The following is a 144,179-nucleotide window of genomic DNA, read 5'->3' as shown; positions in this document are numbered from 1 at the left end:
ATTCTCTATACAACTTTGCATCTCTCTCTAAAACTCTCTTTGAATCTCTCTATGAATATCTCTCTAAAGCTCTCTCTGAATCTCTCCCCCTTTGACAACAATGACAAAGGCGAGAAAATCTCCCCCTATGAAACTCACTCCTACTCCCCCTATGAGGAAGCACCCAAGCATGAGTCCAGGTAATGATATGCAAGTTATTCATTAGACCAATGCACAACCAAATATACATCAGTTCACACTAAGAAGGGGTAATACCCCTAACTTCTACTAGATATGCTCAAAAGTATCTTTACACAACACCTTCCTGAAGATATATGCAATCTTCTCTTTTGTAGGTACATACTCAAGCTTTACTTCATTATCCAACACCTTCTCCCTCAAGAAGTGATATTGAATGGATATATGCTTATTCTTAAATGTTGTACCGAATTCTTAGAAATATTTATTGCACTAGTGTTATCACACATAATAAAGATAGGTTCATTGAATGTTACACCAATATCCTTCAAAGTCTGCTTCATCCATAAAATTTGTGTGTAACATGAAGATGCTACAATGTATTTTGCTTCAGCTATAGATAAAGAGACATAATCCCTCTTCTTACTTGACCAAGCAACTGACTAGGAGCCAAGAAAGAATGCTCCACCACTTGTACTTTTCTTGTCATCGATACTTCCTGCCCAATCTGCATCAATATAAGCTGTTAGGGTGAAATTTGAATTTCTAGGGTACCACAAATCAAACTCTTATGTTCCTTTTAGATATTTGAAACTTATTTTCACTACCACAACATGTGATTTCTTTGGTTTTTGTTGAAATATAGCTGCCAAACAAACTGCATACATGATATCCGGTTTGGTAGTAGTCAAATAAAACAATCCTCCAATCATTGATATGTACTAACTTGCGTCTACTTTAGGGGACTTATCATCTTTTATCAATTTGTATCTAGTGGTCATAGGTGTACACACTGGTTTGGAATTCTCCAACCCAAACTTCTTCAACAATTCCTTATAGTATTTAGACTATGAAATCAAAATTCCTTTGTCACTTTGATTTACTTGCAAACCAAGAAATAATTTTGACTCACTAATCATAGACATCTCAAATTCCTTCTGCATCTCATTAGCAAATTTTCTGCACATACCTTCATTTCCTCCAAATATTATGTCATCAACATACACTACAACAATTAAGATTTTACCTGAATTAGTCTTGAAATGTAAATTGTTGTCAGCCGAACCCTTTTGAAAACCTTGATCAATCAAGTACTTATCTAGCCTTCCCTACCAAGCTCTAGGAGCTTGTTTCAATCCATACAAGGCCTTATTCAATCTACAAACAATGTTAGGACCATCTTTCAACTTAAATCCTTCCGGTTGTTCAATGTAAACTTCTTCTTTCAATTTTCCATTTACAAATGTTGATTTTAGATCTATCTGATAAATATTGAAATCCTTAAAAGCTGCAAAAGCGAGAAACATTTTGATTGCCTCCATCTAAGCAACCAGGGCATATGTCTCCTCAAAATCAATGCCTTCAATCTGAGTATAACCTTTGCAAACCAACATTGTTTTATTTCTCACAACCTTTCCATCTTCATCCAACTTGTTTCGGAATACCCATTTTATACCAATCACATTCTTATCTGTTGGTCTATTTTTTTAGTTCTTATGTTTGATTATTTTCAATTTGATCCAGCTCTTCTTTAATTGCCTTCATCCAGTTCTGATCTTTTCAAGCTTCTTCTACCATTTTTGGTTCAATCTCTAAAAGTAAACATAGCAAGACTTGTTCTTGAGTTGTTTTGCTTCTTGTGATGATTCCTTTGTTCTTATCTCCAATAATCTGATTCACTGAATGATTCTTCTGAACATATCTTGGGGCCTTTGATGTAGATGTCAAAGATTCCTAAGCTTCCTTTTCTTCTCCTTCTTTGATTTTCTCTTCTCCTTTTCTATCATTTGGTTCATTAGACTCATATCCTACCAATTTATTAGACTCTTTAGAAGTATCTGCATCAACTTTAGCATTTGCACTTTCAATAATCTTGTTCATCCTTTTGTTGTAACACTGGTATGCCTTGCTCCTTGTAGAATATCCTAGGAATATGCCTTCATTTGATCTATTGTCAAACTTTCCAAGATTATCTTCATCTCTCTGCATATAGCACTTGCTTCCAAATACTTTGAAATATTTTACTATCAGATATCTACCATGCCATAGCTCATAAAATGTTTTCCCATGTCTTTTCTGGTATAAATTTTGTTAAGAGTGTATATTGCAAGGTGAATTTATCCACTCCAATAGACTTCCGAGAGTTTTTCTCCTTTGATTATTGTTCTGGCTACTTCTTGAATAGTTTGATTCATCCGTTCAACTACACCATTTTGTTGAGGTGTTCTCATGACAGACAACTATCTTCTAATACCATGTCTCTCACAAAATTTGTTACACTCATCAGAAGTAAATTCTCCTCCTCTGTCAGACCTCAAACACTTAATCTTTCTGTCAACTTCATTTTCAACTTTAACCTTGAATATTTTGAATTTCTCTAATGCTTCTAACTTCTCTCTCAATAATGCAACCCATGACATTCTAGAATAATCATCAATCAACAACATGAAATACATCTCACCTTGTATGCTCCTTGTATTGGTAGGACCACCTAGGTATATGTGCACTAAATCTAGCAATGTAGTGGGCAAATGCTCCTTTCCTCTATAAGTTCCTTTCGTCTTCTACCCAACTTGACATTCTCTGCAAATGTTGTTTGGTTTGGTCAACCTTGGTAAATCTCTCATTGCACTTGATGAACTAATCTTCACTAAGCTATCAAAATTGATATGGCACATCCTCTTGTGCGAAAGCTAGCTATCATTGATCTGAGATACAAAAAAATGCTTCGTAGCTCCTTCTAGCAGATGCATGTTTCCACCAATCCTTTTACCTACTGCAATAACAATTTTGAATCATTTTTCAGATCTCACAACCATCATCCTGAAAAACAACATTGTAACCATTTTTGTACATCTGTCCAACACTCAAAATATTATGATGCAAACCCTTCACATAGTAAACATTGTCAGTATTATGCTTTCCATCAAAAGAAATAGAACAATTCCCACAATTTGTGATATCTGATCATCTCCGAACCTAACAAAACCACCATCATACTTATCAAGTTTCACAACTTACTTTTGTCACTAGTCATATGATTTGAACATCCACTATCAATCAACCATTCATTTCTATCTCTTCTAACATGTAAAGTAGTAGCAAAAGTCTTAGTAATATCAATCTTAGGTACATCTCTTTCTACCAAAAACAAACAGTCACCATCTGATTCAGCATTAGAAATACTAACATCATCTTTGACATAATAGGCTCTCTTGTTAAACTTTCCTTTATCATCTCTAGATTTCATTCTTGAATCTCTTTTTAGACACCTAGTAGAAATATGATTAATTTTTCCACATCTAAAGCATTTAAGGGGTAACATACCTTTGTATTTGTCGGTGCCTTTCTTCAATTTCCTTATGAAGTTTTATTCCATCTCATCTAAATTTTCATCTTCAGGATCTTCCTTAGAGGCTTTAAAGGTAGACTCGATCTTAGCTTTGTGTTCTCCAAACTTCCTTATCTCAAATGCTAATAGAGTACCATAAAGCTTCTCTCTAGTGAACTTCTTTGAATCATAGGTTTCTTCAATAGCCGAGATATTATAACTGTAGCTTTTCGGTAGGGACATCAAAATATACTCAATTATGTCTTCATATATCAAGATGTTGCCAAGCTCTCTGATTTCATTTACTACACCATCAACCTTCTAAAAATAGCTAGTTATGTCCTCTCCTTCTTCCATTTTCAAGATCTCATATATGTGCTTAGCTGTTAGCTTCTTTGATAATTTAACTTTGTCATTTCCTTCATAGACATCTCTCAAATTTTCCCAAAACTCATAAGCAGTATTCAATGAAATAACCTTTGTCAATTTAGTCTTTGATAAAGCACTAAAGATAGCATACCTTTCCTTTTCATTTTTTTCATAAGATTGAATCTCATTAGGAGTGGTAAGACCATTTGCTAGTTAAATATACTTAGTTTCCATTTCTTTCCAAGTGTTGTATCCCAAAGAGATTAGGTAGCCTCTCATCTTCACTTTCTAGAAACTATAGTCGGATCCTTCAAAGATAGGAATAGTCAATCTATGTGTCATCAGATCAAGATCTACCTCAAGCGGTTAAGCTCTTCTCCAAGGAACCAAAGCTTTGATACCAATTGTTGAATATCTGAGCAATTGAGTAGGGGGTGTGAATTATTTGATAACTTAAATTAATTTATTTTACTTTTTACATCAGGACCAACTAAAAAAATTAATTGACAGATGTAGCATGAAAACATAAACACACAACAAATCACACAATGAACACTAGATATGGCATGGAAAACCCAAGAAGGGAAAAACCATGGAGAATGTTAGTTCTCAATATAAAACACTGGTTAAGGTGACACCAATTAAAGTGATTTTTAGAAGGGGTGGCTCACTGCCAGAATGCTCACTGCAGGTGGGCTCACTACCCAGAAAAAGGCTCACTGTCGAAAAAAGAAAGAAAGAAAGGTAATCCACCACTATAACACAATCTGCAAACCTAGACTACTTTTGGTTCCTCAATACCAACACACTTTACACAACATCAATAATCAGATCCTTCCTTATTAATCTCGTATATCTTCAATAACAATGCCACACTTTTCCATGCTAACACAATCAAATCATCCTCATATATATACTATCTTTGGGAAGCATAATCTTCCAATTCGGCCAAGACAAGGATCTAAAATAGGTCAACACTAAATGTTTTGGTGGTGAGAAGGAATGAGAAGTAGACCATACCATAATGTGCATCAACACACAAATCAACACATTACAATCATTACAAATTCTAGACCCAGATCATGACTCACACGCTAAATCAATGTCGCTACACATCCTCAATTTTCACTTAATTTAGACCCATAAAGCACTACTCAAAACAACGAAGATAGGAATGGAACCAGGATACAATCGATCAACACCATATTCGATAAATAGAAATATTCGGATCACCATCAAATCAACTAATCCATACTGAAACACATCTTCTAGGGCACCAAAGATTCTGGGGACACATCTTCTGAATCACCAACACCAAGAACGCATGTTGACACTAATGGCAACCATTATGTTAACATCAATGACAACCAATCATAATCATCATCATCACATTTTCAACACTAGTTTGAGTTATAAATGAAGGAATACATCATGTGAAGAGTAATAAGGGTTTATAAAATAACATATCCATGTAATGGTATTCCACCATGATAATTTATAATGATTTAAAGAAATGTGTAGTTTTTTATTTTATTTAACCACATTTGCTAATGTTATTGTAATAGGAATTAGATGAAGGGTGACAATTTTAATGCATTATAATTATTTGCAATGGCCTTTCCTTTGGTGTATATGGATTATTATAGTTTTGAGATGTATTGTTAATTTTTTTCAATTACATATGATTTACTCTTTGATTGTCATGTAAATGAAATCTAGTTCTATTTAGACTTTGTTTGTGGTTTCTCTTTTATCTTTTTTGTTCATGATTTTGTTGTCCAAAGGAGTAGATAATAGTCCATACTTATGAAGGATGAAACATATATCATTTAGAAACTCTCCATCCTTATTAGAAGCAAGAGTAGATTAAGTTTAGTATAAGAATATACATGTTATTCATGATTCAATAGTATAAACTAGGGAACAATCTCTGGCAAGCCTAATATCTAGATCTTTAGAGCAGTATGGAATGCATGTTTGCACCTTGCTAATATGTATGTAATATCAAATTGATTTTTTTTAAGGTATTGTACTATTTTTATTATATATAGGTGCATGTGCAAGGTGTCATATTAGCTATATAGGTGCATGTGCAACTAGTTTGTCTTGATCTAGTGACAAATTATAAGGGTCAAGCATATATTGGGTACAATTGTTGATTTTCATATTCATGTTACATTTTAATTGGTTCAAAACCCTATTAAATATTCCTCTAGGAATACCATTCCAATTTTAGCTAATCCTAAATTGTAGGACATATTACCTACTCTTGTTTGTTAGCTTTAACCCTCAATCTATTAATGATTATTGTTTAAATTATTGATGATACGCTTGGCCTTGAATGTGGAATAACGTTCTAGGATGGAACATTAATTTTAGGAACTAATTATTGTTCCATATTCATAGAACATTATTCCACCTTCAAGGCCAATGGACATCATCAAGAAGGTAAACATGGGTTATCAACAAACTATTGAGGATTAAAACCTAATAAATGAGAGTGGGTAGTCTCTTTCACTTTGGGCTCAACGAAACTTGGGAGGGTATTCCTAGTGGTTTATTTGATAGGGTCTTAAACTAATTAAAATGTAGCATGAATATAAAAATCAATAGTTTTTTCTTGCTAAACACTTGACCCCTATGATTTATCATTAGGTCAGAATAAACTAGTTGCATAAGACATCTTATAGCTCTTGTGACACCTTTCACATGCACCTACATATAATAGTAATATTATAATACATTAAGATTATTACAAGGCATAGATATACATGACATAATTTTGTGAATACTTAAATATTAGGTTTTCTTGAGATTGTTCCTTGTTTATACTATTAAATTATGAGAAATGTGCATATTCCTTGACTAAACCTAATCTACTCCTACTTCTAATGTAAGGATAACAAAATTTAAATGATATATTTTTAGTCATTTACCAACATGAATTGGTGCTTACTCCATTAGAAAATAAGGACTTCATGAACAACTACCATCAACAAAACTAGATTTCATTTACATGTTAATCAAAGATTACACCATATATAATGGCCATACTTAATAATCCATCTCATAAATATAATAACCCATATGCAATAATGAAAATACAATTACAAAATATTTGTAATACATAAAAATTTGTCGTGAATAAAGTTTTGTACCTAGTAAAGGTGGTGTACCTAGCTAGTTCCTAATAGGGTCCACTTATTCACACGACTTAAGTTTAATTAATTCTTAGGTGTCATTATATAAGTCTTAGTTGTCTAGATAAGACCTTATCATATCTTATCTTTATGAGTTTTATTTAATTATAGTTACCTAGGTAATTTAACACTTGATTTGGGTAGTTGTCTCTGTTTATGGTGGAAATGGATAAACAATATTGAGAGACTAAATGAATTCAACCACAAAACCCTAGCCTAACAACAACAAAGATCCACCATAACGTATGAAGATTACCTAAGACAATGCAAATCAAATGAAATCACAAATATTATACCATCACATGTCCAATGGGGTTTGAATCTCCATTCTTCCTATCTCCATTGATCTTGCTTGATATATTTGCTCTTAGATTTTATGTGTGCACAAGAACTCAACAAAGAACAGAAATGTGGTTGCAAGTAGGCTTGATCGCATATGAAAGTTTGAATGCTAGGATGCTTGATTAGGATTAATAATGAAGGAAGCATCTCCTTATATAGAAGACACTATAAGAAATGAAGGGATAAGATTGAGAGATGTAAAAGATAAATGGTCAGCTATGATTAGAGGGTAGGTAGAGGAAATAAGAAAATAATAAGAGGGTAGGTAGTGTAGGAATTAAGAGATGAATGACATGTGTCATAGGTAGAAAAGGTTAATGAATAAAATTAAATAAATAAAGATTTATTTAATTAATAGAAGAAGTGGGATCAATTAAATAAATAAAAGTATTTATTTAATTTAGGAAAAGGGGAATTTAAATAAATAAATGTATTTATTTAAATGAGAAATAAGGCTAGAAGAGGATAAACGAATTAATTAAATAAATAAAGATTTATTCAATTAATAGAAGAGTTAGGCTAATAATAATTAAATAAATAAAATATTTATTTAATTAGACATGACAATTTTAGGTGTCGACAGTCTCATAACATAGGATTAAAATACATGTCGCAATCTTTTCTAATCCTATGTCCCACCATTATGTTATGTCAAACTTGTTGTTCTGGATAGTTGTTGGTTTTTAATGTCTGTGGCATAGAGATATCTTGTTGTGCTGATGTTGCAGTTATTTTATTGGTTGTCTTGAAAGTGTTCGAGTCCCGAAAGTGTTGTTGACATTGTTTGATGTTGCTATCTTCGTTGGTTATATTTTTGGTATCATGGATATGTTGGTTTTGTGGTACGAAAATATCTTCATGTTCTCTGAAAGTTGTATATTTCATAGCAAGTTATGATATTTATATTGGAGGATATGTTTTGATTGTTAATTACTTATATGGATGTGTAGCATGTTGGTATGATGTTAGATATGTTTTGGGGATTGCGGACCGGTGAATTGATCTTTGGAAGATGTGTTTTGGTCCCCTCTTTCTCTTGGAGTGGATTAGTGTGTGTGGTGTAGGAGCACCTAGTTGAGTAAGAACTCTCATTTTTGAATTTTTCATGCTTTCATGTTTGTAATGTCTTGTGGTAGGTTTGTGATGTTGTTTTAGGTTGTTGTGTATCTTTTCAAGTGGTTTTGATATCATTTTGTGCTCAAGAGGTCAAGTTTTGCCTTTCAGGACTTGAGTTGACAATTTTGGCAAAAATGTGCAAAATTGCCTAAAAACTCTCCAAATGCTTTCCAACGCGCTCAAACATGTTTAATAAGTGTTTTTAAGAATTTATTAGGTGTTTAGATGAGTTTCCAAGGTTTGGTTGAGAAAAGTGCCATTTTGTGCAACAAAAGTTGCTCATTTTGTTGAAAAGTTGTCATTTTTTAAGGCAAAAATGTGCAAAGATAATGCTACAACTATATGTTCATAAAAGACATCATAAATGACTCTAAAAAACTTTAAATAGACCACCCTCTTCTTTGTATAGGGTTGGCAATTGTAGAAATGAAGTTATTCTCAATAAAGAAGTGCTTAATTTGAACTTGTTGGATGTGACAGTCTGTACTAACCTGATTGTGTCCGTACTATACTTGCTGAGAAATGTTCTTGATGTACATTCCAAGCATTTAATGTAATTTGGTTCCTATGTTACATTAGAAAGAGTGTTGTAGTTAATTGTTTCAGTTTTGGTTGCTCACTGCCCTGTCAAGGGTTTGCACTCCATAATGGATCAACTTGACTAAAAAATTCATTGGGCTCCAATGGAAGAACTTGGTCAAGTTGATGAGGGAATGTACAATGTAAATATCTTCTTGTTATGCCAATCTTATGCACAAGGAGTTTGTATGAGATCCTATTAGGCAAGTTAAGTGAGTAACTTGGCTAGTAGATTAATGTTGTGAGCAAATGTTGTTCTCAAAGTCTATTTGAGATAACAACATTGGGAAAAGTTCTGCACCTTCCCTATGAAGGATTTGAAGCAATTTGGAGCATCAAACTCTTTCCTTTTTGCATTGTAAAATGTCATTGTTTGAGAAGGGCAACAAACTCCCTGTTTTGGGAAAATTTATGCTTTTTGGCACTTAGATTGGCTTTGGAGCCTTCCATACATGAGAACTACTCCTTATTTGTTTAATGTAGGGTTAAATAATTGGTTGAAGGTTCAACCAAGTCATGGTGTAGGAAACCTGACATCTTAATCCTTTGCTTTGCAAGAAGTAACAGTAAAAAAGGCAGAAAACTACTGAAAATTATTGTTTTGGACATTTTTTTTTTCAGTTAGTATGCCAAATGTTTCGCAAAATGACAAGTGGAAATGGATTGGATAGTGTTCTCCAAGGTGTGGCAGACTTCCTCAATCAGTTTTAGGCCTTGGTTCATGAAGGAGTTGACTAATCAAACTTTGCAAGCTCAAAACTTTCACTAAACCCTTCTTTTGTGCCATAAAAAGTGGACAGTCATTAAAACTTCCTCATGGAGCTCAAGACCTGAAAAATATTCAAGAATAGACCTCTTAGACATCATCCAAAAAATTTTTTATGGTGGAAATGCCCATCATTGGGCAGGGTGAGTAAATTTAGGCCAATTAGGCCTCCACGGCTAGTAGCCGTTTTGGCAGTTTTGACCAAAAATGCAAATTTCAGTTAGAAGGATGAGTTTGGGGTTTTTGAAACCTTTGGAGAACCTTGAAAAAAAATAATTTGAGTGTCTATAGCACCTTAGATAGAGCAGGGACTTGGTTGGAGGTTTGTGACCTTTGGATGGGGTATAGAGTAGCCCAGGGCTATGAGCCTAAAACCAAATTGTGAGCACCAAACCTTGGAGAAAACTTTGCTGCCCCTTCATGTCCATGTACAAGACTCCTAATGTATTCTGAAATAGTATGTTGAATGCCAAGAGAAGAGGTTTGAGTAGGAGTAGTTGGGTGGAGTGAGTAATTGAAGCAAGTAGAGCATGGGTGTGAGCCATCGCCAAGAAATGAGGTTGTTAGTGGAGACTTCGAGAGAGATCTATCAGGTGTAACTAAAATTTTCATTGCAAACACCAGGAGCAGACACAAACAACACTTCTTGTTTCCTATTATTGGCCTTTGAGTCAAATTGGCCCTTTTGAGCACTTTCCTAGCAATCTCCCTATCAGTGTGTTTTTGGTCTGGAAGGTATATTTTGGTTCGGGCCGACTTGGTTCAAGATTTGATGATCAATCTTGTATATAAAGAATTTTGTGTGGTTGTGTGGATGTGTGTGAAAAGTGAGAGTGGGAAGAATAGCGTAGAGGATGTGAGAGGAAGTGTGTGAAATTTAGTAAAGAGAAGAGAAGAAGAGTTGTGATTGAATGATATGCGATCTGTTTTGAGACTGTGGCAGAGGTGTGTGACAAAGTGTTGACAGTTGAGGTCTAAGTTGTGTGTGTTGATATTGGTCATTTGATGCAGAGTTCATGGATAACTTCATGATTAGGAGATCCTTCTTTTCAATTTATTTTTGTATCTTTCCCTATTGCAGTTAGCTTTAGGTTTACAAGTCCTCTTTTGTATCTTTCCCCAAGAGTAGTTAGCCTTGGTTTGAAAGTCTGGAGTAGTGAGATCATTCTTTGTAATTTGATATGCATAGTAGATATATTTTTTTGGGCAAGTGCTCACCGTGGTTTTTCCCTGTTTGGGTTTTCCACAAAGAAAATATTGGTGTTGATGTGTTGTGTTTGTGTTGATGATTAATTGTTTATGTGTTGCATTAATTTATGTTCAAGACTGATTTAGCCCCCCTCTTAGTCCTATTTTGGTTTCAAAAATTGGTATCTGAGAGAATTTCCTCTTGAGTAAGCCTAACTGCTTGAGGTAGATCCAATATGGTTAAAGATGTGCATTACAAAGTTTCAATATTTGATGGTAAAAACTCTCCGTACTAGAAGGAGAGAATGGAATCGCATTTGGAGATAGTGCATAATGGAATATGAGAAATCATTCAAACCAAATATACACTGCCACTGGGTGGTCCTCAGACTCCAGATGAGATAATGTTAAAGGAGACTAATGCAAAGGCTAGAGATATAGTTTTTAGTTATATTAGTGATCTAGTATTTGGAGGAGTAAAAAGATTGAAAGAAGCTAAATCTATATGGAACAAGTTATGTTTACCATTTGAGGGACATTTGAAGACAAAGTAGGCTAGGTTAATGAATATGAAGCGAAAGTATGAGTATTTGAGAATGCTTGAAGATGAAGGTGTTGAGAACTGTATTCATAGAGTGATTGATCTTGTTGATGGTATTAGGGTTGTCGGTAGACATTTGGATGAATTTGATGTTGTTGAGAAGATCTTGTTGTCCTTGCCAAAATATTACAAAGCAACAAGGTGTGTCATATAAGAAAGCACTGATTTGAGTAAGTATACCATTCATCAGCTTTACCTTAGCAGCCTTTGAAATTTTAGAAATGGAGGAAGAGAAAAGAGAAAACAAAGAAGAATCATTTAATGTGTCAATACATGATTACCAACATATGGAATCGAGACTTGGATGAAGCTAAAGCAAACTTTGTAAAAATATTGCAGTGAGACACTAGAAAATATAAAGGTAAGTTACCCCTGAAATATTTTTCTTCTGCTTGAATTGGACATTATGCTTCTCATTGCACTTATAGGGAAGATTATAAGAGACCGGATGATGATGAGAAGAGAAATAAAACTAGGAAACACAACATTAATATAAAAGAGAAAAAGGGCTTATGTTCTATAGAGGAACATACATCCGAAGATGAAGTTGATGATGACTCAAATGAAGAATCCTTGTTTTTAGAAATTGAAGAAAAGGAGAATGTTTTGGAGAAACCGAAAGACGAGAAGACAGGACTCAAGATTGCATTGCATGCTAAGATAGAGCCAAATACATGGATCATTGACTCCCGATGTTCAAACCATATGACTAGTGATAAGGACATGTTTATTAATCTCAGGAAATATGATGGTGGATCGATGAAATTTGTTGGAGAAGATGGAGTAGCTATTTGAGGTATTTGAAGTGTTTCTATTGATGGTAAGCATAAACTGATAATCTTTATTATGTTGAAGGATTAAGAAATAGTTTGTTAAGTATTAGTCAGATGTGTAGAAAAGGTTATGAAGTTTTGTTTAGTAGCATTGGATGTGTGATCAGAAAAGAAAAGACCGGTAAAAGGGTTGTAGGATTCAGAACAAGTGGAAATGTATATTACATCAAGGATAAGAGAGGAAGTAAATGTTTTCTTGCACATAAGGTTGAGATTGTTCCAACAATTATAGAGAAGATAAGTGATCTAGAAAAGAGAAAGGAGAATGAATCAAATGAAGAAGAAGAAGAAGAAGAAGAAGAAGAAGAAGAGGAAGACTTAGAAAAAGTTCTTGCTAAATATGTTTAGAACTATCATTTAGAAAACCAGATAATTGAAGACAAGAAAAAAGGTGTTCAGACAAGAAGGAAGATTGCATAAGCTCAAGAATAAGCCAATTATTGTTTTCTATCAATAACTAAGTCAGAGACTTATGAAGAAGCTAGTTAAGATGAGAGTTGGGTAAAATCTATGGAAGAAGAACTAAATCAAATACAAAAGAACAAGAATTTAGAACAAGTACCTAGATTGGTGGACAACAATGTGATAGGAACTAAATGGGTGTTCAAGAAGAAACTAAATGAGCAAGGACAAGTTGCAAGGTATAAAGCAAAATTGTTATGTAAGGGACACTATTAGGTGGAAGGCATAGACTTTGAAGAAACTTTTGCTCCAGTAGCAAGGATGGAAGCTATTCATATGTTTCTTGCATTTTCAACTTACAAGAACTTTAAAGTTTATCAGATGGATGTCAAATCAACATTTTTGAATGTAGATTTCTAGAAGAAGTTTACATTGAGTAACTAGATGAATTCAGATTATCAGAAGAACCGGATATGGTGTACAAACTAAAGAAAGAATTGTATGGACTCAAACAGGCATAATATGAAAGATTAGACAGGTATATGTTTCAATAGAGTTTCAGGAAAGTTATTGCAAATAGTAATCGTTATTTCAAAATAGATGGAGATAAGTTGTTTATTGTTATAGTTTATGTGGATGACATTATATTTGGAGGAAATGATAACCTATGTAGAGAGTTTGCTAAAGAAATGCAGAAAGAATTTGAGATGTCAATGATTGGTGAGTTGTCTTTCTTTCTTGGGTTGCAAGTTATTCAATCTAAAGATGGAATTTTTATCTCTCAAACCAAGTTTGTGAAAGAAATGTTTAAGAAGTTTGGTTTTGATGATTGTAAAATAGTTACAACTCCTTTAACTATTAGATGCAAGTTGAGAAAAGATGATGAGTCTTCGGAGGTTGAACAGAAAAAGTATAGATCGATGATTGGTTTATTGTTGTATTTGACTGCATCGAGACCAGCTATGATGTTGACAGTGTGTTTGGTGGCTATATTTCAAGCAAATCCGAAGATGACACATGAGAAAGCTATGAAAAGAAATTTTAGATATTTGAAAGGTACTGTGGAGTTTGGACTCTGGTATAAAAAAGGTGGAGATTTTTTGTTGAAAACTTATATTGATTCAAATTGGGCTAGAAGTATTGATGACCGAAAGAGTACTAGTTGTGGTACTTTCTTTTTAGGAGACAAATTGGTCTCTTGGTTCAGTAATAAATGAGATTCATTTTCCCTATCTATTGTTGAAGCAGAGTATATTGCAATGACATCTTCTTGTACTGAGGTGATGTGGATGAGATAGACTCTTAAAGATACGAAGTTAACATATGAAGCAATTCCTATTATGTGTGATAATACAAGTGCAATAAATATTTTGAAGAATCTAGTTATGCATTCAAGAACAAAACATATTTCAATAAGATATCACTACTTAAGGGAGAAGGTTGTTGAGAAGGAAGTTCAATTGGAATACATTTCTACAAAGGAACATGTGGGAGATATTTTCACTAAGGCATTGGCAAAGGATACATTTGAGTTTCTTCAAGAGAAGCTTGAGGTTATTGCCCCTCCTTCTTCTAGCTAGGTGTCTTATGGAGATGCATCTTTCTAGGGGAAACTTCATGCCTATTTCTTATGTAGGATTGATGTTGTGGTTTCTCTCAAGGGGAGCAGTGGAGTGTGTAGTGTAGTGTTGTTGTGGCCTTTGTCTCTAATAGGAAAGGGGGAGAGATTGAGTAGTTTTTGGGGAAGTGATTGAGAAGTTTTGAGATATTTTTGATAGGGGGGAGATTGAGCAGTGGAGAGAGTCAGTTATTGAGAATGAGGTTGAGCAGTATTGTTTTGTAGATTTTGAGTTTAGTTGAATATGTGGTCAAGTATTTCCATCAATGATAAAGGGGGAGATTACTGGAAGTATGTGTTGCTATGGTTTTTGTTGATGTCAAAATTGTTGTTCTCGAAAGTTGTTGGTCTGGAATGTTTGTGGTGTAGAGATATCTTGCAGTGTTGATGTTGTAAACATTGATTGTTTTGGAAGTGTTTGGGTCTGAAAAGTGTTGCTGACATTGTTTCATGTTGTTATCTTTGTTGGTTATGTTTTTGGTATCATGGATATGTTAGTTTTGTGGTTCAGAAATATCTTTGTGTTCTCTAGAAGTTGTGGTATATTTCATAGAAGGTTATGCTATTCTATGTTAGACCTATCTTTGGGTTTGGATATGGTTTGTGTAAGGTAATTTGATGTTTTATGGGTCTCATCGTAGCGTGTGGAGATCCAGATTAGAGTTATTTGTATTGGAGGATATGTTTTGATCGTTAATTGCTTATATAGATGCCTAGCATTTTGGTATGCTGTTAGTTATGTTCTGAGGATTGCAGATCAGTGAATTGATCTTTGAAAGATGTGTTTTGGTCCTCTCTATCTCCAGGAGTGGATCAATGTGTGTGTTTTTGGTCCAGAAGGTATATTTTGGTTCAGGTTGACTTGGTTAAGGATTTGATGATCTATCTTGTATATAAAGAATGTTGTGTGTTTGTGTGGATGTGTGTGAAAAGTGAGAATGAGAAGAACAATGTAGAGGATATGAGAGGAATTGTATGGAATTTAGTGAAGAGCAAAGAAGAAGAGTTGTGATTCAATGATATACGAGCTATTTTGAGACTGTGGCAGAGGTATTTGATAGAGTGTTGATAGTTGAGGTCTGAGTTGTGTGTGTTGATGCTGGTCTCCTGATGCAGAGTTCAAGGACAACTTCATGATCAAGAGATCCTTCTTTTCAATTCATTTTTGTATCTTGCCCTATTGCAGTTAGCTTTAGGTTTGCAAGTCCTCTTTTTGTATCTTGCCCCAAGAGCAGTTAGACTTAGTTAGCAAGTCCTGAGAAGTGAGCTCATTCTTTGTAATATGATATACATAGTAGATATATTTTTATGGGCAAGCGCTCACCGTGGTTTTTCCCTATTTGGGTTTTCCACGTGGAAAATCTTGGTGTTGATGTGTTGTGTTTGTGTTGATGATTAATTATTTATGTGCTACATTATTTTTTGTTCAAGACTAATTCATCATCCCTCTTAGTCCTACCTTGGGTTCAACACATTGTCTTTATAAGAAAATCTTCTCATTGTTATTCAATAAATCAAGCTTGCATTGTTGAAGAAAGATTTCTTGTGGAAGATATTTTGATATAATAATTGATCCTTGGGGTGTTGAGGAGTCACCATTAACTCCTGCATGACATCAAATCTCCAATGTAGTAGATTCCTTCTTAGATCTGAAGGATATCATTAGGCTTTAATAATTTATTAGGAGTGTTGGAATCAAGGAACACTAAGAGGGGGGTGAATCAGTGTTCTACAATATTTTACTTTATTAACATGTTCTTTCAACCACTTAATGCAAATGAAGAAAAGTAAAGTGCAGAAACACAAAGCAAAGATCAAAAACACCATAACACCAAGATTTTTACGTGGAAACCTGGTTAAGGGAAAAACCACGGTGAGATTCAAACCCACAATATCAATATACTCTGTTAGAATTATAAAAAAATATTACATAAGGGAAATGCACATGCATTCAGACACACTGCTTAGAGCTCCTTGCTCAATTACAAGTAAGGGCTACAACCCAGAAGGTTCACTACCTTACAAGATGATTATACATAATAATTGGAATGTATGAACTGATAAGCAAGATCTACAAATGCTATAAATAGTTCTGATTAAGCACAAAATACTCTGATCTGCACTTCTCCGTTATGATATTTTGTTGTATTCTAGAGCATAAATCCTTAAACTGTGCACGTGAAACTACACACAATCACTCATGCACACTTCACACATCATCATCGATATACCAAATGATAAAATCAATTAGTCTTATATATTCACAACATCAATTTAGGTCTTCATCAAGTCGGCCCAAAAATGCATAACACACAACATGAAACGTGTTACCCAAGTTGGCTCAATCTGATCCAAAAACAACCAAGCGAACCAAAATAGATTTCCCACACACTTCCCACATGTTGTCTCAACAACCTTGAACTCGCAAACAACCGCCAAAATCGATTTGCAAGATCTGCACAATGAATCTTCACACGTTACTGCCACAAAACACTGTTCTACCATTAAACTGTCTATTGGATCTTCCAACTTACTCAATTCACAACACTAAAGGTCATAAACATGGAATAAGGAATATTACATGTCCACAATGCATTTCAAGATCTGGAATTGCAAATACTCAACATAATTGAGTCGCCAACCACAACACAGTACAATTTGTTGGATGACTTGTTCTTCTCCCCAGACCTCATCGGACCTCAATCAATCTTCCAGTATGAATGAATCATGAACTAGAGATTGGATATCTAACTCAAGTTGTCATCAATGGAAACATTTGATCATCAATGCAGTGTCTCTTGCCAATAATCTCCCCCTTTGGCATTGATGGCAACACTTAGTGAAAAATGACCAAGTGTCGAACCAAAACCAAGATATATACATTGCAACAAGAATCTAACTATCAGACTGCAAAGAATCAAAGAATCAAATAACTCCCCCTAGGATCAACATTTTTCACTTCTCTACACTTCTCTACACTCTCCCTTTGACATCAATGGCAAAGGTAGGGTCCCGAAAACAAAAAATTGAAGTCAAAAATGCTATTTACACATGTACACACATTCCTTCTATTCACTCACAAGAATTTGAATATGTCTGCATATGAATTCTTCAATGTGTCCAGGTGGTTGTCCCAACCTTTCTGCAGATTCTCCAACACAGTTGTGAACCCACTAAATAAATAAGATTGTGCCTCTGTTGCATGTAAATCTTCCGGATCATGACTGGCTAGAGCATCTTGAGTATCTTTGAGAGTACTCAACATAATGTCCAGCTTAGGAGTAAACTATTTTCTCAAGTAGTGATAATATCTAATTTTCATGATTGCTCAATGATACTAATAGGGGATTAACTGACTGAGATATATGCTCCAACTCATCCTCATGTGCTTTAGACTTCTTCTAAATGTCTACAGTGAACTTGGTCAGAGATAAGCATGATTTATATAAGTTCCCACCTTCGGACAATACATCATTCATGCTCTTCACACAAGAATCTAAAGTGACTCTGTCTTTGGAGATCATCCTTTTCAAATTACAAAGCCTCTTTGCATTCAATTCATTTTGGAATTTCTCCTTAGCAGAAATTTCAAAAGATTCAAAATGTTTATCTACAGAATTAATTAAGCTCTTTAATTGCCCGAATGGAGTATCTGAAGTATCATTTTGAAATGAGGGCAATAATTTTTCAAAAACACTAGTTTCTAGGGTTAGCAACATACTATCCTCAGTATGGAACTTCAAAATATCCTCGTTGGATTTTTCTTGAGAAAATGATGCAAGTTGAATCTTTTGAATTGGAGACAGAGAAATGAGGTTAATCAGACCTTGAATGAACTCCGGATCATCAATGACTTGTTTTCCTTTCACTGTCTCAACAATGTATTTTTCCTCGGTCTTAACCTCAACCTTAGGTTCCATCTTCTCCTTTTTTGCATTCTTTTTCAAGAATTGAAGGATTGACTGCAACAACCAGAGGATTCTCAACCTTGTCCTTTCCTTCCTCTACATTCCCTGCATCCTCTTCTCTAACTTCTTCTTGCACACTGACCTCTACCTGTTCATCAATCTAGACTTTCCAGAATAGAAGTGTCATCCATTGTCTATTTAGCTTCCAGATTGACCTATGATGTCATGTCCTATTCTTTTGGATGAGGTTCTTCTTGCCCATTAGCCTCATTTACCTCATACTGATTATCCAACAAAACTTTTGTCAATATCTTCTTCGTTTCCTTTGCAACTTCATCAATATTTCCTAGCATGATTTTATTTACTCTATGCTTACTCCAGAACTCATTCTTTGTTAATTTAAGCAATCTATTTATCTCTTCCTTAGAAATGACTTAACATAAGTTGACTAAAATATATTCTTTCAAGTCCTCATCTTGCTTATTTGTTGTTTGTCTTCTTGCATCTAGAATGTCATACAGGATCTTGGGTATAATTGTCAATAATTCAATTAGAGCCTTACTATATATATTTAGGTACTCTACCATAGCTTCCTCTAATGTTCTTTTGTCGGATTCATCGAAATTGTCATACCATTCTGCTAATGGCTTTAGGTTACCATTCTTAATAACTTCATTCACAATTTGTTCTAATGTTACAAGAGGTACAATAGTGAATTTACCTTGTTTTAGTGCCTCATCAAACTCAGATGATTTAGATTTCTTACCAAATCTTGTTCTACCAGAAGGCTTCTCATTTGTGATTTGGGTGAATTTTGGACATTTGGCCTTCACCTCCTTCATTGCCTCATAAGATTCAGTCTCTTCATCATCCACATTCACAAATCTGATTGTCTTCCTCTTCTTTTCACCACTGGATGGCTTCATTGAAGATTTAGGCTTGCTTGCTAGCTTTGTAGGACCAGAGGATGGAGTTGTGCCTCTAGATTGCCTTGGCTTAGGCTTGGGCACTTCCAGTTTTGATTCCTTCTTCACAATTTACTCCTCAGAGAGAATATTTTTCTCTCTATCTTTCTGGACAACTTCCTTTGTTATCCCCATACTTTTTGCAAGAGCCTCTACCTCCTTTCTTACCTTCTTTTGTATTACATGCTTCTTGAACTGCTGATACAATTTTAGGATTTTCTCCTTTTATGTGCCAAACTTGTGTTCATTAGGTTCCACCGGTTTGCTCAACATATGATGTGCATATAGTTCCAAAATCTATTCTTCGACCTAATAGCCCATAGGCATAATCCATACAGCCTTGGGCTCTACAACTTCCATCAAACATTGATCAATATCTACCATGAAGCAAATGGTGTCTTGGTATTTCTCTATAATATTTTTAGGGTTTCTTTTCCTCTCATGCATTTCCTTCTAGAAGTTCTTGAAATAACCCCATAAATTCTTGTTCTAGACCTTGGAGTCATCGGAAATGTATAGGTGTTCTTGGATTTGAACTCCTAGAGGTCTAACAAATGCCCATTGTACCAGACCAACACTCAAAACCTCTTTCACAAAGTAGAAAAATATGCAAAGAAGCAATGTGTCGAAATTAAAAGGATGTTTCTTATTTTCTTTGATCTTCTTAATATTCTTGATAATCTCACTCCGTAGATACTCACAAAGACCATATTTCTTATTCTCTCTCATCATCTCATATGCAACATAAATGGTAGTGTTAGAGATAGAGTTTTCTCTGCTAGAGTAATAGATTTTATACCCAATGACCATTGATGGAAACTTGGTATCATGCTCCAGGATGTCATTGATTGTCATTGCTCATTTATAAAATTTCGACCCAGTTGCATTTGTCACAATGTCATTCTTTACAACCTTCAGGGATGACAACTCTCTAGATGCACATAATTGAGTTACAACTTGAATATTTGTCTTGGTAATCTTGTGGGGCTTGTCTAACCATATGAATTCTTCATGAACTTGACTTGGTATGAACCAAATCCATTCTTGTTCATAGAAAATTGGAAACCTGACGAACTGCACAAAACCCTTGTTCTCCAATTCTTGAAATTCCGATTTCAATACCGAACTCTCAAGTTAGATAGTTGATTATTGTAGAAATTCAACATTTTTGAGCTACCCAATTACTCAATGGGGCATTGCATAAATACCCTAATGTCTTCAATATGCAGTACTCCATAGGGCACCGATAAAAACACACTCTCAGGATCATCTTACATAGAGATGAAGGGATGACTCTTGAAGCTCAGATGCACACACTCAATGATTTCAACAACCAAAGGAGTTGTAGTACCAGATGCAACTATCTTATCGAATTCAAATTTCAAACTTCAACCGAAAAGGGGTTTCACTGTTAAATACCTTTCAACTAGATGCAAGATCGCACACCAAATCTGGATATCACTCATAATCTCTGCTAATTTTCCTTCACTACACTCTTCTGCTCTTCCATTTCGAATGCAAAGTGAGAAATGAATGGTTAATTTTCCTTTTATCCTTCACATACCTAACTTTTTACTATAATAAATGCACTTTTCCCTAATTCATTCATATACTTTGCATTTCATGAAGATCTTCTGCGGACCTTTAGATCTGCTCGAACTCTTTTAGAAATCGATCATAAACATCTGTGATCACCACATATACCTCTGCAACTTGCTGGAATCAGGCATAGATCTCAAATAGGGAGTTTGAAGGATTTTCATGAAAACCTCCCCCTAAGGGAAAATGCCTTAGCTTTAGTTACTGAATGAGGTTCCAACATTGGAATTAGGTGAGAACCCATTTTCTGCAGTATCATCACTCTTCTTGACCCAAGTCTTCTTCATCTGATCTCTGATCTCCTCAACTTTTTCTTTTCCCTTCTCATCTACCTTCACATTCTTATTCTTGTCTTTCAGACCTCTCCTATTCATATTTATGCTTTTGCAATACTTAGCAATGTGACCGCATTTGTTGCAAGCATGACAAACAACATTTCCTCGCATAGGTCTAAAGTTCATATGATTTCCTCTTGATCTGAATTGATTAACAATATGTCCAAACATACCACGTACATAACATCTGACATTTTGCGCACCAGGGACTCATTTTGCTGATTTATGAATATATGAAGGATAAGGCTAGGGCTACCAAGGATGACCCTTTAATCATCAATGCTCAGATTTTTGAGAAATGCATTGACTCTGATTCGACTGGGGAGACCAACACCCCTACCCATAAAAAAAGGAAGGTTGAAATTGTGCAGGAAGAAAAGGATGTGCTTTGTGAGGAAGAAGAGGGAAAGAATAAGGAAAATATTTCTGAAATGGAGATTAACAAGGAGGAGAATTATGGGGAAGGAGAGGAAGGGGGCAATTCTGAGAATCATCAACCTAACCCTGAAGGCTCAGAAACTGAGAAAGAGGCTCTGAAGCCTAAGGAAGGTGGAAACCCTAATGTGGAGGAGACAGAACAGAGCAAGGATTATGCGGACACCATTCTGGATACCACCCGCAATTGCACCCTTGAATTCTTCAATTTTCAGAAGTGGGTGGTGGAAAATATTACTAGCATGTAGGGTAAACAAAGGGAGCTAGAAATTAAGATCAACAAGCTAATCAACATGTTCGAATCTGGGAAGCAGCACAAGGAGATGGAGAATAGTGAAGCGGAGGAGGAAATGGAAATGGAAGACTGGCTGAAGAAAGATTTGATAAAAGGCGACCTGAAACATCTGGAGGACGTCATCAAAATAATGAAGGAACAGGTGGAGGAGGATAAGGACAATGTCAATTCCTGGATGGCTAGAAACGAGAAAGCCTTGAAAAGCCTTATGGACCATAGTCTCCAGGTTCTTAAAGTCTCCTCCTAGAACATGAATGCGCTGGTGAATCATCTGGGAAAGAAAAACCAAGAGAAGAACCTAGTAGTTATTGAAGATGCTCCTACTTCCAGCCTAAGCCACCAGACCCCTAGGTGTAGAACCAGACAGACTACGATGGAGAAGGATATGAAGATGAAAGAAAGCCAGATAGCTCAAGAAAATACCGACTTGAGGGAAGCAGCCAAGGCAATGATGCTTTTGGTGCAGGATGCAGAAGAAACCATGAAGAATTTCTAAATTTATGTTTATGCTGGACTTGGGGCCAATTTCTTGCTAGCCTCTTGCTGTCCTTTCCTCTGTTGCTGGTCTTTTTGCTGGTTTTTCGCAGCCGTTGTGTTTTGTTTCTTTCCTGAATATCTTTCATATGTAACTGGGTTTTGGGTCCCTTAAAACCTATTTTTAATTAATCAAAAACATCTGACATTTCTCCTATTTTGGAAGTTATTCATCACATCTCTGCATGTATTTGCCTTATGTCCATACTTGTTGTATTTAAAACATTGACCGGTAAAAGATGGACTATTATTTTTCATCATGTTTCTATATTGAAAAGCCATATGACCAAATTTATTGCAAACAAAACAATTACCATTGAACTTATGAACATTAGGTTGCCTTATCGGAGGCCTTCTTGAGTTGTTCTTCTATTGCGCTAATTTGGAGCTTTCACCTTTCTCAGATCCAAGACCTTGAGTATCATTAGGATTCTTCTGACTTGCAAGCATCTCATCTAGCTTTGATGAGTTGACCCAAAACTTCTCCTTATACTCATTTGCAACATCAAGATCGTATTTTAGAAGGAGGACCTACTTTCCAAGATCTTTTGCATGCTCCCTAGCATCTTGTAGGTCAGTCTTCAACAATCCACTCTCCTCCTCAAGTCTGCAAAATTCTTCAGATTTGTCTTTCAAGGACTGAGCAAGCTTCTCCTCATTCTTCTTCCTTTCTTCAATCTCTTTTGTCAATCTCATCACAATGGCTTCCATCTCATTCTTCTAGATTGTATTAGCTCTAGCAAGTCTGTCACATTCTTCTATCTTTTCCTTCAAGGCTTCTTCATCAATGCTTTGACTTTGTTTCTACTTAAGTGATCAACAAGCTCCTTTCTCTTTTTCCTTAACTTGTTCAACTGATCTTTCAATGTTTCAATGTATTCCTCAACATCTTTAGATTTTCTTTCACTTGTTTGTTCTCATCCTGTGCATGATCAAGATCATCAAGAGAAACAACTACCTACTTTCTAAGAATACCAGAATCCATTGATTCACTTTCCTGGATCCTCCTGAAGTTGTTAGACTTCTTCCAAGGAACTAGGCTCTGATATCGATTGTTGGAATCAAGGAACACTGAGAGGGGGGGCGACTCAGTGTTCTGCAATTTTTAACTTTATTAACCTATTCTTTCAACCACTTAATGCAAATGAAGAAAATTAAAGTGTCGAGACACAAAGAAAAGATCAACAACACCAAGATTTTTACGTGGAAATCCGGTTAAGGGAAAAACCACGATGGGATTGAAACCCACAATATTAATATACCCTGTTAGAAGTATATAAATATTACATAAGGGGAATGCACATGCATTCAGGCACACTTCCTAGAGCTCACTACTCAATTACAAGTAAGGGCTACAACCCGGAAGACTCACTTCCTTACAAGATGATTATACATGATAATTGGAAGGTATGAACTGATAAGCAACATCTACAAATTCTAGAAACAGTTCCAGTTAAGCACAAAATACTCAGATCTGCACCACTACTCTATTCAGATATTCTGTTGTATTCTGGAGCACAAATCCTTCAACTGTGCATGTGAAACTACGCACAATCACTCATACACACTTCACACATCATCATCAATCTACCAAATGATCAAATCAATCGTTCTTATATATTTGCAACATCAATTTAGGTCTTCATCAAGTCGGCCCAAAAACACATAACACGCAATATAAAACGTGTTGCCCAAGTCGACTCAATCCGATCCAAAAACAACCAAGCGAACCAAAATAGATTATCCACATACTTCCCACATGTCGGCTCAACAACCTTAAACATGCAAACAACCGCCAAAATCGATCCGCATGATCCACATAATGAATCTTCACACGTTACTGCCATAAAACACTGTTCTACTAGAAAAATGTCTATCGAATCTTCCAACTTACTCAATTCACAACACTAGAGGCCATAAACCTAGAATAAGGCATATTACACATCCACAATACATTTTTGAGATCCGCAACTGCAAATACTCAAAACAACTAAGTCGCCAACCACAACACTGTACACTCTGTCGGATGACCTATTCTTCTCATCGTACCTCACCGGAATTCAATCAATCTTTTGGTATGAATAAATCATGAACTGCAGATTGGATATTTGATTCTAGTTTCCATCAATGACAATATCTGATCATCAATGCAGTGTCTCTTTTCAACAAGGAGTAGATTAGGGTTTCAAGGACCCCATGGTTGAGTCCCAGTTGTTAAAGAAAATCAAGTATGCCTTTTGTTTGTAAAATTTGGTTATGTTTTGTTGGATATAGAAGGGATTCAAGTAGGGTTAATGTTGCAAGATCTAGGAGGTAGCTATATTTTTAGAGTAGTTTGGGCCAAATTTAACTCTTCCATCGCATTCAAAACACCCAAAAACCTATAGATTGACTGTCAAATCATCAACTATTGACACTGTGACTCGAGGCATTAGAGGTTATTTTATCTTTTTTCTTGGCCATACAAATATGTACTCGATTGTAAAATTTATACTATACGAGCATGCTGCAATTGGTAAAAAAATGACCCCCCCTATTAGCAAAATTAACTGTGGTAGTTGTCGTATTCCATTGACATATCTTCTATGTCAATGTTTGTCAATCTCCTACAACAATATGTATTCAGTTGGTACGATTGGTTGTCATGTATAAAGCGATATTTTTCATATACTTTTAATAAAAAATATTTAAAATTGGTGATAATTTTTTATTTTGTTTTGAATTGTGCTCGAGTGCTTTTTTTTTAGTCCTTGGTGCCATCATTGATCGATTGCTATTGGAGAGGGATTTAGCCCTTGGTGGTGTGGTTAGAGCTTGCCACTCTTCACACCACCACCATTGTGGCCTAGTGTCCATGAGGCAATGCCTTTTTTAACTTGCATACTATCTTATGGTCACATTGGCAACCAAATTGTAGCCCTAGGTGCCTAATTTGGTTCCCCTGGAGCCTAAAAAGGATTGTTTTTCTCTTTTTGCATTAACTTGGCTAATGGTATTTATTTTTCAAAAAAGAGATATTATAGGAAGGCTAGTTTTGTATACCTTCTAGTGGTGTAGGTAATTTTCTAGAACTTTTCAATTTGATGGTGGACAAGTGCACCAAGATGGGGGACCAAAAAGTTGCCAAAAAATTTTTTGCCCAAAAGTAGCCATTTGGCATGTCAAATCTAAGGTTTCGTCATGCCAAACCTAAGGTTTGGTTATGCCAAATAAAGCGAGTGCCAAATTTGGCACTTGCCAAATGGAAAAGCAGTCTGAAAACTGCATTTTCATTTGGCGAGCGCCAAATTTGGTGCTAGACAAATGCCTAGCATTGGCAAATTGTCTTTCTATTTCACTCTCTTTCCCCCAAAAAGAATATGCACATGAAATATAATATTTAAGTATTTGAAATGTGACTTATCTTTAAGTTATATTTCATGTATATATTGGCAAGATGTTTGAGAGTGGTTTCAGATCTCTAGGATTTATAATGTAGATTTTATGTTTTAGATGATTATTTAAATTTTTAGACTTTAGTCAAATTTTAGTAATTAGCATGCTTCTATAAACATTCTCTCATTCTATCTATGTCACTATATATATCTCCCCCAAACTCTAAACCTATAGATATCTCTCTATCACTCTTCCTCTATCCCATTTCTACCTCTCTCTATTTCACTCTCTCCTCTCAACCCTAAGATCTAACATTACCTCTTTACCTCTCTTTCCTACCCTTCACTCTCTACTATATGTTTTCTCTCTCTTCACACACCTCCCCCTCACTACCTTTATTTCTCTAGGTCTCTCAGATCTTCTATTCTTTTGTACCTCACCTTCATTCCTTACCCCCATCTTTATCGCTTCCTTCCTCCCTCGCTCTCTCTTCTTCTCTCTCCCTCTCTTATTGTTTCTCTCCCACCCTCTATCTCTCCCCATCCCTAGGTCTCTCATTCCCTCTATCATTACCTCTCTACCTCTCTATCCCTAAATCATTATCTAACTCTCTCCTCATCTATCTCTCACCTCTATCCCCCTAGGTCTCTCACCCATCTCTCGCCAAGCTCTAGGCCTCTTTCCTCTCTATCTCTTCACCTCCCTCTCCATATATATCCCTATCTACTTACCCCTCTTTATCTCTTTTTGAACATCTCTCTCCCTCACCTCTTTAGGTCTCTCCTCTACCTTGATTTTCCTCCTTACCCCCATCTCTATTCATGCCTCACTTCCCTTTTCTTCCCTCTCCCTCACTTTCCTCATCCCTATGTCTCTCCCTCCCTCCATATATACCTCTCTCTACCTCTCCCTCCCTATCTCATTACCCACCTCCATCCCCCTCTATCTCTCTCACCTTTATCTCTCTCCTAGGTCTCTCACCCCTCTCTCCCTAGGATCTAGATGTCTCACCTATAGACAAAGAGAGCCCAAGTGAGAGAGAGGGAGAGGCCTAAGAGAGAGAGGAGGGGTTGAGGAAAAGAGAGGGAGAGACTTGAGAGAGATAGAGAGAGATAGGGGGGTTGATGGGAAGAGAGGGAGAGACTAGAGAGAGAGAGAGGAAGGGATGGAAAGAGAGGGAGAGACCAAGAGAGAGAGAGAGAGAGAGAGAGAGAGAGAGAGAGAGAGAGAGAGAGAGAGAGAGAGAGAGAGAGAGAGAGAGAGAGAGAGAGAGAGAGAGAGAGAGAATGTTGATATGAGCATTAAAATTTGACTGTCTGAAATTTATATGAATATTCTAAAAACAAGAATCTACATTATAACTCCTAGAGATCTAAAACCACTCTCAAACATCTTGCCAATATATACATAAAATAGAACTTAAAGTATAAGTCACATATTATAATTAAATATTATATTTATGTATATATTGTACTGATGAATAGATAGAGGGAGAGGGAGAGCTTGGAAAATTGTTGATGCAATACATTTAGCGTGCGCTAAATGGGGTGCATGCCAATTACAAAATTTGTATTTTTTGAATTTGGCACGCACCAAAGTAACTGTCTTGAAAAAAATAAAGCCTTAGGCTTAGATTTTCCTTGGGAATCCAACCCAAAGGCTTGGACATCCTTCTCAGGCCTGAGACATGCTTTTCTGCAAAAATGCAAAATTTTCACACATTTTTGTTCGCGCTCTCCATTAGTTTTGCACGTGTTTCAATGAAAACGAAAATAAATACCATGATAGTGTTAAGTTCTCTCTTAGACCAACCATATAATTCTTTTCACATTTTGATTATGTTAAGGTCTTCATCTCTAATTTCTCTTGTTAGTGTGTCCATTTTTTTGTCAAAAACCAACATATCATATTTTGGGCATAGATTTTTACTTGTTCATCAAATTTTGAAGCAAATTACATTTTTAGAAACTAGACTCCATTCTACACAATTTAAAAAAAAAAAGAAAAGAAAAAATGATTTTAATTAGTTTTCACAAATTTTTTTTGGGGAGCACGCTCAAATTTCTATTTTTTAGGATGTGTCCACTTTAGAAATTTATTAATAATCATATATTCATAAAAAAATTAGCCGATTTTTTTTGTATAAACTTCATGGTGTTAGCTAGTTTCTCATTGAAGCAATTTTCAAAATTCTGAAAAAAACTTAACATTTTAGGGGCACCACATTTGGTGCTATGTTATGTTTTTCAGATAAAAACAACACCAATAAATGTGGTGCCCCTTTTTGAAACCCTTAATCTCCACCATTTAAAAAAAAATAGTAGTTTAGAAAGTAGATTTAGAGCACTTCAACTCTTGTTCTTGTTACATCTTCAAATTTTGAGTGTAGCTATCTTCAATTTCTCGTTGAAGTTCAGACTTTGTTGATTTTAGAAAAAAAAGTGGCATCTTAAGATCCCTTTTTGGTCCCCCATCTTTGTGCACTTACCCTGGTACTAATTGTTGATTGAAGCCAAATATTTTTTTGGCGCTTCATCTTGTAATATTTTGCCACGATCTTTAATTTTCATGATTCTTGCAATGTTGGAAATGTATTGAGGAGCTCTATCTAGCTATCCATGAAATTTTTCCTACTTTTTCCATTGGTATATATTTTTGTTTCAATTCTTTCCCAATGACTATCTTAGAGGAATATTTGGATATTTTGGAAGTTAGGAAGGTGTTGTTTTGATCTAATCACTTCATTTCAACCACATTTCATGTATTGATATTTGTTTTATCATTTGAGAAGTGTATACTTATTGAAATCATGGGTTATGCAATTCATTATTTTGTGGGTGGCTCAATCTTTTGCCTTCATCTTTAGAGAGACCTACTATCAAATTTCTGAAATTAGTTGCCTACACATAGTTTGGACCAAAAATGGGATATTTTTGGAGATCCACATAATCCTCCATTCCTAGATGATCTTATATCAAATTGCCTCATTCCACTTGTTGATGTTGACAATATTCCCTTTGACGATGGTACCTTAGAGGAGTTTGGATATGATGTAGGACTTGAGCAACTTGATGATCTAGAGACTTCTTGTACAACTCCTACTTCAATTGAGATCACTCATTCATAATCATGTGTTGGTTCATTGAGATCTTGTAGCGAGTCATTGCAACAAGTATCTAATTGTCTTCTTGTTTGGGATTCCTATTTAGTAGACATTGCTTCTTTGTTTGTGAAGTCTCACATTTAAGATTGGAGGACCAATTTGGGAGTTTTTCTCTCTTATTTGATGATAGTCATGGAATAACTATTGGTACTTCATCTTTGTCTTTAATTCATACCTATAATGGAGTCTCCTTTGCACCTATCAAAATACTGCCAAAAAACCACTTTTATTTTACCTTTTGGGTCAATCGAATTCATTTAGAAGTTATGTTTTGTAAGTATGTACTCCTTCATATAATCTTTCCAAAAGTATAATTTTGAATATATTTAATGTCATTAATATATTTATTTTTTATTTCTTGTGAATGTAGGTTTTTCATTGAACATTAAGATCTTTGTTTCACACATGGAAAAATAGGAAAATAGAAAAATTATTTTTTCCCTAGGTATTGATATCCTCATTTCAACACAAAAAGAAGAAGTTAATACAAATAAATACAATTTTTTTTTATGTATGATCCAATACATCTATGTCCAAATTAAAACTACTTTGGCTTAAAAAATTAACTAAAAAAATATACACAACAAAAAATTATGAAAAATATTCATACACTATAAAAATGAAATTTATTCTTTCTATAAAAAATGTTATGCATGACATCATAAACGAGACTTCTAAAAAATGTTGATTACTATTAAAAATTATATATTAAAACTTATGTAAAAATATGCACAATTTATTTCTAATTAAAAAAAATTAGAATGTACATAAAAAATCTCACAAATTAGTAGTTTCCTTCATCTTCAAGTTCTTCATGGTTTAACTACTATAAGTGTTTGAAAGTGAACATATGGTGCAAGATGTTGATTTCAACGTCAAGTTTGGTCAAAAAGTGTAACCCATTTTTGTGGGATCATCCCTTTAGTGCTGGTTGAAAATTAGTTTTTATTTGTTCCTCGTTTGTCACCTTTGTTGTGATTGGGCATGTACATGACTAGATTGTGGCATCATCATCATCATCATCACCATCCAAAGACTTGGCAACGCATGAGTAGATTTCAGAGACATCATCCTATATTTGGATTCCTCTTCCTACTAATTTATTTTTGAAATGGGAAACTTTATTGCATTTGTACTTGGTTTATCTTCTTCCGAAGGGATGAAATGTTGTTTGTAGGTGTTGGACTATGTTTTGTTTGCAAGCACTCACCACTTTTGCAGTATATTATACATTATGGGGGGTGCTATATAGACTCACTCTTTCCTTCTTACGGGGGATAATTAATTTTATTTTTGTGATGGATGTAATTCTTGGGGGTATCATTGATTCCTCCATGAATCATCATTTGCTTATATCTTTTCTCTCTTTTGGAGAGGAGTTTTCTCTCGATGGGTTTTCTCCTTTCTTTGTTTGTGAGAGTTTTTCATTGTAAATGGGTACCTAATGTTTGTAGTCAAGACCCATAATAATCTTACATCTTTGTATAATAATCTACTCCCTAAGTTGTACTTAAGGGGGTTATTGTTGTGAATAAGGTTTTGTACCCAGTAAAGTTGTTGTGCCTAACTAGTTCCTAGTAGGGGACATTCACATGACTTAAGTTTACTTAGTTCCTAGGTATCATTTTGGAAGTCTTAGTTGTTAAGAATAGTCTTATCTTATCTTATCTTTATGATTTTTATTTATTCTAGTTAACTAAGTCATTTAATATTTGATTGAGGTATTAAGACACATGTCACAATCATGTCTAATCCTATGTCCCAACCTTATCTTTATAAAAAAGGCCTCTCATTGTAATATATCATATTTAATCAATCAAAATTGGATTGTTGAAGAAAGCAATTCTTTCGATTTTCTCTCTTGTGGAAGATATTTTGGTCTAGTAGTTGATTTTGGTGGTGTTGAGGAGTCACCATTGACTCCTACAACAATCATATCAACAATTACGATGAAAGAAAATACACAACTACACCTATACATTTACTTGAGTCATTTTTAAAATATCATAGAGACATACCATCAGATGGAGATATGCTTTTACAAACCCTTCATATGCTTCACAAGATGTATTCCTTCATCTGTAAACCAGATTGGTAGATTTTGATTCTCTATATTCAATTTTAGACTTTTATAGACTAGAAAATTGGCTTAGCGACCAACCCCTTTAATATTGAATGAACTTGCATTATATTTGTCATGTAGGAAAAATCTGTAACGAATATTAGAGGGTGTGTAAATTTGCATCAAACTCAAAAATCTTTGAAGTAGTATGTTATAGAGGATGACCATATCTATTGGGTATCATTTCTCCTTCAATTGTACTTGAAATCATGACCCAAGATATTTGGCTTCTTGTGTTAGGCATGAAGAAATGTTCATCTTTGATCTGCAAAAATCCTTTGCATTAGTAAAAATTTGACTTATGGCATGCTAGGTCATATAGGAGCTAATAAAATATATTGGAAGGTGACCTAAAGATGGCATGAGGATCATCAAGACTTGAAACCCTAGCCACTACATTAATGGATACATGGGTGTCATGATCTCTTTTCATTATCAAAAGTGCATGTGAATCCACACCTTAAAAGTGAATAATATTTTTTGGGACGAAAATAAAATCAGATAGTTGTAGGAACTTATTTGGTCAGTAATGATGACCTAGGTTGTTTGAGGAGATAGATGAGAATGAATAGTTCAAGACATAATAGTTTTAGAGTTTCATAGGCTAAGGGTTGGGGATACCTTATAGCCCATACTACTACAAGGGATCAAGGTTTAGGAGTAGGGCAAGCTTTATTCTTAAAGTAAACAGGTAAGGGCATCTCTGTATATTCGATTCTAAAAGTACATATAACAAAAGTTATTGGGAGTTAGGGACCAAAAATACCAAAGAATTCATCCTTTTAGGCATGCAAATTTGGGCAACTTCAAACTAACAATCTCAATAAAGGTAATGTAGTGAAAAGTGTTGAGAATCAAGGTTCAAGGATAGTTTATACCTTGTACAATACTAAAAGTATTCCCACATCACCACTTTTAAAAAAAGTGTATAAAATAAAACATCAAAAATCATGGATTGAGGATACAAAGGAAAAAGGTACCCAAATAAAGGGATGGCTACAACTTTGATGTTGATGAGTAACTTAGTTTAGAGGGCTGGGTTTTGATGAAAAATGCAAGGGAAAAGGTAGGGAGTGGATGAAAGATAAGTTGAGATGGAGAATTTTGATATCTCTATAGGAATAAAGAAAACAATAGATTTGGGCAAAAATGTATACCAATAAAGGAAACCCTGAAAGTTTGACACAAGCACAACCCTTAGAAAACTGAGCAATACAACCTCCACACATAGAACCTTTTAGGATCCTAGTAACTTCTAACAGACAGACTTATGATGAATGACAAAGGGGAACACTTAGGAAAGATTGCTAAGTGGAGACCCATACAAAGATTTCTTAGATTGGTAGCATGAGGCCTAAGTGCACAAAAGAGCAAGGGAAGTGAAATTTTGCAATGTTAAATTGAGTCCTAACATGCCTAATAGCTGTTTAATGTATTTTCCTTTTAGAAAAATACATAAATTTCTATTTCGAATAAAATGTCAAATAACCATTTTTAAAAATTGTAGAACAAAAAACAAAAAATTCTTAAGTTTTTTGTTTTTGTTTTATAGAGCTTCCCTTTCCTCTTTGAAAAAAGATTTATCTTTATACACTATTCCAGTTTATGTTGTATTGAAAGTGCAAATAAAAACACTAACACAAATAATCATTATAATTTAAAAAAAATTAAAAAATTGTAAAATTCTAAATATCTAATTATAAAATAGGAATTAAAATAAAAAATATATCTTATTCTAAAATAATCATAAAAAAATATTATAGTATCTAATTGTTATAGATCCCTTAAACATATTTATCTGAAAATGCTTATATCCTAAATAATTATGCCTATTAATATTCAATTATCATTATATATTTAAAAATTGTTTTATAATATTATTTTATTTATTTTTAATACATTTTTATTTTTATGTATAAGGTTATTTAGTGCCACCTCTCGACCTAATATTAACCAAACTTATTTGTGGACCTTACATCAGTGATCTTATGTGGCACTTATATATACCATTTTGTTTTTTTTGCTCGACTATCTAGACCATTTTGTTAATGCAAGACAACTTATATTTAAACAAAAAAAATAAAATTAAATAAAAAATTAAATTTCAAACTCACAAGAAAACAAATGTTCTTTAGGTTGATTAACGCAAGCTTGTAAAAACGTTTTGAACAATTGCAGTATCTGATAATTTCGGAGAATAGGGATTTTTACCTCTTCAATTTGAAGCCATGAGAAAATTCAATGATGAAACTGATAAAGACAATCACAATATTAACTAAACTGTGCAGCTTCTTTCAATAGTGTACGCCATAACTGTTCATTCCTTCATCTTCTGTAAGCTGTGGAATCGTACTTCTATTCTCCATTAAACTACTTTTCAAGGTGCTAAAGCTATTGATTCCTTCTCTTTCTTAAGCTGTGGAGTCACATTTCCATTGAAATATGTAAAGTGTGAAGTACAAAGTGAAAACAGCTTTCATACTTTTATTTTTTCCGTTTCTTTAACTTGCTTCAGTTTTAAGGAATTGTAATTAAATTTGATTTTAGACGGAAGTTTCATGTTTAAATTTCGTCTTCTGTTGCAGAGCAATTGCAGGCTTTCAAATACCGAGAGAGATACTCTTAAATTTTAGCTCAAATTACCGAGTCTTGAATCTTTTCAGCATTTAAAACGGATTTGAGGTTCAAATTCTTTAAAATTGTAGGATAAAGATGGACGTAGGAACGGAATTCCTTGACCGCGGGCATATGAAGACAATTTACGACAATGTTCACCATAACATTCACTTAGACTCTGTATGTCTGTAATTATGCTTTTTATTTTATGTATAATTATGTATTTGCAATTTCTTTTCTCAAATAAAGCAATGTTTAGGATATATTTTCATGAGCTGATGAATTGTGACATGCTCAGGCAGTTCTGTATTGCTTTATGTGAAAATTAATGCAGAAATATGGTAATAACTTTAGTAGAGAAAATGTTTTCTTAATTCTTGCTCGGCTTTACTTGTGTTTTCCTGATTCTTTTCGAGGCAATTGACAGAGTGACGGAGAAACGCTTGATTTCCTTTTAGAAGAGCTTCTGGAATAAACTGGGTTAAATTTTTAAAAACTGCGTAGTAAAATGTGTTTATTTTCCTTTTTTAGTTCGAAAGGAGATATTTAATGCAACCTAGTTCTGTGCGAAGTCGCTATAGTACTCGAGCAGTCCGGTGAAGAAACTTTTTATAGTAGCATTTAAGAATTTGCCTTTCGATAATGTCCACTTGAAAGGAATTTTTGAATCTACTCTATGGAGGACAGTGGTTCTTAACACCTAAAGATTATTTGAGTGGTTTTGCAGAGCATTTTCTTGAAAATTTTGATCAAATTATGCAGATTTTGAGAACGTTTTGTCTACTGCTTATTTTGTTTCATTCATGAAAATACATCATACAGGCATTTTACCATTAATCAATTCTCCAAATCAGCCTGTGCAAGTGTTGTGCATTAGAATTCAATTAATTTCCAGTTAAAGTTAGTGGAAACTTTGAAGCAGGGCTCAAATGGCATCCCGTGGGAAGAAAATTCAACTTAACTTTAGCAAGGACGCTTGCAGTTTTGAGCTTTATTTCTTAACAAGTGGCTTTCCAGTTGCAAATAAATTAAATGATAATCTGAAACGAATTTCCATCAACAAATAAATGAAATACCTCATGAAAATTGCTTGTACTTTGTCCTGCTTTTTCACAATCTGTTGAATAAGACTGAGTTAGTTTTACAAAGTATCTGGGGTGGATTAGGGTAAGGTCTTGAGGTGGGGGGCTTTGGGGCCTATTTTTATGCTACGGGATTATTTGGAATCTTTTTTTGAAAAATAGCAGCCCCTACTTTTTAGGACTGCTACTGAAATTGGGGTGGGACTAGAAATTGCCCCACCAGCTTAGAAATTTTTTCTGCCTCTTGCCAATTAGGTGTTTCTTCCAGAAAAGAAATAGAAGGAAAATGATGCTTATTTATTAATTTTTTATTTACAACATTCTTCATGAGACCAACAGTTTCCCTAATTTTCGGAGCTTAAACTTTTAAACTTAACTGCACTACTAAATTAATGGGACCGCCAGCTTAAAAATATTCCTAAGATCTCAGCAGCGCCTACTGAATTTTTTTAGGAAGCCCTCTCCATGGGGCCTTACCTTTAATCCCAAATATGTCCATACTGCAATCAAGATGCTGAAACCATCGATCATCTGTTGTTAAATTGCTACTAGGCCATTTTTTATGGAGTAAGCTTGCCAAACTTTTCCAGTGCCACTCCCCAAAAGGATATTCCCTTTCCCAGATTCTCAACAAGTAGGCCAAGCTCAGGATTGACGTGGAACTTGTGAAAATCATGCACAAAATGGTAGGGAACTCTTTCATAGAGAATCTATGGAAGGAGCGCAATGGAAAATATTTGAAAACATTTTTCCAAACCATGAGCTTCTCAGGAGAAGCATCCTTGGTCAGATTTAGTTTTTTGCATTGATCTATCCAACGTTTGCTCAGGAAATGTGTTAGATCTCCAAAGAGTGAACAAATGGAATGTCCTATGTCACTATTAATTCCCAAACTTAACTACAGAGAAACAATGTGATGCATTCTAGGATCAGGAATTCAGTGAACGGCAGCAAATCCTAGCAGCCACACACACAATCACTTACAGCCACGAGACAAATCAGATATGCTAAGAACTTGCGGCCTAGGAAAAGGTAACACCAGTGAAGAAGAGCTGCCTGTCAGAAAGTGCATGAATGAAAATAGTCAATAATTGTGACCGCTGTGGGAGTCAACAATTAACATTGAGTGCTTCACCCAATTTGTATCTGTCAACTGCTAGCTAGAATAGCCATGATGCAGGTAAGGACCAGATAACCAATGAAAGGCAGCCAATCCTTGCAGCCAACACAGGATTTAAATAAAAATACATGTACACATTAAAATTTTGATAACATTTTATTGAACTAATAAGACATACATAACTCCATATCTCTTCATATGGCCAGATAATTGACGTGAAAACTTCACTTACTCAAAACAAGACAAAAACTACTGCAAAGATTTACTAACAATTCTAATTTTTCCCAATGAACTGGCAACCAGACCTAATACAAAACTATATCCTCTTTCAATGCCAAAGACTCATTTTCACACACCAAAACTATGATTCTTAAGTCTAATCTTCATATTAGAAAATTTTGCAACATCCTCTTTTTATATCTGCAGCCCTCTCCCTATTTTCTTGCTATATCTCAGGAAGTTCTTGATATAGGTTCCCCTCAGCAATTGGTTTCTCCCAGCCAAAAATGAAAAAAAGACTAAATTATTAAGGCAGGTCAAGTCGCCCCTCTGCAGCTGCCACAGAACAGACTCTAAAAAAAGGAAACTGCCACAGAACAAACTCGAAAAAAAAAAGGAAATTGAATTCAATGGTGAGAATTGCCTCCGCTAACTTATCTAAAGAAAAAGATAAAAATATCCTCCAAGCCACCAGCTGTATCTGCCACCATTAATCACTACACTCTGCCACTTCAGATTATTCAAATTTTTTAATGAAATTGTTAACTTCTAATGAAAAGGATTTTGCCAGCTGTAACTGTCAGTTCTGAAATATGGAGTTGCCTCAAACGGTATTGAATGCCCTTGCATCAAGCCATGTCCAGTATAATAGGAGTTGCCACAACAATAGGCACTATCATCTCATTTAAGGCTTGTCATAAGGAAGGAATCTTGCCAATTATGTGGGTCCAGCCTGAAGAATAGAACACAGCTGGAAATAAATCAAGGGTCACGTCCACACAAGACCAAACAAGGAAAGCATAGGGGTTCGTTTTCAGATTGTGTGGGTTCCAGCCAAGAGCATTCCAAGAACAGTAAACAACCAATTATATCTGAATCTGCCAAGGAAATTATCTAGACAAGAAAATTGCCATCTGAGCCACATAATAATGTGTGACCTGCTGAATAAACCATTCTTAAAGAATAAATTGGCAAAACAACATGCCACATGGGTATGTGAGTCCTGGTTTGATGCATACGTCAACTAAGCATATGGCTCCCACAATTGAATTTTTAAAACCAACGAAGCTTGAATCTGGAGATGAATGACCAAAAGAAAAGACATGACAAGTAGTAATCTAGAAACACACACCAAAATAGAGCGAAAACCAAAATTGATGTGCCATTGTTTTTGGGTGACATAGGATAGCTTGTAAACTTGGATGCTCATACATTAGACGCATTGGGTAAAAAGTTTTGTAAGCATGGCTCTCACAAATTAGAGCTGAGTGGTAGAATCACCCTCTTACAAAGTGCACAATTTGCAACAAGTTCCATTACTAAAATATGTACATTAGAAGATCTATTCTTTTGCCACTTACTACACTTAGGTGGGACAATTCTCATCTCCTTCCATGTAACTCGTTCATCATATTTTACACCTCTTATGGACTTCTATCTTCCATTGATCAATCTCCTCCTCCTAATGTTTCTTCTCCACAATCTTCTTCCTCTTCCTGTGGGATTCAACTCACCATTGTTCATCCACCTCCACCAAAGGTCATCTTCATCACAACTAATTTTGTAAATAATAATCACCTCCTCATTTGCTTTGACAGAGACCTCGCATTAATGAGTTGTAACTTTCTCTTCTTGTACCACCTTGGGGTACATATCTTCATTCATGCATTTGGCACCTCATCAAGGTACTTGTCTTCATTCTACTCCACTTTAACCAACATTTACATGTCTTTCAAAGAACAAATCGCTACATTATAACTCATGGTCATAAGATGGATTTCAAAGATCCATTTTTCTTCTCTTCTTTGGCATCCTTTGCTACAACAAAATTTTCATGTGAAGAATCATACAAGCTAAATAACTTATCAATCTATTTCATCTCTTCTTTAAGGTGGAGTTTCTCTTCACCAACTTCTTGATCAAACACAGCACCCTCACAAGCCACCATTTCAACCTCCAAATCAGCTACTACCTCTAAAGGAACTACCATGAAAACACTTGTGTCTTCAGGTTTAAAAACTTGTCGGGCTTTATCCTCTTCCCTACCACCAATGCGACATTCTTCATTATTCCTAATCAAATGAATGTTCTTTATCTTCTTGAGGATTTTTATCCCTCGGTATTGTTCCATAAAAACTCACTTAACTGGTCTCTTCAAGACCATCCTCGTCTTGTTTTCCAAAAAAATCTCCCCACACACATACACACAATCCTTTGCAGTTATAGGACTCACTTGCATCAAACCCACTAGAGCATTCAAAACACATTAAAAAGCAAATCCTTTTTTGGTACATTTGTGCCTCTCATGGCTCTTAGTAGTCATAGGCTTCCACATGTTTACAACAAAAGATCACTAGATTCTTTGGGGAGACCTATACTCATGTCTCTTTCTCATGCCCTCTACAATCATAGGCTTCCACATACCTGCAATGAAAACCTATGTTCAAGGTCTTTTCAGGTCTACCCATCCTAGGTACATTATGGGGATGCAAGGATAGCTTGAGGAAATCCCCTAATTTAACCTAGTTGTTTTTGAAATGGGGTAACAAATAGGGGATAGGTAGGGGATGGATGAACATCCTTGAGATGGTCGGGGACATCTTAAACATCGCATCTCAAACATCGCTTAACTATGTTGGCAACAACTAGCTTTCCCCACAATTGTGTAGTTAATTAAAAAAAAGGTCTAAGATTAAAAATGATTGTTTTTATTTTAGTTTTTGTGGGTCCCCATACCACACTTCACCTAAATCAATAAAAAAGTCTCCCTATCTCATTTTAACTCATTTTTACATGCCAAAAAAATTGCAGCCAAGTTGGAGTTAAAAACCTCATGTTTGAAGGTGCAGTTGGAAAAAATTGTATTAGCAAGCAATGAGGAGTGACATTGCAATAGAAATGGAAGAGGTAAGTGATTCTTCCATTTTTTTTGTTTTCTTCACTTTTTTATTTTTAAAATTCAAAAGAATAAATATATGATTTTTTCTTTTCTATTTTTAGCTTGCACTTACATTATTGTTTCACAAGACAACATGACTAGTAAAGTGATAATTATGAACATGAGATGCAAGAAACAAATCAAAATATGAGAATTTCATGCTCAATTGGGGGTTCATTAGGGTGTGGGAGTGTTGTGGGCGAAAGGGAACAACCACATATTCTGTAAAAGTTTATGCAAAGGACTCTTTTAATTTCAAAAACCCTCTTTTCCATTTTGTGACAACCCTAAACAAAGATAGAGAGAAATCTTGAGGGGTAGTAGAGTGTGGTTGTGTCACATTTGTAAATTAGATTTTAAAGGGAGCTACACAAGAGTATATTCTTATTTATTGAGCCTTACAAGACATGGGGTTAAAGTGTGTCTAGATATAAAGGAGGATGAGAAGGTAGAGATTCATAAATTGCATATGGAGGTGGAAATAAGGCTGAAGAGCATGCCAATGCCAACAAAATCTTTACAATCAACTATTCCTATGCCCTCTATGGTTGGTATGGTAGTGATGATGTTTCTACAAGAGGGAAGAGAAAGACTAGTGCTAGTGAAAAGGTAGGGACAGTTGTAGGCATTTTCAATATGCAAGAACAAGATGTGGCAAAGTCTTCGATGGCCAAATTTTTCTATGCCCATGCCATCCAATTGCATGTTGCATGTTCTACTTCAAACAAATATTTAAAGAAGTGGCTTTTGTTGGTCCCTAATTCATTCGCATTGGAGAACATAAACTATGCACTACTCTCCTTGACAAAAAATAGTCTAAGGTGAGTTTGGTGGAGGACATGAGGGATACTTGGATTAGGATGGGCTTCTCTATTGTCATAGATGAGTGGACTGATATTAGACATTGGTCACTCATTAAAATCGTAATCACATCTTCTGGTGGTTCTTAGAGCTATTGTTTGTTTTGAGAAGCGCAAATATGCAAACTTTCAGTCACATGTTTTATGAGAGACAATAGAGGAGGTTGGGGCTTCAAATGTTATATAGGTGCTCATCAATTAGGTATGTGTGAAAATTAGTTGGCATGATGGAGGGTGCTTACAAGCACATCTTTTTGATGACATGTTGTGTTTATGCATTGAACAATGCATTGAAAGACACAGGGAAGCTAGATTGAGTGCAGCAACTATTGGTAGAAATGTAGAAGCTAGAGATATGCAAATGTTCATTGGCAACCACCACACCTCACTTGCTCACTTTAGTACATTTTTTAAGAAGACATTCCTCAAACTTGTGGAGACTAGGTATGCAAGTTATCTCATTTTGTTAGAGAGGATGCATGAGGTGCAGGAGGGTCTATAGTTGATGATATTCAATTTGGAGAGGAGTAGATGACCTACTGCAAACACTATTGAAGGAGAAACGTATGGAACAAATGGTTGTTGATGATGAGTAGTGGTCCATTGTGAGGTAAGAAATTGCTGATTTTTAATAACTTGTTGTAATATGCATCCTACTTTTATTTTTGAATGCTACACGTGTTTTCTAATGATAATATGAAACATACAATGTACAAAATTTTATTGCAGCAAAACCAAAATGAAATAAACATTGATTCTATTAATCTTTTGAAATACCCACAAGCTGAGTTTCAGATTTGATACAGAGCTTGGATAGGTCTAATCTACTCAAAATGACATTGCAAACATACCCATTTGCTCTGGTTGCAAAAGTGTCTAAAACAATGTCTAGACCAGCAAATTTAGCCATCAAAATGGTATCAAAGCCCTTCAAATCTGCACTTTCTGTCCAGCCAAGGATGACTATATTTTTTTTCATTTCCTAATTGCCTCCAAACAAGTTTCATAATACCCAAAGACCTAGGTGTCCAGCTTTCCAAACTCCCATGTCCGCTGCTGAAGTGTATGACCAGCCAATGAAGGGGTATGACCAGCAAAGAGGCAATGAAGACTGTTTTTTGGCTCTTCAATCTGCTTCTTTATCCTTGCAAGATTACTCAATGATTTCTCATTCAAAACCTTGGAATACCAATTAAAATCACTCTAAATGAAGCTCCTATGTGTTGACGTGTCTGAAATCGCATCACTACGGTTCCATCCGGCCAACGCAGAATAGAATACTAAGAATCCTATCCTCTCTTGAAATAAGGAAATCCCTAGTGCTGTTTTTTATTTGATCAATGGGGATTACCTCAATGTTTTTGTTGTCAGGTCTTGACTGCAGGATAACTTAGTGGTTTGATGTGTTTTGCTGGAAACACAAAGGGGACTTAAGATTAGATGAACAACTTTTGAGTGAGTTCCCTAAAGTTTAACAATCTTATATCGGTTGATTTCAGTTGGATTGATACTAGCTCAGCTTGACCGTATGGTTTCTTCTTGGTAAAAAAAGAAAAAAAGAGGAAAGGGGGAAAGAGATAGAGAAAATATGATTAATTAACTAAGATAATATGTTCAGGAAAACAGACAGAAACCTCCAAATAACCAGATTTAACATTATCAGCTATTTAAGCACAATACTGTAAAAAATCTAGTGCGATCTTCAAGGTGAACTAAATTTTCATGCTACTAAACATAAATGCAGAATTTTAACATTCATTCACTTACTGTTTAATAACCGAACTGAGCATATAAGTGGGTTCAGACTAACCATGCAGGGGGAATGTCAATCAGCCAGTCCTTAATGGTATGAACACCAAGGCTTCTATCAAATGTTTTTCCAAAAATACTATCTGAAAATAAAAGACATAATAGGATAATTAAATGGTGAAGGAGACCATGCACTCACAAAGAAATGAAACAGCCTTAATTTCCATTAATCCTGCATAAATTTCGCCAGAGCTTCAGCAACAATCTTAGACTTCTTACAAAAATAAGGGAAAACCAGTCCCTTTAAATAGAGTTCTAGAATTAGATGAATGGTCAAGATTTAAACAAAATAAGTGGCCCATATTCATCTGTACAAAATAGTACCCATGCCCATAAATAGGAGGTAAATATCAACAACCACCCAAAGAGGAACAATAACTACCTAAAAAAGGTAATTAATAACTATCAATAACAGCTCAAAAAGTGCATATGCACGAAGCTCAAAATTTACAGCTGACTTGGCAGTTAAATATGAACTTTATGGCCAAAAGTGCCTTTTTAGATTTTAAAAGAAATATGTATTTTATGAAGGCACTTTTTCCTTTTTAGCTGCAGATTCCTTTTCTAGAAATTCATCCTCGACATGCAAATATTCTTTCCAGAGGTCTCGACCTGCCGTACGTTTGGCATGAACATACGCCTGAAACCTGATGCACAATTGGAACAACACCATGAACTGAGTCATAGGAGGATGACGTATCTTATATTGCATGCCTTCCAAATGATGATCTACGTGCTTTAACCCATCCTTCTAGTCGGACCGATGAGCCTCAAAACACAAAATATCTAAATATAACCCACTGGCAAATTCCAGGTCCTCCGTGGAGTAGGCGATCTTATCCATTCTCAATCTATCCTCCCAGTCGGGCTGCACTACGTCATCAGACAAACTATTTTTCAAACCCAAAACCATTGATCGGAGGATCTTGCCACCAAGGTCCTCATGTTCCTCAAGATTTCCTCGCATTCCGCCTGCTCTTTGATAATGGTATCTTTTGTTTCGCTCTTCATGGTGATGGTCCAGTACCATTCTTTAAAAGTGCTGATGTTATAGGGATCCAGGATGGCGGACAATGTACGAATCTGAGCATGGGTCTAGAAAAGAGCCCTTATGAGGGGAAGGGTTGTAGCAACTACCTCATGAACCCTGAGGCATTCCCTCTTTACCTCGAATAATTTGACCAAAATGGTCTCTCGATGGTGGGCCATTTCTTTTATATCTTCAATGATCAGCTCTCCCCTTTCTTTGATGCTTCGAATCCATTCCTTGACAGCCACGACTGTATCTCGTACTCCTTCAAAATCTGTTGTTGTTCTTTGTGCCAATGCTGATGGGGGAATATGGGATTCGGGGGCATTATGCAACAGTCTCAGCAAGTGATCAACGTACCCCTCGGCCTGCTCAGCACGAACTCGATACATGTTTCTCTCAGCAGTTATCTCTTCGAGTTGCCTGAGCATGTTTTGCACAGAGTCCTTGAACTCTTCCCTTTCCTGTTCTTTGGTGGCTCGTCCGATTGGGACGGTTGTGATGCTATAATCAACCAGTGTAATTTGATCTGCTGGCTTATCGACAGGCGGGGTGGCGATATGGATGGTGCGGTTCCTTTGTTCATCCTTGGTTATTCGGGAATAGGCTTTAGGCTTTTTCTTCCCTTTGGACTTTGTTTCCCCTATGCGAGAGAAAATGTCCTCCAAGTCGATAGGTGGCTTGGTGGCTGCCTTTTGCTGTGCGCGAGCAACTAACCAATCTTGAGGTATGGTCTGCCCGGATGCTATGGTCAAATTACCACTTTGCTCTTTAATGCTTTCAGCTGGTTCATTGCATATCTGTAACTGATCTGTTACAGGAGGAGTTGAGGAAGTGTCTAGTCCTTTGCTTGCAGCTGAATTCTTTCCTACTTCGTTGAACATCTATCTGGTATCTCCATGTGATGGTTGTTCCTCAGTTCTATCAGGCTCGTGGGTCTCATCCGTCCTTTGCTCTCCTTCAACAGTGGTGGCATCTTTGCCAGTACTGTGCAGTTGCAATTCGTGGCGACTCCCTTGGGTGAGTTCATGCACATCAACCCCTTGATTGGACGAAATTTCTCCTTCCTCAACTTGATTTTCAGGTTCGCCAGACTCAATGACCCTCACCTCTGTATTTAGCCTGTCTTGTGCCGGAGGATCATCAGCTTTGAATGCATCAATATTGCTCTGGGAAGGCGGAGCGGGTATATAATCAAGTTCAATTACATCATCATCGGAACTGGGGTCTTTTGATGATGAAGTGACCTCTGGTCTCCTAATAGGGATCTTCTCCCTTCTTGTCCTTTTAGATGTCTGAGTCCCTCTACTGGCTTTGGCTTTCTTTCTTTTTTCGGGCTTTTCAACCTCTTCCTTTGGTGCGCTTGAGGTTCCCTCATCTTTAGAGGATTGAGAATCAAGACTACCCATCATATGGTAGGTGAATTGGACTCCTTCATGAGTTAGCCGCTCAATCTGCCGGTGTAGCCAGCGATTAGTGTACCTTCCCGGGGCTGCCATAACTACCTCAAAATCAGTGATTGGATCCTGTGACCAGTCAATGCCTGGCAAGAGATGTCTTACTGCCTCAAACTCTCGAACTTGTAAGCAATTTCCAGAATCCGTTACCTGATCTGGGACCCGACGGTATTCATAAAGTTGCATTTGTTGCACACTTAACCTTGAATATTCGCGTCGTCGGACCTCAGTCATCAGAACAATTCTTCCAGTAATCTTCAATTGATTCCTTTGCTCTGTAGCGCTTGCCGTAGGCTCTCTTCGCCAAATTGTCATGATCAAAACATCTCCTTGGGAAATGTTCCTGTAGGCCATAAGAGGCTAACTCAGCAAGTGATTCTTCGGCATGAGTTGCATTCTTCAAATGTACATCAAGATTATGCACCACCATAGGGAAAGTGAATCTGGACTGCTTCTTGTCTCTGAGCAAACTGCTCGCCGGACGTGCTTGCCTTGCAACTTCCAGAAGAATTACTTTGTCGGTTGGATAGCGTGGAAGTCGGAAAGGAGCGCCTTCAAAGCCAGTTATTCGGATATAGGAGAACCTTGGGAACTAAATGAACCAAGCGCCATACCTTTGTACCAAAATGGTAGCTTGCTCTGAGAGCCTTATGTGTAATCCCCCTTGCATCACCCTGACTAGGCGCATTGTGAAGGCGTCATTGACCCGCTCATACTGACCAATTGCATAAGCAGGGTTGATCTTTTCCCTCTGAGCTATGTCTTGATAATGTAGTTGAGGATAGCAATTGTACACCTTTACCTGATTGGGCTCGTTCCCAATTTCACCTTTCTTGATCAACCCTGGCAGTGGCTGGTGTCGGGCAAGCATATAGACTAGATAAGATGTCATGGTGAAGTACTTTTTCTCTTCAAGTTCGACCAACTGGGTATGGATATTGTCACTTATGATCTGGGCCCAGTCGAACTTGGATTTCTCAGCGAAGACCTACTCTGTAAAATAGAACATCCACTCTTCAAAAAGTTAGATTGGGGGAGCCCCATAACCCGGTTGAGCAAGGTGACCATATCTCCATGCTCATTGTGAAAGTCACTTTTGGGGGTCTTTTTCCCAATTCTGATGCTTGGAGGTCTTCTCTCCTTATACCATTCCTTATTTATTAATGTCCTGCATTTGGCAGGGTTCATATCATATGCCACTTGCGCTTCATCTATAGTTGTCGCTATGGGGTTATCCGAATGCGTCGCCAATGGCCTTAGGAGTGAAGTCAGCTAGGACCATATTCTCAAGGACTACCAATCTGGTGTTTGGTTGATAATGTCGAGTAGCCTCTACTACCAGCTCATAATTCTGCACTGACGGGGGAAATCCTACTGCCTGGGCGATACCACTTTCCATCATCCGCCTAGGCTTTTCATAGGCGTTAGGGGAGAATACTCTGTCTCTGAAGTCTTGAATGTCGATGTGGCCCAGGTCAGTATCACCTACGTTTTCCCATATGCTTTGGACCTTTGATTCCCTTGGTCCTCCTCTCTGATACTGGTATTTCATCTTTTCGCCTCTACGAGGGATACCTGATTTAGAAGCTCGAGACGTTTCGACTGCACTAGGTGTCTTTGAGGACTCTACCACAGATTTAGGCATTTATCCTGCACAACCGAACAACGGATTACAAGACGAGATGAAGGAAACAAAACAGGTTAGATAAAAGGGATACGTTAGCGCACAAGGATTAATGGAAAACCGAATTTGAAGAAAGCATGATACTTTGGTAAAAGAGCTTGATTAATTTGGACATGAAATATTATTAAGCTCTTTGATTAAAAAATTACTATTCGGCTGCGGTTCAAAGACTTATGCGATTTTGACTACTAAATTTGCACTTAGTCTTTTAAGTTCAATTTTCAAAAATGGATGAGGTTTAAGATTCCCTAAGTCTGAAAAATGCATTCTTGGTTAACTCCTAGGACAGACTCTGATTTTAACTGCTTCGCTTGATGCCATTCAAATAGGAAGAGATGCGGTCTAGAGACTTAATCATTTAATCAATTTTGCATAAACACATCTAACCAATTGTGCATGCATTTTAAACTATTCCAAGGGAGACAAAGCAATCTTACGTGGCAAAATATGGTGTCAATTTGCACAAATCCGGCCTGCAGGATTGATTTCCTTTGAAATTTGAAAATGCCCCTCTTATGCCCTATGCTTTTTGAAAAGACAAATGCACAGCTCGCAATTTTGTGGAATGGTAGGGTTTCTGCAATTTCAAATTCTAACGGTTAACTCCCTATTTCTTTCTACGTTGAAGTTGGGGAGAAGAATACCTTCTTTGAAGACTTATACTTTGCGTTTTACCTTGGTTGAAAATTCAGCGTTTTTGCTTCCGCTGCGAGCTCTTATACTTTGCGATTTTCAAATTCTGTAGACCTCTCGAACTTTGTGATTTTCGAATGGTAAACTTCGGGGGTTTCTAACCTTTTTTGCAAATCTTACCTCCACGATTTCTATGGCGTCAAGCTTGGGGGAATAGATGGTTCTCTCTGCAAACTTTTAACTCTTGCGTTTTAACTATGGCGTTGAAAATGGGTTTATGGCATCTCCGCAAGCCTTCATACACTGCGCGATATTGCCAAACTTCGGGATTTTTAGGGGGGAAATGCAAAGTTTAATGCCCTTTCGTTCTATGCTATTGCCGAACTTCGGCAAGTAAGAGGGTTTTTTAAACTTTAAAACTCGTGATTTCCCTAAGTCGCGATTTCGGGGAATGAGGCCTCTTTTTCAAAACTAGAATACTTCGCACTTTTCCCTTAGTTGAAAACCTCGGCGATTTAACACTTGATGCAAACTTCATACTTCCGCGATTTCCTTTGTAATGCGAATTTCGGCGTTTTGACATGGTTTGCAAACTTTAAAATTTTTGCAATTTCGCCTTTAGATGCCGAACTTTGGCGTTTTGGAGTCTTTTGAAAACTTTAAAAACATTTCGCAATTCTCCCTTGTAATGCGAATTTCGTAGTTTAGGCGGCTTTTTTCAGACTTCTAACTTTTGCAATTTCGCCTTAGTTGCTGAACTTCGGCATTTTGGAGTCTTTTTTAAACTTTATAAAAATCGCTATTTTAGAGCCTTTTGAAAACTTCGGTGATTTTGGCTCTTTTGCAAACTTATAAATTTTTTGTGATTTCACCCTCTTGTTGCTAAAATCGGGGGTTTGGGGTAGTTTTTCAAGTCTATGACAAATTTTGCCCTTAGATGAACTTCGGCGATTTTAGCCTGTTTGCAAACCTTTTAAAAACTTTTGCAATTTACCCATTACTGGCAAATTTCATGATTTTTAGACTTTTTGCAAAGTTTTTAAAACTTTTGACATTTCTCCTCCTTAGTGCGAATTTTGAGATTTTGGAGCATTTTGAAAAGTTTTGACACTTTAACATTTTGGGGAATTTTGCAAGCTTTTAAAAAGGACATTTTGAAGTTTCAGACTTAGCGTTTTACCAATTTAAGCGATCTTTTGAAATTTTAACGCCCAAAATGTTAAACTCACCTTGCAGATTCCCAGGCTTATGCTCATGACATCATCATCTTGGATTGATTACGGGCACACTCAAAAAAGATGCGAGACACCCTGCGCAAAACTCACCAGGGCGAAGGCGAAAAGACCAAAAAAGAAGAGGACCCTGTCGGCAACAGGGAGCGTGTGCAATGCACAACACCATGTAGTCTCTAAGTGAAACCACCTGCAACCAGCCAAGAAAGATCTCTCACTTTTGCAGCTGATGTCCTCTATGAGGGTTTTCGTCCTCACAAATATCTTGGATGATAATGTCAAACCAGCAACGATTTTCTTTCTGATTCTCAAGCATGAGCTGCAAAATGAGCTCAAAAACATCTTTTAGTTTTCCTCTCCCAATCTTGTGCCCACCTTGAGAAATTACAAGTACTTTATTAATTTTAAAATTCTCCTTATGTCTCCCACTTGGATGCCAACCCTTAGATAAGTTTAATTTAATTTTAAATTAAGCTGTTATGTCCCCTAGAACCTTTTATAATGTCACTTTAATATTTTGATAACGCTAAGTTAATTATTTAATTTAAGTTTATAACTTTAGTGTTACTAAAATAAATTAATATCCTTTAGTAAAATTATCATCGAATCACCATTAAATGCATTCGCTGACCATTCCAAGGTGAAATTGCTGCCAATTGACCAAGAGGGTGCCCAAGTTGACACTTACTAAAAATAGTAAAAATGGATTTAATGTTCGAAACCACCCAAAAACTGCCACAATGTATCTTTGAACAAACTGAGCTCAAAGCAACACTTGTAAATACCAAATAGGTTGAATTGCAAGGTCTCCAATGTTAAGGAAAATGAGAGCTGATTATAATACCTTACTTTATTTGATGTATGCACTCCTTGATCCAATACTGATTCAGATTTACTCTGGTATGAACAGGTAAGTTCGATTTGAAATAATGAAGGATCGAAGCACTTGTAATGGAGAGATGACTGCACTTGTAGTGGCACTGGTTTTTGTACGTTCTGTGTTTTCCAAATGCAGATCGGAAGAAATATAAATAGGTGAACGGAGAACACAAAACGTACACCTGTGTTTTCCAAATTCAGTATTATATAATGGTGTACGTTCTGTGTTCCGTTCACCTATAACAACAATAATATAATATTAGCAATATTTGATTAATTGCGGTGATAATATCGATTCCTTTAATCAATAATGATTATCGGGTTTTATAAAAGTTTTGGTGCATGGTTAATTTAAACAATGATTTTTATTTAATCTGACAGAAGCTATAACATTAACACTCCCTCTTAGCTAGGGACGATTGTGGTATGATCACTAAACTGTACTCTCAAGTTATGAGAGAGGAAATGATCATTTCAAATTTCAATATTATAACGTAGCAATATCTATTCATCATTTAAATGTTACCTTACGGTATCATTAAAGTATGGTACATTTAAGAATATCAACCATAAGATATTCACCATACTTATATCTTCCTTGATATGTGCACTGGCATCAAGTCTCATGATGCCTATCAAGGAGGATATCTACACAAGATGTCTCCATTGATACTAAATCTCAGAGTATCCATCATGCCATATCTTAGTAACTCAAATATGTACACTATCATGATCTCCATAGACATTATTCATATATAATATCCATCATGATAGCAGGTTAAACTATTTATAAGATCGTCACCTTACAATAGTAACCATAATCAGACATTAGTGAAAGATCGTCACCTTCCATGATGTCCCTACAAAATCATGTAGTAACTCACATGAGAAAATAACATAGATATCTTTTAACATTAAGACATTATTGAGACTCAACCTCAGAAAATATAATTACATTTTTACCATACCAAGCTAACCTCTGAAGTGATTCACTTTTAATTTGGAGAGAGGCTTGGTTAAGATGTCTGCAGTTTGTTCATCCGTGTTGATGTATTTCAAGTGTATAACACTTCTTTCCACCATATCCTTGATGTAATGGTAAGGGATCTCAATATGTTTTGATTTGATATGAAATACCGGATTCACAGAAAGCTTAATACAGCTTTGATTATCACAGTGTATAATAGTAGGGGGCATGGATTGTCCAAACAATCCTACCAGTAGTTTTCTCAACCATACTGCTTCTCGAGCTCCCATTGATGCTGCAATATACTCAGCTTCCGTGGAGCTTTGAGCAACTGAAGATTGCCTTCTGCTGAACCAAGATATCATGGTAGATCCCAAGCTAAAACAACATCCTAAAGCACTTTTACGATCAACAACACTACCGGCCCAATCTGAGTCAGAGTATCCATGAAGACATATTTCTACATTATCATTTTTAGTCCCAGTCCAATAGTTCCACGAAGGTACCTCATGATGTGTTCTGCTGCTACAAGGTGTATTTTCTTGGGTTCACACATGAATTGACTGAGAGCGTTTGTTGCATAACAAATGTCTAGCCGGGTATTTACCAAATACATCAGTGATCCAATTATTTGTCGACAGAGAGTATGATCAACTAATTCTGACTCAGAGGCTGCATCTTTTAGTTTATGTAGATTTGTTTCCATGGGTTTGATGTCCATCATTCCAAATCTGTTTAGAATATCAATAGTGTATTTACCTTGATTCAATATGATATAATTGTCTTCTTGCCATACTTCTAGTCCCAGAAAGTAATGTAGGAGACCCAAGTCTTTCATATCAAATTCAGAAGCCAAATCTTGTTTGCACTTTATGATTAGATGATCTTCACCTGTGATTAATAAATCATCAACATAAAGGACGAGAATTAACATGTTACCATTTGTTACTTCTTCTATGATACCATTCAAAAATGTAGTCTTTACATCCATCTGGTGTATTTTCCATCCTTTTGAGGCGGCAATAGCAATTATGGTCCTTACTGAAGTTTACCGAGCGATTGGAGCAAATGTTTCTTCATAATCAATTCCATCCTTTTGAGAGAACCCTTCAGCAACAAATCTAGCTTTGTGTTTTTCAATTCCATCTGCCGCATGTTTTATTTTAAATAGCCATCTGGATGTAACAACTGATTTTCCTTTAGGTCTAGGCACAATATCCCAGACATCATTCTTCAGAATGGATTGGTACTTTTTAATCATGGCATCCTTCCAAACTTGATTTTTTAAGGCTTCTTCAACATTTGAAGGTTCGGATTTAATGAGTTCACTCATAAGAGCAACATAATTTAAATAACCTCTTGGTTTCTTGCTTTCTCTAAATGTCCCCTTGGGTGCAACATAGATCTCTGCTTCTTCAATTGTTTTCGTTGCCCAGAGTGGTCTTTTTCTGTTAGTAGTAGGTTCAAGAGGTTCAGGAGTAGAATTCATTGGTTCATTATCTTGTACAAGTATCTCCCTCTGAATCTCAGTGCCAGGATCCTCGGTCATGTCTTGAGAAGACTCATCATCTGCTTCATTAGTGTTTTTATAAATTTTGAATGCAATGTCCTCTTCAAAGGCTCTAGTTTGGATCTTTTCTCCTTAGGAACGTGGGTGTACATTGGACAACCAAATATTCTTACGTAACTTAAGTTAGGCTTCTTTCTTGTAAATGCTTCTCCAGGAGTTATATTGTCAAGAATAGAGTGAGGACATCTATTTTGTATATAAACAACGGTGTTAGAGGCTTCAACCCAAAATGAGGTGTGAAGGTTTTGATCATGCATCATAGCCTTGGCTGCTTCTATTATGGTCCTGTTTTTCCTTTCAGCTACCCCATTTCGTTGAGGGTTGTAGGGAACAGTGTACTCCCTCTTAATCCCGGCTGCACTACAAAATTCTTTAAAGTTTTCAGAGATATATTCTCCCCCATTATCTGACCTTGAGTTTTAATTCTTTTCCCAGTCATGTATTCAACTAAGGCCTTAAATTCCTTAAATTTCGATAGTACTTCATTAGATTCCTTAAGTTTTAGGAAGTAAATCCAGGTTTTCTTGGAGTAGTCATCAACAAAAATAACATAGTACAAAAATCCCCCTAAGGAGGGTATTGTCATTGGACCACATAAGTCAGTGTGAATAAGTTCAAGTATACTTTTGGACTTGTTCTCACTACAATAAAAGGTCCCCTTAGAGTTCTTACCTAGAACACAACCCTTACATATCCCTTGGTGTTCTTGATTTAATTTAGGTAGTCCTGTAACAAGTTTTCCTATGGAAGGTAGGGCATGGAAGTGAAGATGCCCTAACCTTCTATGCCATATTTCATTAGTAGTGAAAACATCACGAGTTAAGGCTTGGTTTTGAATATTGCAAAGTTTGTATAAACATCCATCCTGAATCCCTATTGTGTATGCCCTTTTTATGTTTGAGTTCTTAGGCCAGGTTAGAACTTTTCCATCCAAGAAGGTGATTCGATATCCTCTGTCTTCAAGGGCTGAGATAGAAACCAGATTTCTTTTGATGCCTGGTACAAATAGAACTCCTATTAGTTAAAGATTATCGGGTTTTATAAAAGTTTCGGTGCATGGTTAATTTAAACATAATGATTTTTATTTAATCCAACAGAAGCTATAACATTAACATCCAAGTCTCGAGGAGTTCCCTAACCTAATTTCATTACCCTATAGGAACTTGATCAAGCTGTCAAGACTTAGGAAGGGGACATTACTGTCTTCCCTCCCCAAAATTTCTTGTCCCCAAGAAATTGCAACTCTAGATGTATTATCTATTCACTTTCCCATGTTGCATCCTCGATCGACAAATTTTTACACTTTACGAAACACTCTGTAATAGTCCTCTGTAGAGTGTGTTCATTGGAATCAATGATAGCCTCAGGAATCAAAATCAACTTGCCCTCCTTGTCCAATGGTGGAAACTCAAAAGAAGGAACAACAATATGCTCCAGTCTTTTTTAGGCGTGATATATGAGACACATTGTGCACTCTACTATTTGTCGTTAACTCCAGCTCATAAGCCACCTCTCTAATTTGTTTGGAGCTATTGAAAGGGCCATAAAACTATGGATTAAGCTTCTCTGGTCCACTCTTCTTGAGAGTGGACTTCCTGTAGGGTTGTAATCTCAAGTAAACCATGCCACCAATCTCAAAAGTACAGTTTGTACAATGTTGATCAACATACAACTTTTGGTGATTAAGTGCCTATTGCAAATTTTCTTTCAAAGCCTTCATTATGTCCTGACTCTCCTATAGAAAATCCCTAGCCTTGGGCACTTTGTTGTTCCCAAAAAATAAATCAACGGAATTTGGAGCTTCACATCCGTATGCCATAAGTGGTGATATCTTGATAGACATGTGGTAAGTTGAGCTATAACAATATTCACCAAGGGGCAACCAACTCAACATTCCTTCTGTTGCCCTGAAATGTAATTTCTGAGGTACTCCACCCATTTGTTCACTATCTTTGTTTGTCCATCCGTTTGTGGGTGATAGTTGGTATAAGGGGTGAGTTCTATCCCACTCAACTTGAAGAGTTCCTACTAGAATAGACTCATGAATTTGCTATGCCTATCACTAACTATACTCTTGGGCATACTATGAAGTCTGAATATATCTCTGAAAACTAAATTAGCTACCTGTGTTGCTATATATGCTGCTGAAATGACAAAGAAATGTGCAAATTTTGTCAATCAGTCTTCAACAACATATACACGATTTGTTGGAAATTGTTGTCATTGATGTCAAAGGCCGGCTATGGAGGGGAGTTTATTAGTTGCATAAATTTGTTGCTATCTTATGATTCTGGCTGACCCTTGGTATTTGGGTGCCCCTCCTTGGCATTTAATTTTCAAATAATTTTTTTTTAGAAGGGCTGCCCCCTAGAGATGAGCACCCTATCTCGGGATGCAATTATAATAAAGTAAAATTCTTCTTTTGATGCCTTGGCCAACCTTTTGTAGGGTTGCATCTGTTGCTAAAGGGCTGCATTAGCATGTGTAAAAGGAAGATCATTTGAGGGTTATTTCACAAGCATTTATTGAATATTATTCCCATTTAAGAGCAGATCTAGAGTAATCCTTAGAGCTGATCTAAAGTGCATGTATGAACAGATCTTAAGGTGAATTGTTGCAGACCTATGAGCAGAAAATATTGAATGTTATGATTGGTTTTAAGGCAAATTCTTGCAGATCTATAAGCATAAAATATTAGAGGTTATGTAATGTCCCCTACTAAGTTTAGGCCTGTTTTAACCATAATTCATCTATTTCTATACATTTTGACTTAAAACTAACTTGAGTAGGAGACAAATCTATTTTAACATGGATCAAATCAGTGATAACATAATCTTTTCTATTTATTGAATTGATAATCCAATCTGACTCATAGTTTCAGATTTATTTTATTCATTTAAATTACTAATTCTATATATATGTATATATATATTTATTTTCAGATAGTATTAAACCATATGTTTTACTGCAGAGTAGTTCTTTATAAAATATTATTTGTTTGATCAACCCTTGTTTGTATATATATATATATATATATCAAATTATATTTCCTATAATATAAATTACTAGCACTGCCATTTACCAAAACACTGATCATTATTCTACCTAATGGTTGTGATGGCAAACAAATCTGACATGCGTCAGATCTGATCTACCACATTATGTGAAATTAAGTAGGAATGCCTTTATATTAGTATTAATATTACACATATTGTTGTAGTCTATGTTAATATTATTATTATTAAATTCTGCATACAAACATTATCGGGCTACATATATTAAGCAATCTTTATTAAGACACATCCCCTATGCATACCACCTAGAACAGGAATGTTACTGCTTGTTACTTAATAACAGTTCTGATCTTCTCTGATCAGTGTTGCAGATAATATACATTTCTCCTTCTTTATTTCCACCGTACCTCTTATGCCCCCCATTGAAGGTATTTGATTCTTCATTTATTCGTCATCTCTTAACGGTCACACCTCTTTGATAAGCCACATCTTCCTCATTCGCATCAGTTCATTATACCAATAACACTCTTAGTGATCACCGGCAATTTGGTTGATAATCAATCTTCTTTAATGGTGGCTTCTCTTAGTAATTCTGTTTGAAGGCTTGATCGTTGTCCAATTAACTCTTAATGTCAATTATATTTGTGTAGTTAATCTAATCTATATTTTTGTTTATTGTGTACAATATAGTTGAGAGATGTCTATTATAAATGATTTCATTATTCTGTTATGATCGGTGAACATGACTAATCAATCCATGAACATATAGTTTGTAATCATCACCGCTTATTCATCCATCGATTCCTGTTTACAACCACTCCATACTATTCCTATTTCCCCAACGATTAATATTCTTCCAATCTGTTTGGATATTCTTTTATGTAGACAGTGACAGCCTTGGTTTAAATTAAGTCTTTCCCACGACTAATCCATAGTAATCAGCGGTTAATGAAGGGTTGGTATGGTAGCACCATAGCTACGATATGTATTATTATCCACGATAATCCTGAATGATCTCTTCGTGCTATAGCATCAGTTGTTACGTATGTGATTCTTATAAAGGATTGATTTGGTGGGTTGGCTAGTTGTGTGTCTACACCCATGATTGCTATAGAATAAGTAATGTTCATAATAATACTGATTTGATCTTATTTGAATATTTTCAAAATAATACTATTAATGAATATTAATTAAATAATGATTTCAATTAATCTTTCATTAATAAATATTAATTAATAATAATAATTTCATTTAGGTTTTATATATATAATGTTTAGGGAGGGGTCATGATAGGTTACAAGCAGATTTAAAGAAGCAATTTTAGTGCAGATTTGTGGAGGAGAGTTAGGTCTGATTCAAGAAGGAGATCAAGTACTCATCACATCATTATTTTGAGGTTGGTGCCTCATATTAAAGGAGATTGGTGTCTCCAGTAGGTTGGTTCCTATGAAGACTATAAGAAGTTTCGAATACAAGCAATATTTTGTCGTGGTTTTCTCCCACAAGGGTTTCCATGTAAATTGTGTGTTCTTCTTGTGTTCCTAATTGCTAGATCTTGCATTTGTGTTATTGTTGTGGATGATTAAGTTTTGAAGTATTGCCATTGTGATTGATTAACTTTTGAAAAGTAAAAGTTCATAGTTACATTGATTCATCCCCACTCTCCATGGTGCTCTTCACAATCCTTATTTGTACCTTCGATAGCAATGTATTGATGTCCATAGAGATGCATTCCTATTTCTAATTAGGGATTGACAGGGGTTGCAAAAAACCATGGGTAAGTGTGTTCATTTTTGTTTTGTTGGCATATGGGACTCTCCTGAACATGCTTAAGGACTTCATTTTTAATTCCTTTTCAAGTAAATCTCTCCTAGATGTGATTGTATATTTTGAAGAAATTAGGGTGACCAGCCTTGGGTTTATCATGGAAAGTCCTCAAAATTTTCACCTTAAGCTGAGTTGGGTACTAGACGAATTCTCCCCTTATAGATAATCAGCTCATTGATCACACTATACATGTCATCTTGTATAGTACCCTCAATAATGGTTGTTGCCCAAGTGTCCTTAGCATACTCTATTGAGATCAACTCCCTCCAATTAGCAATAATCTCTACTAAAGAACACAAATGAGGTCTTCTGATAGGGTGTCTGCAACAACATTTTTCTTTCCTTTGACATACATAATGTCAAAGTTATATGCTTGAAGCCCGCTCACCCATTTTTGTTGTTTATGATTAAGGTCCTGGTTCAAGAAGTATTTTTGACTATTGTGGTTGGTCTTAAGTTCTTAACAATGAACTTGCCTCCCACTGGGTATGTGTTGACGTGTCTAAAATCGCATTGCTGCAAACTCCATACGGCCAATGCAGAATAGAATAACCAGTTGAGTATCCTATCCTCTCTTGAGATAAGGAAGTCCCTAATGCTGTTTTTGGTTTGATCAAAGGGGACGACCTCAAGGTTTTGATTGTCAGGTCTTGACTGCGGGACTACTCAGTGGTTTGATATGTTTTTGCTGGAAACACAAGGGGACTTACGATTTGCAATAAACTGGTCTGTTGTGATTCTCGAATTACGCAATAAAGAGCAAAAGGAAAGGGTTAGGAGATCTAAAACTAACAACACGGGTATGTGGGTAGATGGATTCAACATAACCAATTCCTGCTTGGCCAGAATAGCTCACAACCTTGCAGGAACGGTGCAATCTTCAAAGGGACTTGGAAGATTTTCAGACTGGAGACGCATGGCTAAGCACCCAATTCTGGCACAGCTTAGATGGACACCTGCAATTGAACTAAGCACAATTAAAGGCTCAGGTTAACCATACAAAAGGATACACAATCAGTATATCTTCAATGGTATGAGCCTGAATCTATCAAATACTTGCACACCCAAAATAGAAAGATCTATCTAAAATGTTGAGAGAAACCATGCAAACAGGATGAAAACAAGACAATAAACACCAAATCAATGTTTATATATTGATTTCAGCTGCTTATTACAACAATTTTTGTAGCATCTCTATGCTACTGCTTAAAATCTAACCTATTCTAATTCTAAAATCTAACTCTCTAACAGTCTCTAACTATCTAACCATCTAACTGTCTAACCATCTCACTATCTAACCCTTTACAAAAGAAAGGCCTCTTCCTTTTATAGATATTACAATTTTGAATCGAAGGCTAGGATGGACTGCATCCAAGGGTCTTGATTTGCCTTCCAGAAGCTGGCAGCTTTAACCCATGCCGAATTAATTCTCAGTTATCCAACCAGCAACTATCTCAACTACCTGCCACTATTTGGCTTTAATTCAGGTCTATCCAATCTTCTTGGTGGTTGGGAATAGTTATCCACAAAAATATCTTGTGCGGGACCCATAGGCAGTTTACAATAAAGCAGTTTCAGTTTTAAAACTGAATTTTTGGACTTAAATCCAATTGTGTACTTTCTTGAGAATGCATAGACTTGGAGCATTTAGAGTGTTCTTTGGTCTTTGGTCCCGGTGGTGGACTTCATCTTTGTTCAGTGACACGGTTCCCAATGTTTGGTTGCTCTCACGCTCTTGCAACGTGTTCGCACATCTTTTTCTTTTCCAGTCTTCAACGCCTGGCCTTGATTGGGATCCTTCTTCGATTTGCGCTTCAGGTTTTTCTCCTGGTTCTCCAATGACGTCCTGCGATCAATCAACCAATTTCACTTCATTAAATTAATTTGAAAAATTAATTAATTAATTTAACAAATATTAAATTTAGTTACAACGTCTTGGCTTGAGGAACTCTTTGTGAGATGTATCTTGAAAATGCTTCTCCTATCTCTTCGAATGTGAAATCTGATCCTTGGTCTTGATAGTGTTTGGGCGATTTACTTCTGCGTGATTTTACCTTTGGAGTCTTGGGCGTTTTGAAAACCTCTTATAGCGGGATTCTGGAGGTTTGAAGAGCTTCTGCAAATTTTAAAATCCTAACACTCATGCCTTTTCTGGATTTCGGAGCTATGGCGCTGTTTTGCAAACTTTAAACTACATTTTCTAACCCTAAGGGCGAACTTCGGACCATCGAACACTTTTTGCAACTCTAAAGAAAACTTCAGACCCTAAGCCCTCTTTTGGAAAATCGGAGAAATTTCGGACCATTAAACATGTTTGCAAATTCAGAGCATTAAACGCTTTTGGCGGACTCTATCATTTTCGGACTTGAACCACTCTTTTGCAAATTTCAGAGTGTTTGAATGAATTTTAACGCCTTTTGCGATTTTCGCATTTTAACAAGAACCACGAAGTTTCGGACCTGGATGCCTCTTCGCGTTATGCAAACTTCAGAGCATTCATCTCTCGGGATTTTGCGGCTTCAGGGCTTTTGGCGAGTTTTAAAGAATTTTCGGACCACTTAACATGATTTGCAACAAGAAACTTCGGACCTTTTGCCACTCTTTCCAAGTTTTTTTAAAAAAAACTTCGGACCTCTTAACACCTTTTCGAAAACTCAAGGTAAATTTCGGACCTTTAGCCCCTTTTCACAAATTTCGGAGTGTTTAGATGTTTTTAGCAAACTGGAGGCATTTTCGGACCTAGACCACCCTTTTGCAAATTTATACAACTTTGAATTTTGGCCCTAGGGTCCGAAATTGGATGCTTTAAGTGAAATTCGGACCTAAAGGGTCTTTTGGCAACTTTTTCACTTTTTCACATTTTAGCCCTAGGGTCCAAAATTGGAGGACTTAAGTGATTTTCGGACCTCTGGGGGCTTTTGGCAACTTTTAGATATTTTCCAGTTTTGTCTTCTGGGTCCAAAAATGGACATTTTAAGCGTTTTCCTCAAGAAGTGCGAGCTTGGGCACTTGGGTGAGTTTGTCAAGATCTCGCGGAAGGATCATTTTATGGAATATAACATTTAAGTATCTTAGACTTTAAGTAATATTCCATATATACTTTCAGGATGTTTGAGAGTGGTTTCGGACCTCCAGGAGTTATATTGCAAATTCTAGTTTTTGGAGGACTCCTCAGTTTTCCAGACTTAGTCAAATTTTAGGATCAGGACATTCCAGACTTAGCCAAATTTCAGGATCAGGACATTCCAGACTTAGCCAAATTTCAGGGCATTTGGAGATCAAGATGACATACCAGACTCCATCACTCACCAACTTGACCCTTCATATCCCCTTCCTCTTCCGCAAAGACAGAAAGGCACAAACTGGGGGGTCCCTGTCCAAGACGGGGATGGGTGTGCAATTCGCACAACAGTATGGTCTAAATTTGGCCAAAGCATGCATGTTGGCCAACATCTCCTTGTCATATATGGAATATCAATAACTCCTTTCTACACCCCTCAAATTATTGCTCTTGAAGGCAATCAAATTCTTATCCCACATTAGAACAACACCTATTCCCTCTCTCGAGACATCACACTCCAACTCAAAAGGTTTGGAGAAGTCAGGAATATCTAAAACTGGGCAAGTGCTCATCATCTATTTGAAATGATCAAAACACCGTTGTGTTGCATTTGACCACACAAAGGCCCCTTATTTTGTTAGGTCTGTGAGTGGAGTTGTTGTTTGTGAAGCCCTTAACAAACCTTTTGTAAAATATGCATAATCCAAAGAATCCCTTGAGTTGTGAGAAATTTGTAGGTTTAGGCCAATCAACATTTTTTTTGATCTTCTCAGTATCTACTCTCACACCCTTAGAGCTAGTGATGTGGCCAAGGTACAAAAGCTCTATCATACCAAAATCACACTTAGAATCCTTGGCATATAATGATTCCCCCTCTGGGATGCTCAATACCTCATCAAAGTGCTTGAAATGTTCCTCCCTTGTTATGCTGAAGATCAAGATATTATTAAAGATTATGAGGACAAACTTCCTGAGCTATTTATGGAAAACCTAGTTCATACATGATTGAAAAGTAGTTGGGGAATTAGTTAAGACAAAAGGCATCACCATAAACTCAAAGATACTGAAATGACATCTTAATGCTGTCTTCTCCACATCCTCCCGCATTCCAATTTGATGGTAGCTTGACCAAATCAATTTTGAACAAATAACAACCACTATAGAACTTGTCAATAAACTCATCAATCTGAGGGATGGGATACTTGTTCTTAATTGCCTTTATGTTGAGTGCCCCATAATCTATGCATATTCACATTGTGGCATCCTTTTGCTTAACTAACACTACTAAAGAAGCAAAGGGACTCTTGCTTGGTCTTAAGTGCCCCATATCAAGTAGTTCCTTAATAGCCTTTTCTATTTCATCCTTATGACTCTTTGGATGTCTATATGGGGTGGTAATCATTGGTTTAGATCCCTCCTCCAAATATATATCATGCTTTATGCCTCTCTCTGGTGGTATTCCACAAGGTATACTACTGAACACTTTGTTGTGCTTTGACAACAAAAATTGAATATCCGGATGGTAGCTATTCTTCTGTAATTGTAGGCATTATAATGCACTCTATTGTCCATTCCACCTGATTATGCCTAATTTGTCTCTCTATTCTCTTGATTGCGACTAACCTCTTACCACCATCTGACATCCTTCTGAGCACTATCTTCTTACCATTTGACTCAAACCTCATCTCCATATTATGCAAGTTCATAGTGAACTCACCAAGGGTTTACATCTAGTGCATGCCAAGTACCACATCTATATCCCCTATGCTCACCACATAGAAATCATCTTTCAACTCATAATCACCTAGATATATTGTTAGATAAGATATATTATGTGTGCAAGTAAGAGTAAATTCATCTGCAACCATTACTTTAAACCCCTCAAAAGTTTTCTGTTTTGATTTCCCTCTTTGTTGCAAGCGCTTCTTCGTATGTGGCACCTATATCAATGAGAGAGATTATTTGCTGCCCACAAAGAAATCCTCTAACTTTGAATGATCCAAAATTTTGAAAGCTAAAAAGATGGACAACTGTTCCATCACATCCTTGTTCCTTTTCTGTCTTCTTAGATGAATTTTCTTTGTCACTACTCTTCGAAATTGTGTGCTGATCTTATTTTTTGTAGTTGTTTCATCTGCTGAAAAATACTCAATTTGTTTATCCTTTTCTTTGATAGCACAATTATGAGATGGGTCCCTTGTCTCCCTGCATTGAAAACATAATTTTTTCCTTCTAAATTCATTGAGTTGATCACTATCCAACCTGGTTCACTCATTTCTAAACTGATTGGAATCCTTCTAAAAATGTTTTTTTCTTTGTCCTTATGTAAGTATCCATTTGACTGAAATTTACTTATTGAGGTGGACTCCATTTCCCTTTCTTTCTTGATTGCATCTTGTAATGTATGTGGACGAAGTGCTCTAATCCAACTTCTCAATGGATTTGATAGCTTGTCCATGAATAGCACAATTAGTCTCCTCTTTGAAATATCAGTCATCAATACTAACCACCTCTTCAAATCAGCAATGCATGTATCTACAAAACTCCATTGCTTAAGCCATGCTAACTCCTTAAAATGTAACTCGGGATCCTTTTTATCAAATATCTTAATCAGCCTCTCAGTGAACTTTGCATATGAACCAATCTGATCATGTCTCAGAGTAACCATCCATGATGCTACCATTCGTGACCACTGCCATCTAAATGAATAGCTGCATATTTGATAGCTTGATCTTCTGACATAGGATTGAGCTGAAAATAAGTATCAAATTTTTGAACCCCCCTAGTTATAGTTTTCCTAGATCCATCATAATAAGTGATTGATAGTTTACTCTCATTGTAGATCTCGATTGTGTGGTATACCACCTTCCCCTCTATGTGGCCTATGCTTCAATCTGAGATCCATGTAATCATGGAAGGATATTTCAGTCTAGAAGTCAACACTTAAATCCCTCCAATCCTGTAAAATCTGATCCTGCAACTCTTGTTGTGTTGGTTCATTTTCAACTTGAGGGTTATTCCTTGGAGGAAAGTTAGGCATTAGGGGCCTTGAGTTATGAAATAACTCACCTTGATCTGGATATTTTATTTTGAAGTTTGTCTTTCTGATTTTTTTGTGTTTTACAATTTCTGATTTTTTTTTTATATTTTTGCATGTAATGGAAATACAGGAAACAATAATGAAAATATTGAAATTACAACTCCTAGACCTTTTCATAAATAATCACCCCACAAATCATAATTAAATATTTGCTTGAATTTGGAATGATTACATATCTAGTTTGTGCACTCTGTCTGGTACAAAGGATCAGCAAGGAATAACACTATTAGAAATTATTTTAACTTCAGCCAATTATCAGCACTGACAAGAAGTCTATATAGCCTAGAGTTTAAACTAAAAATCTGCAATTTTGTTGCCCTTGGGTCTGCTGATAATTCTGATCCAAATCTGCACTGTTTTTGACCTAGAAACCCTACACTAGGTCCTTGCGATGAGTCGACCAGCCCTTGAAATTGTATGGCCAACAAAATGAATTCTTGATGCAGAGCATCCAACACACTCAACCAATTAGGTAGATCTTTCTCCCAACTCACCTACCCAATTAGGTCATAACTCTTCATTCTCTCACAAAACCCCTCACAAGGCTATTGAGTACTTGTTACCTATTTTTCCCTTCTAGCTGAAAAATAGGTTAAGTTATGCTTGTTTTACAAAATGGAACAAAGATACATATTACTTCTGCTATATTGCATTTTAAGTGCACTAAGAAAGAGTGAACTAAAGATTACATTTCAATGCTTCTAGTTCATAGCAGCAAAAGAGAGAAACATCTCCTCTGAAAAAGGAAGTTTTTTTATTGATATTCAAACACGTGTCTCACACAAAGAGCCGTGAGACTAGCTATACCCAACTAGTGCAAGAAAGAAATACATAAACATGTATGCATGAGTATAAAAGAAAAGAGAGCATGTTGAGAGTGGAACCAATCATTGCCTGAATGACTGGTATGGTTGGAGTAGCCTTGAGGTTGCCTTTGTATTGCTGCTTCGTCCTTGTCCGCGTCTGCCTTCTAGTACCTGCGTTGGAAAAAATATACAATGAGTTAGAACATATTGTTCTAAGCAATGGCTGATTACATTCTTAACATGTATATATAAATCTTAAACTGCATCAGATCCATATAATCAGCATCATAGAAGAATCTCAGAAGGGGAAATATCAGATCAGAAGAAATCAAATGCATCTTATTTCTAACTTGTTTGCTTCATGTGCAGCTACGGGACAGGTTCATTATTTGTTAGTTATCAATTCTATGGGTGGGGTTAAATGTGGCTCCCACAAGGGTTGAGCCCAACTCATATGAAATCAACAAAGGCATGCAATCATATTTCAGAAAATGATACAGACAAGAATCAAAATCAGTATGGACAACAATCATTCACGCAACATGTCACATGTCTCAGAAGATGTATGCAAGGATGTATACATGTCAGAGTAATCTCCATTATGCAGTGAATAGAGCAGCGTAGTGTAGCACAACATGATGACAATGCTTTCATGCACGAGGAGTGTTGTCATGCCTTCAAAGGAATGAATATTTCAGTAAAATGTAGTGGAGATTATACTACCAAACATCTGGCAAATACTACAATGCTCAAGGTCAGATTTTCTTATAAGCCACAAGTGCATAGTCACAGCCAATTTACAATCGTGAAAGGAATGCCTTGCAATATAAGTAACAAAAAGGAACATCTTAGCCATCACATAACATTATGGCTATCATGAAAGCATGACAAGCATCACAAGGAAGTGTACATTTTTCTAATCTCATGTTAAAGACTTTAGGATGTAGAAGAACAGTAAATGAGCAAGTTGCTGTTATATTCAAAGCAAAGGTAGTAGAAACAATCGAAGTATGGTAGTAGGAAATAATGCTTTCATCTTTCAGCTACAGGAGGTAGGGATACATATCCACGGTGGCATTCTCATGCTTATAATTTTCTAATGCCTCATAGGTATCAAGCAATAAGCTTTGTTTCACCTATGCATCTATATGTAAAAATGTGGAGAAGTAGTGCATCACTTCCATTTATGACAGTGAGTTGTTCATGTTCACAAAGGGAAATACATAATTTGCTCATAGCTAAGTAGATGTCACATGAAATGAATGAGTTGTTCAAAGTACATCTCTAATTGATTATTTGCAACTACATATCTTCCATGACAACAAGTACACGGATCTTCAAGCAACATCAATATTTTTTTTCCAAGGTACAAGTGACTTGATAACAAAAATGTATTTTTTTTTCTCAAAATATGGAAGCCAAAAACAACGAAAATGCCAAATAAAATAGATGAGATGCTGTTGTATGCAAGAGTGTGAGAGAAGATGCATGCGAAGAGCATGAACATAATGTGCAAATATTTAAAAATGATCATTAAAAGGACATTTTTTATTGAGCTTGAAACTTTTATGATCAACTGGAAGGGGCATTATTGATCAGGTATTTCAACAATTTCAAGACAGCTACATACTTGCAAATAATATTCAGATTTAAGAGTATTTTGTGCAATAAAGGTACTGAATATCTCAGTTATCTATGAACACTAGCAAAGGCCAGGATAATACATTTCACAGCCATAGGCAGCCATAAACACAAAAGAGTTATGACAACAAATCATGAGAACATCCATAACCCAAAACAGAGCAGCGAACAAATCAAAGTTGCAGTGGTAATGACAGCCATGAGGAAGATGAGGCTGGGTTGATAGTGGAATGACATAAAGTTCTTGAGAGTGATAAGAGACATGAAAATGTTATATGAAAGTCCTATGAGAGGCACAAACACTTCTGCTTTAGGAGTCATGAAAGGCTTTTTATACCACTGTGCAGTCCTTGTTCTACAACATGGATGCACAGTGATATCATCTTGAAAAGTGAAGGCATGAGCAAGTTGAGAAAGCAGAGGCAATCCCTTAATAAGATCACAATGACAGTCCCTCAACAAGTTCATGATCAGTCCTATGAAAGACCAATACAAAAGTCTAGAATAAATTGGATGTTGGAGACACCTAATTACATACTCAAGGTAGAGAGTAAGCATGCACAACCAAGTGGTGGTATTGGTAAATTTCAGGGTCACTGTTAAGAATATCTTCATGCAGGCAAAAGACAGTCTCAAATGTGAGGAAAAGGATATGTGTGATGAACAATAGAAGCCATAGATACAAGGATGATAGTCACCACAAAACGGACGGTCTGAAAGGTCAAATGCACAGTGAACAAATTATTCATGGATGTATGACAATGAATTCATATGGAGAAAGCAATATATACATAGAACCACATAGAAGAGATGATGCAAATATTCGATAGAAACCCTAGGTGAAATTTTCGAATTGCAATCTTTTTTTTCATTTCAAATCAAGCTAGAGTTCGATTTGAACACAAAATGCATGAGAAAACGCAAAGAGGAGACATCAATCTTTCCAGATTTCAAAAGACATCAAGCACTATGTACCACAAAATGTAGAAATGATTAATGAACTTGAAAAGATTGCAGAGGGGAATATGCACCTGGAGATCTTTATTGTTTTCCAAAGATTCGAAAAAAAAAAAGATCCAAAGAGGAGAAGCTCTCATGGCGGCACCCAGCACTCAGAATCACGCCCAACACACAGCAAATTGCCCAAATTTTCTCCATTTCGTGCTCATACAAACCCTTAGGAATGTGAAGTGTAGCATGGCGGCCAGAGAAAATGAGCACACAGGAATCGTAAAAAATATGAACAAAGTCTACTAAAAAACCTTGCAAATTCCTTCATGGTGGCACCCAGCCGAATGGAGCAAGAGGAAGAATCACTCCCAGCACAAAGGAACCCAGAAAAACGACCATGGCGGCACATATGGAGGCTCAGAATCGACAAATCTGCAGATCATCGCCTACAGGAAACCCTTGGTGGCACCTCCCCACAGTGAAGAATGAGTCATGCAAAATGAAGAGTAGAGTGAGGTTTTTAGGGTTGAAAATTCCCTAAATATTCATCGAATGGCTCAAAGAATTTTTGCCTTTGCTTTTTATTTATTTTGCCTCTCACTTATCGCCCCCTTGTAAGCATATTGGGTGGTCGATATTTTGTAATTGCATCCCTTTGTCTTTGTAAAGAAAAGAACATATTTGTTAAGTGATAAATTTATAAATCACTTAACAAATATGTTTTTTTATTATGATGAAGATTAAGCAATATTATAATAGAAATAAGAAAAATATTTAATGAAGTGACTTATTAATTTATCACTTTATTAAATAACTTTCATATTTTTATTTTTTATATTAATAAATGGAGTAATTAGAAATATTTATTAAAGTGATATTGATAAGTCACTTCATTAAATATTTTTTTTATTACATGCATTAATATTTTGACCTCCAAATGGAATTAAATGAATATTTGATAAAGTGTTAATAATTAAAGATCACTTTATTAGATATTTATTGCATTTATTAGAAGTCAAGAGGATATTTTTTGCATTAATAAGGCTTACAGGCCTTTTTAGGGATATTTTAGGGGTCATAAATGTGCAATTAAGAGCCTTTATGGTGAGGATTGGTATGACTTCACTTCTGATTCATGTATCTTACCTTTTAGACCTGTTTTAGGTCTTAAAAGGGTAGGTTTTTGGTTTTTCTCGCCCAAAGAGGGGTAGAGTTTTTTGTATTCATTCTTTGCTTTTTTGAAAAGCATATATACTTCCTTCCTTCTTAATTGTAAGGGTTCTTACTTGTTCATTTTTCTTAGCAGACTGTAATTTCAGAGTTCTTTCTGCAAAAAATGAATGATTTTGTAACACATTTTCAGAAATAGTACAGATTGGTGATACCTTTTTGTAGTAACAATCAGTTCATACCTTCCCATTTTTTTTTGTTATTGTGAGTCCTTATTGTTTAGTGCAGGTTCTTGTGAGATTCTTGGTCCTTGGAGTTGTATTTTTTCATGTTGGCACCTTTATGCAGGAACATAATCATTTGCAGGTTATAAGCTGTTTTTCTGTAGTTATCAGTTTTAGGTTGTGAAAGGGTTCTTTCCTCTTAGGATTGTGATTATCCAGCCTCCTTATAAATCATTGATGCAAAGGTTATTTTTTTTTCTGGGTTGTGAAAGAGAGCTTTATTATTATTGTTATACTGTGTGTCATATTTTTGTTTGAGTTCCAATATATCATTTGGTGCATCACCTTAGGGTTAGATTTTAATTTTATATGTTTTCCTCCTTACTCTTTTCTCAGAAAATCAACAGGTTTAGGTAATACTCAGTTAAAGAACCAGCTTACTCTGGAGGTCCACTATATTTTTAGGTCACCCACAGCCTTGAAGTGTTCTCATGTTTCAATAGGCAGCTGAGGTTCACAGCTTTAGTTAGGGTGCAGGCTTTATTGATAACAGTACTCACAAGCTACAATACCCCAAAACACATCCATGCCTCTCAACACACCTCCAACCCTTGACATACACTCAAATAGGCAATACAACATGTTTAGACATTAATCCAAACTTTCCAACACTCACTCACCATCAACACCCTTTGTAGCCATTTGCTCATCACCATTCCCTTGCTAGGACTTCAATCACAACTAACACCCATTCACAACATGTCATACTCCCAACACATTTACCCCTTTTGACATTCCTACAAATGTTTCTCAACGTGTTCAAACAAGATTCACTACCCCCCAACCACCCAAGAGAACATCACAATGCTTAATGTGGATTCACTGTTTTTTAGGAGTCATACAAAGTGTAGGGACATACATAATTGAATGGACCATTCTTTGTTCACAACCCTTCAAATGAAAGTAATGTTGATGGGGATCCACCCTACTAAACCTCTGACACCAAACTCAGCTCCCAATCCATTCCTAAACTTGTAAAGTGCAGTGATTTCAATGCACTGTCAAACTGTGACAGTCAACATAAGGATTAGGACAGTCATAAATCATTGGGGTTTGATTGGTTCTAATGGTTATTAGTCACTTGGAACATATTGGTGACACCTCCACACACCCTTCTTGACCTCCTCCACTCTTCCAAGGTTCTTCCTTACATTCAAACTCTTGTCACATCACCATCTCACTGTTTTTACCAGTCTGTGACACAAAAACAGTCTTCGTGTCCACTTAAGCACGTGCCAAAACTATTAGGGAGCCCTGAAAAAGCAATTACATGAAATAACATAATATAATATAGTTTTCTACCCATTTTGGGGGATCCACAATGGATACAAATAAAGTTTTTACATTTTATATGCTGACTGCCAGCCCTAGGCAGGGTTTTGAGCAATTATTACAAAAATTACTATAATTTTTCAAAACTAAATGAAAACAGATGAGACAAAAGGCAAATTAAACCAGATTCATGCTTACACAAGATCCAGTTGGTTCCCAAGTCAAATGGATGAGTTTTGATAGAGAAAAACGCTCAGGAACAGACTGCTACGTTCATAAAATGCTGTAACTCAATGCTTTTCTTGTTAATTTCTTCCTTCATACAAAATATTGCATCCAATCCCTGTTAGGTCGTGGGAAGGACCTATTTGAATGCCTCCAAGGACTCCCTCCCAATGGTTATAACTACTTTTTGAACCAATATTGCTAACAAACACCTAATTACTCATAAAATGCACAAAAAAGTTGCTTTAGCAATTTTTGACAATGTGAGCAACTTTGTCTAATTTTGATCCTAGACTCAACCCAAGACCTTAATGACTCAAAAATGATACAAATAGGTCCAAATAGGTCTAAAAGACCTTTACATATCATTAAATACCATATTTGACCCATTGAGACATATTTGCAACATAGTGACAATTTTGACCTTATTGATCATCATGACCCCCACTAGGACTCGATACACCATCTAATGGTCTTAATGACCTTTATTACATCAATTATGGTCTCCTAGGACCTTATTCACCACAAAAACTCAAAAACTTCAACTTGTCATCAATTTGGCCTCATGGTGGCCATCTTGTGCTAGGTACTCCTGCACCAATTCTCAACCCCACTAATTTGTAATTCATCCTCTTCCAATCTACCCTCTGTTTTTCTCCTGTAGGACTTATCAAAACTTTATCAGACTGAATTCCAATGAAGTGCAAGAACAACCCTTGAAATGGAGTTATCAACAGGGTATTCTTGGGTGATCTTTCACACTTGCAAATACCGTTCCTCTTTGAGGGATTTTGTCTCAAAAAGATATGGTTATCCAATCAGAAAACCCTTGCTTCAGCTCTCCTCATAAATTTACAAACAAGAATGAACTAATGACCTCTCAAGAGCCCTTTCATAACCTTCTAAAAAACCCACGACTTGGAGGGAATGAAATACACTTTTATAAATTTATTTCATCTCAATTAATCATTTAATGTAATTGGCACCCCCATAAAGGCTTAATAAATGCCTTTATAATCATTTAAATCATAGTTGGACTACTCGTGACTCAGCTCGACTCGTCAAGCCCTTGGGAAAAAAACTCGGTGAAAAACTCTGCAACTTAAAAACACGCTTAAATTTAATAAAAATGCATTTTTTTTGCAAAATTTAATGGGAAGATGCATCCAATGAGTCAATAAATGATAACACAAAAGAAGCATGATGATTCTAGATATATTTAAATGCAAAGTGTCTACAAAATCGCATCCTCATGAGGAATGCTGATGGCTGGAAGCCTGAAAGCTATATAGTAAATAGTTTCTGTAAAACCAAAAGTAAATACATCATTACAAATTACAATTACAACTTCCTCTTCCTAGCTCTAGCAAAAACTTGGGGAGAGGTAGAACTAGAGGGTCTAGTCCTATAAGTCTGCAGTGGGCGTGACTGTGCCTCCTCGCTCGGTATGGTTGGATCATCCTCCATCCTGGATGAAGCTATGTCTCCACTTGATTTTGGCACTGACAATGAATCCTCATCCTCTTCCTCTTCCACTTCCTCATCAATGTCATCCAGCCCAAATCCACCCCCCTCCTCCATATCCTGCCTCTCCAAATCAGTGATGTCAGTGTCAGAAAACAATGGAGGCTGCTTCTGTGATGTCCAATCACTGTAAGGATCTATATCATCCAAGTCAATTGGACCACCTTCTAGTTCCTCTACCTTCCTTACGCGCAATCGAAGATTATATTGCACGAAGACAAGGTCATTGAGGCGTTTCTGCACTAACTTGCTCCTCTTCTTCATGTGGATTGCTTCAAACATTGGATGAACTGCAAGGTTGACATAAGACTCTGAGGGCAAATTTTTTGAGATGGGTGTTTCCACCTCAATTTGCCACCAAGCATTTGCAAAATAAATAAAATGGAAAAGTTAGAAAGAAAAGAGAAAAGAGAAAACATAATTTATCAATCATTTTAGATCCCAAAATCCAAATGGAAAATGTTATACCTGGGGTTTGAGTGGTTCTTCCTCTCCTAGCCAGCTCTGAAGAGAATAGCTTACCCTTCCTCCCTCATAATTTTGGAGCTCACTCACAATGAGGTCTCTCTCCTCAACATCGGGTACCATCCTCTCAATGCATGTATTGAGGCCCACCATGACCTCTCTATTCAGATCTGAGTAAGAACCCCCGAACCTAAAACGAGGGTTGAGGAAGTACCCTGCTACAAGAATGGGTTGGTGGAGTTGATTGTTCCACCTCCTATCAACAATTTCCCAAATGGGAAATGGGATCAAATTTGAGTCTATCCCCCTTTAGCAATTTTTTATAGACTCCTTGGCCCTATCCATGGCCTCATAAAGATATCCCATTGGGGTTTTATCCCCATCCACCAAGCGAAGAACTCGAACCAAGGGCTCTGACACCTACAATTGAAAAATACAAATTACAAAAAGATTAAATAATGAAGTTACAAATTAGTAATGAGACTTGAATCAAGAATAATTAAAATTAAAAAATTAAAGTTTTGAAGTAACCTTCACAATCTCTGCAGCCCTTTGTGCAAATTGGCTGTCGAAGACTATGCATGCGACAACCTCTCCTTCAGGCTTTTTTGAATAAGGTGAGTTAAGCCATTCTCCACTCACAAGTATTTGTTTCAAAGAAGTCAATGCAACAAGAAGGCTTTGCAATGTCAAGAAAATCATTGCAAACCTTGTGACACCAACTCTCACCAAATGTTTCCCTTGGGTGTGCTGTCTCATCAAATTTAGGACCCAAGGGTGATTGTAAATATATTTGGTGATCCTCCTTGCATCTTCCACAACTGGAGTTACCCAGTCAAGTTTTCCTATGTCCTCCAAAAGAAAGTCAAGGACATGTGCTGCCCAAGGTGTCCAAAAAAGAGTGGGGTGCCTCTCTTGAAGGATTCTTCCTGCAAAAGAAGAATTTATTCTTAAGAAATATGCAACCAAGTAAAACAAAGCCACAACAAATGAAAATATTCCTAATGCCGAAAGGTGATAATTCAAAAGGATTCTACCTGCTGACACATATGTTGTTGCATTATTTGTGATGATTTGCACCACATTCTCTACCCCCACCTGCATGATGACATGCTCCAACATTCAAGCCAATGTTTCTACATTTTTCACCTTGCTGGAGGCATCAATAGATTTCAAGAACACTACATTGTCCTTGCAAGCAACCAAAAAATTGATGATGGTGCGGTTCTTGCCATCTATCCATCCATTAGAAAAAATGGTGCAGCCATAATTTGTCCATTCAATTTTTTGATCCTCCGTCACTTCTCTTGCCCTAGCAACTGCATTTGTGAGCAACCTGTAAGAGCAAAGTGAAATTAGGTCTTAGTACACAATTTTGATTTAATAAACAAGAAAATCTAAACAAATAATTGAAAATGAAATCAAGTGGACTATGTAGTAATTTACTAACCTCCCACTCAAATCCTTGCGAGAAGGGGCCTTGTACCCCTTTCCTAAAACTATCATAGCAGTCACAAAATTCAGCCAATAAGGATTGTCCATCACATTGAATGGAATGTTGTTGAAGTACCAAAAATTAGCTGCTGCAATGTCAGTTTTCTCATGTACCTCCCTATTCCATCCAGTGGCCTCTAATGATGATTGTGCTCCAGGTGTGTTTCTGGGCAGAAAATAATCACCTATGGACCCTGATCGTGATGATGGAACAGTGCCAGGTACTCTACCAGAGGAAGTAGAAGCGATGGGCGAGGTGGTGGTGGGTTTGCGAATACGTGGGCCACGCCGAGAGCCCACTATGCCCTCAAGTGCTTCTTGTTCCTCTTCAATGTCAACATAAACACCTTGAGATTCAGCTATGGCTGATCTCATGGCTAGGTTTGCCCTCTCCCTTTGCAATTTCTTCTCTTCCCTAGCTGCAAGTAGGGCATTCATTTGTCTTTTTATTTCTTCATTGGTCCCAGGGCATGCTCTAGCATCATGCCTGTCTATTCCTGCAAGGTGGTATTTGAGGCGGTTGATGCCTCCATGAAGTATTTTCTCACACTTTATGCATATAAATGACCCAGGATTGGGTCCCTCATAGGCATACCTCCATGCCCCATCTCTAGCACCTCTAGGATGGGTGCCTATATATCTAGATGGGCATGGATCTAGTGGCCATTGCTCCCTTGCCATGATTAATTCTTACTTAACCTACACATACAACGTGAAAAAAAAAATTAACATTTCAGTTAAACAATTTAGCAAACTATCTACATTAGTTTAAATAAATTTAGACATCATTCAAAGTTTAAAAAAAATAAAAATATTAGGGTTTGAATCTTTTTGTGAAAACTAGATTCTTCAAAAAAATTGTGAAAAATTCAACAAAACTTGTCAAATCTAGTGTTAAATCTTGTGCAAATAACTTAAAAAGGATTTAGACTACCTAGGAATCTCTAATTCATTTAAATGCAACAAAAAATAAACAAATTGTTTTAAAAAAGCATAGAAAAAAAATAAAAAAATAAACTTGGGAATCTGATTTTCCTTGAAAAATCACTTCAAATCCCCTTCAAATCCACTTGAAATGAGCAAAAATAGTTTGAAATCTCCTTGCTGCTCACTCTTCCCCCTTCTCACCAAAAAACCCAGCTCAAAAAATGAAATGCAATTAACTTTAGACGTTATTTCCTTTTATGCTGGCGCGGCCGAGTTTTTAGCTCAAACTCGCCGAGTTTTTGCCAAAAACTCGCTCGGCGACTAGGAGTCATAACTACTCGCTTGGCCCAAAAACTCGGTGAGTTTTTGCTACTCACCGAGTTTTCGGCGAGTAGTCCATCTATGATTAAAATAACTTATGTGATTAATACTCCTTATATTCCCTTAATATAAAGTCATTAATTTAATTAATATTATTAAAGTCAAAACTTTAATAAATTAATATTAATCATTAACTCCAATAAATGCCAATATTGTAACATTTAATTAATTCTAACAACTAGCCGGTAATAGCTGTGGCAGTAATAGTTGTGGTACCCTCTAACCTTCCATATGAATGACTATATGAAAGATCCCTTATGGATCCCCTTGCTGATCTGCTGTAGTTTTTTAAATTAATAAACTATATCTTCCTGTGATGCCTTTGATTTGTTTTAGAGAATAGACAGAAGTTGCAGAAGGTTTGTTTCTTTTTGTGTATTTTGATAGTTTTCAAACAAGTAATGAATAATGAACAGTAAACATGAAAGGAGACTGAAAATAAATAAGAACATACAGCCAAATTCAGAATTGCTACAAGCTGTACCAGACAGATTTCTGATTTGTAAAACCAAATAATAATTCCAATGCAGATCCAAGGAACTTACATCCAACAATGATGCCAAATTGAAAGGTGAATAGTGATCATGAATCAAGAATACCTCGAAGGCTGAATACATGCATTCCTTACATTCCACGTGGGATGTACCTACTGCAAATGGCGGCCCTAAGGCTACAAGGATCACGCCCAAGCTGAAGAATCAATCTGCCATGCTAAAACCCTTACTCTGCAACCTGAATCCACAATGAAGAATGGCGTACTCAATCTCTGTCAACAATTCACTCTGCCTGAAGAATCCAATGCCAATAATTGCTGAGGGCTACGTCCCAGCCAGTCCAGATCTTGGGGTTTGCGTCCCAGATGAAGAATTGCCCACTCAAAGCTAATTCGCAAAAATAAGTTTGATTGTGTAAAAAGATAATGAACAATTTGGTCTTCATCTCCTTATATCTCCTTTCCTTTCCAAGCCAAACCCTAAAAGGGAGTAAAGTTGGCGCATTATGAAAAGAGTGTTATTTTCTAATTATGGCGTCAACTATAGGAAAATAACACTAAATTGCAAATAAATAGCTTCAGGCATCCAAAAAGACTCCGAAAGGTGAGAATCATGTAGCAAAGTTCAAGACCTTTCCAACGAGCTATAACACATAGGCATATCAACCCAGATGAAGCCAAAAATCCCTTATTACTCCGAAATGACTAAATACATAGCCTTATTTTAATTTATTTAATCACAAACTTAGGAAATATTTAAATATATTAAAACATCTCTAGATATCCAATAATATCCCAAAATGACCAAACAATCATGAATATAACTTTGTCACCTATCTGTGACCGATGCCGGAAAAGCAGAGCTAACTGACAGTCCCATCCCTAAAATCTAGGGATGCTCCTAGAAACTAGGAAACACACCCAAACTTCCTGAAACTGAAACCATGACATGGTCCCGTGGAACCTCCAATATGGGAACTGCCACAACCTCCTAAAAAATAGGGAATCTCCCTAAAATCAAGGAACTGCTCCTAGTGGCCCTCAAACTGTCTGTAAAGCCAAAATCCAGTCACTATATGCACTGAATGAGTCCCAATCAACCTCTGCTAGCCTACGAGACTCCAATGATAGGCCAACTCCTCTATCTCTGATGTCCACCCTAGAAAGGGGACATGACACTATAAATATTAAGTTTGGACCCCAACATTCAAGTGACTTACTAAAAATAGTAAGTGTCTATCGAATAGCTCCGAATGATCCTTAGAAGGAAATCCAAGAACCAATTGATGAATTGAGTTGGAGAACATTGGAAAAGACACCAAAGTGTTTGCTGAAGAACCTTGAATTACCCTCTAAGGGCCCCCTAATCACCACATTAGCCTACGGGGACCACTGATAATAGGCTTCCCTTTGAAAATAACTAATGCTTAGGAAGGCGCAAAAATGGGGACATTACAAGTTAGCTGATCCAATCCTAGTTCACTGATTTGCAGCCTTGTCATTAACTGAACCATCCCCATTCCCATTGTTCCCATTGTTGTTGCCACCATTGTTATTATTATTATTGCCCAAAATATGCTGAGTCATTAATGCACACATTTGAGTTATATTCATTTGCAACTCTCGCTGTCTTCTAGCCAATTCATTAAGGATATCTCTTGTGCTAGGTTCTTGGTAGTCTCTATGCTCTCTATCACCCATGTTTGTTTCAACCCTTTCACCTTCTACAAACGGATCAAATATTGGTGCTTCTTCAATGTTAGGGTTTGATCTATTACTTCTTAGGTCATAATGGTGTGTAAATGGCTGCATTACTCTACTCCAAGTCACATAAACTATTCATTCACACAAAACCCTCCGAGATGGTAGGATACATTTCTCTAATGAGCCACCAAAATGGTATCAAAACCCTTCATATCTGCACTTTTTATCCAACCAAGGATGACATTGTGTTTTTCTTTCCTAATCACCTCAAAAAAAGTTTGAAAATGCCCAAAGACCTAGGCGTTCTGCCTTCCAAACTCCCATGTCCATTACTGAAGTGTATGGCCTGCCAGTGAAGGGGTACAACCAACAAAGAGGCAATGAAGATTGATTTTTTTGGGCTCTTAAATATTCTCCTTTATCCTTCCAATATCACTCAATTATTTCTCCTTCAAAATCTTGGAATATCACTCTCAATGAAGATCCTACGTAGTCTCTGAGTGAAACCACTTGCAACCAGCCAAGAAAAATCTCTTCCTTTCATAGCTGATGTCCTCTATGAGGGTTTTCATCCTCATAAAGACCTTGCATGACAATATTGAACCACCAACAATCTTCTTTCCAATTCTTACGCATGAGTTGCAAAATAAGTTCGAAAACATCTTTTATTTCCCCCCTCCAAACCATACACCCACCTTGGGAAATTAGAAATATTTTATTAATTTTAAAATTCCCCTTATGTCTCCCACTTGGATGCCACCCCCTTAGATAACTTTAATCCAGTTTTTAATTAAATCGTTATGTCCCCTTGGTGCCTTTTATAACGTCACTTTAATAATTTAATAACACTAAGTTAAACATTTAATTTAACTATATAACTTTAGCGTTAATAAAATAAAATATCCCCGATTAAAATTATCATCGAAACACCATTAAATGCATTCACTGACCATCCCAAGGTGAAACTGTTGCCAATTGACTAAGAGGGTGCCCAAGCTGATGCTTACTAAAAATAGTAAAAATAGACAATGTTTCAAAACCACCCAAAAAGTACCACGATGCATCTCTGACCAAATTGAGCTTAAAGCAACACTTGTAAATACCAAATAGGCTGAATTGCAAGGTCTCCAAGTCTTGAGGAGTTCCCTAACCCAACCTCATTAGCCTACAAGAACTCGATAAATAGGCTAACAATTACCAAGCTATCAAGGATTAGGAAGGGGACATTACATGTGTTGATTTTTTTTTTTTTAAAGAAAGGGGTAAAAATTTATTTAAGAGAAACCAAGCAGTACAAAGCAAGACGCTAAGGGCCCAAACCAAACCTCAAACAAGGCCAACCACGAGAGTTCCCAAGGAAACAACTCCCAAAGAAAACTACAAATTCTTGTCATCCATGATTAACTTCCTCAAAGTCTCTGAATAATCAGGAGGTAAAGCTCCCCAACCATCCACATCCCATCCTTCTAAGCCCTCAGAAGCCCACTTAGCCAGGCAGTCAGCAACTCTGTTCCACTCCCTGGGAATATGACAAAATGCAATGTAATCTAAAGAGTGACAGAGGTTTAAAATCTGCTTAGTCACCAAGGCCAGTTGCCAAGAAACACCATCCAATCAATGACTATTCAACATGTCAACCACAATCTGCGAATTAGATTCGCAGATAATTCTCGTCCAACCAAGAGAGCATCCTCTCTCAATAGCATACAAAATAGCAAGGATCTCCATCAAGTTATTTGAATGTTGCCCCTTATAAATGGAGAAGAGGAACACAATCCTCCTATCACAACCACGCTCAATGCCGCCAACTCCTGCCTGTCTAGGATTCCCCCTGGAAGATCCATCAATATTGACTTTCAAAACTCCTTCAAGAGCGGGAGACCATCTTCCCTCTCTATGAACTTTTTGCTTGCATTTCCTTAATATCCTTCTAGTAGAGTGACTAATCTCATTGCCAACAAGGTTAAGATTTTTAGCCACAACCAAATCACTAGCATCAACAGGCACAGTCGTATCACATTTTGCACAAATAGTTTCTTGAAGTCTGCTGACAATTTTTCTCCACACGAAAAGGCTTCCAATTTCTGAGCCTTGGAAGATTCTTCGATTCCTTTCTAGCCATAAGTTCCAGATAACGAAGGTTGGACCAAGAACCCAGGCAACCTGAAGGAAGCTTGTCTTAGTGGGAGGGCTTCCCAAGCTATCCCAAAAATCAACTAAAGAGGTAGCATGAACACAAGCATTATTCCAAGCACCCCACCACCTGTGCCAAACCTCCCTCGAGAAAGAGCACTGAAGAAAAGGTGAGAAGTACTTTCTTCACTACTTCTACATAAAGCACAATTTGAAGGACCTTGGAAGCCTCTCTTCCTTCAATTCTCCCAGATGAGACATCTATTTTGAACAACTAACCATAGGAAAAAGTTGCACTTAGGCCAAGACAAATGGTTCCAAACCTGCTTCCACCATGGGACACCTCCCCGACCATGCAACTCCATCCAAAGCTAAGTAGCTAGAAGCAACAAAAATTTTTCCTTTTGGATCTGGACCCCAGGCCAAAACATCCCTCCCTTCAGGACCACTGCACAGTCTGCCATCTAATATTTTTGCAAGTTCTTGTCGGCTCTCATCAGTACCCCCATCAGGCCAATCACCAGGATCTTTCCAACAAGTAACCTCCAACTCTCCCCTATTATATTTGTTGATTTTATTAATAAATTGATTGTTGATTTTTTTATTTAAGTTTTTGATTTTAAAGTTCTAACTTGTCCTTTTTGGAATTTTGGTTTGCGGATATGTTTTCTTCGTCATCTTACTTGTAGTAGATGTCATTAGATATGTAGATACATGTTGTCTCAATTTTTGAATGTTCAAAAAATAGGCAACCACTACAAATTTTTACTCAAAATTCGTATTTATCTTCTCTCAGGCATGTTTTATGGGGTCTAAAACTTGTATTTGTTAATGTCAAATCATCAGTGGGTTTGTTTTTCATCATTGTCCAAGTTTTGGTTGGTTTTTGCTTTCATTTTCCTAGCTTTTTGTGCAATTTCGGGTTTTGAGTTCCTCACTGCAAGTAGGAACTTTTTGATGTCACTGCAAGTAGGAACTTTTTGCTCCTATTGCAAGTTAACTTTACTTGCAGTAGGGTCTTAAAAACCCGATTAAAAACCCGATTACAAGTTATTTGTAATAGGGTCGTAGAAACCCGATTACAAGTTACTTGCAGTAGGCTCCTAGAACCCCGATTGCAAGTTTGTTTCTCTCACCATCCTTGCAAGTATGCTTACTTGCAATCGGGTCTCAAAGCCCCGATTGCAAGCCTATACAATGTCACTCATTTGCAATCACTTTCATTTGCAATTGGGTCTTGGAAACCCGATTGCAAGCTTACACCTTTCATGCAAGACTTGTTTACTTTCATTCGGGTCTCTAAGACCCGATTGCAAGTGCATAGTGTGAAAGTTTTTCCTATCTCGCATACTCTCACTCCGACATTTTCCCTTTGCAAGATCAATAATTGCAGTTAGGTATGTAAAACCCGATTGCAAGGGGTCTCAATGCATGTGAAGACAGTAACCAAAAGCCGGTGCTGTCATATGTTGGTGACATCAAATGAAAAGAGTATGTTGTCATATGCACAGAGAGGATCAAAATAGCATGAACCATGAAGCAGAGAACAATGGCTAAGTCAAGTCCTATCTAAAATCAGGGATGACAGTTCTAGTCTCACCATTGGGAATATTTTCTTTCCTTTACTAATTGTGGAGGTCAATGCCATGATAAGAGAACTTGACAAACGAAGGAGTAATGCAGTAGAGGAATTAATTGTAGCGGTACTAGGTGGTAAAAAGCAGTGACTTTCACTATCACAGTAGCCAATGAAGAATGTTCATTATCTTCAAGTTCAGTGGTTGATCTTCATAAGGTCGTTGTCATTACCATTCATGGTCAAATGATGCAGGTAGCTGTTCATGGACAAATACCTTCGACGATCTTGAATACTTCAAGTGCTAGCATGAAGATCTCTTAGACCGAGATGATGTAAATAGAGTCGTGTCTCAGACACAGATTAGTTTCAATTATGCGTTTTTAATTTCCCTTTGATAAATTGCATGTAATGTCAAAAGTTGTAATTGCAAGTAGTCACATTACTTGCATTCTTGTAACTTGTAATTATATGTAAACAAATTACAAGTTGAAATAGAATAGAACTGTAATTTGGAATAAGTCAATATTAGTTATAGTGGTTGTGGAAAATGTCTTAGTTGGACTTTCCCACTTTTTGCTCTTAGCCCCTCTCCTATATATATCTGAGGGCACTTTTTGTAATTTTTATCTTTTTTAGCAAGCAAGAAAACTCTGCAGAAATTTACAGTCATAAAGACTTTGTGTTTTGTACTTGTAAATTGATTTCTCAAGCAATATAACTAAGGCATTTTGAGTTTTAGACTTTGTGTTGAAACCTTGTTCTTATATCCATTGTGTTCTTATGTCATAGTGGTACATTTTTCTGTATGTACTTGAGTTTCTGGTGAGATTGTTAAAAGGAACTTTGATTTAATTTCTTGTCAACTTTGTGCTACAAGTATTGAGGATTAAAATAGCTAAGTGTTAGTAATAGAGAAAGATTATAGGACTTTGTTTTAGTAGTTACTCCTAGCTATAGTAGCTTGGAGGTGCACCATATTAACGGACTTTGAGCTGTTGTAAGTTGCACATTGTTATCATACTAATTATTCTAGAAGGTAGATAGGGTAGTAGGAAAGTAAAGACTTTGAACTTTTGTTTCTACATTCATGTCCTCGGAAGTGACGAAAGACTTTGGGCTTTTGCGGAAACTTCTCTTTCTTTTTATATAAGCATCATTGTATTTGTTAAATTTTCTTAAGTTGCTATATTTGTTTCTTAATTGCAGTTTCTTTTCTAAAAAGAGAAAAGAATATCATCTTTTCTAAAAAAAGTGAAAAGGATGTTGTCCTACCCAAGTTAGCTTAGTGTTATAGTTAATTTGTAATAGTAGAAAGGGGGAAGCCTTCCCTTAGAATTAGGAGAGTTTTTAATTGACATGTTGTCGCTGAAACCATAATTTTGCATGCCTTCCCAGGTTTACAAAAATTTCAACCAACAACGATACGCATCCAAAGGCCTCATGCTTTTGGTTGAAGTATGCTGGTATCGTATTCATTGTAATTTCTTTTCTTTTAATTTCTTAAGCTTTCACCAAGAACATGTAAAATGGCTGCTCAAGGTCCTTGGGGGAATGCTTTTGGTCCATTGAATCTGACTCCGCCTTTACATGCTCTTCCTAATGGTTCGAGGAAGAACTTTCCCAAGTTCTTTGGAGATGGAAGACAATATCCAAATGAGCACATTGCTGCCTTCTATATTGCATGTGGTGTGCTTGGTGTGGAACATGAGGATGTTTTAGTGAGACTTTTCATTGAAACTCCACAAGTTGTGGCTGCGAATTGGTTCTACCACCTTGTGCCACAGGCCATCACAAATTGGGCTACTCTTAGAACAAAGTTTGAGGAATTGTTCAAGCCCGCAAAGGATGTACATGCATTGTTAGCACAATTGACTAAAATGAAAAAGGAGCCACAAGACCCCATGCGAGAGTTTGTGGCTAGTTTTAACAAGTTGTCTAACAGAATTCCAACAGTGGCTCAACCCACTGCTGAAAATTCGAAGTTCTTATTCATCAACGCTCAATTGCCTAAGGTGAGTTTCTTGTTGAGAAGGGTGGTTTCAAGGGACCTTGCAGCTGCACAAACCTTAGCAATTGACATTTAAGATGATCTTATCCTTGCGGGTAAGATAAAGATAGAGCCAAATGGATCTAGAGAAAACTCTCCTTTGGAATCATTGTCTACCAAAATAATAGATCCCATGGTGCAGAGGTTGGCTAATGAGCTGCTTGCCCTCAAAAAGAAAATAGCTCAAGGTGTATTCTCTTCCCCTTACGAAGACATTCCAAGGAGGCTGTATGCAAATACTGCTCCTAGTTACGTAGCTAGAAATCAAGTCAAGCTTCCTTCACCATTAGAAAATATTCTACTTGAGGCACCACCGACAAATGCAGCAGTCGGGAATTCTGAATTTGAACAAAGTGATCTTGCTAATATCTTCCAAGAGGAGGAAGCAAACATAGCTGGCGACTCTCATATCTGGTCAGTGCATTATCAAGGAGCTATTGAGCAAGATACCATGGGGAATAAACAACAGGAGGTTGAAGGCCACTTTTCCAAGGTGTTGGTAAAGGAGGACAATCATATCATGAGATGTGAAAAGATGAATATGCACGAAGATAACAAGGAACTTGATGAAGACCTTTTCACAAATATAATAGAGGAATTTTGTTCAAGTCTTGATGACAGTTCAAATTTTCCTAAATCTGAAGTTTGTGAACACTATGTTGAGGTAAGCAATGCGAACATGTTTTCACTTGACTCACATGAGGAAACTCGTTCCATTCAGCATGAGGATATGGAAACTTATTCTAGTGTGCAGAATGTCCATACATAATCTCCTTGCTGAGGTTCCAACCAAACAATATATTGACCCGACGGTTGGTCAAGTTGCCAACCGTCACCAACTCCCAACTACCCGGGAACCTCTTGGCTACAACATAAACATAAACATAACATAGCACACTTACCAATATTATTCTTACTAACATACGTTATCTACCCCTAATAGAGACTTCAACGTGTGGGAAAAGGTAACAATAGTCAACAACAACTGCATGTCAAAAGTGCATGAATGCAAATAGTCAAATTGTAACTGCTTTGTCAACTAACAATTGACACTGAATGTTGCACATATTTTGTAACTGTTAGTTGCCAACAACTATAACAATTATGTCTAGTGATAACAAAAACTAGCCAAAATTTGGAATAATTTAAATTTGGTAAAATCGATGCATGATTAGGTTAATGCGAAATAGAAGCAATCATAATATAGCCTTTATCATGTTGAGTTGTCCTAAGTAATGTAACTTTGTAAGTATTGTGAATTTGTGACTGCCTCTACGTATTTTATAAACTATGTGCCTGTCCTGATTTCACAGACATCCAAAACTAGATCATACTGTGATATAAGTATTGGATTTTAGTCAAGAATACTATCCTTACAATTTTTTCCTTTTGTTATGATATATTTCTGCAAATGCCTTGTGATTAAAATGTCACTTTCAGAAAGCTTTTGATGATTCACATGCATATGAGGCAACATGAAGCAGCACGGACCAAGAATACAATACACCAAATAATAGTTTTTTTTAATTTTTTAAATGTAGAAAGAGGTGCAGGTTAGTTTCATGTATTTAGCCAAAATTCAGAACTCGTAGGGAAATGTAGACTGCAGACCATGCTATCAACCAATAAACTGTACATCCATATATTTTTACTCCCACATTCAACCTTGATAATTGTCAGAACTTCTAGATTATTTCTTTTACAACAATGCGACTGCAATAAAGTGACTATAGATTATGTGCTATGATATTAATGAGAAAAATCTTTATATTTCTCTGTACCTTGTTTCCTGGCATTTGAATTCCAAATTAAAATATACTGCGTATGTGCTAAATTAAACAAAACTAGACTGAAAAGAGATTTGCTCCAATGTATGAATATCATGGTTTGGATTTATTTAAGGGAGGATGGTGTTTTATTTCAATTATTTATGCAGATTGTCAGTGAAATGAAACAGTTACTAATATTATCTAAGTTGAACATGTTTCGATTTAATATCCTTTGAAGTGATTATTTTTCTTTGTCAAAGAGGTAAAATTTGAGAATCAATATAAGTATAGTGTTAGTAGCCTAAGTGGTTCAGGTGGTAGCATAGGGAACATCAATATACAATGTACAATACCAAAGCATAGCAATTCATTAGCATGGAACCAATAACACACAACACAGTATACCAAAATAGATTCGTGTAACACAGATGTATATCATATTCCTCTCCAAATCCCATGTCCTCACAATGTGCTACAAGTTTACAATATAAAGAGTTCGTGGTTGGTTAGGCCACCAACCGTTCCGGCAACTAACTACCCGCAGATATAACTTAATACTATTATTTTCTATTAAAGCATTAAAAAGCCTTATTTACTAATTAACTAGCTTACATCATCCCCCCCCCCAAATTGTTCATCTTCCAGACGAACACTACAACAATTTAACAAGAAATATCTACTTAGAGGGACAAGAGGACGTCCCTGTTCCCGTAGTGGTCTGTTCTCGGAGTATCTTCAGGTCCCTCTCAGCAAGAAGTTGCTTCTCTCGAGTGGCTTTTAGAAGCTTGAGTGCATCCATTCGGTCCTTCTCAGAGGCAGCCAACTTCCGTTCTGTTTCACGTCGCGTGGTTCTCCCTTGAACCATTTCTTGCTCCATATCCTGGATCGTTTCTTTTAGTTCACTCTCTCGCTGAAGGGCTAAGGTATGGACTCCTTCCATTCTGTTCGCTTTCCAGGTCATCCTTTGGAGCTGTAAGAATGTAGCGCGGAAGGTCTGTTCTATGGAAGTGAGAGCTCTCATTACTTTCTGATTACCTCCTGTATGCCCACTAAGGAGCCGTGGTACTCCCCATTCTGCTACTATCTCTGGAATTTCCGTGTCGGGCCAACCTTGGTTCCTAATTTTCTCTGAGAACTCCCTCTCGCAACCTTTTGTCATAAACGCCAGTAGTGCTTCCGTTGCTCTTACTATAGCAGGCATATCAGACCCTCGAGACTGGTTTATCATCCTCTTCGTGGCTGCCCTCATTACTTCCAACTCGGAAAGAAAATTCTGCACAACTGGTTCCCACTCTTGGATCCCCTTTGCTGGTGCTGGTGAGGACGTACTGTGCCCTTTTCCGATTCCTCCAATCCTCTGGCTCTCCTCCTGCTGATCAGTCCCCAATGATGGTGAAGGAGGTGGAACCTCTATGTCCATCTGGAATCTTGCTAGCAGGCTGTCTGCTTCTGTCTCCATGTCTGTTTCCTCAATCCCCTTTCCTTTGTCTCCCTCTGGCTCTTCACCGTGTATTCCTCCTTCGGTATTTCCTCCCTCCATGGTTGCAAGTGGATCAGTTATGGGTGCTACTACCAATGCAACAGCTCTAGCCGCTTCTACGCCCCTGTTTGTGCTTATATGGAGGGTGTGGGCCCCAACGTGTCCCCTCAAGTCTACTAACAGAGATGGGGTCCCTGTGACTCCAGTTACCAATTGTGCTATGATGGGAATCTGTGCTGGTTCGAAGAGTACCTTTTTCCTTACTCCCCATCCTGGTACAGCTAGTATGCCCTCCATACGGCTTTCTGTCCCTACCTGCCGCGACCCTCCTACGTGTCCTCCTTCCTGTTCCATGCCCATTGGCTCCATCCTGAATTCTCCTTCATCTTCTTCTGAAGATGATATGTATGTTTCTTCTTCCCTTGTCTCTACCTCTTCCTCAGAATTGTTGTCTTCTTCTCCTCCATCTTCTAAGCTCCCTGCCAGTTCTTGCCTTGCTTTTTTCCTCGGTGTTGTCTCTGTGGTTACTGTAAAAGTGTCCAGGTGTAGCCAATAATGCATGGCTGGCTTGTAGGGCTCCACCCAGCTTGAGGCCACAAATCCTCCTCTATTTTCCAACGCCACTTGAGTTCTCAATGCTTCCAAGAAGAGGGCAATGAGGTGATGGGGCACGTATAGGGTCTTGTGTTTGAGGAGCATGGCTTCCTTCACAAGGCTGGAAAGGACGCGGCCCCAGTTATAAATTTTGCCATTACTCAATCCGTGCATGAGGCGTAGCATCCATATTGCAACATTGGATGCTCGGCTTGCTGTTGTTAGCTTACTCTTTATGATATCCAGGACACATCTCCATTCTGGTGAGGTGAGATAAGATTTCTTCAGGCCCCTTCTATTGCTATTCTGCCATAAACTGTTCCATTGCTCTTCTGTGAGTGCGTCGCCGTAGATATGTTCCAAGAGCCACTTCTTTTCTTCTGTAGGCATTCTTGCTGACGGTTTCATAGCTGAATCGTCGCTACTGGGAATGCCGAAAACCTTGCTGAATTCTTTGGGTGCATAAGAAATGACCACTGTCTGTCCCAAATAGTCAATTACTGATCTATGTCTGTCCTGCTCATACCCATGGACCATGGCACGCAATATAGGCTTGAATTCTTTTAGGTTGAAGATGGGCATGAAAATGATTTTGTCAACTTCTGCTTTCTTCAATGAACTCTTTAGGGGGTGGTCCTCCTCATTGTTTTCCCACCACTTCCTACACTCGCTTCCAAGCACTCCTTCAAACGTGACATTCTCTACATTCACCTGTTTCAATGCCCTCTCTTGGCTTTTCTTGCTGGTTCCTGGCATGGCCATTGCTTGCTTGTTAGAAGTGCTAGCTTTGTAATTTATGTCATAACTTCCCCTTCTAGGGTTGCCATGACTCCCTTTCACCATCTTGTGCGTGTATGGTGTTGTACCCGAGGGTTGTGGGCCTATACGCTGTGACTGAGGCTGAGGTGTTGTGTATTTTAAGTGCCGGGTGATTGGTAGCCTATTCCCTGGGGGCTGCGTACGTTGTGGCCGAATTTCGCCACCCCTCCGTCTGCTGATTGTGTACGTTGGTGGTTGCGTGCGTTTTTTCCTACGTGCCGCCCCCTTTGCGTTGCTGCTCCGTGTTGTGCCGCTGGTGCTGTGTCCCACGCCCCAGCTCCCTTCTGTGCTGCATACGCCTACCTTCGCCCTACATATGCCCTCCTCCTTGCTGCATACCTTGGCCTCCTCCCCGCGTACGCCCTCCTCCCCGCGTATGCCTTCCTCCCTGCTGCGTACCTTGGCTTCCTCCCCGCGTACGCCCTCCTCCCCGCGTACGCCTTCCTCCCTGCTGCGTACCTTGGCCTCCTCCCCGCGTACGCCCTCCTCCCCGCGTACGCCTTCCTCCCTACTGGCCTCCACTCCGCGTACCTCCCTGCTGCATATGCTCTTCCTCTTGCCGCGTCCGCTCCCCTTCACTCCGCTGCGTGCTTTCATCTCCTTGCTGCGTGCTCTCTCTTCCACCCTGTGTATGCCCAACCCGCGTACAATGTGTCTCTTGTGTGTGGCCTCCGTCGCTCCGTTTTCTGCCCACGTTGTGTGTACCTTTTCCTTCTTATGTTTTTCTTTTGTTATTATTTTTAATGTTTTGGTTTTGTTTTTTGATATTTTGCCTTGGTCTTTTATTTTTAAATATTTCTGCCTTGATTTTTTTCTTATCTTTTTCTCTCTCCGTCCTCCTCTCTCTTCATTTTTTCTTTGTGCCACTTTATTTTTGTTTGAAAATTGGCTATTTTATTTTTTTCAATCACCACCATTTTAATGGCCACCATATTAATGGCTATGGACTCCCTTTCTTTGTAGATTTTTAGTTTTGATCCATTTACTGGATCTTTGATGGGGTTGTCATCCAGGTTGGACAATTTAATAACTCCATTTTTTCCCACCTCCCTTACCTTGTATGGCCCTAGCCATCGAAGTCTAAATTTACCTAGTCGGAGTTCATTCCGGCCATTGTACTTGAGTACCAGCTGTCCTGGCGAGAACTTCATCCGCCTTAGATGTTTATCATGCCAAGCTTTCCTTCTGTTCTGAGCCACTTCTATGGCCCATTGTGCTATTAGGCGGCGCTCATCTAATTTTTGTAAGGTCATAAGTCGTTCCTTTAGGCTTTCCTCATCCCCCCATCTGTTCTGCACTGCTATCCGCAAGGTTGGTACAGTGTATTCTACTGGCATTACTGCCTCCTGTCCATACATAAGCTGAAAGGGGGTGTGTGTAGTTGTCGCTTTGTACATTGTCCGGTAGGCCCACAATACTGCTGGTAATCGCTCTTCCCAATCTCCTTGCTCTACTCCACACGTCTTGTAGAGAATAGATACTAGTACTTTGTTGGTGGACTCCGCTTGGCCATTCGCCCTAGGATAGTATGGACTAGACAATGTGTGGAAAATCTTGAATTCTATTGTCCTATTGCGTATCACTTGATTGACAAAGTGTACCCCCCTATCACTCGTGAGTTGTAGGGGTATCCCGAACCGGGTCACAATGTGTTCATAGAGGAACTTGGCGGTGCTCAAGGCTGCGTTGTCGGGTAAAGCTCTAGCTTTGGCCCACTTAGTGAGGTATTCTGTAGCCACCACAATGTAGTGGCATCTATGCACTTTGCTCGTCCTCATAGGTCCTACGAAATCCAGTCCCCATCTTTCGAACAATTCCTGTGGTTGGGATGGGAACAGGGGCATGAAGTCTCGTTTGAGTGGCTTACCTGCCCTTTGGCACGTGTCGCAGCTAGTCACCCATTCCCTCGCATCCGCATAAAGTGTAGGCCACCAGAGCCCTGCTAGCAAAATTTTCCATGCCGTGGTATCTGGCCCCATATGTCCTCCGGCTAGTCCTTCGTGAGATTCTCTTAAGACTCTAGGAATTTCTTCCTCTAGGACACATCTTCGCAGGATACCGTCCGGCCCTAGTTTATATAGGAGCCCTTGGATCAATTGGAATGTGGTACTTTTTAGTGCGAGCTTCCTTCTCTCGGAAAGATACTACCCGAGTTTCTCGTACCAGGAAGGTAACACGGCTATCTTGAATAATTGGCCATCGAGGAAATCTTCGCTCACTCCTCCTTCCCCTGGCTCCCCAGATTTTATTCTAGACAGGTGGTCAGCCATTACGTGACTTTTCCCTGGTCGCACCACGACATTGAAAGTAAATTCCTGAAGCAAGATCAACCATCGGCTTACCCGTCCTTGAATAACCGGTTTGTTCACCAGGTACATGAGTGCTTGGTGATCCACGAAAAATGTGAATGGTGTGGCTAAAAGATAATGGCGGAACTTTTGTACTGCATATACCATTCCCAAGGCTTCCCTTTCCGTGGTGCTATAATTTCTTTCTGCTTTTGACAGTAACCTACTAGCAAAATATATTGGGTGGTCTAAGCCTGAGGATCTGGGTTGCGTTAAGATGGCTCCAATTGCAAAGTTAGAAGCGTCCACATGTACATGAAATTTATTCTCCCAATTTGGGTATGCCAAAATAGGTGCACTTACCAATCTGGTTTTGAGTTCTTGGAAGGCTTCGTTCTACTCCTTGTCCCACACAAATGGTTCCCCTTTCCTTGTTAGGCGTTCAAGTGGAAGGGACACTTCTGCAAATCCTTTAATGAACCGTTGGTAGTACCCAACATGGCCAAGGAAGGATTTGATCCCAGTAACATCTGTTGGGCTATCCATGTCGAGAATAACTCTGATCTTATCTGGGTCTGTTTTTAACCCTGCCTTACAGACTATGTGGCCAAGTAATCTCCCCTGTGGCACTAGGAACCTACATTTCTTGGGATTGAGTGCCAGTCTTGCTCATCGACACCGGTCCATGCATTTCCCCAGTATCCTCAAATGGTTTTCCTTATCACTATATACCGACCAGTCGTCCAGGAAGGCCTTGAAGTTCCCAGTGGCCATTTTGTCAAAGATGTGGAGTATGATCCTTTGGAAAGTGGCTGGGGTGTTGCATAGCCCAAATGGCATACGGTTGTACGCAAAAACTCCATCTTCCACAATAAATGTGGTTTTGAGTTTGTCCTCCTCCGCAATGCTGATTTGGTTATAGCCGGAAAAGCCGTCCATGAAGGAGTAAATCTCATGCCCTGCTATCTCTTCGAGGATGCTATCAGTAAACGGTATCGGAAACGGGTCCTTAATGGTTACAGCATTTAAGCTTTTGAAGTCCACGCAAATGCGGATCTTGTTTCCTTCCTTTTTTAGGGAAATAACAATGGGGGGAACCCATTCACTAGTTTGCACTCGGAAAATGATCCCAGCGTCTAGCATTTTTTCTATTTCTTCTTGTACCTTGGCCGCATAGTTCTTATTCATGCGATAGGGGCGTTTCCGCACAGGCCTTGCCCCTTCCATCAAAGGTATTCGATGTATGCATAGTTCCGGGGGTACTCCCTTCAGATCTTTATAAGTCCAGGCGAACACATCTTTATACTCCAAGAATATCTTAAACACTGCCACCTTTAGTACAGGTTTCCAATCATCTCCAACCATTATTACTCTTGGGTCCTTTTCATCTCCCAAGTTGGTGCTCTGAACCTTTGGTTCCTCGTATTGTACCACTTCTTTCTCAAATTGGTGTGCCAGAGTGCTGTCTACTTCTGCCCCTCCTTCCTCATATTCCGCAAATTGTGGCGGGTAGGTGCCATCGTTTCCTAACTCGAGGATTTCCAATACATTGCACTCTGGTTGGAAGATCTCATAATCTTCCATCTGCCAGTGGAATAGTCCACTTAGAGAACTCGTTTCATCTTCTGAGCAATTACCGAGGCGGAGCACCCCTTCTCCATTGGGCTCTATCTCGCCTTTTTCCCTCACGGTATCCTCCTCCGAGTCAAAATCTGAGGCCATTTCTTGACTCACCTGCTGGTTTCGCAGGTCAATGACATATTTGTTTCCCTCACTTTAAAAGGAAAGGGTATTTTTCTTCCAGTTGTGGTCTGCTTTGGCTGTGACAAGCCATCCTCTTCCCAAAAGTGCATCATATCCCTTCCGCTCCAACGATATGACCATGAAATCTAAAAAGAAGTGTTGTGTCCCGATAGTTACCTTTTGGCCCATAAGCGTGCCCAATGGTTTGATGCCATGCTGATCGGCTCCTACGAGGTGGAAGACTGGCGGCCAGAGTGTCGGCCTCCCCAAGGTTTTCCATGTCTCCTCAGGTAGCACGTTTACTGCAGACCCTCCGTCTATGATGGTGTTAGTAAGCCTGAATTCGAGAATCTCCATTTCTACTACTGCTGGTGTCCTGCCTACCCTTACTGTCATCAACATAGGATCATTAGTCTCCTTTGAGTGGTTCCTTTCTTCCATTTCCTCCCTGTAGTTCGGCGTCTTCCCCTCCTTCCTGGTCTCCTCCACTTGGTTTATAGCTATCCATAGTTGTGGTAGTGTTTGCAACAGATCCACTACATGGACCGGCACCGTGGTTTGCAGTAGTTGTTTCATTATGGTTGTTTCGGAGTCGGTTCGTATGGTGTTGGTGGTTTTGTGGGGTGCTGGCTTTCTCCATTCCTCACTCATTTCCCTTTCTACTTCTCTCTGTGCCTCTTTTAGTCTTCCCTTCTCTGTGCCTGGGTCAGGGTATATTAGTTTCCTTGTATGAGATCGGGTAATGGCTAGTACTTCTGGGCACCGTGCGTCTAGTTCTGGCCGTACTACCTCCAACATGTTCATGCCTTTCTATCTTGGACATTCCGTATCTTCGTGATTGCCCGGCCCACACCATTTGCAAAGTAGCCCTCCTTGCCCAGCACCACTTTGGTAGTCACGTGCAAAATGACCCCATTCGTTACATCGTCGACATTGTATCATTGGTCTTCCTTTTGCATCGTATTGGATGCGACCCCGTGGTGTATTATTATTGCTGTTGTTGTTACTCCCCCTCCGGCTGGTCCTATAGCCACCTGGTGACGCATCTGAGTTTGTGTTCTTGGTGGGTGTAGTGGGTGGTGTTGCCTGTTCTTGAGTATAAAGTACCTGGGCACTCCTAGCCTTCAAGTTGTAGGGGCATTCCTTAATAGCATGCCCCAACACTTGGCAGATGTCACAAAAAGCTTTCTTTGGACAATTGGTTTTTGTGTGTCCCTCCAGTTTGCACTCTGTGCACCAGAGGTCTTTGCCCTCCCTACTTTCTTCCTTTTGCGTCTGCATTTCCCGCATCATCCGTCTCATATCCTTCCGGAGTGCTTGTATCGTACTTGACTCCTCCTTGCTCTCCTGTTCACTACTATCTTCATCGCTTGTACGCTTCTTGCCCTTTGATGTCTTGTTCTCGCTTTCAATATCCATGGCTCTATTGTATGCCTCCATGAAAGTGGATGGGTGTACTACCTTCATCTTTTTCTGCAGTGATGGTTGCAGACCCTCAATAAACCATCGCTTCTTTAACCCGTCGGCCGGGTATTATCCATTTTGCCAATTAATTCTTTTAGTTTGTGGTAGTAGGACCATACCGTCTCACTCTTACCCTGTTTGGTGTTGTATATTTTTGTGACGATCTCGTCATCGTCCCGCAGTAGCCGAAACTCCTCCTCAAATGCCTTAGCAAGTCTTTTCCAGGTATCCTTTGAAGTGATGGGTAGGTCCGTGTACCAATCAATGGCAATACCATGGAGGGTGGCTGGAAATGCTTTCAGCCAGTTATCCTCATCATCCTCGCCATTGGCCTCCCATATGGTGACACAAGTTTTACAGTGGCGGGCGGGATCCTCCGATCCTAGTCCATTGAATCTGGGGAGTTTCTGTTTTTCGGAGTTATGTGCCATCTTCCTCGTACTCCCCGAGTTGTCCTGGGAATTGTTGAATGACTCGGTTGGCGCGGTTGTTTGTTCCCAATTATCACTGCTACCTAATGCCTCTGGGCTGTTGTGACTCTTGTCCCACGCTTGTGTATGTTGTCGAGAACCTTCCGCCAGGCTCCCTCTTTCTTCCACTATCTTGTAGAGTTTCAGGCGCCTCTCGAGTTGCTCTTGGATCCATAGGGATCTTCTTACTATGTCTTCTTGGTTCCCTTCTTGTTCCTCCGAGGCTTCTCGGTTTCGATCTTTGTTTAGTGTATTTGGCATTAATTATTGGAATTGCGGCGGTTTCGTTGTTGTGTATAGTCCCTCTATTCTTCTTCCCTTTGATTCCTTTCTTTATACTGTTGGAGCACTTGTTGCCTGCGTTGCTCCCTTCGTGTGTTCTCTCGTTCCTCTTCACGTTCCACGAGGACACGTGCCATCAACCTTGGAAGGCGACCCAGGAGATCATGTACTGCCTGGTTCACGTTGAGTTCCGCCTGAACCATATCAGCCGAGACAGCGCTCAGTTCTGCTTCTTGCTGTACGTACCGGTCCACGGAAACGTCCCATGCGTGAATCAGGTCCTGTGTCAACTGATCCTCCCTGGTTACTTCCGTGTTATCTTCTATGTCACTGTCTGTCACCAGGATATTTTGGTCGAATGGATGACCCATTATACTTCCATCCCGCCAGCTTTCTCTCCTCAGACCTTCAGGTTCGACTTAGGCAATGGCGCCAAAATGTTAGTAGCCTAAGTGGTTCAGGTGGTAGCATAGGGAACATCAATATACAATGTACAATACCAAAGCATAGCAATTCATTAGCATGGAACCAATAACACACAACACAGTATACCAGAATAGATTCGTGTAACACAGGTGTATATTATATTCCTCTCCAAATCCCATGTCCTCACAATGTGCTACAAGTTTACAATATAAAGAGTTCGCGGTTGGTTAGGCCACCAACCGTTCCGGCAACTAACTACCCGCAGATATAACTTAATACTATTATTTTCTATTAAAGCATTAAAAAGCCTTATTTACTAATTAACTGGCTTACATATAGCACAATTTACTTCTAATAAACTTTCTCTTTTTGCAACAGCTTAGTCTAAAGTTTGTAGATACAGAGCAGTATCAGAGGTAAGATCTCTTGTAATTACAGAGTATATTTAGTTGTTTTGAATTTTGATGATAAATATAAAGATTAAAAGTAGAATTTTTCTTATGAAGTTGCTTATGTGAATCTATTTGAACTGCAGGCTGCGGGACATCAAGCAATTAGGTTAGTTTTTGCATATGTGTTTTCCTTGGGAGATTTTGGTAAGCAGATGTTTAACAATAAACTTGCAGCTTTCAAAATATGAAATCATCACTTTTTTTTCTGAATGATAGAGTTGACACCTATGTATGGGAAATAAAATAGTTGAAAGAGAGAATGCAAACTGGGCAAATTGCTTTCCAACTCTGTTTCTAATAAAATGAAGTTTTCTTCTCTCAAACTAGAAAACCTCTCAAATCAAATGTTATTGTTTAACCTCTCATTTTTCTATTCTACTGAAGGAGATTTTGGTTGATATAATTGCCTTTAATTTGTTTGGTAAAATATGCAACTTTGGTAGTAAAAATATGTTTATTCAACAAATTAAAATGTTGAAAATTGATTTCAGTAACAACTATATTCTCTCAACTATTCTTTTGTATACAAGTGACTTTGACTTCTGTTTCACTAGGTAAGGAATTCTTGTTCTGCACATTTTTGCAAAAAAACAAACTGTAGTGACTTAGAAAATGTACACAATGTACTTTTTAACGTTTAGGTTTTTCATGTTCATTTTTCTCTGTTTCTAATAGAACTTTATCATTTGACTCTTTTTCAGTTAAACATTTAAAAGTGCTGAAAATGTATAGAAATTGAGAAGAAAAATGGTTATGCAGACCAATCTCTTTCAGTGCATTGACTTGATATACCACCAAAGGTTCTTCAAATTATTTTATTATAAAGAAAACACAACGGAAATATAAAGAGTAGAAGTAAAAACCACTCTATTTCTCTCTTGTTGACATAAGTGAGGGAGGCAATTTAATGTCTTCAACTTTAACCTTGCGTCGTTAGTTCTTCTTCAGTTTTGTGAAGTCTCTAAAAGCGACAAACTTGCAAAATGAATCAAGTGATCTTCATTGGAAGAATATGAATTGTTGTAATTAAGAAAGACAAAGAGGGTGCGATCGGTAGTGAAAGACAGAACAAAAGAACGGCAATTACACACAAGAATAAACATTTGTCAGCAATCACAATTACAACAGCAATGACAAGCCAGAACACCTGTAAATTAGTTAGTAGCAGAAACCATGAATAGATTTAGCAAGAATAATTATTAAAGGATGATAAAAAGACTTCATTAAGTATGGTATTGATATTAAGTATTGTGTTGATAACATGAGAAAGCTTGTTGTATTATCTTTACAAATGAAGATAGCATGCAATACCAAACAAGATGTAAATAGAATGATCCTGTTGAAGACTCATATAAAGGATAAACCAATAGAATGCCTCATGACTGAACTTAAAGTCAGCAATCTTCATCCATGAGCGAGTGAGTTTTGGTGCAAGCGATTTATCAGAAGATTATTGAGAGTCTACCTTATCTTATCAAGTGATTAAGAAGATTCGAATAGCAGTTTCAATAACTCGTCAATGACAAAAATAATAATGCACTTAGTTATGAAGAAATCCAGTAACTATTAATAATCTCATAATGACAACCAGTGATCGACTTCATCTATCCATTCAGTCAGGATTGATATTACATGGCCCGAACTTGTATGGTAACCATGGAGTTATTAACCAAGCGGCGGTCAAAGAAAACCTTAGTGGTCTAATATGACCTAGCCGATCTATAGGCAAACCAATGGTCTCTATGCAGGATTGACAAAAGACTTATTACGAGGACAGCAATTCCTATGAAAAAAGGTGCGATCAAGACTAGGAAGGCCACCAATTCATTAATAATTAATTAAGGGTGAAGATTAAGTCTTCTCAAGGATATAGCTAATTAATCGTTTGCAAAAGATGTAGTAAGAAGAAACACAGCCCTTCATATCTTGCCCCATCAAGGGGTATATAAGGAAAAATCGTGGAGTCTCAAGGAGGTATCGGATTTGATCATTTTTATCTGACTCAAGCAGAATTGATAAGGAAGCCAGGCGAAGGTGGTATATCCACCCTTTAGCAAGGTCATAGACACATGAGATTAAGGCACTAGATAAGCAGAGACACTATCCACTCTTCTCACATGAACATAAGGATTGCGATCAGACCCCGTGAACAGATTGAAGTATAAACGTTCATCCTTCCATCATATGACATAAGGAAAATAATTCAGGCACTGCAATCTTGAGATTAAAGAATCAAGCATATATATCAGTGTTCTTATATATTACAGTTGAATTGGTAACCAATTCTTCTTGGAACCTTATAATCAGAACTTACCATAGTTTGTTAATAAGTATCTCATATTTTTACAAATTGAAGTGTGTTCAAAACAATCTACAAATCTTAGTATAACTATATGACGAAATTGAGGAAAGCATACAAGGGGACATTACAGGCAAGAAAGTTGAACTATATTTCTTGTGTTCGTTACCTTTATATACTGTTAACAAATTCCTTTAGATGTCCATTCCAAACTCTTATTGTAATATTCTTTTATGTACAAGGAGACTTTAGATGGTGCAATAAGGAATCTGTTGGAGACATGTTTCTTTTTATATTTAAGAACCCATTATAATTATATTTGAAAGTGAAAACATACTTAATCAGCCAGACTGAGCTGATAGACTCAAAGTCAACAAAGAAACTACAAACCAATATACTCATGAACTTTTTACAAAAACTAAAAAAGTATTATATGCAAAGTAAGAAGTTTAAAAAAAGACTACTAGTCTGAATGATGGAGCAGAGAAGTCCTAAAAACCTAAGGTAATTTACAGTGGTGGATGATGAACTATGCTGCTATACATGGGTCCTCTGATGCTTCAACTTCATCCGTGTTCTCTACTGTCCATTCAGTGTTATCTTCTTCTTGCTTGATGTCAATGAGAGACACTAGAGGGGGGTTTGAAACTTAGGCCGTTTTCTTTGTTGTTTGGCTGGTGTACTGTATAGTCAAGTCTGTGCCTGCTTGCTCAAGAACCAGTGGCCTTTGACTATTGTTGGAAGAATCTGCAGGTATGACGGGTTGACATTAAACCTTAGGATCTGATGCAGAGGATGTCAATGAGATGTTGGTTTTGCATACCAGTCAATCTTTATGGTCCTCAGCTAGGTCTATCAGCCAAGCTTGGTGAGTCATAAAGGTTTTGAGAAATAACTGAAATGTTTCTTTCTCCTCCTGACATAATAGTGGAAGAGTCTCCTCAGAATTTCGTTTCTATTTCAGCATTTGAGCCGCCTCCTGATCATCAACAAGAGGGTGTGCTGGAAATTCCTGAGGATACTCTTGCATGTATCCAGTTGTCAGAGATTGATACCTCCACTTCTGGCTTTGAATAATTTATGAGGCAATCTTCATGCCCATTGGTTACTGAGAAGACCATGGTCGCCATCCAAACAGATACTCCTGTTGTCCTCATTTTTGGAAACAAAAATGAAGGACCACTACATGAAATTTTTGTGAAAAAGTGAAAATTTTTACTCTATGGCATGCTTCTCGAGGCAGAATTTCGACTAATCCTTGGACTGGCTTAATCCTCAGTCCATCCTCGAATTGCGTTTCGAATTTCATCAAATTCTGGGTTCGTTTGCTATGTCCTTCCTTCAATTTCGGGTTTTAAAATCCCGATTGCAGGTGAAGAATTTTCTTCAAACTGCAAGTTTTAATGATATTCATTGTTTTGGTCTTTGTAGGGGAATTTTTGACTTATTACATGTGCACTTTTATTTAAAAGATGTTACTTGTAATTTGTTTTAAATTTCCCCTTTGTTGTTTTTATCTTTTTTATTGTTTTTGGTCTTGTTTAGTTAAAATAGGGATTTTTTGGCTCAATTACAAGTAAACTTGCAGTTTGGTCTAAAAACCCCTACTTTAATGGTTTTCACATGTAATAGGGATTTTAAATCCCCATTACATATGTGCAAGTATTTCTAGCTTGTTGTAGGGATTTTATTTCCCTTTTACAAGTAATTAAAACTTGTATTCCTCTCTAAAAAACCCGATTTTGCCTTGCAAGTGGAAAAAGTGAAATTGAAACTTGTTATTCTCTCCCAAAAGCCCGATTTTCATTCCCTTATGCAAAATCAAACTTGTCTTTTATTCCAAAAAACCCGAAATGCAAGGAAAAACGGTTTTTGACCATTTCAAGGCAATTTTTGTGGAGAAATTGTTGGAGGAGGAAGGCATTTTGGCTTGCATCCTATTCTCATGCATTCTTGGACACCTTTCACGCCATATGGAGGTTGCATTGACTGGTTTTTCGCCCTAGATCAGCAATCACGTTTTTCTTTAATGCCACATTTTGGTTGATTAAATCTTTAACAAGCTGCAATCTCCTAAAATGTTTTGCCCTCTCTCACCTAGGCGTCGAGTTTGTGAGGAGTTTTAAGCTATTTAATGATACCATTGAAGATGCAAATGGTGGCCACGTTTTTCTCCACGTGATTCCTTTGGCTACGTTTTGCAAACACTTGTCACCATTTCTTCTACTCCTCCTTAGGCGTTTTGTTCCAGTCCTCTTGGGTGTGCTCTCTCATTGGCATTTTGGTCCTCCAAATTTGGGATTGCTGCTACGTTTATCAATTTGGGGCATTTTTGCAAAAACGTATTAAGGGTTTGGCATTGTGGATTGCTTCTATTTATTGGTTTTCCTTTTTCTTTCCAAAAATTGGTTGCATTTTTGGAGAAGCATTTGCATTTTCAAGAAAGGTATGTTCTCTTTCTTTTCTTTCCTTCATTTTATTATTTTCTTGTTTTCTTAGTTTTCTTTCTTAGTTGCATTTTTGGCATGTGTTGTTCTTCCCCCAAAAATTTGTTTTTGTGAGAGAAATCTTCCCCTTGGTGTGGAATTTTCGAATTGCATTGTTCTTCCCGAAATTCCCTCTTTACTTGTATTCGGGATTTTTAATCTCGATTACAAGTTCGCTGGAAATTCTTGTTCTTCTCCTGTGGTTAAGGAATTTAACCATTTTTGGTTGAAATTCCAAGTTGAAAAGTGTGAAATACCCCTCCCTTGCAAATTCGGGTTTTGAAAACCGGATTACATGTTGAAGAGTTCTTCCCATTTTCATGAAAATGACTTTCCCGGATTTTCTCATTTCTATCCATTCATGTTCCCCATATCCGTACTTTCCATTTTTGTCATTTTTGGCAAGTCAAAATCTCATTTTTCGTCCATTTTTCCATTTGCGAATTTACAAGTGTACTTTTATTCGGGTTTTAAAACCCCGATTGCATGTATGTCCTTTCCAACTTGTATACTTGTGAAAATTCTCCCAAGATCCGAAATTGGTCAAAGTCAAGATTTTCCCATTTCTACATATTTCCCCTCTTCCTCTCACAAAATTGTAAAGTTCAAGAATCAAAGTTTTATCCATTTGGAGAAGGAAGAATGATATTTGTAGCTGACTACGATGTTGCCTTAACTCTTTTAAGTCTTCATCATAGTATCGCAGGTTCACAATCAATGTCAGATTTGCCGGCATCTCCAACTCCAAAGAAGATGAAATACAAATATGACAAATACCAGAACGAGGTTGCACCTTCCCAGGTTTCTTCTCCTTTGGATCACATCAGAGACACGGAAATAGGGCACGTTGATATGTCAGAATTCGTCAAAAGGGTAGAAGATCCACAGGATAATAACTTGCAGCGACTATTGGACAGCCATATTCACCATGCATACTCGTTCCCGGTGGCTGCCCTAGAACCTGAGTTCGTTCTTGCATGCGCCCATCATTTTGACAAAGAGTCAAGAGTCATCAAAAATGATGATGGCGAAGCTATAATCTGTTTTGATGCAGATATGATCGAGAAGGCCTTCAAAACACCTCCTGCACCTGTTTATATGGAAATTTCCAAAGAAAGTGCAGCGGAGTATTATGTGAAGAGGGAAAAAGATTGCAAGTGACACATCAATAGGTGGATCCAAGAGCCATGAGCCTCCTTCTCAAGGTGGGTGAAGTTGTACCGCTGCGATTTCAAATGGGAGATAGGAGACACCATCACTCTTCTCAGCAGGATGATGGGCCTTGAGCATTCCAATGTCTCTGAACCATGGATGTACCAGTTCATTATGTTCATACGGCAGTCTCATCACATTTCATGGGGAGAAGTCATCAGCAATGCCTTGTGTGAACAACTTGCAGCAGTTCTTACCACCATGACCTTCTTCATGAATTCTTATTTGGTATATTTGGCAGCATCACTTAGACACTTTCCAGGTCTTTCTACCAAGGGTGATCACTCACTTATGCCAGTTTGGGAGCATTATGACCAGTTGTCGTTGAGACCCAACAGACTGCATTTCAGAAGGGTCCAAGATGCATTCTTCGGTTATTTCATGTGTCAGTTTGACAAAACTCTCAGGAACAAGAGAGTATCAGATGAAGCATGGGACAAGGTGTGCGAGTATGGATGTTTGTTTCTGCAGTTTCCCACCTTCGCCTATATAAAGATCGGATGCTATGGTGGTCAGCCATACATTCTTCCTAGATACCCAACTGATAAGATCATTCTTATGGAGTTGGGAAGACAAATCATGACTATCCACACTTTTCAGTCTGCTAAGCACAAGGTTGGAATGGGGATCTCTACCACAAACCCATTTAAAATTGGCCGGTATTCCCTTGTCACATCTGTGAAGGCTAAAGCCATGGAGACTGAATTGCAGGAAATCAAGCTCAAAAGGTTTAAACCTAGAGCTGATTTTGATTATAGGGGTATGAAAGAGAAGATCAAGAAATCCTTTGTGCATGTTCATCACATTGAAGACATTTGGGTAGATCTCCACATAGAAGCCAATGTTCTGAAGATGGATTACTGCAGGCTCACTGTTGAGCAAATTGTTGATTTGAACTTGGTGGATATCCCACAAGGGATGATTGATGATGGGCATATACTTGATCCTGAATACACTTCACGGAGGGTTGAGGAAGCTCCACTTCCTTTGATCCAATGGTCACACAAGGAGTGCATATCCATCCTTGACAGATTTCAGCGTATCTTGGCCAACACCAATGCATAGCTGAAAAGTAATGTTGTTAGACTTATAAAAATCAAGGTTGGTAAAGAAGATGATTCTACAGGGCCTCTTGGATGGAAGTCTGAGATTCAGATTGACAACAAGGAGGGTGCTTCGTCTTTGGGTACAAGGATCAAGTTGCATGTCAGTCGTGCAGTAGTGCTTCCTCCTGAGGAGACAACTGTTCGTGGGAAGGAAAAATCACGATTCCATGTTCAGGTAATTGATCTGGATAATCTAGATGAGGGGCAGCAATCTGATGATGCTCCTAAGTCTCCAGTTTCAGACTCGCCTCATGAGATCATTCCACCAGTTTCCATTGATACGCCTCTTTCTCCTCCTGATTTGCTTGTGGATGAGTCTCCTCAGAATGCTATTCCCATTTCAGCATACGAGCCATCTCCTGATCATCAACAAGAGAGTGTGTTGAAAGTTCCTGAGAATATTCCTACTTGCATCCAGTTATCAGAAATTGATACTTCCACTTTTGGTTTTGAAGAATTCACGAGGCAATCTTCATGCCCATTGGTAACTGAGCAAACCGTGGTCGTTGTCCAAACAGATATTCCTCTCACGATGAACACGGTGATTCAAACAGAAACTGCTTCTTCTTTGCCTACGGCTCCTACTGGAGGGGAGTTGATGACTTTGCCTCCATGGCTTAGTTCTTTAACCCCGAAAAGGAAGAAGCAAGAAATCTCACCTGATGCCTTTGATTACCAGCAACTCAAACAGTCCAGATCCAAAGTTGCTAAGAAGGCCAAGACTATCTCCAGAGTAACTGTTGACAGTAACAAGATGAAGGTAGCTGAAATTGTGGAACCTAGTGCAGATAAGCCACTTGATGAAATGTCAGCTGCTGATTATAAGGTTACAAGGATAGAGTTGGGAAAACAAACGCATGAGGTCATTAAACATGATGCTCAGTTTTCTGTTGCTTCACTGGTGCAAAGGTGTGATGATCTTCTAGCAAAGAAAGACAAGCTAGAAGAGGAAAACCGACAACTTATGGCAGCCGTTCATAAAATTACAAAACCTGTTGTTGAAGGGAGTAACTCCATAGGTTCTTCTGGTTCCCAAGAATCAATTCGTGGAGTGGAAAGGGCTGCTCAAAAAGTACAAGCACTGGATTCTTGGGTTGATCAACTTCATGATCCATGTGTACAGGTAGTGAAAGACATTTTTCAGATAATGTCTAAGTTGGAGACTGTTGAGGACAAACTGGATCAAACTTCTAATACTTTCAAAAAGAATCTGGAAAGTGTTGAAGAAAGTTTGACAATCTGGTGTACCATGCCCCAACAACAGCTGAGTGTTCTACAAGAGCACGCCATCATCTCTTCCAAGGTCATGTACTTGGAATTTGAAGAACTCCTGGGAAACAAGACCCTTGTTCTTAAATCCCTCATTGAGGAGATCGGTGATGCAAGGAGATTCCAGGGTGAAGTTTTCCGAGATATTGTCTCACATTGTGAAAGGGCCTCTTGCAACATAGTAAGTCAGGATGGAGAGCTGATTCCAGAAGAAGAAGTTCTTGCTGATTTACAGATGAGGATTCATAATGAATGGAGGAGCGAACAATTTGTTGGTTGAAAATTTTGTACACTCGTGAAAGCAAACAAAATTGTGGCTTCAACCACAGTGTGTGAGTATGAAACTCTCCTAATTAAGGGAAGGCTCTCCCTACTAATCTAAAACTGAAATAAAAACAGGATGGGACAGCAGTCTTCCTTCTTTCTTCAAGGAAGCCTATATCCTTTTCTCTCCTTAGAAAAGTGATAGCAAGAAAATGTATAATAATGGTAACAACTTCAAATGAAAAAGAGAGAAAAGAAATGAAGTTTCCTGAAAGCTCAAAGACTCCCGTCACTTCCTTCAGGACGAGACAACAATATCAAGCTCAAAGACTTGACTATTGGAAGTCCTATCTACCCTTTGCTATACTAAATTTTACAATGAATAAAAGACAACAGCTCAAAGACTGGAATAATCTATTCTTTCAACACAAAGACAATAACTAATGCAAGCTCAAAGACTTGCTGCTATTTCTTATCAAACAATAATTTTTCTTCAAGAATAGATGCAAGCTCAAAGATTTGCTGCTCCTTCTAGAGATTTTCTTATTTTAATTAATCTTCTCTACTTGCAGCTCAAAGGCTTCAAATCAGATTAGACTAAGCTCCTTTAGAAACACATTGCATGGAAGAAATAAAAAGATTCAAACTCAAACATGTAGCTCAAAGACTCAAAACTTGAGTAATCCTTCTTTATTATTCTTCAAAACTTTCAATTCACATACATAAGCTCAAAGACTTCTTGCTGTAAATTTGGCAGAGTTTTTGCTTGCTTTCCAAAAGATAAAGATTACAATAGACCTCTCAAGTATTTATAGAAGAGGAGCCTTGAGAAAAAGGTGGGAGGATCCTAACTAACTTGAGATATTCTCTCAACCACCAAGACTTATTCAATAACTAACTAAGACTTCATTAACTACCTAAGACTTATTCCAACTACAGTCCTAATCGGACAACTTGTAGTTGCCTTACATGTAATTACAAAAGTGCAAGTAATGTGTAACTTGCTTTTTACAAAAAATACTTTTACATGTAACTTGTCAAAACAAAATTACAAATGCATAATTAAAACTATTCCATGTGTCTAAAGAAACGACTCTAACTGCATCATCCTTTGTCTGTGATGATCTTCATGTCGCTTCAGGATGCTAGAAGTTGAAGTATTCTAGATTGGTAAAGAGATCTTGAACCGGAACGGGAACTTGCATCTTTATCTTCTTGCTTGGGGTAGTACTGGTTTTTCAAGAGGGAAAGGGTGGCCTTCCTCTTTTTATGTCATGACCATCTTTGTCTTGAAAGCATTCTATGTTCTCAACCATGAATTCTTATTGTATCTCTTCTTTGTATCATCCTTCATTCTTGAAATCTTCTTGCAAAATAAGGCCCATGCCTTAATCCATTGATTTGGTAGATCGTGTGTGCAAACCATACTGACAAGGGAAGGGATAAATTGATGCAAAAATGGACTCACAAGTGAATTTTGGGTTTTGGAAGCTGCGTTACATGTGTGGGATAAACAAGAGCATTAATTTGCAATTGTGGGGAACAAACATGCAACTTCATATGTGTAATAGGTAACTACAAGTTTGCACTTGTAATTGGACCTTTAGAACTCATTTTCAAGTGTTTTTTGAGTGCATTTTGGACCAATTTCGGGTTCAGGATGGCTGACCGCAGGTAGACTTTTAATGGGGAAAATGAATGAAGGTGTGAAATGAGTGGATGAAATGGTATGAATGGTATGTACGGATGATGGAAATGAATATGAAAATATTTTGGGAAGATCATCTTCAAGAAAATGGGAAGAACTTTAAACATGTAATCCGATTCTAAAAACCCGATTTTGAAAGAATGGGTATTTTTCATCTTTGCAACTTCATATTTAAACAAAAGATGGTTAAATCTTTTATCCATAAGGGAAGAACAATTATTTCCATCCAACTTGTAATCAGGATTTAAAATCCCGAATACAAGTAAAGAGGGAAAATGGGGAAAAACAATGCAATTCTAAAATTGCTTTACAAAGGGGAAAATATGTCTCACAAAACCGATTTTTGGGGAAGAACCAACATATTTACAAAACGTATAACTAGAAAGGAAAATAAGAAAACCAAAAAAACAAGAAAAATAAAACAAGAAGAAAAAAAATCTTACCTTGCTCCAATCTGAAAATGCCTCTTCAACAAGATGATTAATCTTTGAAATAAGGAAGGAGAACTCTTAAAAAGAAATTAATCGCATTCCAAAACCCTAGCCACGTTTTTGAAAAAATGCCCAAAACTGAAAAACGTGGCAGCAAATGCATGAGAAATGGCATGGAAAATGGCCAAGACTCTTTCTAACCTCAACGCCTTAGCATATCAAGCCAAAACGATTCATAACATTGCTGATTCGTGGCATTCCAAATGGCAAAAAAAACATGGTTTTTTGAAAAAATGTGGCTGCTGTTATAAAGGTAAAAACCAACAATCTTAACCTCCATGTGGCATGAAAGGTGTTTGAAAATGCATAAAAATAGGGAGGAATCCAAAACGCCTTCTATCTCCCAAAAACTCTCCACAAAAAATTGCCTAAAATTCTAAAAAAAAACGTTTTTCTTTGCAATTCGGGTTTTTTGGAACAAATAGTAAGTTTAAAATGCATGAAACAATGAAAATCGAGTTTTTTGGAGGATATAACAAGTTTAAAATTTCACTTTTTCAACATGTTGGGCAAAATCAGGATTTTTTGGCCAATTAGCAAGTTTAAAATGTCAAAAATGCACTTTATGAGCAAAATCGGGTTTTTGGAGACAAAGTGCAAGTTTAAAATTGTCACTTTTTCACTTTCAAGGCAATATCGGGATTTTTGGAGAGAGATGCAAGTTTTACTTACTTGTAAAGGGGAAATAAAACCCCTACAACAAGTTATAACTTACTTGCACATATGTAATAGGGGTTTAAAATCCCGATTACATGTAAAACAGATTAAAGTAGGGGTTTTTGGAGAGAACTACAAGTTTACTTGTAATTTAACCAAAAAATCCCTATTTTAACCAAAAAAGCCAAAACAATAAAAATAATAAAAACAACAAAGGGGAAATTTAAAAAAAATTACAAATATTCATCTTTTAATAAAAGTGCGCATGTAATAAGCTGAAAATTCCCCTACAAAGACCAAAACAATGGACATCATTAAAACTTGCAGTCCAAGGAAAATTCTCCACCTGCAGTCGAGATTTTTAAACCCGAAATTGAAGGAAAGACATAGCAAACGAACCCAGAATTCGATGAAATACGAAACGTAGTTCGAGGATGGACTAAGGATTAAGCCAGTCCAAGGATTAGTCGAAATTTTGCCTCGGGAAGCGTGCCATAGAGTAAATGTTTTCATTTTTTCACAAAAAATTCATGTAATGGTCCTTCATTTTTGAAAACAAAAATGAGGACAACACAATTCTCGGCAGCTTCAATTCAAGCATTGATGAAACACCAAGCCTTTCTGCATGAAATCCAGTCTATCCTGGATAAAAACAATTCTGCGCTCCTCCGTTGTCACGACACTATTGTGAAGACTATGGTTGTTGCCAAGAACACCCATGAACCGAATCCCGATAAACTACAAGCAAGCATCCAGAAATTTCAAGGATTTGTGTCTTCACAAAATGCAACTTAAGTGTTTTTCAACACTTAGTTGAATTTTCCCTCTTTTGTAATCTTTAGTTGTAATTTAGTTTTGACAAGTTACATGTAAAAGTATTTTTTGTAAAAAGCAAGTTACACATTACTTGCACTTTTGTAATTACATGTAAGGCAACTACAAGTTGTGTCCGATTAGGACTATAGTTGGAATAACTCTTAATTAGTTAATGAAGTCTCAGTTAGTTATTGAATGAGTCTTGGTGGTTGAGAGAATCTCTCAAGCTAGTTAGGATCCTCCCACCTTTTTCTCAAGGCTCCTCTTTTATAAATACTTGAGGGGTCTATTGTATTTGATATCTTTTGGAAAGCAAGCAAAAACTCTGCCAAATTTACAGCGAGAAGTTCTTTGAGCTAATGTATGTGAATTGAAGGTTTTGAAGAATAATAAAGAAGGATTACTCAAGTTTTGAGTCTTTGAGCTACATGTTTGAGTTTGAATTTTTTTATTTCTTCTATGCAAAGTGTTTCTAAAGGAGCTTAGTCCAATATGATTTGAAGTCTTTGAGCTGCAAGTAAAGAAGATTAATTAAAATAGGAAAAATCTCTAGTAGGAGCAGCAAGTCTTTGAGCTTGCGTCTATTCTTGAGGAAAAATTATTGTTTGATAATAAATATCAGCAAGTCTTTGAGCTGTTGTCTTTTATTCTTTGTAAAATTTAGTATAGCAAAGGGTAGATAGGATTTCCAATAGTCAAGTCTTTGAGCTTGATATTGCTGTCTTGTCCTGAAGGAAGTGACGGAAGTCTTTGCACTTTCAGGAAACTTCATTTCCTTTCTCTCATTTCACTTGAAAGTAGTTACTGCTGTTCATATTCAATCGCTATTCTTTTTTGTGAAGAGAAAAGAATATTGTCTTTCTTGAAGAAAGAAGGAAGACTGCTGTACCATCCTGTTTTTATTTCAGTTTTAGTTAAATAGGGGGAGCCTTCCCTTAATTAGTAGAGTTTTTACTCGTGTGCTGTGGTTGAAACCACAATTTTGTATATTTCCCAAGTATACAAAATTTTCAACCAACAACTCCTCCTAGGGTGACCGCGGCTGTTCAAACAAAAATTGCTTCTCCTTCGCTTTCAGCAGCTACTCAAGGAGAACTAGTTGCTTTACCTCCATGGCTTAGTTCTTTTACCCAAAAGAGGAAGAAGCAGGAAATCTTTCCTGATGTCTTTGACTATCAGCAACTCAAACAGTCTAGGCCCAAGGTTGCTAAAAAGACCAAGATAATCTCAAGAGTGACTATTGATAGCAATAAGATGAAAGTGGTAGAAATTGTTGAGCCCCTTGTGGATAAGCCACATGAGGAAATGCAAGCTGCTGATTACAGGGTTACAAGGATAGAATTGGGCAAACAAACACATGAAGTGGTCAAACACGATGCCCAACAATCTGTAGCCTCACTAGTGCAGCAGTATGACGAACTTCTAGCGAAGAAAGACAAGTTAGAAGAGGAGAACCGACAACTTGTTGCAGCTGTTTATAAAATTACAAAACTTGATGGTGAAGGGAGTAATCCTACAAGTTCTTCCGGTTCCCAAGAACCGATTCGAGGAGTTGAAAGAGCTGCTCAAAAAGTACAACCGTTGGATTCTTGGATGGATCAACTTCATGATCTATGTGCACAAGTGCTGAAAGACATTTTCCAAATGATGTCTAAGTTGGAGGCCACTGAAGAGAAATTGAATCATACCTCCGACACTTTCAAACAAAATCTGGAAAGGGTTGAAGATAGTTTGACAATCTGGCGCACCATGCCTCAACAACAATTGAGTGTTCTTCAAGAGCATGCCATTATTTCTTCCAAGGTCATGTACTTGGAATTTGAAGATCTTTTGGAGTCCAAAGCCCTTGTTCTCAAATCCCTCATTGAGGAGATTGATGATGCAATGAGATTGTAGGGTGAAGTATTTCAAGGTATTATTTCTCATTGTGAGAAGGCTTCTTGCAACATAATGAGTCAGAATGGAGAGCTGGTACTAGAAGAAGAAGTTCTTGCAAATCTACAGATGAGGATTCATAATGAATGGAGGAGCGAACAATTCTTAGCTGCTTCAATTCAGGCTCTGATGAAACATCAAACCTTTTTGCACGAAATCCAGTCCATCTTGGAGAAGGACAACTCCATGCTTCTTTGATGTCATGATACCATTTTGAAGACCATGGTTGTTGCCAAGAACACCCATGAACCGAATCCCGCCAAGCTACGAATGATCATCCAGAAGTTCGAAGGATTCATGTCTTCGCATGCTGCAACTGAAGTGTTTTTCAACACTTAGTTGTGTTTTTCGAGAATTGTAATCTCTTAGTTGTAGTTTTTCTTTTGACAAGTTACATGTAAAAACCTTTTTGTAAATTGCAAGATAAGTCATTAATTGCACTTTTGTAATTACATGTAAGGCAACTACAGGTTGTTTTCAGTTAGGACTGTAGTTGGAATATGTCTTAGTTAGTTATTGAATAAGTCTAGGTGGTTGAGAGAATTTCTCAAGTTAGTTGGGATCCTCCCATCTTTTTCGCATGACTCCTCTTCTATAAATACTTGGGGCATCTATTGTAATCTTTATCTTTTTGAAAGCAAGCAAAAACTCTGCCAAATTTGCAGCAAAGAAGTCTTTGAGCTTTTATGTGTAAATTGAAGAATTGAAAGGAATAGAAGAAAATTGCTCAAGGTTTGAGTCTTTGTGCTACATTCTTGAGTTTGTGTTCCATATTACCTTTCTTGCAAGTGTTTCTTTGAGAACTTAATTAAATCTGATTTGCAGTCTTTGAGCTGCAAGTATTGGAGATTAATTTAGTTAAAGTAGAAGTTCTATTGGGAAAAAACTGTAAGACTTTGTGCTTACAATTGTTCTTAACAGAGTTTAGAAGTAAGTAGATTTTATGAGAAATAGCTGTGAGTCTTTGAGCTCACACTGTTCTTGCTGTCTTGCATAGAAAGAATAAGATATTTTAGTCTTTGTGCTGTTATAATTTGTTCTTAATAAAATTAGTTTACAAAAGGGTAGATAGGACTTCACATAATCAAGACTTTGAGCTTGATATTGCTGTCCCGTCCCGAAGGAAGTGATGGAAGTCTTTGAGATTTCAGGAAACTTCATTTCCTTTCTCTCATTTCATTTCGAAAGTTGTTACTGCTGTTTTATATCAAATCACTATCACTTTTCTGTGAAGAGAAAAGGATATTGCCTTTCTTGAAAGAATTAGAAAGACTGTTGTCCCATCCTATTTTATTTTTAAAGTTGTAGTTAGATAGGGGGAGCCTTCCTTTAATTAGGAGAGTTTTATTCACACACTATGGTTGAAACCACAATTTTGTATATTTCCCCAAGTGTACAAAATTTTTAACCAACAATATCTCATGCCTAGCTACTTCCTCCAGAATGCTGTCAGTGAATGGGATTGGGAATGGATCTTTGATTGTTACTGCGTTCAGGTACCTGAAGTCCACGCATATCCTTATCTGATTAGCTTCCTTCTTGAGAGAAATGACTATTGGGCAAACCCAATCACTGGTTTCCACTTTGAATATGATCTCTGCCTCCAACATTTTGTTGAATTTCCTCATTCACTTTGGCCACGTAGTTCTTGTTCATCCTGTACGGTCTCCTCCGTATGGGTTGGGCTCCTGGTACGAGGGTTATGCGGTGTACACACAATTCCAGTGGTACCCCCTTTAAGTCCTTGTAGGTCCAGGCAAAGACATCCTTGTATTCCAGAAATATCGTGGAAGCCGCCGCCTTTAGTACAAGGTTCCAGTCATCTCCTACATGTATTACCTACGGGTCCTCATCCTTGCCTCGATTAACTTTTTCTGCACCCCTTTCCTCGTACTTGATGGGTTTGTCTCATTCAAACTGGTGGGCTGGCATGTCATCCACGCGTGCCATTCCCTCCTGGTACCTGCCGTACTCCGGTGGAAATGATTGTTTGTCCATACCGCCACTTGATTCCCCAATCTCGCATATTTGCAACATTTGGCACTCCGGGTGGAAGACCTCGTAGTCCTCCATCTGCCAATGGAAGAGCTCGGCTAGCGAACTAGTTCCATCCTCAGAGCATCCGTCCAGTTCCAATACTCCTTCTTCGTTGGGTTCCGTCCCTCCTCTGTCTCTTTCGGAACCCCACTCCCATCTATTTGAGTCCTTCGAGTCGGAGTTAGACGATGCAAGCTCTTCACCGACGGACTGATTCCTCAGGTCAATCACATACTTATGGCCTTCACTCTCGATTGAGAGAGTATTCTTCTTCCAGCTATGATTGGCTCTAGCCATGATCAACCATCCCCTTCCTAGGAGGGCGTCGTATGCTTTTCTCTCTAGTGGGATGACTACAAAGTTCAGAATGAATTTTTGTGTCCCGATCACCACCTTTTGTGCCATGAGAGTTCTGAGGGGTTTGATGTCGTGCTGATCCACACCGACGAGATGAAATGTTGGTGGCCAGAGGGTAGGCTTGCCCAGACCTCTCCAAGTTTCTTCCAATAGCACGTTGACTCCAGACCCGCCATCCACAATGGTGTTTGTGAGCTTTTGTCCTATTATGTCTATCTCCACCACGACAGGTTTCCGTCCAATGCTTACCGTGAGTAGCAAGGGGTCCACGGCCTCCATACTAGGTTCCTTCACCAGGGTTGTACTATGTGGTTCTGCCATCGTCCGGTGTTCCTGGCTACTGGTAGTGTTGCCGACTGTATTTGTCAGGGCCATCCTCAACTGTGGCATGGTCTGTAGAAGGTCGGATACCCGCATGGGTATAGTGGTTTGTAACATCTGCTTAATGATTGTTTTCTCCGGTCTTGACCGGAGTGGGGTACTGGCAACCGGGTGCGAGGCCCTCCGTTCTTCTGCCATCACCCACTCAATATCTTCCCTGGCTTCATGGAGTCTTTCTTTCTTCGTGCGAGGGTCCGAATACATGGCTTTCTTGTTTTGGAATCTTGTGATTGCCAGTTTGCCTTCCTCCGGTTCTTCTACCTCTAGCATATTCACCCCTTTTTTCTTTGGACACGCTGTGTCCTCATGATTCCTCAGACTGCACCATTTGCACAACAAACTTCCTGCGTCATCTCCATTTTGGCATTCCAGCGCAAAGTGACCCCATTCATTGCATTTCCGGCATTGGATCATGGGTCGTCCCTTTGCGTCGTATTGAATTCTACTTCTCGAAGTGCTGGTATTGGATCTGTTGTTACTCCGCCGGTTGTTTCGGTACCCTCCAAGAGAGGCGTCAGAGTTTGCTTCCGGCTTCGGAGGTGTCGCTGGCGGTGTGACTTGGTCGGGTTGGGCGTAGAGCACTTGTGTGCTCGGTGCTTTTAAGTTGTACGGGCATTCCTTAATGGAATGTCCCATTACTTGGTAGATGTCATAGAAAGATTTACGAGGGAAACTCCCCTTAGTGTGCCCTTCTGTTTTGCAGTCGGTGCACCATAGTTCCCTTCCTTCTTTGCCACCTTCTTTGTCAACTTTTAGTTCTTTCATCATCCTCATCATATCCCTTTGGAGTGCGTGCACCATTTTGGACTCCCCATCACTGTCCTCATCCCTACTGTCACCATCGCTCACCTGACGCTTCCCTCGGGATGTCTTATTTTCACTTTCAATATCCATCGCACGGTTGTATGCTTCGTCATGCGAGGGTGGAGGGACCACCTTCATCTTCCGTCTGAGGGATGGTACCAGTCCTTCAACAAACCATCTCTTCTTGAGGCCATTAGCCAGTTGGTTCTCCACTTTGTTGAGCAGTTCCCTCAGCCTTCTATTAAATGCCCGCACGATTTCGCTTTTTCCCTGCTTGGTATTTGTTGTGACGTTTTCACACATCGCCCCATTGCAAATGGGGACCCTTACTTTTTTGCTTTTTAGGGTTTGTTTTTTGGTCTTTTAGGGTTTTGTTAGTTATCCTTTGCATTTTGAGTGCTGTCGGGAAGATCAATAGGATAGCAAGTCCGGCTTGAGTGATGTCCTGATCCTGAAATTTGGCTAAGTCTGAATGTCCTGATCCTGAAATTTGGCTAAGTCTAGAATGTCTTGATCCTGAAATTTGGCTAAGTCTGGAAACTGAAAAACCTCAAAAAACTAGATTTTGCAATATAACTCCTGGAGGTCTGAAACCACTCTCAAACATCCTGAAAGTATATATGGAATATAACTTAAAGTATAAGAAAGAAGAAAGATAGAAGGAAATGTTATATTCCATAAAAATTATCCTGATAGAGAGTTCAAAAAGTCAAATTTCGCTCCTGTCCTTCATTGAGGATCCAGAGCGAATTTCGCTCCTGTCCCTCTCCAAGGGACCAAGGCAAAGCGCTCCTGTCCCTCACCAAGGGTCCAGGTCGAAAAGGCTTATTTGAGTCATTCCTGACCTTGTTTGGTCAAATTGAAACATCAAAGACACAATGAAGGACGAAATGAGCATGATAGAGCATCCAGACTTGACAATGAAATGATGAAGTTTTTTGCCTAGAAGGTCAAATTCGCTCCTATCCCTCACTGAAGGACCAGAGCGCTTTTCTTTATATGCACAATTTTAGACCTTTTTTGGACATTAACTTTTATTCATAGCATGAAGTAAGGTGAAATCTTCCCTAGCAAAGGAAATTTGAGATGAAAATTGTAGTGATTTGGCCTTGAGGACAAAAATCGCTCCTGTCCCTCACTGAAGGACCAGAGCTTGAATTCCGAATTTGCATTATCCTCGCAAGATTTAAGTGATTTTGCGATTTGAAAAGGTCAAAAGAAGTATGTATTGCCCGTTGAATATAACTTGAATAGGCCACAAAGGAGAGAATCAACCCAAGTTGCACTAGGCGCTCCTGTCCCTCTCCAAGGGACCAGAGCGATTTTCTCACAAGACAAACTTCGGGCAAAGGCAAAGCAAGTTTTATGTTTGAAATGAATGAAAAGGGGCGTGATTGGTACAATGAAGATAATTTCGAAGGCTAGCAAAACACAAGTAAGCTCATAGTTGCAAAATCGCTCCTGTCCCTCTCCAAGGGACCAAAGCGAAATCTTCAAAATACCTAAGTGCCTAACATTTTGAAATGCTATTTCTTGTTGCCAGGACTCAAGATGAAGTGGGGAGTGATGTTCTACGTCTAGAAAGTAATTCGATATTGATATGGTTAAGAATTTGTGCTATGGACTAAAAATCGCTCCTGTCCTTCACTGGAGGACCAGGGCGATTTTCATGAAATCAACAATTTTTCTTCAAAGCCAATGCAAGACAAGGTAATACAAGATGGGAAATGTCTTTCGAAGGACGATGAACAAGGAATCGACCCCAAAAATCAACGATCCTGGACTCAAATGTAAAAATCGCTCCTGTCCTTCACTGGAGGACCAGGGCGAAAATCCTTGGATGAGCTCATTTTGCCTTAAGAAAGCGAGTGAAACGTGCATTGAAGGGACGAATGAAGATCATTGTTTATTCCCAAAATTGAATTGGTGATTTGAAAGACAAGGATCAAGGACAAAGACAAAGATCGCTCCTGCCCCTCACCAAGGGACCAGGGCGAAAATGCTTTAAGGCACACTCCTTCCAAAGATCACATGGATTAAACTCAAAATTCCAAACAAAAATGCCATTTTGGACGTCCAGGAAGAGATTTTGAACATGAAAAGCAAGAAATACAAGGCCAAAAATGAAAAAGGCGCTTCTGTCCCTCTCCCAGGGACCAAGGCGAGGTTCTTACAAAGTGATATTTTTACCATGCCTAGGCGCCAATGTCCTCTAAAACACATTAAATGCCAATTTCGCTAAAACTCCAAAATATTTTAAATCAAATTGGCATTTAATGAAAATCGCATAGCATTTAATAATTAATTTTGAGCCTTGGAAAATCGTTTTTTTATTAATTGAGGCATTTCGAAATTAATTATTATTAATTTAAAATTTAAAAGAAGAGCGCTTGAGGTATCATTTTTTATTGCTTAATTAAGTCGGCCTCTTCCTTTTTAGTTTTATGGGGAGGTGAAATGGTGAGCACTCTATATATTTGGGGTGTGTTTTTCATTATTCAAATCATTCACTCATTGTTTCAAGTGCGATTTGGAGAGGCAAGGAAGGAGGTGCGAAATCTAGCTTGTGTGGAGCGAATTTCTACCAAGTGTGGAGACTAAGGAAGGCGAAATTCATCTTGAAGGCTATTGGAGAGGCAAATTTCTTGCTAGATTGGAGGATAATTTCCAGATTTTTGAAGACATTTGAAGGCGAATTTCCAGATCTTGAAGAAGCTAGTGGAAGATGGAGTTCTTTTCCAAGCTAAAGGGGACGCATTTTGCTAAAGGGAGTCTTGATTTACATTTTGCCTAGCGAATTCTCCTATTTTTGCATCAATTTTTTAGAATTAATTCCCAAGTGGAGGTATGGCGTAATCACCTTGGCACCATTTTTGAAGATTTAAATTTTGCTGTGAAAATCCTAAATTAGGAAATGATAACTCAAGATCTATCATGAAATTTCCTAATTAAAATCTTGAATCTTCCTTTTAAAGTTTAATTTTTAGATTTCAAGATATATTATTAATTGTGAAATGTTGTGTAGGTATCAAGATGGCGACTCCCAAGCTCGAAGCATCGACAAGGACAATCTCCTCAAGGACGATCAAGCAAGGACAAGGGCGACCTCCTCCAACCTAGCATCGACAAGGACGACCTTCTTTGGACTAACGTCATCAAGGGTGACTTCTCCAATCCGGTATTCCAAGGCGAGGTACATCAATCATCCTGCACATCAAGGACACAAGAAGTTAGAACAAGGGTTCGTTGAAGAAGCAGATAGTACCAGATGAATTAATTAAAGCTAGCTTCTCAACAACATCAAGTTGAATATTTACCAAGTTACAAGTGTCAGACAAGGTGGCATCCTAGTCATCAATTCTCCAGTCAGTTTGGTCCACCTCAGCATTTCCAGATTCAATGTACCTAACTCATGGAAGGTGGCACAAACTCCGATGTACCTACCCCAGCTATCCATTGGTGGAATTTTCTAGAGAGGACATGTGTCCAAGCAATACAATTTTATCATTGGTCAAGCATTAAATGTTATGTAATGGTTGTAACAAACCCTAATTAGGGTTTTTCATTGTTGAATCTTGGCCATTGATCTCGAATTGATCTAAGCCATCGAATTGTATTGAGGGCACTATATAAGCCCTGGCATTTCATTTTGTAATGGATAAGAGAATATAGATATAGAAGCAGTTAATAGAAGACAGATAGAGAGTAGTTAGAAGGTGATTAGCTAGTTGATAGAATAGCAATTAGAATAGAGTAGAGAGAGAAGGCAAAGATTGTTGCCAAGATGTTGTTGTAAAAGACTTGTAACTTCATTGAAGAAATGGTGAAATTTATGGGTCGATTCGACAATTTGCATGGTCTTAATACTTCTCATGTTTGATTTTATGATTAGATGAGTGGAAGAAATGTGCTTGATTGATGGTGGAATTCGTATATCCATGCTACTAGCAGTTTGTTGATTGCAAACTTGCCTTGTGTAGTCAACTGGAATCATTCAGCTTAAGCTTAACTTCAATTGTCGCTTCTTCATTGATATGTTCCTGTGATGTCAAAACAAGACTTAGTTAGAATTTCATCAATGATCATTCATTGTTCTTACATTCTTAGTGTTAGGATTAGAGCCTTTCCTCGCCCTCATCTTTTTTCCTTTTTTCAAGTCAAAGCTAGTAAAATCTTGTGTTCCAGCAAATATTCAAAGCAGATCAGACATTCAATCATCAAATGTAAGTCCCCTTGTGATTCCAGCAAATCACATCATACCACAGAGAGCTTATCCACACGTAGAGACCCTACATCGAAGAACCTTGGAGTCATCCTGATTGATCCTTTTTTGCGACATCTTCAGCAATCAGAGGCTTTATTCAAGAGAGGATAAGGTACCCTTGGGTATTTTATTCTGTGTTAGGCAGTGTACAAAATACACGTCAACAGTATTGTAAATCTCCACCACAATTTCATTGTCATCCCATAGGAGTTTGAAATCCTCTTGGAAAGCCTTCTTCAAACTGTTCCAGGACGTTTTATACTGGGCATCCAGGTCTATATACCATTCAATGGCTATTCCTCGCAGAGTGGCTAGAAATGCCTTCAACCAGTAATCCTTGTCGTCGTGGCTATTTGCTTCCCAAATGGTCATGCATGTCTTACAATGTCGCACGGGGTCCTTCGACTCGTAGCCCATGAATTTTGGAAGCTTTTGTTTCTTTGGGGTGTGTGCCATTGTTTTTGTTTGGAGGGTTTTATGTAGCACTTGGAAGCTACTATATGCCCGGAAGGTATTATGTGTCTAGAAGGTACCGTACGCTCTTGACCTGGTTGGACCCCTGTCCACAGGGCTTTGGTCACCCTCACTCCTATAGTCCCTGTTACCTATGTTTCGCTTCTAGCTGAAAAATAGGTTAAGATATGCTAGTTTTTACAAAATGAAACAAGTGTGTACTACTTCTCTATTTTGGTGTTCCAACTGCACTAAGGAATGAGCTAAAGATGGTATTTTTAAATACTTCTAGTCTGTAACAGCAAAAGAGAGAGACATCTCATCAAAAGGAGAAGTATTTTTATTAATATTCAAACATGCATCCCACACAAAGAGCCGTGAGACTTGCTACATGCATCAGGTGCAGAAAAGAAATACACAGATATGTATACATAAGTACAAAAAATGAAGAGGGCATGTTGAGAATGGAACCAGTCATTGCCTGAATGACTAGAATGGTTGGAGTAGACTCGATGTTGCATTTGTCTTGCTACTTCACCCTGGTCTGTATCTGCTTTCTTTCTGGTATCTGCAAAAGAGTTAAAATATGCAATGCGTTAGAACATTTTGTTCTAAGCAATGGCTGACTACATTCCTAACATGTGTACTAATGCACGCATATATATATATATATATAATCCCTACATGCATCAGATGCATATAACTAGCGTCACAGAGAGATCTCAAAAGGCAAATATCAGATCAAAGGAAAATCACCATACATATGCGTATTTTTGCTAACATGTTTGCTTCATGTGCAGGATTAGAAAAAAGGACAACTTGCTGGTCATAAAATTCACAAATGAGTGGGGATAAATGAGGCTCCCACAAGGGTTGAGCCCAGCTCATATGAAACAATAGCAAGGTCTCATACAATTAAGTTATGTCAGAGCTGGTGATAGAGAAAGAGTAACAAAACGCAAGTATGCGATCACATGATCAGCAAATAAGCATGAATGAAGGCTGTCCTTTCTAAAGGACGTGGACAAGGTATTTGCGCATGCTAATGAGATATGCAGTGCATACTTAAAGCTGTACACTAAGTATAGAAAATGCAACATTCAGTTTTTCAGACTCAATGGGCAGCGAATAGTAAGGAATACAATGCATTTTCAGAATCATAACGAAGACATTTTCTAACACAATGCAAGATACCATTAAACACAATTATAGAAGGGATGCATATAATCAAAGATATAATCACAATGATCAATTTTCAGAGGCATGCAATCAGTTTTCAGTAATGATACAGTAAGTCCCTATGACTAGATGCAGTGGTAAGATACAGTCATAAGATTTTTATTTTTGAGATAAATCATGAAAGGAACAATCACAGCAGATTCGGAGATGGTAAAATCAGTCATGTCAAAAAAGAACATCATAGCAGCAATGAATTTTCAGCGTTCTGGGTTAATACTAGTGGCTGAACGATGGTGGAAATACATCAAGCATAAGGTGTTATGACATAAGCAACCATCAATGTTGAAGATATGATAATCAAGGATTTTCGACCATTACAATATAAGCCTTTCAGATATGAGCTGAATGTGTAAAGAATTGCTAAATGCCATTATCTTTTTTTTGAAAACCAAATGAGATAAAAATGAAGAGAAGCATCATCTGCTTTTACTAGAGCTACTGGAGTTTTCAGAAAATGAATATTTTTAACAGTTTCAGGCATAGACCAAATTTCGAAAAGCAAAAGGAGGGTTTATAATGCTTTTTCCACCATTTTCAGTCCTTAGAGAAAATCAGAACCAAAACAGAACAGATCGAATTAAATGGAAACAGAGGGAAAATCGCCTGAAGCAGTCATTAATGGCCAGCACACAGCAATATTGTTTTCACATTTTTTTTCAGTATTTTTTTTAGAAAAATCTGATTAAACCTTTATTTTCAAAAGAGGCTATGATCAGAAAATTATTTTCAGAATTGAGAAAGATCAAATTGCTAAATGAAGACAGAGGGTTTCCAGTATTTTCTCAGAATAGGTGGAATATGCAGAGATCAAGCTACGGTCAAACATAGTGCCCAGCAAGAAGATCACGTTACAGCAGAGGGTAAAAAACGAAAATGCCCAACAAATGCAAAAATCCAGGAAAAGCAATCTCGCGCATTGCTTTGTCAAACAATGGTCTTTTCATATAAACAACTATAAAGGCATAATTTTTGCATAATGAGAATTCACAGGTGATAAGGCTTACCACGGTAGTTTGAAAGTCTGCATTATTTTTTGGAAAAGGCCCATTCGAATCTTTGAAAGCTGTGAAATACGCCTGGTTTCCCCCCTTAAAAAGTTTTCAAGAAATTAGACATGGCAGCGCCCAACAGAGAAATGCCAAGGAGGAATCAAGCCCAACACACAAGAAATATCATAAATATGCCTTCAAATCTGTCGGATAGTCACAGTTCTTTTCAACCTCCAAACCCCTCATGGGGGCACCCCAACATTTCTCAGAAAACCACGCCCAGCAGCAGAGATAAGTATCGAATGCCAAGGAGGTGCGAAGAAATTCGCAGTTTTAAACTATCAGCGTCAACAAAATGTGCCCAGAATCAACAAATGCAAAGAAAGGAGATCAGGCTGCAAAAGCCCCATAGGCCCAGCACTCAGAATTACGCCCAGCAACAGCAAATGACCAATTTTCCTCCTTTCATGCCCAGTCCAAACCCTAGCGGCGCCCAACAGAGCTTCCAAGTGAAGTTTCCAAAAAATTGAATGCAAAATGAGGAGTGAAATGAGAGTTTTAGGGTTATATTTCCCCTAAAAATATCATCGAATTGCCTTAAGGCATGTTTGCCTTTGCATTTTTATTTTTCTCCTTTCTATGCCACGTGAAATGCAAGAGACCATGTAATAAGCTATTAGCATGCTTATTAAGTGATTTATAATATCACTTAATGCTTTATTTCATCTAATATCTTATTAAGTGATATTATAAATCACTTAAGAAGTATGTATTTTTAAATAAATGTAAATGAATGCATCTTCATTAAAATGGTCTAAAATACCATTACCCAAATTAAACATTTGTTTTTTCCTTTTTATATTTAAAGTAAAAAAAATAAAATAATAAATATAATAAAGAAAATTATTTATTAAAGTGAAAATAAAATAAAACATTTTATTAAATATTTTTTCTAAATTACATTTATTATTTAATAAATAAAGTTAATAAAATTATCTTATTAAAGTGATTTATTTTATTTATCACTTTAATAAAATAATTTTATTGTTTTTATGTTATTAAAATCTTTACTTTAAATATATAAAAATAAAATCAAACAAATGTTCAATTAGGTAATGATTTTTTTTAAATCACTTTAACAGATATTTGTTTTCATTTATTAGGAGGTCAAAGAGAGATATTTTTTGCATTTATGAAGGCTTGCAGGCCTGTCAGGGGTATTTCAGAGTCATTTATGATGCATTTAAGGGCTCTTATGGTTACAGTATGGGTGGCTTGACTTTTTGGCTCAAGTACATTCCCTTTCAGACATGTTTGGGGCCCTAAAAGTGGGTTTTTTGAGTCTGCTCGACCTAAGAGGAGGAGGTGGAGTCTTTTTGACTACCTTGGCAAAAGCATATATACTAGAAGACTTCATTTTTGTTAGGGTTCTTCTTCATTCATCTTTTTAGCAGACTGTAATTTCTGAGTTCTCTCTGCAGGAAGGAATGTTTTTGTAACACATTTTCAGGAATTATAAAGCTTGGTGATACCTTTTTGGCAGGGATAATAGCTTGGCTTACCTCTCTACTTCTCATCTTTTCTGTTATTGTGTCTTTAGTGTTAGTCAGTTCTTTGTGGTTGGCTTTTTGCCCCCCTTAAAATTGCACTTTCTGTTGATGCCTTATACAAAAATACATATGTTCTTGCAGGTCATAAGCTGTGTTTTTAGTAATTATCAGTCTTAGGTTGTGAAAGGAGTTTTTTCCTCTTAGGACTGTGATTATCCAGCCTTATTATGAAGTATTGATGCAAAGATCAGGGGTTGTTGGTTAGTGTAAAAGAGCTTTACTATCACTGTTATACTGTGTATCTTTTGCTTAGTTGGATTTCAACATATCATCTAGTGCAATCACCTTAGATCTACATTTTAGTTTTACATGTTCTCCTCCTTACTCTTTTCCTGGAAGAAACTGTTAGTTTAGGTGCAGAATTTGAAAAGAACCAGCTTACTCTGGAGGTTCACTCCAATTTTTAGGCAACCCGCAGGCCTAGGAGGGTTCCCATGTGTCACAAGCCTGTTGAGTTGATAGCTTAGCAAACAGGGGTGCAGGTTCAAGTGATAATAGTCCCTCCTTCCTGGGGTTCCTGGATCTGACCCTCCTATTTTGGTTTCCTTTGACAGGGACAAAATCTTGATGCCGGATAATGTTGCTTCAAAAATATTGGCGACCTCTTCGTGTAGGTCCCGTACCGCCTCCTCTCCTTGTTTGGAATACTCCGACGGGTTGCTCTGCGACTTGACTCCCGAGTCTTCACTCGATGTCGAGTGTGGGGCTTGGTCGGTGAGATCTTCCTCTGCTACGTCTAGAAGTGGCAAGTTCCTTGCCACCTCCGCCAACTCCTTCCACGTACACGGCCTTTGTCTCTCCCGACTACGACTCCGACTCACACTTCGACTTCTGCTACGTTTCTTAGGGCTCTTCAAGTCAACAACCTTCCTTAGCCGTTGTCTCCGCTCGGCCTATTCCTTTATATGAAGAGATCTCCGTACCGTTCCCTCGTCTACTCCTTCAGTGGCAGTGGTACGTTTGTCTTTGTTTGGCCGTAGGGGCATTAAGTGCCAGAGGTACGGCGTCGGCTTGTCTCCCTCTCCTCTTCCTCCCTACGGTTGCACTCTTTGTACCTTTGGAGTACTTGTTGCTGATGGAGTTCCCGTACAGTTTCCTCCCTTCGGTCTTGAAGTACAATCAGATTTCTGGTGAGTAACCTTGGAATACTTCCGAGTAGGTCAAAGACAAGAGTGTTGACGGTGAGTTCACCACGTACCGTGCCTTTAGAGACGGCTCTCTCCTGAGCCTCCCTCTGCACGTATTGTGTGACCGACATGTCCCACAACTCTACCAAGTCTGTCGTCAATTGATCCTCTCGTGCCTCTTCCGTGGTACTTTCTTCGTGTGTGTTGCCATCCACGACAATTAATTGATAGTTGAATGGCCGGCCCATTAATTCCTTCCGCCTGCCGCCATAGTTATCTCCAGGTTCGTTCAGGCAATGGTGCCAAAATGTTTAGTCCTTAATGTGAGGTTGGTAAACTCACGAATAAAACAAGTAATTTCCACACGTACCAACTATTCATGTAACAAAACATTCATAGATCAAATCATTTAGTCCTTAATGTGAGGTTGGTGAACTCACGGATAAAACAAGTAGTTTCCACACATACCAACTATTCATGTAACAGAACATTCATATATCAAAGCATAAGTACAACAACAACCAGCTATACTAGAAGGATGATATCTTTATTTAATTCTCAAGAATATGTCAGTACAATACCCCCCTTCCCGAGGTTCCATCCAAATGATATATAGACTTGATGGTTGGCCAAGTTGCCAACCGTCACTAACTACCAACTACCCCACGGGAACCTCTCGGCGACTCAACATAACATAAACATACACGTAAACATAAACACTCGTCCCAACTACAACTAACATGTGTTATTGACCCCTAACACTGCTCTATACAAAATTTTAATCGCTGTCATTAAGTGATCAGATGTTTAATATGTTTTTTAATTTCCAGCGCTGCCTTTAGTCTTAATGATAGCTCACTACCTTAATTCTAATTGCTGCCACATCTCTTTCACACACTATTTAAGTTCATTTGCTCACTTTATATATATTACTTGGCCGATTAACAACGCTTTGGTCTTTGTAAATAATCATGAAGTCGGCCAAAAACAAGTATTTACTTTATTTTTGTTACTCATACCAAATAAAGTTGGCCAGCATTAGAGAGGAATTTAATTTGATCATGCAAGAGTATGAATGTAAAGATGAGTATTAATCTCAACCTTCAATGTAATGGATAATGATTAGTGGCCTATGACCTTTTTATTGCAACAAAAGATTAACGATACCACCTTTGACATCAATAACAATTAATCCAGCCACACATTGACATTAATGATAACAAACCTTGCCAACAATCTTTGATATCAATGAAAGATAATACAACAGTGTGAATGTATGTCTCTACACGTTGTTGGTAAAGGAGTTGGGGTATGTGCTCACCTGTCATTTGAAAAAAAAGGGCTGAGATAATTATATTGTATAATGGTAGCATTTTCACACCTTATGTTACCTCAGCACTGGTACTGGTTCCTAGAAATACTAGTACTTGATACGTACAAGTTCTTGTTCTATGTCAAGTACAATAAAGCCTAGAGGGAAACATAAGGCCACAAGTTTATCTCCAAACCTCATGGTCTATATATTCACTTTACACGACAAAAATGAGGAAAATGATGCCTTTAAAAAACTCTTATTTGCCAATGGCATTCTATAATCCATTCCATGTTTATCTTTCTCCTTATTTTATGGAGGCATTGTCTCTTGTGATAAGCTTCTAGTTGGATTTTTTAGGAGGTACAAATCAAACCTAGGAGTTTCTCCAACCCAACGTTAGAGTCCATTTTTAAAAATTTTGCTAATTGATGAGGTTATATTGGTGATATGGAAACTAATATTAAAGTAGATGTTCAACAATAAAGGGTGAAGACAACATAGGTTGCAAAGACATTGCTAGTGATGCAAGGCAAAGTAGCGTAGATTGGACAAGGTGCATTGAAGCCATATTTAAATTCGGGGAAAAATATGGATCATGTTAGAGGAAGACAAATCCAGTATAGATGAATTAGGCTTTGGAAGACTCTAAAAACCATGGCAACATTAGATCTGGCCTTGAAATAAGAAGGAATACAAGAAATAATTTTCTTTGAATTGGGCTTGAAATTAGAGTCAGTACTACTTTGATACAATGAAAAGAACAAATCGTTTGCCTTAGAAACAACATGACAATCTCAAAATAGCACAACAATTTGCAAGGAAAAGAGATAGCGAAGAATTTTGGAAAACTACCCTTGGACAAAATACACTATAATCAAATACCTTATGAATGAGTAATAAACAATGAGATTGGTATGCATGCATATAAACACATCTACGTCATTGGAAGTGACTACAGAAATGCCATTGTATATTAAGCAAAACCTTATTTAAATATAATAAAGTGCCCCTTAGGAAAATTCATAGTCTATACTACACATGTAAAGAAAATTGCATTAACCTATACTTTTTCCAGATTTTACGGGATATATTTTTTATATCTTTAGGAAAATTTGCCCCCGAAGTAAACCACACCATTATGGTTTGCACAGCAATAGGTTTTGAAAATCTAATTTGAAAACTGTCCCAATGATGGCATTCCTATATTTTGAGGACTGAAAAAATACCGAAATTGATTTAGTTGTCATCGAATTGGTTAAGTTGCAGGCCATCTTGTGTGCAATAGAGCAAGTTAATGCATACTACCTAGATGATAAATTGGTGAATAAAATTTCCTCTCAAACAATGTGGAAAATCAATTCTTTGTTCAATCTGATGATTCTTATTTTATAAATAGGTCATGGTATGCCTAAACCTCTTTCTTTCTTTGGCTAAATTTTTCCTCCAATGCTAGTTTCCTTCCCTTGATGTCTTAAGCCTAACATGTCCTTGTTTGCCACACTAATTTAATCATCCATTCTAAAGATTCAGTTATCATGACTAAATAATTAGTTTTAATTTTATAATGGTGCTGAAATATTGAATTGAAAGTAATTTTAAAATTTCTTTGATGTTAGGTTGTCTCTACTTATCTTTTGAATTATGTTTCTTCATCTTGCTTTAGGAAAAAACATAAATTCACACAAGAATTGGGTAAGGTTTTCTGTATACAAAATATAGTTTGGTTTCATTATATTGATAGCTTCATCTTGACCTATTGCTTATAGTTGGGAATGTAGGCTCACCTACCTTCCTCAAGATTTTCTTTGGATTTAGGATTTAAAGGTTTTAACTGAAAGCCATAACTTAGACATAATATTGTGTAAATGTTTGGGTCTCCAACTTTTGTTTGTCCCCAACATCAGATGAATCTATTTTTTATGGTGCAAATCTGTATTCAATATGCTTTATTTTGTAGAGACACATGTTAATATGTTTTATTTTGTAGAGACACATGTTAGTGATATTCATCATCTAAGACACTTTTCGAGTGCTTGGTTTATTCTTGAATATACATATTTCTATTCTTGGTTGATCAGAGGATCTTGATAGATACTGCCCAAATAGAATTGGGATGACATATACTCTTTCTTAAGTCAATACATCAATCGTATTCACAATGTAGGGTTCATGTTGGTGGAACATTTATTATGTTCACTTGTTTCTTCACTGGTTGTTTTAATGTGTTAAAAATCAAATGGCTTGCAATTATTCTTAGGTTTATGCTATTTGGTGTATCCTGGAGCAATGCATTCTCGATTTGAACATTCTCTTGGAGTCTACTGGCTTGCTGGAAAAGCAATTGAACAAATTCGACGATTCCAAGTAAATTGATAATTTTTGATGATTATGCTTTTAGACATTTGAATGTAAGGAGGTGTATTATCTTGATTTTCTAATACATGGAGTCTAAATCTCTAATTGTACTGCTCCCATCCATACCGCAGGGATCTGAGCTTGATATTGAACGAAATGATATCATGAATGTAAAGCTGGCTGGTAAGTGCTTCTTTCTCACAGAAAAAATTGAAGTACATACTCAATTTAAAATGGTATTTCTACTAGTAGGTAGAGTGCTAACTATTTGATTGTAAATATCCTTTGGAGCCTTTTAAAGTGATACATGAACCAGGTTTCTTCTATTACATCATTTCAGGGCTACTGCATGATATTGGTCATGGTCCATTCAGCCACACATTTGAAAGCAGTGTTCTTCGTCGCATTTTACCAGGATCAAATTGGTACTCTTTCTTATTGTTAATTAACATGGCATACTTTTTATTCATTCTTCTATAGGATTGCCACCATTAAAATTTTTTAAGTCAGGATTGTACTCAGGAAAATCATATCTTATCTATAGATAGGAATACTTTTTAGTTAGCACGAGGAGCATTTATCTTACTAGGAAATGGAGTGGTATTTTTTCTTGAAAATAAATAAACTAATATAGGGAATGAGTTGCTTTATGATTTTGAAATTATTTTGGATGTAATCGTTAGCATAAATGTAACTTAGTTTGATTTGTATTAAAATTAACCAAGTTTGCTCCCTTCTTTGTAATCGATATCAAAGGAACTATCCCACCTATTGAGTTCCAAGTCTGTTGTTTGGCAATAATTTAATCAGCAATTATTATCCCTTGGATAAAGTCCACCTTTTGCAAGATGAGATTGAAATAAGAATAAATCCAAATTTAAGCAATTAATACTCTTTTATGACAGTAAATTTTCACAAAATGCCAACTTGCATTAGGGATCCAGATAGGTCCTAGTCATAGATTGATTTTTTTGTCATGCTTTTGACCTTGCATTGAGCTAAGCTGGATGATGTTATGTAATATCCCCTTATGTTATTGTTCAGGAAATTAGGGAACAATTGTCTTGCAAATCAATTGCTAGAGACTTCTTTCCACAAATTCTCTAATAACACTTAAAGAAACGATAATTGATACTATTCAATACAAGAATGATAGATTTGATTCACAATAATTATCACTTGTGATATGATGATATGAAAGTTAATAGGAAATCTCTGATATGACAGTGTATATTATGCTGTAAATGAGATGTTTAATTCTGCAGAAGTAAAGAGAGATTTGTGCTCTTTCTGATGTGGCAATATAGGATATATGCTTCGAACCTCCTTCTATGAAAGCTGTGTCTGATTTGGCAATAATATTATGCTGATAAACTTCACCAATCACCTACAGTGATGAAGGTTGATTTGCTGTATCAGATATGCAATATGTTGGTGCTGTTTCTGATGTAGACTTTTGAAATATGCAACCTCTTATGCCAAAGGCAAAGAATGCTCAAATGAGCAGATCCAAATAGAATACAAATAAGAAACAAAAACAAATTCCAATGGTGTTTGATAGAATGGATTGGATATCCATTAAATATCTTGCAAGGTTGAACGGTAACATCTTCTGGATGATAGGAGACACGTCTCTTCACAATAGATCAGTTCATTTAACCCAATCGCAGCATTCCTTAATTAATGCATAGTTTTGTTAATCGCTGCTTTTATGATCACCATCGCACCCTTTGCTATAAATCATATTTGTTAATATCTCCACTAGATCGGTATACTAAATCTGGACATTAGTTGCATATCAATAGATCACACTCCTTTCATTATTGCATTTATCATTTTAGTGAATCACTGCCATGCTGATTATCGTTTATTTATTTGACTCCTCTTGGTTTGTGATAATCCTATTTTACTTATGTTCGATGGTATTCTCCTTTGGTCGGTAAGTTCAATCTTTGCTGATCGATATGTTTGATACCAAACTACTAAATTGATATCCATTGGATGACTAATTATCTGATTAGTAGGTTGCTGATTGTAATCCTTGATCAATCCTTGATTGATCCTTCTTACAATATAGCTTGACATGAATGATCCAAAGCAATATTGATTGATAGTAATGTCTATGAAGACTGGTCTTCATATATGATTGATTTACTAAATGCTTGCTGACTGTTTATAGATTTGTACTAATTCTATTTAGTCGTTGTTTACTATCTGAGTTTTCTGAGTGATACATTATGATGAAGATAATCTCCAACTTGCTGATCTAACACAATGGTAGATGATGCTTGGTCAAGCTCTTTCTGCTATCTTCTCTTCATAGTGATAGTAACTGATGGATGATCATGATATCTTCATTACCTTCCTTTGTATGATGGTGATATCAATAAGGATTTATCTTTATATATGATCAATGCATATAAAAGATCTTCGTGAATAACTGTTATGATATATGTTTCTGTGTATCATCAATATTTATGAGTATGTCCACTTCAATAGTTGGATCTGTATCATGTTTGTGAAAAGTAAACAGAAAAACACTGAGAGGGGGGGCGGGGGGGGTGAATCAGTGTTTTAACACATTAGACTACTTGAAATGAAAAGTTTTAGAACAAGAAATAGAGAAGACAGGAACACAGATTTTTATATAGTGGGAAACCCAACAGGGTAAAAAAAACCATGGTATCACTAATCAAATATGGGCTCCAACCCAAAGTTACAAAGAGCTCCAACTCTAATTGAGCACCAACTCAAAACACTAGAGGCTTCAACCTCGACTCAAGTACTCTCTCAAAATTTGACAAGTTTACAGATTAAAGCTCCCTGTTTTATACTACAGTGTATAAAACTCACAATTTTAGGAAAAAAAAAAAAGGTTATTTCATATCACATGCAGCTCACTCTATTAGCTTTGCTCCAACTCATTGTACACATAGAAAAAGACACATAGCTCCTATTGTGATGTATTTACACATCGCCCCATTACAAATGGGGACCCCCACTTTTTCGCTTTCTAGGTTAGTCGTCTTAGCTTAGTTAGTTGTTGTTGAGTCTTTGCTATTAGCCTTTTGTTTGTAGTTGCACAGGAGCTGATCAAGTTTCTCTCTTAAGGATGAAATGAGGTTCAACACTTTGTTTGCCCAGCAAAGGCATATCCCTTCCACTTCTCCCAGTCCTATCAGTGGGTGCCCAAACCCGATCACTCCCATCTCCATTCCTCACCTTTGCCATCGCCACATTCTCCTATCTTCCACCTCCCCTTTCATTTCCATTTTCCCTCACTCCCTCTCATCTTCCTCCACTTCCTTTACCTACCTATACCTTCACCCTCACCTACACCTCCTACCTCCCTACCTTACCTTTTACCTCCTTATTCCCCTATGCTTACCTTCTATCCTACCCCATCTCCTATACTAACCACACTCCCTTTCTACCCTACCACACCCTTTGCCCTTCTACCTACCATCTGTTGCCGGGAATAATCATTATGTTATGTTGTCATATTATGTTTATGTTGTCGTTGGTGATAATGAGTTATGGCGGTCAGTTAGTTAGTCGTCCCGAAGGGCAATTGGACGCGACGGTTGGTCACACCCCTTCGGGTATTATATATTGCGTACCTTTCCTTCGAAGTGGATCATAATAGTCGTATCTGGGATTAATATTATAAGCACTTGATGTACATGGACTGTTGAATTAATACAGAGACTGGTTATTTAATATAATTCCATTATGTTATGTGCATTTACTTTTTGCATTTAAGGTTTACCCGTATGTGGCAAACATTTGGCACTATTGCCTAGACGTACTCGGGAACGGAAGACGCAGATGGCGCACGGACACGATGGGCCTACCCGTTGGTGAGATAAACCTAGAGGCCGACGACGCCCAAACAGAGCTCTACAATGGAGAAGACACTGCGATGAGAGAATTTTCAATTCTGCTCCAGGTAGCCATCGAGACCTACGTCTGACGACAGGCCACGGAGGCGGAAATCCCACCAAGTGCCGTGTGGACAGCACTGGAGGTTAGCTCGACAGTAAATCGGTTGATGAACCATCTTCCTCGGCTGCTTGCACAGGCATCGCTGGCACAGCAAGCTCGTCTGGAGGAGATTGCCTAGGAAGAGCGATGCCAACAAATTCTTCAACAGTACGAAGAAAGTAGCCGTCAGGAAGCGAAGTGGGATGGCACGAGGCCAGGAAGGAATTGAACCCTGAATCCCATCGTGATAAAGGACTATCCTATATTCAAATAAAAGTGTCATAATATTGACATGAGTTGTATTGACGAAATGAATTAATAAAGGCGTGTTCTGGTTTATGTGTTGTGAATTATGGAAATGTATGGGAATTAATGCCCAACCTATTAAATAAAAATAGAAATAAGAAAGCAGAAACGGACGAGTGGGAGGCCACGCAAAGGGCCTTGATTCTGGAACAACAAGTAGAACGTAGACGGAGGCTGAGGCAACTTGCTGAAGGACAACCTGCCAAAGGGTGGCCCGAAGGGAACCAAGGAGGTGTCACGGAGGGTGCAGAAGCTGAGGGAAATTTCTACGTGTTGCCAGAACACCGTAGGGTGCGGAGCCACGAAGAGTTTCTAGAGGAAATAAGGTTACAGCGGAATCTAGTCGAAGAGACTCGGGATCAGTTTAGAAACTTATCCCTTATGCCACGAAGTAAGGATCACGAGAGTGAGTCAGGAGTGGGTGCGGGCGAGAACGGAGGGGAGGACAACTGTACGGTTGCAGGTGCCACACACAGTAGACAAAGCACCGTACCTCCAGTCACCCACGCAGGACACACCACCGGCGCCGGAGGGAGCGGCGCATAGCCACCTCCAGGAAGACGACCCCCTCGATGGTGGGCAAACAGAAGTTGCCTAAATTCAATGGAGATGGCAACGATGACCCCGTACGGCATTGTCGTACATGTGAGACGATATGGTCAGCCAACAGGGTAGTTGACAAAGCGGATTGGGTGGTGCAGTTCCCTACCACCCTGAGAGGAGTAGCCATTGATTGGTACTCTGATGTGGACAAAACAAAGGTGGGAACATGGGATGACCTACAGAAAGCTTTTGAGAAGGAGTTTTGACTCCTTCGAGATGATAATGAGATCATGGCGGAGATGCTAAGCACAAAGCAGAGAAAGCATGAAATAGTGCGAACATACAACCGATGATTAAAGGAATTACTGGGGAAGATGGAGAACCAGCCGGCTGACGGACTAAAGAAGAGATGGTTTGTGGAAGGGTTGCAGTCATCCCTGTGGTGGAAGATGAAAATTGTACCGCCCACTTCGTATGATGACGCATACAACCGTGCAATGGATTTGGAAAGTGAAGACAAAACATCATGGAAGAAAAAGGACAAGTCCTCGGGAGAAAGCAGTAGTGACGAATCATCAAGTAATAAGGTGCAAGCTCTTCAAAAGGATATTCACCATATGTTGAAGGAATTTAAGAACATGAAAGGAAGCACGAGCAAAAACGAAGAGGTGTGGTGCACCGATTGTAAGGAAGAAGGCCACACAAAAGGCACCTGCCCGAAGAAGGCCTTTTGTGAGATTTGCCAAGTGATGGGACACTCCATCAAGGAATGCCCATACAACATGAAAACCCGAAGTATGCAAATGAGCCAAGTGTTGTTCACGGAGCAGGCCACAACATTCGCACCAGCGGGTACGGCCCAACAAACCAACACAACGACATCATCTCGAGGTTACCAGGACAACAGACGCGGCGGTGGAAGGAATAACAACAATAACAATAACGGAAGCCGTATCCAGTATGATGCCAAGGGCCGACCAATGATCCAATGTAGGGCCTGCAACCAATGGGGGCACTTCGCTCGGGAGTGCCAGAATACTGAAACCCCTCAGAGCCTGTGCAGATGGTGTGGCCCCGGTGATCACAATGACACACACTGCCCTAAGTAGGGGGTGAATCTGCTCAATATTGAGAAGAGGGGCGAAGACAAAGAAGTGCTGGCAATCACTCGCGCGCAGGCGAAAAAGGCAACCTATCCCGACCCCCGCATAGAGAAGGAGAGACTGCGGGAGGCTAAGGCCGACATTGAATGGGAGATGGCAGCAGAAGGACAGAAGAACACGGAGATGAGGAGTCCCTCAACCCGCCTGAAAGCAGAAAAGAATATCATTGGGCAAATCTTAGAGATGGAGGTGCCGATAAAGGTAAAAGACCTTCTAGACTCCATGCCACATTTGAGGACCGCCATCCTCAGCAATGTGCAAAGCACTGCACATGCATCTTCGAGTGCACCACAGGTGGAGGTTCCCGTTAGCCCTTCGACGAGTGCACCACAGGTGGAGGCTCCCGTCAACCCTTCGACTGACCCGATGTTACTAGCCTTGAGCAGTGGTAGACACCCAGCTGTGGTAGAAATGGGTATCCTGGGGACCATTCTGAAGGACACCATTGTGGACGGGGGTTCTGGAGTGAATGTACTACCAGAAGAGACATGGAAGAGGCTGGGGAACCCCACCCTGTGGCCATCCACATTCAATCTGCTGGGAGCAGATCAACATGGAATCAAACCCATCGGGACAGTGATGGGCCAGCAAGTTACCATCGGGATGCAACCCTTCATACTGGACTTCGTGGTAATCCCACTAAAGAAAAAAGGGTATGATGCGATCTTAGGGAGAGGATGGCTGGTGGCAGCCAAGGCCACCCACAACTGGAAGAAGAACACTCTGTCTATGGAGAATGGAGGAAGGAAGTTTATCATAGACCTCGAGACACAGTTGGTTAGTGAGGAATTGGCATCATCTTCAAAATCGGAGGTTGAAGGAGAAGGCAACTTGAGGAACGAAGGACAGGGCTGCAGGGAGCCCAACGACGAAGGGATTCTCAAACTAGGAGAGTGCTCCGAGGATGAGATGGGGTCATTGAACAGGCTCTTCCATTGGCAGATGGAGGATTACGAAATGTTCCAGAGCTATAGGCTCGAAGTAGAGGAACCAGAGCAAGCAACAGAGGAGGTGTACCTACCGAAATACAGAGAATATTGGAAGGGAGACGCCCCAAACCTCGATGATGTAGATAATCCCAAGATCATTGGCAACGATTGGAACCTTGTGTAGAAGGCCGCAACCTTCAAAATCTTTATTCTTCTTCTTCTTCCTCTTATGTACGGGAAGGAGACCATGGTTGCTGTAGAATTTGTGGTTCCAGGTCTTCGGATGGCCATTGAAAATAGACTTGCCACCAACGGGTCCAAATTGAAACCTTACCACGAGAAGCGCGCAGGGGACCCGAGAGGTCGGAAGGACACCCGAGAGTCCGGAGGGGAACTCGATAGGATGGAAGGGGACCTGAGAGGCCGAGAAGGCGACTTGAGAGGCACGGGACCAACGTTGGAGACTCTTGGGCGAGGAAAACCGAGAAGGATGAAGGGCGATCCTAGAGATAGGGGACCCGAGCCGAAGACTCTCTAGACAACTAAATTAGGAAATTAAAAAAAAACAAAAAAACATACGGCCATACGGGTCTGTACGATAGTTGACTGTACAACTAGGAAAAAAAAGAAAAAAAAAAGAAGAAAGCCATGGTGGAACCACCATACGGTGGCAACACTGGCGGTGGAACCACCGTGCGGTGGCAACACCGGTAGTGGAACCATCGTACGATAGCACCACCGTGCGGTGGCAACAGCGGCGGTGGAACCACTGTGCGGTGGCAACATCGGTGGTGGAACCATCGTATGGTGGACCACTGTGCAGTGGAAACCACCGCCGCTGCAAGGCATAAAGCACAGCCGAAGACATAAACACGCTCACACGCAGTAACCCCCGCCCAAATGCACAGACACACAAACGCACTCTGCCCAACAACGCAGCGCCCACGCAAGCACAGGGCAGGCACACGCAAGGCATACGCAGCCATACACAGCCATCTAGGAGATAGTTAAGCGTTCGGCGTGTAGAAGGAGGCCTGTACGATGTGTATGGTAGACGGTTGGTCGTATATTTCATATGGGGTGATCCGTACGGTGGAGGGGTGTTGACGGCATGGGCAGGTGGCCGTACGATTGGAGGTGTCAGTACTGTTGTTGACCGTACGGGGAGGTTGTATGGCCGGGGTGCCATCGGGGGCATTACAGTGGATAAAAAAAAAAAGAAAACGACGACGACCAGATTGAAAAATTATTCGATGACATCTGGAGCCAAGACACTGAAAAATATTAGAGTGGAGAAGAAGGGTTTTGACATCATAAAATATCACAGAAATGATGCGCACCATGGACTTTCATGGAGCGCACCTGGGGCGCTGCCCCTAGACACCGCGAGGGGCGCTGCCCCTCGACCACACTGGGGGCATTGCCCCCCGACCCCGCTGCAGGCATTGCCCCCAAACCCCCAGTTTATTTTTGAGCTACAATACACTTTTTGGAGTTGGGCGAAGGGCATTTGAGAAGTCACGATAAGTGTTGGGGTTGTCCCATACTGTGAGAAAGAAGCTTGCAGCTAAGCATTGGCGGGGAAGCCATAGAGGGAGACGGATTTGGAGGTTGCGAACAAACAAAGTCTGAGGGAAGGCATTGTCGGCACGCGAAGTCATACGGCACTAGAGAGTTATTCAGTTCAGTTAGCAGCTTTTGGGGAGTGTGATGGAGGATTTGAGGTGTCTCCTAGCCTTTGTGCTAGAGGGTTGTGGCCACCTCCAGGTAGGAATGGTACGCTTGAGGAACTTGGAGTATGTCTCGGTTGGACGTGAGGTTGCCTTGGTGGATGCACAGAGGGCTCAAGAGGAGCTGACCACCAGGTTGGAGGCAGTAGTAGCGTGAGGCTTAGCCTAGCGTACCAAGGAGTTGGATGCTGCGAGGGCAGCGCGGGTGGCTATCGAGGACAAATTGGCTAGGGAGACAATATCATTTGAGTAGCAGTTGGTGGAGGCTGAGACTGAAAAGCTTGTTTTGCAGACAAGTTTGGTTTAGGCATAGGAGGACTGTGATGTCAAAGGAAGCAGTAATGGTGCAATCCGCACTTGAGCATTGGATGGTAGCAGAAAAGGGTTTTCAGGCGAGGACGCAACAAGTGTATAAGTTTCGGGCTTGACTAGCGTCAGCAGTTCTTGCCGTTCATCTCTATTTTGTATTAAGTCGTCCGGAGACGACTTCTTTTCTTGGGGGGGATGATGTTGCTAGGAATAATCATTATGTTATGTTGTCATATTATGTTTATGTTGTCGTCAGTAATAATGAGTTACGGCGGTCAGTTAGTTAGTCGTCCCGAAGGGCAATTGGACGCGACGGTTGGTTGCACCCCTTCAGGTATTATATATTGCGTACCTTTCCTTCGAAGTGGATCATAATAGTCATATTTGGGATTAATATTATAAGCACTTGATGTACATGGACTATTGAATTAATACAGAGACTGGTTATTTAATATATTTCCATTATGTTATGTGCATTTACTTTCTGCATTTAAGGTTTACCCCTATGTGGCAAACACCATCATACCCTTTTCCTTTAGCTACCACCCTACCCAATCCTCATATCATCTAGTCTACCCCACCTTTACCCTTCCACTACCCTTTATAGCTCCCGTTCCACTTTACTCCCCATATCCTAACTCCTTCCATTATCCTTTATACCTCTCTACCCCACCGTAGCACTCACTCTACCTATTTCCCCACATCTATATTCCTTATGTCTCCCTTTCCCCAACATCTTCTTCCCTTCCTCACGTGGCACTTCCCCTACCACTCTTATCTTCCCTCACATTTCCATTCATTACCTTTTTGGGCCCCACTTTAAACTCAAAATGGAGAATTAAATAAGGTTTTTAAGGACCTTCCTTTCTGGGACCCATCGAGCTTTAGCTTGGAGATTTTAAGTGTTTTTATGTCATGTCGCCTCCTTGAGGGTTATATATAATCATAAATGAAACAATTATTATTATTAATTAATATAATAATTACCAATGAATGATTATTTGAAATTTATTATATATTATTATTTAACTAATATACATTTATTACTAATAATATTCTCCAAATATTCAAATAAAAAAATAATAATAATAAATTAACATTACATTATAAACATAATTTACATATAATGAAGACAGTGATTTTGGTTATCAGCAATATTGCCGACTTCATACCATCAAATGATAATTGTAGTTACTTTAGGACAGCAAATAAACATTGTTTAGACCAGAGAAACGGGACTCGCCCGAAATCGCCTAAACTCGGCGAGTCCGGGTCCGAGTCAGGCCAAACGAGTCCCAAGGGCCCGGACTTGGACTCGGCCGAGTCTGGAGGCTAAACTCGCCAGACTCGCCGAGTTGGCGATTTTGGCCCAAAATCGCCAAACTCGGCGAGTCCCGAGCCCTGGACTCGGCCGGCGTTGGCAGTAAATAAAAAGTCAAAAAAAAAATAGTTTGTAAAGTTTTTTTAAATCCGTTTTTTAATGTTAATTGTCTTCTAGCCCTAAAAGTGACTTTCATTTCATTCACTTGCAAAAAAAGGAAGAGTAAAGTGAGTTGGGAAGAAAAACAAGGGTGCATAGAAGAAAAACCAGCAAGGAGGAAGCTCAAGTTTTCTTCAATTTTTCACATTGGAGCTACATTGTGTTTCGATTTGGTGCATCAAGAGTTGGATAGGAAGAGTTTGCAGCTCATTTCAAGCTTGTTGTAAGAGGTATGATTGTTTTTTTTAACATTATTTTGTTTCTTATATGCAAAAATTCCATTTTCTATTCATTTATTTTGAAAGTTTTACATTTTCTTGTATGCAAGATCTTTTGTATGTTTGTAATTTGTATGTAGCATGTAGTATGTAGTTGTACTATGTAGGGTTGTATGTAGGGTTTGTAAATTTTTTTTTTTTTAAATTGTAGGGTTTGACAAACCCTACAATTTTTTTTAAAAAAAATTTACAAACCCTACTTTAGTTTTTTTGAATGTATGTATTAATTTTATTTTGTATTTGTAATGTTTTATTGCAGCAAACTTCACTTTATTATTTGCCTCAACTTCAACTTTCACAAAACTATCCTAAAATGTCTACTTCGGCTTCTAGACCCCCCATGAGAAAGGACCCTGCTTGGAAATATCATGAGGATTTTCCAGGGCAAGGAAAGGGGCAAACAAAATGTATGTTTTGCAAAACAATATTCCATGGAGGTATATATAGGCTGAAATACCATATTGCTGGTGTGCATGGACATGATGCCGAACCATGCCTAAAAGCAGTCTCTGAGGCCATACATGATTGTTATGTAATGGTTGAGGAGATTGAAAGAAAAAAGAAACAGAAGGAGGATCGAGCGGCCATTGGGAGAGAGACAGTTTTAGGAAGAGGGACACAGTTAGGTTGTGTTGGAGGCCCTTCTTCTGTCATGTCCCCTCCTTGTTCGTTATTTATAATCTAAATGAAACAATTATTATTATAAACTAATACAATCAACAAATGATTATTTGAAATTATTAATATTTAATTATTAAATATTATTATTAATATCCATTAATATCTAATTATTAAATATTATTATTATTATTCACAAATTAATATTGAAAATTATTATACAAAAATTATTTAGTAATATGTGAATCACATTTTATTATAAATAGAATTTAATATTGTTAATACGATTAATATTACTAATGCAATTAATATATTATTATTTAATTAATATATATTAATATTTATTATTAATAATAAATATTAATATATATATTATTATTTACATACTTAGGCACTGTGGTAAAGTAGAGAAACTTTGTGGATGTGGACATAAGTGAAAGATTCAAGTCATCCAAGAACCGTGGAAAATACGTAGCTGGCAAAGATAAATGGTAGGAGTCATCATAAATAAGACATCAAAATATTAATGTTTGACTGAACCATAATTAAGAGTCACTAATTAAATTGGGTGATAAGAGGATGTGATACCATAGTTAGCTCCTATCAAAGAGGTCGACAAAATGAAGAGAATCAACAGCTCATGAAGACGATCGATATAATGACCATACGTCTCCATTGCTTATCAGACTGATCTCATAATAAGGTCAGACATTATCAAGTGGAGACACAATATGATAGGCAGATCAATGGCGATAATTACTACTACCCAAGGATATCCATCAGTCATTAATAATAGTTGTTAGCCCTTACGAATAGCAGCGTATAAATGTATTGCTACATATCGGTAGATAATATCTAATAAGTGGACATGATCAAGATTAATGCTAACCCATCATTAATGGCAATGATATGATGAGTCATCAAGAACAGCGATTATGCTGATCGATAGCAAATAACTTGATTAGTTATGAAGACAAACCGCTGAGTATGGATGGTGTCCCATCGCATATGAAGAGGTGTCATCCTATGGTTTGGCAAGTTATAAATGGGAAAAAAACTACGAACAGCGAAGGGGTACAGATCAGAAACTACGAACAGCAAAGGCAAGTATAGATCGGAAACTGGTGTTGCGGGATTAAGAACAGGTAAGTAAGGAATTAATATTTTTATATATGTTAATGAATATACTTAATGCTTATTTACTGTAGATGTTAATGAATATAAGTAATTAATATTTTAATATATATATATTAATGAATGAATATTTAATATATATGTTAATGAATGTAATTAATGCAAATTTAATATATATGTTAATGAATATTTTAATGTGTATTAATAAATGTTAATAATGAATATTAATGAACATTAATAATGAATATTTTAGTATGTATATTAATGAATGTTAATAATGAATATTAATGAATACTTTAGTACGTATATTAATAAATGTTAATAATGAATATTAATGAATACTAATAATGAATATTTTAATATATATGTTGTTGAATATAAGTAATGAACATTTTTCGTTAATGAATGGTTCTTAGTTGTTAATGAATATATATCAAGGCCTAGTAGGACTATATGTTAAGAAATGATGTCTTCTGCATCATACAATGAATATAATCATTGATATTATTATATAGTGATAAAAGATAGTTCCGCTAAGCATACCGATCTGGGTATACAATGATTTGAATATTATAATTTAATAATCTGCGTACTAAATCTAATAATCTAAGTACCGAACTTAATAATCTGAATGACAAGTAAGACTGAGAAAATAAATCAGATTGGATTATCATCAGTTCAACATAAGAAAGAAGATTACGTTATCCGTGATTTTAGTCAGGTTAAGATAGAATTGTCTCCTAATAAATTTAGTTTAAGTCATAAGTCTGTTGAAATAGATTAATTATGGTTACAACAGTCTCAAACCTAGTAGGGGACATTACAAATGGTATCAGAGCCAAGTTCTTGCCATCCTGAAGGGTAAGATTGAATCAACGAATTATTCTAGTCAATGAACAGAGGCAAGTACCATGACCGATAAGCAACGAAGGTTCTATCTTGTAAGATGAATTTAAAATATATTATTATCAGCCAAATAGATATTGAATGGATATGACTTTAGAGTAATTCAAATTAAAATAGTGGAATTGTCTCATTGATAACAGTATAATCTTAAAGAAATTTAGACTTCACATTCACCACTAGTGTGGGAGAGAGACAGAACAATGAGGTCAGCAGAAACTAGGCCTCTGTCAGGTAGCCCACCCACTGCAGTTGACAAAGGGCTTCTGTCAGGAGGGCCAAGGGGGTGTGTACCGTCCTTGGGCCTGATAAGCGCTACGGGCGTCTCGTTGTGTCTAAATCTCCTCTCTCTCATTAATGGCGAATAGGGAGTTAAGCATAGTCCATTTAATACTTGAGGAAAGTATCCAAACATTGTGCTATCTATCCTCTTTGTCGATATGGCTAATCAGACTCATTACATTTATTCCAATTGAAATTCTTAATAATATAAGTTACTACCAAGATAATGAATGTAACATCTTCCTTACCTCCATATCGTCCCACTCAGTTTGCTACTGCTGGTGCTTCCGTTTCTGCTTTTGCTTCTATAAGTGGCAGTGCCACTGCCACCGCCACTTCTCATGCTCCTACCACTAGTAGTCATAGTGGGAATGTTACCATTGGACCTAGGATTCGTAAATCTAGGTTGGATTCCTTCTTTGTGCCTCGCACTACTCCTGGGTCCCAACCGTCGCTTGAGGGCATGGGTTGGAACAAGGAGGTCCATGATGCTGCTAAAATGGCAATTGGCAGGTTTTGGAGCTACAGCTGTATTCCATTCTTTGTAGCCAGGTGAATGTTTTACTTTTATGTTTGATAACTTTGATTGTTTTAATTTTTATACTTAACTTATCTCATTGAATTTTTATACCTAACTTATCTCATTGAGTTTCTTTGTGACAAGTCTCCTTATTGGCAACAAATGGTTGATGCCATTACCATATGCAGGGCGGGGTTCAAAGCCCCTAGTGAGAGTGATTTGAGGGGACCCATTTTGTCTCAAATGGTGGATGATGTGAAAAAGGATTTAGATGAACAACGCCACATATGGAGCACTAAAGGTTGCACCATCATGACTGATGGTTGGACGGATAGGAGAAATAGAACTCTCCTTAATTTTCTTGTTTCTTCCGCAGGTGATTGATTAATTTTAGTTTCATATAGTCTTTAATTTTTTATTTTTTATCTAATGGTTTATTGAATGATCATTGACCTAGCTTTATTTTTTAATTTCAGGGGGCACCGTTTTCATCAAGTCCATTGATGCCTCCGCCCATTGCAAGAATGCCACCTACCTATGTGAGCAGATAGAGGAGGTGATTGAAGATGTGGGTGAGGAGAACGTGGTACAGGTGGTGACCGACAATGCAGCAAATTATGTTGCTGCGGGTAAACTTTTGATTACAAACTAATTTTGTTTGCAAATTAATTACTATCTTGTAGTTTGTACCTCCATTAATTACAATTTACAATGCAACAAATTATGTTGCTGCAGGTAGACTATTGATGGAGAGGCACCCATCTATAGTTTGGACTCCATGTGCTGCTCATTGCATTGACCTCATGTTGGAGGATATTGGAAAAATCCCATGGGTCAAGAGATGTGTAGAAAGGGCAAGAAATGTCTGCAAATTTGTATATAATCATTCATGGGTGTTGGCTCTTATGAGACAATACACAGAGCAGAAGGAGTTGCATCGTCCAGGAATCACAAGATTTGCCACAAACTTCCTCACATTGCAGTCCATGCTTAGGTCTAAGCCTGCCTTGAGACGTATGATTGTTGGTGAGGAGTGGTCTTCCTCATCCTATGCTACCACCCCTGCAGGGATAGAGATGGCAGACTACATTTTTGATGAGCAAGGCTTTTGGGTCCCTTGTGATGAGATAGTGAAAGTAATTTTTTTATAAATTCTACAATTTAGCTTCATGTTTTATAAGTTATTATATGTATTCTCTTATTTGCTCATTTTTCTAAATTACACAATATTTTCAATTTTGCAGTTTGTTAAGCCCTTGGTGGTTTTCTTGCGAGTTGCGGATGGAGATAAGCCCGCAATGGGCTATATATATGAGGGCATGGATAGGGCGAAGGAGGCCATCAAATTCGTCTATGGAGCAGATGAGAGCAAGTATGGTCCCATTTGGGAGATCATTGATAGGAGATGGCATCATCAGCTACATAGGCCCATCCATGCGGCAGCCTATTATTTGAATCCGGCATTCCGTTTTATCCCTTCTTTCAAGGCTGATGCGGAGGTCCTTAATGGGCTATATGCAATCATGGAGAAGATGGGACCTGCCGGTACTTCTCAGATAGACCTTTTTCGAGAGCTACAGATGTTCTCAGATGCACAAGGGGAGACCTTCTCTCGTCCTGTCGCCAAACACGCTAGAACAACTATGATGCCAGGTAAAAATAAATTGTTAGGCTTAATTTTAGTTGTATTCAATACTATATGGTAACTTGTTAAATGAGTTCATGAGTGAGACTGATTTTATTTATTTTTCTGATTTCAAACTCAGATCATTGGTGGAACTTTTTTGGCCCAGAGACACCAAATGTTCAGAAGTTGGCCATTCGTATCTTGAGCCAACCATGCAGCGCATCAGGTTGTGAGCGCAATTGGAGTATGTTTGAGCACATACACTCCAAGAGGCGCAATAGATTATCTGTGGAGAAGATGAATGATCTCGTCTTTGTTCACTACAACCTCCGCCTGAGAATGAGAAAGAATGCAACAGTTGACATGTCTCCTATCATTCTAGATGAGGTTGATCTTGAAGCAGAGTGGGCCAATGAGAATCAGACAGCTCCTGGGACTCCTACAGCTGTATTTAGTGACGATGACATTGATTGGATCGACCAGGTAGATATAGAGGCTGAGGCTGTAGCCATGGTAGAGGAGGAGCAGAGAACACGAGCAGAGACAGGAAATATTGAGACTCGGAGTGACACAGCTGTTCCTAATGTTGGTGAGCATGACACAGTCGTTCCTGATGTTGGTGAGCATGGCATGGTGTCACGGGGAGCAACTATGGCTGCTGAATCATCCAGGACCTACTTTAAACGCCTTCGCAGGGGGCCAGGGCGAGAGGGTGCACGGCCATCTCAGCCATAGGCTTGTACACTTGTAGTTGTATTTAGTTTTACTATTTACCTTTGGTATTTGTATGAAACATTTGATGATGATCATATGATGACATGGATTTTTTATTCCATGAGTTTTGTAATATTGTATACATTTGACAATATTTATATATCTATGTTTCTTATTTTCTTCAGCTACAATTTGCATTTATGCTTATGTGATTGATGTATACTTGTGTATGTAATCAAATGAGCCGAGTTTAATGATGTTTTTGTGTCTTTAAGGTGTATTCAATAAAGGGTGTCTGAAACAAGTTTTAAATCTTTAAAAATCTCTAAATTTCTTGAGTTTTTCACTTTCCCGAGTCCAGCCGAGTCTGGAGCCGAGTCTGACGCCGAGTCCCGAGTCCGAGTCCGAGTCGGCCTTGCCGAGTCCGAGCCGAGTCCGAGTCCCGTTTCTTTGGTTTAGACACAGACCCATGCATATAGTATGGCCAGCGTTTGTGATTAATAAATAAAACAAAGATAATGATGGCAACATATGTCATGTTTCCGCCTATCAATATAAAGAGGAAAAAGACACCATCGATTAGAAAATTGTCTCATTTATGAGACTTCACAATTTTCTGCGATAAGGGAGATAACACTTTCATTATCTTGGCTTTCGGTATTATTGTGGGTGTTTAATATTTCAGCCTCTTTATTATTTGGTAGAGCTATTGTACTTCTGCCAATAATAAATTACCTTGAAGACTAGACGGAGAGTTTATGAACCTTCAATGCTACGTAAGACTCAAATTTAGAAGGAAGTCAAGTGTTTACGTTCCAAGCAATATGAAAGAGGATGTAAGAGACTAAGTCAATAAAGCCAATTAAAATACCAAGTATCACCACTTGGGATTAGTTAGTAATAATTAAGATCATATTAGACAGTATCATAGGTGGGTTGTGAAGAGGTAAAAGCCATGCCATTTGGAGTACAACCGATCCTTTTGGTTGCAAGATATATAGGGAGATTGGATTCATTCAAACAATCATCAGGAGAGAATCATTCAGCAATTACGTCAGCAATAAGAAAGAAAAAGAAGACAAAAAAACGTCTACTATTATATTGTCTAGGAGTTACGTCAGGTACGAACCTGAGAACATATCACTGATAATATAATATAATTTAATGCTGTTAACATTGTTTAGTACTGTTGATATCATATAGGATGAAGATATTAATATAACATAATGTTCTTACCATAATATAACATAATGAATTCAATACAACATAATGTTGGTAACATATTACAATACTGTAGTGCTGATATTTTAAAATATATTTAAGGTATTACATAATGTTGTTAATATAAGTTAAGCCAAGAATACGATCTAATGTAATCTGATATAATGCTGCCAACATAATATAATCTGAAGTGATTACTATCAACATAATGCTAATATAATGATGTTAATGGATTATGCAATACTGTTAATATACAACAAAGGGGAATATAGAATATCTGGCAGCCATCGATCAGATCAGATCAGAATTGTTATTAATTAGTTGCAGCCGGTAACATCCTTATTCTTGGTGGTATGCATGAGGATGTGTTTAATAAGTATGCTTAATATATGAAGCCCATGCAAAGAAACGGGACTCGGACTTGGCTCGGACTCGGCGAGGCCGACTTGGACTCAGACTTGGGACTTAGTGTCAGACTCAGCTCCAGACTCGGCTGGACTCGGGAAAGTGAAAAACTCAAGAAATTTAGAGATTTTTAAAGAGTTAAAACTTGTTTCAGGCACCCTTTATTGAATACACCTTAAAGACACAATAACATCATTAAACTCGGCTCATTTGATTACATACACTAGTATACATCAATCACATAAGCATAAACACAAATTGTAGCTGAAGGAAATAACATAGATATATAAATATTGTCAAATGTATACAATATTACAAAACTCATGGAATAAAAAATCCATGTCATCATATGATCATCATCAAATGTTTCATACAAATATCAAAGGTAAATACAACTACAAGCCTATGGCTAAGAGGAGCCTGCACCCTCCAGCCCTGGCCCCCTGCGAAGGCGTCTAAGGTAGGTCCTGGATGATTGAACAGCCATGGCCGCTCCCCGTGACACCATGCCATGCTCACCAACATCAGGAACATCCGTGTCACTATCTACCTCTGAATCTCCTGTGTGTGCTCGTGCTCTTCGCTCCTCCTCTGCCATGGCTACAGTCTCAGCCTCTATGTCTACCTGGTCGATCCAATCAGTGTCAGACTCGGAGGTTAAATTTTCCCTACTTCTATCGACGCAATTTCCCCCCATATTTTTCAACGGGGGTTTGAGGATAGCGCCCCCAAGATGGGGTCAAGAGGCATCGCCCCTTGCGGGGTCAAGGGGTAGCGGCCCGCGAGGCCAAAAAAACTTATCATTTAATAAAGGTGTCGGGTGTTATTTTTCTATTGGCTGGCATGTTGTAACCGTAATTTTTCTCATTCTCAGGCGGAGGTTGTAGTGAACAAAGACAATACCATTCTTTTTAAAAAAACTTTTAAAAATGTTTTTTTTTGTCATTTTACTAACCCAGCCAGTGGCCGAGTTTGGGGCTCAGGACTCGCCGAGTTTGGCGAGTTTGAGCCAAACTCGCCAACTCGGCGAGTCTTGCGAGTTTACTCACAAGACTCGGACGAGTCCGAGTCCGAGTCCTAGAGTCCAAGTCCGAGTCCCTAGGACTCGCCGAGCATGACTCGTACTCGGACTCGCCCGAGTCTGGGCGAGTCCGGGCGAGTCCCGTTTCTCTGAGCCCATGAAACCCGATAATGTTTATATTCAGAATTTAACATACATTGTAATATGTATACTAGTAATAATTAATTTCATAATAGTGGCAAACCAGATTTGTTATGCATCAGAATCTGTCTACCCTTTTACCCGCCATTGAATATAATAACAACTAATGTCTTAAGAAGTGGTAATATCAGTAATGTATATTATAGGAAATTAGCAAATATATCAATAATGGATTATATTATTTTATTTATTTATTTATATATATATATATATATATATATATATCAAAGAAATGGGACTCGGACTCGGCTCGGACTCGGCAAGGCCGACTCGGACTCGGACTCAGGACTCGGCTCCAGACTCGGCTGGACTCGGGAAAGTGAAAAACTCAAGAAATTTAGAGATTTTTAAAGATTTAAAACTTGTTTCTGGCACCCTTTATTGAATACACCTTAAAGACACA

At 37.9% G+C, this 144,179-nt stretch overlaps 2 protein-coding genes across 3 annotated transcripts; both read left to right on the top strand.

Moving 5' to 3' along the window:
* Positions 1-33,403: 33,403 nt before the first annotated feature.
* LOC131059998 (uncharacterized) lies at positions 33,404-128,628 on the top strand. The gene is made up of 8 exons (XM_059210832.1): positions 33,404-33,635; positions 33,839-34,049; positions 93,161-93,198; positions 93,318-93,340; positions 124,311-124,417; positions 124,540-124,591; positions 124,749-124,833; positions 128,490-128,628. Exons 2-8 carry the CDS (start codon positions 33,966-33,968, stop codon positions 128,626-128,628), a joined length of 528 nt encoding a protein of 175 aa, XP_059066815.1. The 5' UTR covers positions 33,404-33,635; positions 33,839-33,965.
* Positions 128,629-138,713: 10,085 nt separating this feature from the next.
* On the top strand, positions 138,714-141,209 carry LOC131875331 (uncharacterized). 2 transcript variants are annotated; one of them, XM_059219424.1, is made up of 4 exons: positions 138,714-138,963; positions 139,064-139,216; positions 139,323-140,240; positions 140,381-141,209. In XM_059219424.1, the coding sequence occupies exons 3-4, from the start codon at positions 139,757-139,759 to the stop codon at positions 140,947-140,949; spliced, it is 1,053 nt and encodes a 350-aa protein (XP_059075407.1). In that variant the 5' UTR covers positions 138,714-138,963; positions 139,064-139,216; positions 139,323-139,756; the 3' UTR covers positions 140,950-141,209. The 2 variants fall into 2 exon arrangements, with proteins under 2 accessions (XP_059075407.1, XP_059075406.1); XM_059219423.1 differs by having other exon boundaries at positions 140,354-141,204.
* The last annotated feature ends 2,970 nt before the right edge of the window (positions 141,210-144,179 follow it).

The sequence above is a fragment of the Cryptomeria japonica genome, chromosome 1 (genome assembly GCF_030272615.1).
Source record: "Cryptomeria japonica chromosome 1, Sugi_1.0, whole genome shotgun sequence".
Taxonomy (NCBI): Eukaryota; Viridiplantae; Streptophyta; class Pinopsida; order Cupressales; family Cupressaceae; genus Cryptomeria; species Cryptomeria japonica.
This window is presented reverse-complemented; position numbering and strand designations above follow the sequence as displayed.

What these genes read in the sequence shown, in the direction of transcription:
- LOC131059998 (XM_059210832.1), top strand. Translation starts at nt 33,966, where the DNA reads ATGGACGTAGGAACGGAATTCCTTGACCGCGGGCATATGAAGACAATT. An exon ending in GCGGGACATCAAGCAATTAG is followed by an intron (nt 93,341 to 124,310) that starts GTTAGTTTTTGC and finishes AATTATTCTTAG; the next exon opens with GTTTATGCTATTTGGTGTAT. An exon ending in CATGAATGTAAAGCTGGCTG is followed by an intron (nt 124,592 to 124,748) that starts GTAAGTGCTTCT and finishes ACATCATTTCAG; the next exon opens with GGCTACTGCATGATATTGGT.
- LOC131875331 (XM_059219423.1), top strand. Translation starts at nt 139,757, where the DNA reads ATGTTTTATAAGTTATTATATGTATTCTCTTATTTGCTCATTTTTCTA. An exon ending in TAGAACAACTATGATGCCAG is followed by an intron (nt 140,241 to 140,353) that starts GTAAAAATAAAT and finishes TTTCAAACTCAG; the next exon opens with ATCATTGGTGGAACTTTTTT.